We start from the raw sequence: 129,624 nt of genomic DNA, 5'->3' as shown, positions 1-129,624 counted from the left end.
ACAGAAGCGGTCCCAAAGCTTTTTTCCTAAATATTCACGTTACTACTACAAGGTAAGAAAACTGTATTTTCCCAGTCTCCAAATCACCGCCGACTCAACACATGAAGATTCCTCCACACTGGAAAGCCGAAAATCTATGCTGTTTAGTCTATCGGTTCAGTACCGCTCAGCAGTTTCAAGATGCACACGGACCTGGCAGAGAGAATAGCTGAATATATATAGACTGTAGTGCTGAGAGACGGGAGTCTGAGGCGATGTCCTGAAGTGGAAGGTAACTCCTTTAATATTCATCAGCACAACTACAAGATACAATACATTACTAGAAAGCTAAACAGAATGCCAACCGCTTAAATAGGAATGCTAGAGGTTTCTAGAAGGTCCTACTATGACATCATCACCAACGTTCCAGAATGTTCTACTATGACATCATCACCAACGGTCCAGAATGTACTACTATGACATCATACGGGGGTACCATGCTGCGACGTGGGGATTAGGGCGAAGGTCTGCGCGGCTTCCCGCAGGGAGGCGCGTTGACTGACCGCGGACCAGGGGGTCGTCGCATCCGGAATAAAATCCCCTGGGCCCTGCAGGTAGGTAAACCCGTGAGAGGAGGGAAGCGGGCCCACGAGGTCAACGTTGACATCGAATCTTCTCTCGGAGACTTCGAATGCCGCCAGCGGGGCCTTAGTATGTCGGTGCACCTTAGCCCGTTGGCTGGCCACACATGCGTCAACCCAGGTCGTCACGTCTTTCTTGAGCCCTCGCCACACGAATTTCTGTGAAACCAACCTGCTCGAAGCCTTCCTACCGGGGTGAGACAGGCCGTGCACCGCCTCAAAGGCCCGCCTACGCCAGCTTTTAGGGACTAGCGGGCGGGGGTGTCCGGTGGAGAGGTCACAGAGCAGGGACGCACCTGAGACGCCAATCGTGACGTCCCTGAGGCGCAGACTGGTATCCGCCGTCTTGAGGGCTTGGATGTCGTGGTCGGAGGTCTGTTCCGAGCTCATGCTCACGTAGTCGAGGCCCAGTTGCACAGCTCCGATGACGACCCTGGATAGGCAGTCTGCGACCACATTGGCCTTCCCGGCGATATGTCGTATATCCGTGGTGTACTCGGAAATATATGCGAGTTGGCGCTGCTGCCGCGCGGACCACGGCTCGGCCACCTTGGACATGGAGAACGTGAGGGGTTTGTGGTCCACGAAGGCCGTAAACTCCCGGCCCTCCAGCATGAACCGGAAATGGCGCACCGCCAACCAGAGGCCTAGGCGTTCTCTGTCAAATGTGCTGTACTTGCGCTCCCTAGGGGTCAGTTGACGGCTGAAAAACGCCAGCGGTTGCCAGGCGCCGTCCACATACTGTTCATGTACGGCTCCCACCGCGTAGTCTGACGCGTCGGTGGTAATGGCGACCGGGGCCCCAAGCGCCGAGTGAGCCAACATAGCGGCATCACCCAGGCTGTGACGATGACCCCAGAGCTGGGTCAAGTAGAGCAGGTAGTCAGGCTGTGATGACCCCAGAGCTGGATCAAGTAGAGCAGGTAGTCAGGCTGTGATGACCCCAGAGCTGGGTCAAGTAGAGCAGGTAGTCAGGCTGTGACGATGACCCCAGAGCTGGGTCAAGTAGAGCAGGTAGTCAGGCTGTGATGACCCCAGAGCTGGGTCAAGTAGAGCAGGTAGTCAGGCTGTGACGACCCCAGAGCTGGGTCAAGTAGAGCAGGTAGTCAGGCTGTGATGACCCCAGAGCTGGATCAAGTAGAGCAGGTAGTCAGGCTGTGACGATGACCCCAGAGCTGGATCAAGTAGAGCAGGTAGTCAGGCTGTGACGACCCCAGAGCTGGGTCAAGTAGAGCAGGTAGTCAGGCTGTGACGACCCCAGAGCTGGATCAAGTAGAGCAGGTAGTCAGGCTGTGATGACCCCAGAGCTGGGTCAAGTAGAGCAGGTAGTCAGGCTGTGATGACCCCAGAGCTGGGTCAAGTAGAGCAGGTAGTCAGGCTGTGACGATGACCCCAGAGCTGGGTCAAGTAGAGCAGGTAGTCAGGCTGTGATGACCCCAGAGCTGGATCAAGTAGAGCAGGTAGTCAGGCTGTGACGACCCCAGAGCTGGGTCAAGTAGAGCAGGTAGTCAGGCTGTGATGACCCCAGAGCTGGGTCAAGTAGAGCAGGTAGTCAGGCTGTGATGACCCCAGAGCTGGATCAAGTAGAGCAGGTAGTCAGGCTGTGACGACCCCAGAGCTGGGTCAAGTAGAGCAGGTAGTCAGGCTGTGATGACCCCAGAGCTGGGTCAAGTAGAGCAGGTAGTCAGGCTGTGATGACCCCAGAGCTGGATCAAGTAGAGCAGGTAGTCAGGCTGTGATGACCCCAGAGCTGGGTCAAGTAGAGCAGGTAGTCAGGCTGTGACGACCCAAGAGCTGGGTCAAGTAGAGCAGGTAGTCAGGCTGTGATGACGACCCCAGAGCTGGGTCAAGTAGAGCAGGTAGTCAGGCTGTGATGACGACCCCAGAGCTGGGTCAAGTAGAGCAGGTAGTCAGGCTGTGATGACGACCCCAGAGCTGGGTCAAGTAGAGCAGGTAGTCAGGCTGTGATGACGACACCAGAGCTGGGTCAAGTAGAGCAGGTAGTCAGGCTGTGATGACCCCAGAGCTGGGTCAAGTAGAGCAGGTAGTCAGGCTGTGACGACCCCAGAGCTGGGTCAAGTAGAGCAGGTAGTCAGGCTGTGACGACCCCAGAGCTGGGTCAAGTAGAGCAGGTAGTCAGGCTGTGATGACCCCAGAGCTGGATCAAGTAGAGCAGGTAGTCAGGCTGTGATGACGACCCCAGAGCTGGGTCAAGTAGAGCAGGTAGTCAGGCTGTGATGACCCCAGAGCTGGGTCAAGTAGAGCAGGTAGTCAGGCTGTGATGACCCCAGAGCTGGGTCAAGTAGAGCAGGTAGTCAGGCTGTGATGACCCCAGAGCTGGGTCAAGTAGAGCAGGTAGTCAGGCTGTGATGACCCCAGAACTGGGTCAAGTAGAGCAGGTAGTCAGGCTGTGATGACCCCAGAGCTGGGTCAAGTAGAGCAGGTAGTCAGGCTGTGATGACGACCCCAGAGCTGGGTCAAGTAGAGCAGGTAGTCAGGCTGTGATGACCCCAGAGCTGGATCAAGTAGAGCAGGTAGTCAGGCTGTGATGACCCCAGAGCTGGGTCAAGTAGAGCAGGTAGTCAGGCTGTGATGACCCCAGAGCTGGATCAAGTAGAGCAGGTAGTCAGGCTGTGATGACCCCAGAGCTGGGTCAAGTAGAGCAGGTAGTCAGGCTGTGATGACCCCAGAGCTGGGTCAAGTAGAGCAGGTAGTCAGGCTGTGACGACCCCAGAGCTGGGTCAAGTAGAGCAGGTAGTCAGGCTGTGACGACACCAGAGCTGGGTCAAGTAGAGCAGGTAGTCAGGCTGTGATGACCCCAGAGCTGGGTCAAGTAGAGCAGGTAGTCAGGCTGTGACGACCCCAGAGCTGGGTCAAGTAGAGCAGGTAGTCAGGCTGTGACGACACCAGAGCTGGGTCAAGTAGAGCAGGTAGTCAGGCTGTGATGACCCCAGAGCTGGGTCAAGTAGAGCAGGTAGTCAGGCTGTGATGACCCCAGAGCTGGATCAAGTAGAGCAGGTAGTCAGGCTGTGACGACCCCAGAGCTGGGTCAAGTAGAGCAGGTAGTCAGGCTGTGACGACCCCAGAGCTGGGTCAAGTAGAGCAGGTAGTCATGAATGAATGAATGAAAACTTTATTTAACAGATTGCAGAATGGGTACAATACAGTACGGCTCAATACATACAATTGTTAAGGGGATGCAGACCTGAGAAAGACGTTTGTCTTGTTTCCATCAGGGTCCCCCATTTTCAATTCATATAGACATTTATGACATACACAACATACATGACATTTATGGCATAGGGACATATAGGTATTTAGTACTGATACATTTGTGACATAGGCGGTATTCAAATATACAGTACTGTTACCCCTAGATCCTGACAGAGTATATACATATGATGGGGAGGGGACTGTACATTAGGAGGGGGTGGGTGGGTGGGAGGGAAATATACATACGGCGGGGAGGGAATATATACATGCGGTGGGGAGGAGACTGTCTATTAGGAGGTGGTGGGGGTTTTGGGCATTTACGGTGGCCAGTTTCGAATTGCAGCCTCCCGTAGGTGCTCTTTAAGAGCGGTTTTGAATGTGGGCAGGGATTCACATTCCTTTACAGCTTTGGGTAGGGCGTTCCACATTGTTGTGGCATAATTGCGAAACGTGTTTAGTCCCTTGTTTGAGCCGAATCTGGGTTTAACATGATTTGTTGAGCTTCCTCTGGTGTAGTGGTTGTGGTGTTCACTGACCTTTGGGAAGTATTTTGACATGTACATGGGCACCCCGGTCGTATAGTGTATCTTGTAGACCAGGCCCATTGCAAGTTGCTGTACTCTGTCGTCTACTCTAAGCCATCCTAGGTTGGCAAAGTGGGCAGGGGTGAGGTGGGTTCTGGGGTTCAGGTCAAGTAGTAGTCTGACCAGTTTGTTTTGTGATGTTTGTAATTTTGTTTTAAGCGCCTTTGAGGTGCTTTGGTACCATGAGGTGCATGCATAGTCATAGTACCCTTGAATGAGTGCTCCTGCCAGAGTCTTCAGGGTATTCTTGTTTACCAGAGAGGAGATCCGGTACAAGAATCTAGTTCGTCACAGTCAGGCTGTGACGACCCCAGAGCTGGGTCAAGTAGAGCAGGTAGTCAGGCTGTGACGATGACCCCAGAGCTGGGTCAAGTAGAGCAGGTAGTCAGGCTGTGACGACACCAGTCTCCTCTGACAAGTCAAGTCAGTTTTATTTATATAGCACATTTACAAATGACTAACAGCCAAACCAAAGTGCTTTACAACATGATAAAAACACATACAATGCAATAAAATACACTAAAATTACAGAAAAAGGTCAAGTACAGTACATATATAAGAAAGCAAGGGCAAAGTGCAATATACCAGGTCCACAAGATGGCTACTTTTAAAAAACCCGAGAATAAACACTGAACTAGGAAGAACAGCTTTTTCAAGCTTCGCACCTTGGGCATGGAATGGGCTACAGGACCAGATCCACTTAGACACCCCGGTCTCTCTCTGCGAATTTAAATCTGTATTACATAACTTCCTACAAGAAGAATGTCTCTGCTTTCTGTAGTCGGGTCCCAACTGCAAAACTGCTAAATTACTGTGTTACCCTGTATTTTACTGTCGTACACTTTTACTATTATGTAGCCTATTCTGTTTTGTGTTTTGTGTTTACATGTGATGTATTGTATATTGTATACATGCACTTTTATTATGTTCTTGTGTGATGTACCGCACATTTGAGTGCTGTCTGATATTTGCAAATGTTGTTGCTGTCATCTTGGCCAGGTCTCCCTTGCAAAAGAGATCTTGTATCTCAATGGGACTTCCTGGTTAAATAAAGGTTTAAAAAAAGAAAAAAAAAAAAAGAAAAAAAAAGTGCAATATAAAAAGAGACGGGGAAATTGGATAAAAGGTCCAGAGTGACCGCGGACGTCATGTGTAGATGCTGGGCTATAGCTCTGGTCAGAGGGGGGGGGGGGGGTCTACAACAGGGCTGTCAGAAACCCAAGGGGCCAGGGGCCGGACTGCCACGGCGCCTCCCCGTGCTATGAATATATGTACACTTGACACAACACGCAACCACATTATTTAAAGGGGAACTATTTTACAATTTCTTTCACTATTTGGGCACTTTTACACAATTCCTGTGGGTTTATGGAACACCTCTGTAATTATATTTTTTTTTTAATTCATTGTTTTGTATTTCTAATCAAGTACTCAAAAACAGCATTTTTCTACCTCAAGATCTTAAGCAGTTTTGAGCCTGGGCTCCAACCACAGTGGGAACTGTGTGGAAACTCAGCTGATTATCATGCAGCGGTGTCTCTCTGACATCACAAATCAGCACATGTTCAGATGACTCAGTTCAGTGAGGGTGAATATTGTGAGAGGAGACTTGGAAGAATGCGCCAATATGAGAATTAGAGACATATATCATATTAATATAAGTCCACATAGCTAGGAAACAATGCTAAACACTGAAAAAGGCCATTTATAAGATAGTTCCCCTTTAACTACATTGCAAAAGTAGTATACATTTAAAAAAAAGTGCTTCATTTATGTGCCACATCTGCAACATCTCCTGCAAAAAGTGCTTCATTTATGACTGTGCAACAACTGCAACATCTCCTCTTCAACATTTCAATATAAAAATAAAATAAAAAACAAACAAGTGCATGATGTGCATCTGAACATTCTAACATCAACACTTGAACAAAAAAACACATTTATAGTGCAGCTGAGCTTATGAAAAAGTGCTTCATGTCTGTGCAACAACAGCAAATCACAGCATCTTATTAGCACTTATTGTCGACTCTTAACTCTCAAACATCAGGGGGGTGGGGGCAGACAGGCCTAGCCTACATACACACATCTAATGAGAGCGATTGCACTTCTTTGACTGGGCAATGGCAGAGAAAGAGGGTTCATAGGAAGTGAGGGCTACCCGCAAACAGTTCAGTTCAGTTCAGAGTTTTTATTTGCCACATGGAATAATACAATCATAGTTTCACAGTGATGCAAATGCTCATTTGTCAAGGAGGCATGGTTGCTTGTTTTAATGGCATTCATGTGAGAGAAACTGGATTCACAGGTGTATGTTGAGCCAAACATTGTTAGCACAGATATTGCCAGCGTTTTTATTTTGGGGAATGTCTTGACATGAATACACTTTATCCAAAATGTTGTGGTGGATTCATTCTCAAGTGCCTGCTTCAGAGCAGATGATGCTTGCATGTCAATTATTTCAAGTTGCAGGAGACCTTCATCAATGTGAAGTGATGCAAGGAACTCTTGTCCTTTTGTGGAAATAGCAGCTACATTGGCAAATGGGTTGCTCACAAAATGCATCAATTCTCTGGACATGTCAAATTCATCAAATCGACTTGCAAAGTTTTCCCTCAATTTATCAATGAAATCTGTCATTAATTGAGTGACTTTTGGCTCAATTGTGCGTGTTAACGTTGACATGAAAAGAAAAAAGTAAAAAATAATTTTTTTTTATTATCATGTAATCTTTGGCGGGCCGGTCAGAATCATCCCGCGGGCCGGATCTGGCCCGCGGGCCGCCAGTTGAATAGCCCTGTTGTAGACCAATAATAATAATATAATAATAATAATAGTATTGACGTGGCATTGATCCATTATTAATGCCGTGCGCCTCGGTAATAATAATAAGCCGCGTTTTTCTTCCTTCTTCCCAAGATGCACAGTTAGATATATAGATATATAGATAGATAGATAGATAGATAGATAGATATAGATAGATAGATAGATAGATAGATAGATAGATAGATAGATAGATAGATAGAGATAGATAGAGAGATTAGATGCAGTGTGCTTGTTTTGCAGTGAGTGCTGCAAGCAGTGGTAATAATAATCACTTCCTATATTTGGTTCGCGTTTGGTCCGCTGAAGCCGAACCGAGACCTACGTTTTCAGGCGGACTAGAGTTCGCCTGCTTGGTCCGCGGACCGAGTTCGACGCGCATTCACACAGACCCGAAAAACCGGACTATCGAATTCTGGTCCGAAAGTCCGGACCAAACAGCCCCTGTGTGAAAGCGACCTTAGTTCTCCAAGTTCAGCACCAATTTAACCTAGAATTGCTAATTGCACTTTAAAGGAATGAGGTACATAAAGTCACTTTAAAAGTCACTTTAAGGAAAGAACAGATGTGGCTCTTGTATAATATAGTTTAGATACATTAAGTATAATAATGACGGAGCTAAAATTGTATATCGTATAGTAGTGTACATGGGAACCAGTGCCCTCTCAGGTATTTAGCATGTCTATTTGATCATGCACATCTTATGTCTTACCTGTTTTTTTTCCATGTCTATTTTATTATTGTATTATTCTATGTCTATTGTATGTTGCACAATCAATGCAGGCATGACCACCCACATTTCACTGTATGCCCTGGTATGTATGTGACAAATAAACCTCTTGATTCTTCTAATCTTGTCAATTCTTGTGGGTAAATAATTGAAACACAATAGATATTAGGTTGAAAATGCATAATTATTTTTTATTAATTTCACATACTTACTCTACAAACAAAGCAGGGGAAATGACAGCTGGTATAAGTGGGTGTCGTGTACTACTTTGTTCGCCAATAATAAATCTATAATAAGTCAATATCCATAAAGAACACTACCTCACCCACCTTTTACTGAAACAAACAAGCCTTCCTTGTATTCACTGAGGCACCAGAGAACGAACACAAGTTAATTTACAACAACATATAGAGTTGGTGCACAAATTGAATAGATAAAACAAAATGACCAATTAAACAGACCTCAGGAAAATGCAAATTTGTACGCATTATTATTCGTCTGGCCTGGAGGCCTAAATTCTTATCTCATTTCGGCCCAAAGTGTTGATCGAGTTTTGATACCACCGCCTTGGAGATCAGTAGTGGAATGGGCTGAGTTAGTCAGTTAGCTTCAGAGTCAGTCAGAGTCAGTCAGTTAGCTTCAGAGTCAGTCAGTTAGCTTAACACTTTCTATGCCACTCACGAGTTTTCTCGGAATTATTAATATCTTGTTGAAAGCCACTCACGAGATTTCTCTGATATTTTTTTTTTTTAGCGATCTGAAATCATATTGCATCACGCGAGCCTACCCTAGTCTACCCGAGCGCCGCCGGTGATCAGATGTGGAAAAAAGCGCCCCCTATCGTCTCCCAGATGACATAAGGGATTTTGGAATGGACTCAATGAAAATGGATGCGGAAAAAAATCCTGTACTCCACATTTTCCAGTCCACTGATGCAGCCGGGGTTACCACAGTTCATTCTGGAGCCTCTGAGCCTCGCGGAATCATGTGTTCTACTGTATCACGTTGGATCTATACACTTATCGATTCTTTCGAATGGTGATCAGGAATTGGTATATACCAGTTGGATACCATCTGATGTCAGGTAAGGAATCTATGTTATCAGTGTTAGGATAATCAGACTCATTTTGATGAAGATATAAGCTGTTTTGTGAAATGGGCTCTATCGGTTTCACTGTAAAAATCCAAGAGGAAATGAACACGCGATTATCCGTGCGCGGCTCGAATGTGCGTGCGTGCACATATAATATTGATCATCTAGCGTTTATTTGAAAACGATTCATAAATAGGCCGACAAATATCAACGTTCTGGAATATTCCAGTAAAAGACAATTATCATAGAATGGTCCAGAATGGACTGTTTTTTAACTCAAAACGGGTGCTTTTCAAAATGCTCTCAAACGGAAATGAAGCGATAAAAAACCAATCTGCCTTGACAGCACTGACTGGAAAAGGATTCTTTGATAAGCGACGGGCAGATTAGACACATAGCCATAATTTAAAACATAGATTAGGCGATATTAAGCGTAACATTGGCGCCGATGGTGGCATTCAAGAGCTAACTCTGGCGCCACCTCGTGGCACTGAAAGTGTTAAGAGTCAGTTAGCGTCAGTCAGTTAGCGTCAGTCAGTTAGCTTCAGAGTCAGTCAGAGTCAGTTAGCTTCCGAGTCAGTCAGTTAGCTTCAGAGTCAGTTAGCGTCAGTTAGCTTCAGAGTCAGTTAGCCTCGGAGTCAGTTAGCTTCAGAGTCAGTCAGAGTCAGTTAGCTTCAGAGTCAGTCAGAGTCAGTTAGCCTCGGAGTCAGTTAGCGTCAGTCAGTTAGCTTCCGAGTCAGTTAGCTTCAGAGTCAGTTAGCGTCAGTTAGCTTCAGAGTCAGTTAGCGTCAGTTAGCTTCCGAGTCAGTTAGCTTCAGAGTCAGTTAGCGTCAGTCAGTTAGCGTCAGTCAGTTAGCTTCCGAGTCAGTTAGCTTCCGAGTCAGTTAGCTTCCGAGTCAGTCAGAGTCAGTTAGCTTCAGAGTCAGTTAGCTTCTGAGTCAGTTAGCTTCAGTCAGTTAGCTTCAGTCAGTTAGCTTCAGAGTCAGTTAGCTTCAGAATCAGTTAGCTTCAGAATCAGTTAGCATTAGAATCAGTTAGCATCAGAATCAGTTAGCATCAGAATCAGTTAGCATCAGAGCGACAGATGGTTTCAGCTGCTTGTTTGTCGTCTTCCTGCTCTCCAGGTGTTTCTGGGGAAGAAAAAGGACAGAATAAGACGTGTTATTACTGTGGTGTTAGTTTTTTTGATCCACTTTTTTCTCCTTATTTTCTATTTTTATAATAACAGTCGATTGTCAGTGAGTTTCTTCCGGTCAACATGCAAAAAAGATACTTTTTTCATCCATACATTTCCGTTTTATACCGTGGTGAACATGAGTATAGTTTTAGGGTGATTCTGTGTAATCCCGGGAAACTACGCCAAACAGCATTTTACTGCATTTCATTATAAATCTTAAATAAATCGTGCCATTTCTTACCTGGATCAATAATCAATCTGAAATCAACGCTAGATTATCGGTATTATGTTTCATCATGCATGCAAGAAAGGGTGGGGGGGAGGTCGTTTTTCTATGCTTCGATCGCCACCAACGGAATACGCTACACAGTACATTACAGACACACACTCCGATCGCAGGGAAAGATTTATCGGATCAACGCAAGATTGATAACATGAGTGAGTGTCTTTATTTGGAATGTAACGACATGGGACATGCAATGGGCGGCACACACAGGAATACACACGCATGCATCGTCTTTCTCGGGGTCGCTGATTCGATTGAGCTCTGCGCTTAACCCATCCCGTCGTCCTTCCCCCCCAAGGGCAGCCGGGAGCAGACAGGGCGTCGGCGAGGTACCGCGCCCGGGGACCAATCCAAGTGCTCCTGTCCGTCTTCGTCACGGATGCCACAGCGTTAGTGATCTGTTGTTGTGCATGTTTTTCCATTGGGTTTATGTTATCGGGGGGGGAACCCTTGCGAGGACCCTAGTCGATGACGAGGGGGGGGGGGGGCCGGGGACCCTCGTCGATGACGGGGGGGGGGGGGGGGGGGGGCCGGGGACCCTCGTTGATGACATCCCGATAAGCGCTCGTCTTGCCGGAGTAGTTAGACCCCACCCGCACGCCGCAGCTCAGCCCAGACAACAAGCCACATCGTTTCAAACGGAGTGCAATAGCGGCCGCAAGGTGTTAGGCGGCGGTATTGGGCGTTTGCGATCTCAGACCCATTCCCAATGATCAGGCTGGATGGATGAATTATGAATGGATATAGCGAATAAAAGAAATAACAATTAAAACCCGACTTTTCTCGGGTTTGGCGCCCAACGTTCGGCGAGTTAACCCCGAAAATATGTCGGGTCTGGCGTCCAATGTGTTAATTTAAAGCTGCTTTGATCTGGTTTAGAGCTTCCAGCGGTGGCGCCCCCTACCTGCAGGCTCTGGTAGTGCTTCAGGCTCTTGCAGTGGTTCCTCTCCACCTCCCCCGAGCCGTTGAAGAAGCGCTCGCACGCCTTACAGAAGAACCCCGTCTTGGGAACCAGGAACTCCATCCCTACACAGACGGACAAGATGGAGGGAGACACAAACACACAGGGTGAGGCTAGGATTTATTTATAGCTCGTGTAGTTTTCATTTATTTGATCATTCAACCTATGCGCCTTTTTCATATTTTACATGGGGTCTAGGAGGAGGGGTCGGGTTACATGGGGTTTAGTAGGAGGGGTGGGGTGTCTTACCCATGGGCCTGGAGGGGTCGTAAGGAGGGAGGTGATAGTCTTCATAGAGAGACTCCGTCTTCTGTCTCTTCCTCATGCAGACCTCCTCCTCCTCCCTGTCCACCTCCGCCATCTGTCTCTTCACTTCACAGAAAGAGGAGGAAAGAGAAAGAGAGATTTAGTTCATATTGCAATACATTGGGTTGATACATTAAAGGGGACATGTCTTGCTATTCCTCCTTTCACTATTTGGGCAACTTTACACAATTCCTGTGAGTCTATGGAAAACATCTGTAAGACAAATAAAAAATAAAATCATTGTTTTGTATTTCTAATCAAGAAAGCAAGCAGCATTTTTCCACTTCAAGATTTCAAGCTGTTTTGGGCTGGGCTCCGCCCATAAGCGCTTTGAGTGACAGTCACCCACAGTGTGCACTGGCAATATATACCACTGTGAATATTATTGCACGGATCGGAATACGGGCGCGCGCGTGGGAGAGTGCGAAAAATGATATTTTGACGGTGATATTCGAGTGGAGAAGCTCCTGCCCCTGATTTTATAATTATTTTAGTTTTTTTCTCTTTTCCATGCATCTGAGGCCCGTGACGCGTTTTGTTTGTTTGTTTATTGGTATCTAGCAATATTATTATTATTATTATTACCGTTATTATTGTTATTATTATTCATGGTCATATTATCATTATTATTATCATTATTATCATAATTATGGTCATGATTATTATTATATGGTATGAAGCTGTAAGGTGCACTTGAGCTGACCATTATGTTAAAATAAGTATACGTTTCTTCATCCTGCTCCTTTTCGGCCATGGGTGTATCATGTAAAAAAAATAAAGATGTTGGTGATATTGTGCAAAGATGAACTGTACGAAACAAAATAAAATGAATGAATGAATGAGTCTAGTCTCGAGTTCACGAGATCCTCCCTCACTCAACTAAGCCGTTCTGATTGGACTGTTTTGCTGACGTGAGTAAGGCACTGGTTGTAGTCACCGCCCACAATCAACAATTCGCTCAACAACAGAGCGAGTGGAATTACTGACACTTCCTCAAACGGGTTGACGTGCGCGGGTGCCAACAGACAGCAGAGAACGAGCGAGCGAGGGAGAGGGAGATAGAGAGGGAGATAGAGAGAGAGATAGAGGGAGAGATAGAGAGATGGAGAGAGAGAGAGGGAACATTTACACACAACCTGCCCTCTTCTCTTCTGTTGCTCCCAGGGAACTAAATAAGCACGCGCCAAGCGCCAATGGTGTGTAGATTTACTCTTTGGCTGGTAAATCACGGAGGCTACTCGCCACCCTGGCGTGTACAAAAATTGGGAGCAATAAATAAATCAGAATTTGTTCTTACTTGCTTGCCTGGGTAAATAAAGGTTAAATATTTTTTGGAATGGTTAAAGGAAGTGTCAGAAAACTTAGCAATGGAGAAACTAACATACATACAGAAGGGAAAAACAGAACAATTTGAAAGGACTTGGTCATCGTTTATACATTTCCTGGAAAGGGTAAGAATCTAAAGGAGAGAGATAGGAAACATGAAAGGTAAGGGAAAGGAAAGGGAAATGGGAGGAAGGTTTAGGGGAAAAAAGAGAAGGAAAAAAGAAAAAAAAGAAAGGTGGATGGAGGTAGAGAAGCCGAAGAACAGTTGTTTATTTCTATCTTTATTTTATTTTTATTTTTTAATTTATTTTATGTATTTTATTAGTTTGTTTTTTATAGTATTGTGGTGTGGTAATGTGTACTTTGGCGCACGCCTCACATATCGGCATGTAACTCGAGAACCGCTGAACGGATGTTGTCACCTGAAACGGCAATCGACAGGCAACAAATAGGGCTGTAATTCTATCTATATATTGTATTAAAATAAATGCACACCGGAGCAGCTAGAGGTCGCAAAGTGGCGCGTCGCGAATCGTCCTCATGAGGGCCCACATGGATGTTAACACTTTGAGCGCCAACAATGAGATTTCTCGTTTTTATTTTATTTATTAGTGATTTCCATTCATATTTCATCAATCTAGCCTCACGTTACCACTGGAACTCTCTCTGAGCTCCATTGGGAAAATACCGCCCCCCTATCGTCTCTCTGGATGGTACTGCACCCCTTTGGATTGGATTGAATGAAACGCATGGAAAAAAAAAATCCTGCTTACACATTTTACTTGTCAGACAAGTAACCCGAGACTATCAAAGTCATCGCCGACCACCAGAACAGCGGATAATGTGTGTTTCCAGTACCCAGCGTTGGATCAATAAACACGATCGATATTTGGAATGGCGATCAGGAATTGGAAATATCTTTTTGGAGAACATCTGATCTGAGGTAAGGAATCTATTTTACCAGTCTTGGGATAATCAGAGCTTTTTTCACAGATATATCAACGTGGGCCCTATGTGTGTGTGTCCATCAGGAAATGGATAATCGTTTTTCAGCCCGCTTCTATAGCATGCATAAGTACACATATACTATCGATAATCTAGCGTTTATTTGAAAACGATTCATAAATAGGCCGAAAAATTACAACGTTTTTTGTGTATTCCAGAATATTCCAGTAAAGGGCGATTATCACAGAATCTTTATTTTCTTCTGGAACTTTCATAAAACGAGCGTTTTTCAAAATGGTATAAAACGGAAATGAACCGATTAAAAAACAATCCGTTTCGACAATGTTAACTGCAAACAAGTCATTGATAAGCGACGGCCATATTAGACACATAGCCATAATTTAAGATATAGTTTATGCGTTCGCAAATATGAGAGCTCTATCATTGAAGTGGGTGTTGGCACGCAACAGGGTTCCGGGGCACCGGACCCGTGGCACTCAAAGTGTTAAGAGATTAATGTTCTGTTTTTTTTATGTAGCCAAGAGTAAAGACCTTAACCCTATCAAAACAGCAGTCAAAGTGTATATTTTCATTTTTACCAAATTTACCGAAAATAAGAATTTATCAGAAAAATGCTAATTATATCTATTTTATGGTAAAAATGCGAGGAAATGACTAAATCCAGATTTAACACTGCCATTGGAAAGAGGAGCCTTTTCCCTATCCATAGATGTATGATTTGGCCATAATAAGGTCAAGGTCAAGTTCAAGGTCAAATATGAATTCATAATTATAATGGATTATTCATTTATTACTGTATCTACAACTCCTTCTGTTTAATCATCTTCACTTTATTAATTTGCTTAGATTTCCTGTACACTTGATCTCAAGAAGGTGGTGAATGAGCTCAGTTCCAGCACAATTGTAACAACATGGTGTTATTCACCGGCACAGATGCAAACAAATATCATAATTTATATTCTCATTTGGTTCATTACAATTGACTCAAGCCTAGTAACAGACACAATATTTCTGACACTGGAAATTAGGGCTGACCGATTAGTCGACTAATCGGTCAAAAGGAGCCGTAGTCAACTACTAGCCAACCTCTTAGTCGAATACAAAAAAATATATATATATTTATAATTTTTTATCATTCTTTCCAAAAGAAAAGAGGCCTAGAAGCGTGGCTAACGCTAATGGCACGCATACCAGAGGCTAACTGCCTAAGAAAACAGGCACAGAGGCACTGAAAGAGGATTTCACCCAGCTAATGAACACACTAGACTACTAGACAAATATCAAGATGTATCCATTAGTGGACCAATTGCATGCTTTTGCAGAGGACAAGAAGCATTCAGTCGACTCCTTCAGACATTAAGCACTCCCCACAGCCCAAATGGAATGATACCATTTTTTTATATTATACTTTTTTGACCAATAGTCAGGGATTAAAGCAAAAAAAATCACCTGACTGAACTTTTTTCAGGCCATGTCATATTCTTATTTTAACCTCCACTATATATATTTATTTAATAGCGTTGGCGTTTTAAGGGAACTAGATCATTTTGAACATCTTTTATATTGCCAGTTTGCTTTTACATAATATCAATGCTGTTTTCAATTCATTAAATGAAACTGATTGCAAGGGTTGACTGACTTTGTCATACAAATAAACAAATCTACATACTGTAACCTTTCAGTATTGTGTATAGTTCAAATTCAGTATTGTCTATAGTTCAAATTCAGTATTGTGTATAGTTCAAATTCAGTATTATGTATAGTTCAAATTCAGTATTGTGTATAGTTCAAATTATGTATTGTGTATAGTTCAAATTATGTATTGTGTATAGTTCAAATTATGTATTGTGTATAGTTCAAATTATGTATTGTGTATAGTTCAAATTCAGTATTGTGTATAGTTCAAATTATGTATTGTGTATAGTTCAAATTATTTATTGTGTATAGTTCAAATTATGTATTGTGTATAGTTCAAATTATGTATTGTGTATAGTTCAAATTATGTATTGTGTATAGTTCAAATTATGTATTGTGTATAGTTCAAATTCAGTATTGTGTATAGTTCAAATTCAGTATTGTGTATAGTTCAAATTATGTATTGTGTATAGTTCAAATTATTTATTGTGTATAGTTCAAATTATGTATTGTGTATAGTTCAAATTATGTATTGTGTATAGTTCAAATTATGTATTGTGTATAGTTCAAATTATGTATTGTGTATAGTTCAAATTATGTATTGTGTATAGTTCAAATTATGTATTGTGTATAGTTCAAATTATGTATTGTGTATAGTTCAAATTATTTATTGTGTATAGTTCAAATTATGTATTGTGTATAGTTCAAATTATGTATTGTGTATAGTTCAAATTATGTATTGTGTATAGTTCAAATTATGTATTGTGTATAGTTCAAATTATGTATTGTGTATAGTTCAAATTATGCAGGGCTCGAAATTAACACTTTTACTTGGTAGCACTTCAAAAAGTTGGGAGCACCAGCAAAAATGTAGGAGCACCCACCGAAATGTAAGGAGCACCAACAATATATATGTAATATATATTTAGTATTGATAAAAAAATATATATATATATATAACAGTACTGTAATGCAGTAAAACAGTGAAAGTAGCCTTAAACTATAGTACAGTGTAGACCTAGTAGTGTAGCATATAGTGTAACTAGGCATGTGCTGGTATGACATTTTGAGGGTACGATAACCTTGGGCAAAAATACCACAGTTTCACGGTATTCGGTACAAAAAAATCCCCCATTGAACAAAACGTATTACAGTGCACAATAAGCTTTTCTGTAAGTGTTATTTATGAATGTGTGACGACTGTCTGTATTACACACAGAGGGAACTGTCTGACCACTTTCAAACTAAGTACAGAATATACAATACTTCCAAATAAACTTTCATGATTATGAATAATAGGCTACATGTCAAAAGGGCATTTTGCTAATGTAATCTACTTGCAAAGATGTGTTATAATATAGCCTAGTGCTATTCTTACTATATTAAACTTTGGATTAATCTTTTGTGGTGGCTCAACATTATTCACACACGGAACTATGTGTTGGGGATAAGGGTTCCGCACGGACCATATTGTTTGTTACATTGCTGTCGGCAAACTGGCTCCCCTCAGAGTGTCAACAGAGTGTTGATGTTGAGTTGATGTTAGCTGCTAGCTGGCTCCCCTCAGAGTGTCAACAGAGTGTTGATGTTGAGTTGATGTTAGCTGCTAGCTGGCTCCCCTCAGAGTGTCAACAGAGTGTTGATGTTGAGTTGATGTTAGCTGCTAGCTGGCTCCCCTCAGAGTGTCAACAGAGTGTTGATGTTGAGTTGATGTTAGCTGCTAGCTGGCTCCCCTCAGAGTGTCAACAGAGTGTTGATGTTGAGTTGATGTTAGCTGCTAGCTGGCTCCCCTCAGAGTGTCAACAGAGTGTTGACGTTGAGTTGATGTTAGCTGCTAGCTGGCTCCCCTCAGAGTGTCAACAGAGTGTTGACGTTGAGTTGATGTTAGCTGCTAGCTGGCTCCCCTCAGAGTGTCAACAGAGTGTTGACGTTGAGTTGATGTTAGCTGCTAGCTGGCTCCCCTCAGAGTGTCAACAGAGTGTTGATGTTGAGTTGATGTTAGCTGCTAGCTGGCTCCCCTCAGAGTGTCAACAGAGTGTTGATGTTGAGTTGATGTTAGCTGTTAGCTGGCTCCCCTCAGAGTGTCAACAGAGTGTTGATGTTGAGTTGATGTTAGCTGCTAGCTGGCTCCCCTCAGAGTGTCAACAGAGTGTTGACGTTGAGTTGATGTTAGCTGCTAGCTGGCTCCCCTCAGAGTGTCAACAGAGTGTTGACGTTGAGTTGATGTTAGCTGCTAGCTGGCTCCCCTCAGAGTGTCAACAGAGTGTTGATGTTGAGTTGATGTTAGCTGCTAGCTGGCTCCCCTCAGAGTGTCAACAGAGTGTTGACGTTGAGTTGATGTTAGCTGCTAGCTGGCTCCCCTCAGAGTGTCAACAGAGTGTTGATGTTGAGTTGATGTTAGCTGCTAGCTGGCTCCCCTCAGAGTGTCAACAGAGTGTTGATGTTGAGTTGATGTTAGCTGCTAGCTGGCTCCCCTCAGAGTGTCAACAGAGTGTTGATGTTGAGTTGATGTTAGCTGCTAGCTGGCTCCCCTCAGAGTGTCAACAGAGTGTTGATGTTGAGTTGATGTTAGCTGCTAGCTGGCTCCCCTCAGAGTGTCAACAGAGTGTTGATGTTGAGTTGATGTTAGCTGCTAGCTGGCTCCCCTCAGAGTGTCAACAGAGTGTTGACGTTGAGTTGATGTTAGCTGCTAGCTGGCTCCCCTCAGAGTGTCAACAGAGTGTTGATGTTGAGTTGATGTTAGCTGCTAGCTGGCTCCCCTCAGAGTGTCAACAGAGTGTTGATGTTGAGTTGATGTTAGCTGCTAGCTGGCTCCCCTCAGAGTGTCAACAGAGTGTTGATGTTGAGTTGATGTTAGCTGCTAGCTGGCTCCCGAATCCACAACAGCCAGGCAGCCAACCGTACAAAATACAGTCTCAGCCAATCACATCGATTTGTACAGTTAGTTAGCTCCACTCCATTGCGAATTAAAAGTTAGCCAGCCAGGACAGCCCGTATTAGCAAGCTACAGTTGCTAGGTAGCTGGAAATACATACCCGCAGGTCCCTAGATGTTCCTAGATAGCAAGAACATGCAAATTGACCTTGTAGAAGTGGAGCAATCTTCCATTTACTTGTACATGTACCTTTAGGCAAAATTTCTGAAAATAGGGCTACAGCTTAACAGCTTAACATTGATATAAATTACATTAATATGGTTAATATTGATTTAGAGTAGGTTGATACATAAATATAGTTAGTATTGATATAAATTACATTAATATGGTTCATATTGATATACAGTAGGTTGATACATGAATATAGTTAATATTGATATAAATTACATTAATATGGTTCATATTGATATACAGTAGGTTGATACATGAATATAGTTAATATTGATATAAATTACATTAATATGGTTCATATTGATATACATTAATATAGTTTGGTATAGTATGATATAGAGGCTCCATCTCACTTGTCTGAGTGGCTCTCATCTCCTCCTCTGGCTTCACCACCTCCTCCTGACCTCCTGGGGGCGCTGGTGCCTCCACAGCTGGAGGTAGGGTGGTGGGCGGGACAGGAAGTGGGAAGGATTCAGCATCAGGGGCAGGATTTTCTACGAATAATCATCATAATTATAAAAACCTTTAATTTAGTACATTTCAATAAATGTTAAATAGCATATTGTATATACATTTAATGAAATTATCAATTAATAGTAGGGGTCTAACGGTACACGTATCCGTACTGAACCGTTTCAGTACTGGACCTTTGTTTCAGTATGGCTGTGTACCGAACCAATAACACTTTTTTTGGGTGCAGAATTTAATTCAAAACTACAAATTCACCCCTTCCCAAAATATTATTTGCGCAAAGGTGTTTAACCCACACAGAGATTACCTTTTTTTCTCTCTCTCTCTCCCTCTCGTTTTTTTGCACATAACGTGTTTTATCTCGCGATCTATGAAAAAATACTATTATCTTGGAAATGAGCGATGTTTAGTGTGTAATAAACTACAAACTACAGCGTGTGGAAAACTATTATTTCCATGCTGGACTACAAGTAATGTTTGTCAAAATGAGCCACACCGTGTCTCTACAGCTATAATACAGAACACAAACACAGCTTCGCAAACATAGTGCAACAACCACGGAAATGACTAGAAGGCTGGCATTCTAAGGGTAACTTTAACCAAACAGTGTGGCACTGAAAGTGTTAAGGAGCTCACTATTATTCAGAAAATGGCTAAATGTTGCGTAATTCAGAAATAGGTCGACATTTTTATATTGGCAATTTTGAGTGCTTTGAAATCTTCTCCATCACTCTCCTTATTTACAAAATTGTATCCGACTTGTAAATATGTTAATTATTGTTAGATATTCCGGCAGTATCATTTCCCACGCTGTGTGAAAAAACTACAGTTTTGTGGGAGGGGAGTGGCTAAGTACTAGGGGAGTGGCTAAGTACTAGGGGAGTGGCTAAGAACTTGGAGGGGAGTGGCTAAGTACTTTCGGTCTCCAGTTTCGATGACGGAGATGGGCAGAAATTACAGCTGGCACCAAATCCATTCCGAAGAAGAGACGACGGACGTGGACCCAGTACTTTGTTGGCAGTGTGAAAATATGCATAGAAACATTAAGGCTACGTTTAGACGGAGAGAGTCTGAACAGAAACCGCAAAAGTCGTCTTGCGGTTTCACTTTTAATTTTGCGTTTAGACTAGCGTTTTGGGGTGGAATTCTCCGTGCAGACGAGGCTGTAACGACGGAGCCCCGCTGTCACACGATTGGCGCATATGTCACATGACGTGCTGTGAAGACCCGCCCTACTCTGCCTCTGATTCGCAGACTGTGGATGGGGAATGTGATTGGACCAAAGCAGAGTCACTCACAGACAGTGGGTCCACTCACGCCGCGGGACAGATTCTTGTGTATTTAACCCTTTCACTGCCACACGACAGCCGGTTGTGTGATAGTAAAGGGTTAACCTTCTGTCGTGTGGCAGTGAAAGGGTTAAAAGTACTGCCAATGTAGCCTTCAGGTGATCGCCATGGATAGAATCAGACATGCTTTGTTTACGCTTCTAGGCTACTGGCGGCGCTGGCGCATGCCTGTGATGTAAGCAGTACACGCGACGAGAGCCTTGAGAACCCTTTCGTCATCGTTTTATACGGTTTGACAGTTTAGATGAGAGCGCGAAGGTTTACCGTTTCTAGGAATTCCACCCTGGAAGGTAGTCTCACTTTTTTGCGGTTTCACCCCGTAAAAACGCCGTTTCCGTATAAACGAAAAGAACATCAGTTTTTTTTTTTTTGCGGATTCACCTGCTAGCGTTTCCGTCTAAACGGGGCCTAAGTATCTTTGGAACCATTTGTGTTAAATTGTATCTGAATTGGGAGATTATCTTCTATCCCACAAAATGTAGAGCATCTCTCTGTTGCATACGGGCTGGCAGTGCGCGGAAGTGAGGCATATAATATTGACATTCGTTTTCTCTAACAAATGTATCTGCATATCTGCTATATCTATCTCTATTTCCCATCGTTTCTCCATCTACTCCAGTGCGCTACACAGATTAGGCCGTCAGACACTTGCTAGTTGCTACTCGCACGTAATGGAAGATGAAGAGAGAGGCGCTTGAATGAATGAATGAATGACTTTATTTGACAATATAAAAATAAACATGTGACAGAAGAGCACAGTCGGGATATACTGCCAAGGATGAAACACAAAAAAGCTCAGAGCTTATTTCCATTGTGGTCCTTGTAGGGGGGTGGGGGAATGTGATGCTTAAAACATGCATCATACAAAACGTGCCATCACAACACATCACATATACCATTTAACATTTATATACATACAGACTCATACAACATGCAAGGGTGCCTTAAGCTAAGTGTCTAGGTATAGTCCCTTTTGAGCCATGTCTTCAGGCTGGACTTGAATCTATCGGCACTGTCTATGGTTTTCAGTTCACTGGGCAGACTATTCCAATAGACAGCTGCTGAATATAAAGATGACTCCTTCCCCATACAGCTCCTGAATCTGACTGGCACAAAGTCAGTTGAGCTGCGCCTAGTTTGGTAAGCATGGGTGTCTCTGATTCGGTTGAAGTAGTTGTTAAAGTACACTGGCATTACCCCATGCACTATTCTGTGAACTAGGCACATCCCTATCTGGTTTACTCTGTCTTCCACCTTAAGCCATCTCATGACCTCAAAGTGAGATGGGTCAAGGTGGGTTCGAGCAGGTAGCCTTAGAATTACCCTGATTAGCTTGTTTTGTGATGTCTGTAGTTTTATTTTCTGACTTTTGGGGGCACTGTTGTACCAGGAGCCACACGCATAGTCATAGTGACACTGTATGAGAGCTCCAGCAAGAATCTTCATCGCTGACTGATCTAAAAAATTAGAGATTCTGGCTAGGTATCTAGTCCTGTTATTTATCTTTGTAAGTGCTTGGTGAGCCATGCTTTCCCCTGATAAGCTGTTTTCCAGGACGCAACCGAGATATTTCACAGATGTTTTGTCTGTGAGAACAGTATCTCCTATTCTAATGTTAAAACCTGGCGATTTTCTGAGCCTGACCTTTGACCCGAATAAAATTGACTCAGTCTTCCCCACGTGGAGGGACAACTTGTTGTGGCCTAGCCAGTCGCTAACCTTCTCTAGTCGCTAACCTTCTCTAGTTCTGCACTCAATGTCTGCTCAACCACTTGTTTGTCTTTGTGAGACACTAGTAGGGCGGAGTCATCTGCGTATAAAAAAAGGTCACTGCTTTCAGGTCATTTATATACAGTAGAAAGAGGAGCGGACCCAAAACACTCCCTCGTGGGACCCCGCACGCTACTGTCCGAGGACTGGAGAGTACTCCGTTTATATCTACCACCTGTTGTCTCCCTGTCAGGTAGGAACCAATCAATTTCTGAGCTGCCTCATTAAAGCCTAGGGCCCTAAGCTTCATTAACAGGATGTTGTGATCCACTGAATCAAACCTTCTGGAGGTCTAACATTACCATTCCACAGAACTTTCCCTCGTCTACCTCTTTCCTGATGTAATCTGTGAGGAACAGCAGGCAGGTGTCTGTGGAGTGGGACCTCCTGAAACCAGATTGGTATTTGTACATGATGTTATTAGTGGAGAAATACCCGTCTATTTGCTCATATACTAGCCTCTCAATGGTTTTTGATAGAACGCCCAGGATGGAAATGGGTCTGTAGTTACCCGGTTCCAATTTGTTTCCCTTTTTGTGGAGAGGAATAACTCTTGCCGATTTCATTTCGCTTGGAAATGTTCCTGTGTCAATGGCTAGGTTGGTAATGTGAGCTACATATGGGGCAATGATTTCTGCAGCATCCTGCAAGAATGTATGCTTGTGGAGAGAGCTATATGATGGAGGGGCCTTTTGTGTGTGTGCGGGAAAATAGCAGGAAGATATAATTTAGTCCAAATATGAAGGCAACATCCAAATGTATTTATTCTCTCTCCCCCTCTCCCTCTGTGTGTGTGAGTTTTTATAGTTGAAACTTATATGTGCAGTCTAGTGTTTTTGATTGAACTTTCCGCCGTGATAACTTTTTCCTCTGTTCCTCTCCTTCCTTTAATGGAAACTGTGTGAGGATTTAACTCAAAGTTAGACTGTAAGACTAAACTTCATCATCACATCGTAATAACAAATCACCTATATAACCCTAACCCTGTAAGACTAAACTTCATCATCAGATCGTAATAACAAATCACCTATATAACCCTAACCCTGTAAGACTAAACTTCATCATCACATCGTAATAACAAATCACCTATATAACCCTAACCCTGTAAGACTAAACTTCATCATCACATCGTAATAACAAATCACCTATATAACCCTAACCCTGTAAGACTAAACTTCATCATCACATCGTAATAACAAATCACCTATATAACCCTAACCCTGTAAGACTAAACTTCATCATCACATCGTAATAACAAATCACCTATATAACCCTAACCCTGTAAGACTAAACTTCATCATCACATCGTAATAACAAATCACCTATATAACCCTAACCCTGTAAGACTAAACTTCATCATCACATCGTAATAACAAACTGCTGTCCTGCAGGCGTGAATATTTTAGGCAACCAACGTGTGTTTAGCGTTTCTCTGATTGGCCACTACGCCCATGTGACCGCGGCAGCGCGAGAGAGCTGCGGCGCGGAAATAGGCTGTCTATTGCCATTCTCTGAGACAAACTCTAACCTTAACCAACTCCGAAACAATGCCTAACCTTAACCCTAACCTTAACTAACTCCGAAACAATGCTTAAACTTAACATGCCTAAACTTAACCGGCGAAAGAATGCATGTTAAAAAAAAAAAAAAAAATGAAGGGAATCGAACTCGTCAGCAACGGACCGCAGGATCCACAGCAAGGCAACGCTACCAGTTGAGCTAGTTTTCGATGTTAAAAGAAGGGGGATTACTGCTACATAATGCTGCCGCGACAGAGCTCCGCTCCGCTCTGCTGCTGCCGCGTCGCCGCGGGGGCGTGGCTAGACGCAAGTTGGGCGTGGCTAGACACAAGTTGGTTGCCTTTAATATTTAGGCGTCCTGCAGCTCATCTGGAAGGTGTTGGGTGGGGGAGGGGTTATGTGTATTGCAGAGGCTCTTGGGTAATGTAGTCCAGCAATACCATAAACGCTGTGCCTGGTCACACATGAAAGCTGTGAATGTTTTCTACGCCGTGAATGCAGCATAATCCCTGGGGTGGGCGTGGCTTTGTGGGCCAGGTGTGCCATTACCTGTCTCAGCTGTGCCGTCAGGGGGAGGAGCTTGTGGTGCGGAACAGGTGAGCTGAGGGTCAGGTGGGTCTGAGGTTCCGGTCTCGGGGGCAAGCCCGGTCCTGGATGTGTCCTGGGAGCAGGAAAACAAGGGAGGGGTCAAGTATTTTGAACCAAGAAAAACAAGATGCCAAGAAAGTCTTCACTTCATGATGGTTGAGTTTTTATTTTTTTTTGGGTACTAGTTGACTATTAGTCTACGGTAGGGCTGTCCCCAACTAAGGATCTGTATAGTCGATTTGTAGTCGACAAAATTTGCCGATAGTTGAGTATTAGTCGACTATAAAAAAAAATATATATATATATAAATTATATATATATATATATATATATATTTTTTTTTTTTATCATTCCATTTGGGCTGTGGGGGTGCTTAACAGTTTGAGTGCCAGCCATTAACATGGGAAACATGGTTAAATGCCAGGACCCACTTCAATGATAGCGTTGTGTAACTTGTGAACGCATAATCTCTCTCTTAAATTATGGCTATGTGTCTAATCTGCTTGACTTGTTTGCAGTCAACATTGTCGAAACGGATTGTTTTTTTTAATGGGTTCATTTTCATTTTATAGCATTTTGAAAAGCCCTAGTTTTTCAGGAAAATATATAGATTCCGTGATAAAAGGCATTTACTGGAATATTCTAGCATACACAAACACCTTGTCATTTTTCTGCCTATTTATGAATCGTTTTCAAATAAACGCTAGATTATCGATAGTATATGTGTACTTATGCACGCTATAGAGGCGGGGTGAAAAATCGATTCTCATTTCCTCATCAGCGATCACAGCCACACACACACGCATAGGGAAAAAGCTTATATCTCTGTGAAAACAGCTCTGATTATCCTAAGACTGATAAAATAAATTCCTTACATGAGATCAGATGTTATCCAAAAAGATTATTCCAATTCCTGATTGCTATTCCAAATATCTATCACGCTTATTGATTACAGTGTTGGGTCCTGTAAATACATAAACTGGCCACCCCCTCTTCAGCAGTGTAAAGTAATGGGGTGCAGTACCACAGGGAGAGATAGGGGGCGGTATCTTCCCAATTGAGCTCAGAGAGACTCTGCAGCACTAACCCGAGGCTCGATTGATGAAATATGAATTCAAATCGCCAATAAAAAAAAAAAAAAAAAAAAAAAAAAACTATATAGCGTCGGAGGCACTCAAAGGTCGGCATGAACTAACGACAAAACGCATCCGTGGCACTCAATGTGTTAATGTCTGAAGGAGTCGACTGAAGGCTTCTTGTCCTCTGCGAAAGCATGCAACTGGTCCACTGATGGATACATCTTGATATGTGTCTAGTCTAGTGTGTTCATTAGATGGTGAAATCCTCTTTCAGTGCCTCTGTGCCTGTTTTCTTAGGCAGTTAGCCTCTGGTATGCGTGCCATTAGCATTAGCCACGCTTCTAGGCCTCTTTTCTTTTGGAAAGAATGATATTTTTTTTGTAAAAAATAATATATAATAAAAGATATTATAAACATATATTTTTTTGCATTCGACTAAGAGGTTGGCAGTCGACTACGGCTCCTTTCGATCGATTAGTCGACTATTCGACTAATAGGGGTCAGCTCTAGTCTACGGTCTTCCAGCTTTTATCTAGTGCATTTGTGTGTAAGATGATCTTCTTCTACATCTCAACATTGTAAAGCGATGAAAATGAGTTAAAACCGTTCAATAACTTCTAAAACATTGAATTACCATGTCCTCTTGGGCAGGTAAATGCGTCTCTTCTTCAACAGGTGTGGGTGTGGCTTCTTGACCAGGTGTGGGTGTGGCTTCTTGACCAGGTGTGGGTGTGGCTTCTTGACCAGGTGTGGCTTCTTGTCCAGGTGTGGGTGTGGCTTCTTGTCCAGGTGTGGCTTCTTCCCCAGGTGTGGGTGTGGCTTCTTGGTCAGGTGTGGCTTCTTGTCCAGGTGTGGGTGTGGCTTCTTGGTCAGGTGTGGGTGTGGCTTCTTCCCCAGGTGTGGCTTCTTGGTCAGGTGTGGCTTCTTGTCCAGGTGTGGGTTCTTGTCCAGGTGTGGGTGTGGCTTCTTGACCAGGTGTGGGTGTGGCTTCTTGACCAGGTGTGGGTGTGGCTTCTTGTCCAGGTGTGGGTGTGGCTTCTTGACCAGGTGTGGGTGTGGCTTCTTGACCAGGTGTGGGTGTGGCTTCTTGTCCAGGTGTGGGTGTGGCTTCTTGTCCAGGTGTGGGTGTGGCTTCTTGACCAGGTGTGGGTGTGGCTTCTTGACCAGGTGTGGGTGTGGCTTCTTGACCAGGTGTGGGTGTGGCTTCTTGACCAGGTGCGCTGCCAGGTGTCTCAGCAGGGAAGTCCGCCACATCGCCCACCCAGCTCACCGTCACAAAGTCTCCGAGGTCGAGGTCGAAGGGGAAGCACTCGTCTTCGGCCTGCAGGGAGAACAGCATTACTACTGAACTGCTTATGAACCATAATCTATAACCATAGTTACAGGTGAGAGCACTAAACCATAACCTACCGGTATAATCTTTTTTTTTATCTACTTTTTTCTCCCATTTTCTATTTTTTTCTCCCATCCCAATTTCGTATTGTCCAATTCTCCCCTCCCCTGTCTTGAACGTTGCTAGGCCATGCCTCCCACTGGTCGGCTGCAGTGAGGACGAAGCCTTGCATCACGTGTCCCCTCCGGTACACGAGGCAGCCGTCGCATCTTTTCACCTGTACAGCGCGATCTCTCAGCGTCGGGGGTCTGCGTGGGAGGGACACACCACCCCCGTCGCTTCCTGATTCTGCTGCGCAGGCGCACCAACCGACCTGTAGGAGTCGCTGTCCACAACGTCCGATCCCCACCCATCAGCTTCCCACCCCTAACACTGCCAATTGTGTTAGTATGAACGACCAGCCAAGCTGATAGCAATGCGGAGAGCTGGGCTCGAACCCAGCGTCTCCTGCATTGGTGGTGAGCGCCTTGCCCACTGCACCACCTAGCCGCCTATATAACCTATAACCATAGTTACAGGTGATTTTCAGGTGTTTTCGGACATGCCAATAAAATAGGTAAATATTATTACTTATGGCTATAACATAACGTACCTTTTCTCCTGTGGTCGATTAGTACTTTATTCACGGCGTCTGCTGAGACTGTGTTGCACACACACACACACACACACACACGCACACACACACACACACACACACACACACACACACACACACACACACACACACACACACACACACACACACACACACACACACACACACACACACACACACACACACACACACACACACACACACACACACACACACACACACACACACACACACACACACACACACACACACACCTTGAAGACCTACCTTCTTCTCTGCGTCAGCCGCGGAGGTCCTGCTCTGCCCGTCTCTCTTGGAGCTCAGCCGGCTGCCCTCTGACCTCCCCGACGACCTGGACCCTGAGCTGCCCTCCCTTCCTCTCCGGTCCTTCCTCCACGTCTCCCTCTCTGTCTCCTTCGTCTTCCTCCAGGCCTCCCTCTTCATCATGTGCTCCGCCCTCTGCTTGTCCAGCCTCTCCATCCTCTCCTTCTCTTTCTGCACCCCCGCCAGCCTCTCCTCCTCCTTTCTCTGCACCCCCGCCAGCCTCTCCTCCTCCTTTCTCTGCACCCCCGCCAGCCTCTCCTCCTCCTTTCTCAGCACCCCCGCCAGCCTCTCCTCCTCCCCGCTGGCATGCGTCTGGCCCCCGGGGGGCGCTAGGGTCCTGGATCTGCACTCCTCCAGCATGGCCAGTACCTGGTGGAATGTTGTGTTGTAACGTTGGATTAGTATTTAATAAAAACAGATTCATGTTTTATTACTTCTCTGACAAACTGAGATTCATGTTTTATTATTTCTCTAACAAACAGAGATTCATGTTTTATTATTTCTCTAACAGAGATTCATGTTTTATTATTTCTCTAACAGATTCATGTTTTATTATTTCTCTAACAAACAGAGATTCATGTTTTATTATTTCTCTAACAGATTCATGTTTTATTATTTCTCTAACAAACTGAGATTCATGTTTTATTATTTCTCTAACAGAGATTCATGTTTAATTATTTCTCTAACAAACAGAGATTCATGTTGTATTATTTTCTAACAAACAGAGATTCATGTTTTATTATTTCTCTAACAAACAGAGATTCATGTTTTATTATTTCTCTAACAGAGATTCATGTTTTATTATTTCTCTAACAGAGATTCATGTTTTATTATTTCTCTAACAAACTGAGATTCATGTTTTATTATTTCTCTAACAGAGATTCATGTTTAATTATTTCTCTAACAGAGATTCATGTTTTATTATTTCTCTAACAGATTCATGTTTTATTATTTCTCTAACAAACTGAGATTCATGTTTTATTATTTCTCTAACAGAGATTCATGTTTAATTATTTCTCTAACAAACAGAGATTCATGTTTTATTATTTCTCTAACAGAGATTCATGTTTTATTATTTCTCTAACAGAGATTCATGTTTTATTATTTCTCTAACAAACAGAGATTCATGTTTTATTATTTCTCAAGCAGAGATTCATGTTTTATTATTTCTCTAACAGAGAAATAACAGACATCGCCACATATCACAACCTCTTGTTAACATTCTCCAAAACCATTACTAATGCCAAAGCTTCTTTCTTTCACCATAGGATCGAGGCCTCTGCCAAGAACCTTTCCAAACTGCATGCTACCATGTCCTCCCTCCTCATTCCCCCCCCCACCCCCTCCTCCCTCATCTTTCTCTGCCGAAGACTTTGCGATCTTCTTTGAGGAAAAAGTGGAGAACATCCGCAGCTCCTTCTCCCAACCCCCACCCATTCCAAACACTGAATCGAGAACCTCATCCTTCACTCTGTCATCTTTCTCTCCCATTACAGAAGCCGAGACCCTGACACTGGTAACGTCGAACCGTCCGACTACATGCCAGCTGGACAGCTACCCTCCCCACTCCTCCAGACCATAGCACCGGACATCCTCCCATTCCTAACTGCAACCATCAACTCCTCACTCAACTCGGGGGTGGTCCCCACCTCCCTAAAACAAGCCAGAGTCACGCCGCTCATAAAAAAACCAACCCTGAACCCCACCGTCATAGGCAACTATCGTCCTGTCTCTCTTCTCTCCTTCCCTTCTAAAACACTTGAACATGCTGTATCGAACCAACTTACTGCTCATCTCTTACAGAATGACCTCCTAGAACAGGGGTCGGCAACCTGCGGCTCTTTAGCCAATCAGCTGCGGCTCCCTGGCCCAATTTTTTATTTTTATTTTCTCTTATTTTGGAGATCGATGTCATACTGTGACACTGAAATGAAAAAATATTTCATCAACTGAAATATACAGTACGTCACACCCCGCGCCTCTCCCTGCCGTCTGCAACTTATGCAAGTGGCTAATCTTGAGTTTCTGAGTAAGCTAACCATGGATAAATCCAAAAAAATTAAAGTCTGAGGAAAATAGAGGGTTTAATTCAGCGTGGACAGATTAATTTGCTTTCACGACTAACGATGCAGGCTTGTTACCTGTTATGTGGTGCGAAATTTGCGAACAACGAAACATTTTCTTTGTCTTTTATAGATTTTCCACAAATAAGGGAAGGACGCAAATAGAGCTGAACAGAGATTCATGTTTTATTATTTCTCTAACAGAGATGAATGTTTTATGAATGTTTTATTATTTCTCTAACAGAGATGAATGTTTTATTATTTCTCTAACAGAGATGAATGTTTTATTATTTCTCTAACAGAGATTCATGTTTTATTATTTCTCTAACAAACAGAGATTCATGTTTTATTATTTCTCAAACAGATGAATGTTTTATTTCTCAGAGATGAATATTTAATTATTTCTCTAACAGAGAGATTCATGTTTTATTTCTCTAACAGAGATGAATGTTTTATTATTTCTATAACATTAACGTTTTATTATTTCTCAAACAGATTCATGTTTTATTATTTCTCAAACAGATATGTTTTATTTAGAGCTGGGCCGTTAACGGCGTTAACGTGCTGCGTTAACGCTATACTAGTATCGCGCGATAATATAATTGATGCATTAATCTTAAAAAAAAAAAAAAAAAAAAAAAAAAAAAAATTGTATATATATATATATTTTTTTTTTACATTTTTTTTTTACCTTTTATTTACCCAGGGTAGGTTCGCTGAGCACAGATGCTCTTTTTCAGGAACGCCCTGCTTCACATTCACACAGTTCCATTCACACCTGGGAGCTGCCCAGTACAACCACAGTTGACACCATTGGCCACTGAGCAACTCCACTGGAGCAGTTGATTCAAGCCATGTCACATAGTTCAAGTTTGAAATGATTCTTTCTGTTTTGCTCCTGAGAGTGTGCTAGATACTGTACTGTACTGGTAATATTATTTATTTGTGTTAACTTCTGAATAAAACAACTTATTAAACACAAGTACATCTTATTGAACATTATTTTGATATTTCATTACCAATTATCATAGCAAAACAGCTTTTTCAAACAGTCTGTAATGCATTTTGGAAATATGAGATGGGCTCATGGTGTAATGGGCCACCTGGCCTGAGAAACATAAGGAGGAAAGAAAAAGTAAGGACTTACTTCTGGTCATTATTTGGGTAGAACACACATATTTTGAATGACTTCGGCAGGTTTTTTTTTCTTCTTTTTAGCCATTTTAATCTAGATTAATCTAGATTAAATCCAGGATTGCAGATAGATTAATCTAGATTAAAAAAATTAATCTATGCCCACCTCTAGTTTTATTATTTATCTAACAAACAGATGAATGGTTAATTATTTATCTAACAGAATAATGTTGTATAATTTCTCTAACAAACATAATCCTGTTTTATTATTTCTCTAACAGATGAATCTTGGATTATTATTGCATGCAAAATTGCATAAAAAGTGGCATGTGTTAACACTTTCAGCGCCAGCCGTTTTATCCATCCTTGTAGTCAATGGGCCACCGCTGTAAAATATAGGGATTTTATTTTTTACTTCTATTCATTTTTATTATTATTTTATAAAAGAAATTATGTTCTTCCAATATCATTGGTTGTTTTATTCATTTTAATTGTTTTATTCATTTAACTTTTTATCTTTATCTCCTGTAGCACTTTGAGATTTTCACAAATATAAAGTGCGGTACAAATTGAAATTATTATTATTATTTTCACTGTGCGTCACAGTGTTTGCTATATATTCTATATTATAGCTATGGAGACAATACTATGGCTCATTTGACAGTAACAATGCCTCGTTCAACATGTGAAAAAGAATAAATGTTTTCATGTATACGTTCGCGTGTTATACCGTGGTGAATATTGTATAGTTTCAGAGTGATCCTGGCTAATTCCTGGTAACTGTGTTATGGAGCGATATGTGAATTTTGCTAAAAGCGTTTGCGTTGCTCGCCTGGACAGGCTACTATTTCCAAATCAAATGTATATAATAGGTATTATGAATGCATGAAAGGGGGGGGGGGGGGGGGGGGGGGGGGGGTCGGTTTTTGATGCTTTGATCACCAGCAACGGCATTCGTTTTGAATACTACATACGTTGATCGTCTGGATCGATATGAAATCATTGTAGGATCAAGGTGGAATTGACGTCAGATAGTCCTTACCTTTGATCGGGGTTATTCCAAAAAGAATATTCCAATTGTCTGATCGTGATTTCCAGTATTGATGTCGATCGGGTCGCTGACATGAAGTGGCACAGGATATGCCTCAAGTGTGCTGAACGCGTTTCAAAGTGCTCAGATTAAGCAATTTACTTGGCTTGGTCTAAATTCTCCGCCCGGACAAAATGAGATGTGACAGTGTGAAATAAGGTTTCAAAGGGTGGGCGATACTGCCACCTAGCAGGATGCGGCCGGTATTGCACTCTCGGGATCTCAGAATGATTTCCTATGGTAACACCGAGGTCCGTGACACTGCATAGAATAAAAAGAAATCGAATAAAAGAAAAAACTGGTTTTGGCACTCAACCGCAAGCGGGTTAACCCGACTTATCTCGGGTCTGGCGCAGAAAGTGTTAACACATTCAGTGCCAGACCAGAGATACGTCGGGTTAACTCGCCATCGCTTGAGCGCCAAACCCGAGAAAAGTCGGTTGTAATCGTTATTTCTTTTATTCGCTATATCCATTCATAATTCATCCATCCAGCCTGATGTTATCATTGGGAATGGCTCTGAGATCGCAAACGGACAATACTGCCGCCTAACGCTTTGCGGCCGCTATTGCACTCCATTTGGAACGATGTGGCTTGTTTTCTCGGCTGAGCTGCAGCGTGCGGGGTCTAACTACTCCGGCAAGACAAGCGCTTATAGGGCTGGCATCGACGAGGGTCCCCGGCCCCCGTTCATGTTGAATGCTGGATTACGTTGGACACACGATCGCAATCAGTATTTAGAATGGCGATGAGATAATTGGATTATTCTTTTTGCAGTACATCATAGACAAGGTAAGGACTAGGTAAGCCACATATACAATATATCAAAGGTAAATTAGCCAAATCTGTTGGCATTCTGTACAAAATAAGGGAGCTGTTAAACCAGATATGTTTGCATATATTGTATTTTTCACTTGTTGTGCCACACATGTCATATTGTGTTGAGGTTTGGGGGAATGTTTATAAAACAAATATAGATCCTATTATTAAACTACAGAAAAGAGCTATTAGAATAATAAATAAAGCTAGTTACCTTGAATCGACAAATCCATTATTCATAAAGACCTGCACATAAAAATGTGTAGATATGGTTTATATAAAAACCTTGGAGATCATTTTTCGTGCTAAGAGTAAGAACCTACCAGCTTGTATTCAATGTCTCTTTCTACCAAGAGAATGAAAGTATCATTTAAGAGGGTTGTGTATTCTTAAAACATGTAAAAAGGTAAGAACTAATGTAAAAGCTAGATGTGTTTAAATTTTGGGAGTTAAACTATGGAAGTCTTAGTGACGGGTTGAAGTTGTGTACTTCTCAGGGGAGATTTAAAAAAGCCTTAAAGGATAAAATAATTCAGGAGCACAGTTTTGAGTAAAACAAACTTTTTTCTCTCTTAAAAAAAGAAAAAAAATTATATCTTGCAGCATATTTTAAGTTTTTCTTTCTTATATTAAAGTATATTTCGTTTTTAAGAATTGCAAAGGATAGGCAAAAATAAGCATGTGCTTCAGCCTATTCCTTTTTTCGGTCATTGAGTTTGGATTTTGTGTGTGAGCTTACTTTGAATATGTACATTTGTGATAATTTTTTTTGAAAGTCCACACATCTGTAAACAAAGACAGAAAAGAAACTATTCATCATCATATGTTATCAATGTTGCATTGATCCGCAAATTTTTTCCCCCTGTGTGTCTGCGGTGTGTGTGGGCCGTGTCCCGTTGGTGGCGATCAAAGCATAGAAAAATTACCCCCCCCCCCACCCTTTCTTGCATGCATGATGAAACATAATACCGATAATCTAGCGTTGATTTCAGATTGATTATTGATCCAGGCGAGAAATGGCAAGATTTACAATGAAATGCAGTAAAACACTGTTTGGCGTCGTTTCCCGGGATTACACAGAATCTAAAACTATTAGGGGTATCTTAAATACTTTGAAGCTTTGTTCGATGGGCATGGTATTCGAATATGAAAATAAAATTTGATTATTTAAAAAAACAAGAATTTAAAAAGGAAATATATATATATATATTTTATTTTTGCAAAATCAACTCTGCCTCTCTTTTAACACTTTGGCTGCCGGAGGTTAAATTCATGATATACCATCTGTTGCCAGCTCTATTTGTCTATGGATACGTTCCCCTTCTTTGCAGGGCTATAACCTTTTAAATCCTATTGCTAGATTGCCATAATTAGGGCCCATTCAAAGTCCTATATGTATTGTTCATTGTGTAGCAACGTTAAACTTTTTCATTCACATATTCATAGTAAAATATGGTCTAATGTATAAGTATGTTTTCATCTCTTTCTGCAGCTTTCTCCAGAACGTGATCTATAGCCCCAAATGCATTATATTGATGATGAAATACAGTTTGATGGCAATCGGCGCGATATAAAAAATTTCAACTGGACGTACTTCTAGAAGTTTCTACGTATCATCTGATGTTGACCGGATGGGCGGGGGATCGTTTATAATTCCGTGGGCAGCGTTATATCATTCATCTAGTGTGGGTCATATGTTCATCAGAGCAGTTTATATATATACTTTGAATTAAAATAGAATCTCGGCCCGAAGCTTCGAATTCCAAAAGAAAAAATCAAAGGTCAGCCCTAAAAACTATACTCATATTCACCACGGTATAAAACGGAAATGTAGATGACATTTTTTTGTTTTTTGCATGTTGACCGGAAGAAACTCACTGACAAATTAGATCCATAGCTATAATATTTATTATAGTTTTAGCACTGCAAACACCGGAATTTATCCCCAATTGAACAGAGCGCTGGCACACACCGGCCATACGCCCATAGCAACCCCTGGCACTGAACCTGTTAACACATCCACCGCCGTTCACGTTGTACAGCGTTATTGCCCGCCATGCGTTGTCTGCCAAACCACGCTGTACAGCGATATTGAGATCATATTTCATTTTTTCGCCGACGATCACAGAATTATAAACGACCCCCCCCTTTCATCCGTGCATGATGACGCATAACGCATGCGATCATGTACAGTTGAATTTTTTAATATAGCGTGTCTAGGGAATAGACGGCAATCGATAATCTATATATGTGTTTAGGCCTATAGCTCACGTTCTAGGAATTACTGCAGAAATGATAAAAACATACTTATATTCTAGAAGGTATTTTTGTATGAATATATGAATGAAAAAGTATAACGTTCCTACATCCTGAACGATAGATAATCGATGTTGAATGGGGCATAGTAATGTCAATTTAGCAATACAATTTAAAAAGTTATAGCCCTGCAAAGAAGGTGAACATCTCCATATGCTTAGAGTGGTGGCAGACTGGCTATATTGATGGATATAAGTCATGGCTGGGAATGTGTTAAGGTACATGTGGAGTAGGGATGGGTACCGAATTCGGTACTTTTAAGGTACCGAACCGAAACACGTCGGTACTACCGAGTATCGATTCAAGTGAGATACCGATTTTTTTTTTTTTTTTACCTTTTTTCTTTTCATGTCAACGTTCACACGCACAATATATGCTTACTGTTACAAAGGATCAGATTAAACCGAATATATATATTTATTGATTGATATATATTGCATAGTATTTGTATATCGTTTGATATCCCTTGTATATTCCTTGTACATATACACGGAATGTCCCTTTAGCCTAGTCCAGACCATAATATTTCATTCTCCTATTGGACAGCGGTCCACAGGCGCCAGGGGCCATGCCTCCGGAGCCAGGTTCAAAGTCACCGTTAAGACATGTCTGTACATGCCCGGCCTTGCCCAGGAATACGGAGACAGAAATGAGGTTGGCACTAGTTTGTTCGCCGTGCATATAAATATAGCGCAGGTGAATACAGAAGCACTTAGTAACTAAAAGTTGAAGCCTCACCCACGATACAACGTGCGGTGAAGTATGGCCTGTTTGGCCCCAGAATAGAGCATTGAGACCGCGTGCAAATTAATAACTGAATTGTCAGAGTTTGGCGCTATACCGTCGAGTGCGACATATTTCTATTAAGTCAGTAATAGTCTATTTGTGTATAGTGTATCGTGCGGCTAAAGTTCTACAGTGACCAGCATCACCAACGCTTCCTCGTACCAGCTAGAGTGCTTATCCAGGCTGGGCTGCTTTCATGGCGCTTTCACCCGAGGAGACCTAGACGAGAACCGTGTGGACATGTACACTGGATTAATCTACCCGACGACTGCATAGCCCTTTGCGGCTGGAATATATTTGCTTTGGTCCTGTGATTTATGGAGCGGAGAATCTACCCGACGCCTACACGTGTAGGATTTACCCCGTGGGGAGCCACGTCGAGCCTGCGCCTCAGAGAGCCTGAGGCCGGCTAGCTTTCTTCACTGTGGAGCTACAGTCTACGGAGAACAGCTGTATTCGTCTGTGGATCAAGAGGCTACTGCACCGTCTCCTGTATTTGGAGTCTCCTTAGTCATCGTTGACCAGACTTTCTACTACCGACAGATCCCCTACCCCTGCTGGCTTACTACCGGGGGGACCCTTCCAGTATCTCCCGCTATATATTACTAGTGTACCATAGATATAATTCCCTAAGATTCAGGTTGTATACTTACCTCCTGCGTAACCAGAGAATGGACATTCAGTATTGATTTGCCTACGCATATTCATTTGCCTTATAAGCGCAATCCAAAGTGACCAGAAGTATATTAATGTACCTTTTGCTGCAATAAATACTTAATTACTTTGTGTGGAACCGATTTCATTGTCGGAAGTGTTCATCATATTTAGATATCATGTACTGTATGGCCAGTAATTAAAGTACATAAAGCGGTAGTGGTTTAATGATACCATACTTATCAATACAGTCAGGGAATTGTACCCCTCAGTTACAATTGGTCCTTCGAGCCGGAGGGTAACTAGTGTAATATTAATATAGTGGTATTAATATTGACATGGCCTATGATGAACACTCCACAAAACGGTTCTCTTAAAGTAGATCGCCCGCAGCGTAAACGGCAGACACCTCAGTACTTAGAGGATTACGTTGCCAATATACTACCTAGCCTTCTACAGACGGTAAACGCGGAAAAAGTAGAAAGTAAAATTATGTCCGACCCTATCGACCAGGCTACCCCGCCAATAGAGGCCCTAGTGGGTTCTAACGTAACTGACCAAGCTCACGGTAGGGACCAGGAGGGACCTGACACGACTTTACCCCCCGCCAAGACCGAAGAAGTAGTCCCCGGAGAGCTCCAGGATAAAGACAGCCCTCCAGGGATGGAACTCTACCCGCTACAAGAAGAGGAGAGCACCCCGGAGATGGATCTCCAGGACTCGCCACAGGAGAACAGATCTCCAACGAGTACTGCCAGGAGCGGATCACCTCAACCAGCGTCTTCCCCCAGCGAGGCGGACAAGATGCTGGCACAGGCATTCCTCGCCAGCCTAGCAGCCTCAACAGAGCGCGATCGACTCCAAGCACAGATAATGGAGCAGCTGATCGCCAGGGCAACACCCCCTCCCTCCGCACGGGGTTCCAGGGCCTCGTCAAGACAAGGGTCAAGGGCACCCTCCCCTACCCGATCAAGCGACCCTGAGCCCGACCACCAGAGAGAGCCTATACCCCCCTCCGAACTCCTTCCCCGACCGGTCCAAGTGAGACCCAGCTACAAGGAAGAAAAGGTCTACACCGCGGAGAGGCTAAATAGACGACTACAGGATCTAGAGGACCTGCCAGAGGAAGAAGAAGAGGGAGAGGAGGAGAGTCAAGCCCGACAGCAGCACAGTACTCCACAGGACCAGGAGGTCCAGTACAGCCCAGGCTCTACCCCCGCGGCTCTGCGCTACAGACCCCCGACTCAATTCACGGGTGAGCTTGACGCACGACCAGCCCCGAGGAACAGCACCTGGATACGCGGGCCATGGTACCCAGCAGGTACCAGCCCACCAGGAGGCGTAAGAGGAGACTCGCCTAGGAGGCCTCTCTTCCAACGCTCACCGATGTGCCAGCCATCCATGGCATCATACATTGGCACACCGACGTTTCCGGACTTCACCCACGAGAACAGAGCACAGTACACGGAGCTACGAATGTGCTTAGAGACAATGATGTCCGATGTAGCTGATGAACCGTACAAGTATGCTATCCTACTGAAGCACCTCAAGGTGCCCCAAGCGCACAATATAGCGCTGGCCTATGCCTCGTCTACTACCCCATACACAGCGGCTCTAGCAGCACTCGACCAAAGATATGGACGCATATGGGACTACGTAATACAAGAGATAAGGCATATTGACCGCCTACCCCCAGCCACAGACAATCGCTCACTAGATGACCTGTCTATCAAGGTACAATCCCTGGTAGGGATTGCTGGGGGCGCAAAGAGAAAAGGGTATGCACGAACTGTACGCAAACTCTAATGTCGAGAGGATTTTAGAGAAGCTTCCGCCCGCCCGACAAGAGCGCTTCAGGCGGCAAAGAGACCACCGTGATCCTAACGGTCCCGAGCCATCCCTCCTAGACCTAGCCGACTTCCTGGCGAGAGAAGTCAACAGCCTACGGTTGGATACGTTCATGCGGAGCACACCAAGCTCCAGAGAGGGACCTAGGAGAGCAAACGATGGCCGAAGATTGGTAACCGTCATGCACCAATCAGAATCAGTACCGAGCAGCAAGAACCACAGTACCCCCTCGATGAAAGAGAAGTGGAAGATGGTGTGCCCGTACTGCGAAAAGGAACACTGGTTGTCACAATGTGACACGTTCAAGAAGATGACCGCCGACGAGGTGAGTCAATGGATAAAGTCCAACCGACGCTGTTATCGATGTGCGCGCAGTCACATGGCAGCCGATTGCCGCTTAAAGAAGAGGTGTAGTCGGTGTGACGGAGCCCACCTAGATGTCCTACACGACAGTAACAGAAGAAAGCCTGCACCCTCAAGCAGCACAAAGGCAAGTGTTATGTACATTGACCCCGCCAGCAGCGGGGGCGCCCGGGTGCTCTTAAAGGTGGTCCGCGTAACACTGAGTTACCAAGATAAGGTCATGGACACTTACGCCGTCCTTGACGACGGGTCAGAGAAGACCCTTCTCCTCGCGTCCGCTGCGGCCCAGCTGGGGCTGCGGGGGAGCGAAAACCAGATGACGATTCGGACAATAAGAAGAGATCTAAAGACGATAAAGGGCGAGAATGTCTCCTTCACTATCGCAGCAAGCGGGCAGCCAGAGAGACGGTATAGGATTACTAACGCTTTCACCAGCCAAGAAATAGGCCTGTCGCAGTACACCTACCCCATCGCCAAGCTGATGGATAAATATGTGCACCTGCGTCAACTACCTATACCGCTCATAGACGGTGCCACCCCGACCCTGCTGATAGGCTCCGACCATGCAGACCTCATCGTCCCGATCGACTGGGTCCACACAGGGCCCAGAGGCTGTCCTGCAGCAGTCGAGACCCGCCTAGGATGGACATTACAAGGCCCCCTCGCTAAGTCTCTTAACCGAACAGCAGCCACTAACTGCCTCCACTCCAGAGTGACAGAAGAAGACACCACCCTCCTACAGCATGTCGAGAGGCTATGGACACTAGAGACAATGCCCTTTAAGAACGAAAAGAAAGACATTTACGCTATAGCCCTCCTCGAGCAGGGGACAAAGAGAGTCAAAGTCAACGGAGTGATGAGATACGCAACTCCACTCCTGAGGCGAGAGGGTATGCCTACCTTCCACGCCCCAAAAGAAGCGACGGAGCGGTATCTATTGAACACAGAGCGGCGCCTAGCCAGAGACCCCGCTCAAGAGACTGTGTACCGCTCTGAGATTAACAAGCTAATCACAGCGGGACACATAAAGAAAATTGACATTAAAGAGGCCGATCAGACGACCGAATCATGGTACGTGCCGCACCACAAAGTCCACCACAACGGCAAGGATCGTATTGTGTTCAACTGCAGCTACCAGATCGGATCACAAAATCTGAATAAAGAGCTCTTGCCCGGCCCAACACTCGGCCCCTCTCTACTAGGCGTGTTACTACGTTTCCGCCAGGACAAGGTGGCCATCAGCGGCGACATCAAAGGGATGTTCCTGCAGGTGAGACTAGTGGAGGAGGACAAGCCCCTGCTGCGGTTCCTATGGAGAGAGAGGATCGGGGATGAGCAACCAGCCATCTATCAATGGGAAGTCCTCCCTTTCGGAACCACATGCAGCCCATGCTGTGCTACGTTTGCACTGCAAAAACACGTCGCAGAGGACCCAGCAGCTGATGAAGAGGTCCGACAAAGTGTAGGAAATAGTTTCTACGTGGACAACTGTCTGCAAAGCGTCTCGACGCCAGAAGAAGCCGAGGCCCTTCTACTCAAGCTCCGCGCCTCCCTGATCAAAGGCGGCTTTGATCTCAGGCAGTGGGCCAGCAGCGACCCGCAAGTATTGCGCAGCCTCTCCCCCGAGGACAAGGCAGCAAGCAGCGAGACCTGGATGGCGACCATCCCAGGAGAAGCCCAAGAAATGACATTAGGACTAGTCTGGCGCTTCAAAACAGACTCGCTCCATTATAAACACACACCCCTGACCAAGGAGCAGGGAAGGTCGACTGCACTACCGACCACCAGACGGGATGTATGGGATGTATTCTACCTTACACCACCAGGGCAAAGATGATTGTAAGAGCGTTATGGGACAAGGACCAGGGCTGGGACGACCCCATACCCGAACACCTTGCATCCACATGGAGAGAGTGGGAGACGGAACTCAGCTCACTCCCAGGTGTCAACATACGCCGCAGCTACTTCCCACCCACAGTGAGGCCGGAGACGTGCCAGATGGACCTGCACGTCTTCAGCGACGCCTCCGAAGTAGCCTACGGTTCGGTGGCCTACTTGCGTGCCCGAGAGGAGGGAGGAGAAATACATACTGCTTTCATCCTGGCTCGCTCAAGAATAGCCCCACGAAAGCAACAATCTATCCCGCGTCTAGAGCTCTGCGCAGCCTTAGCAGGAGCGCAACTAGCCACGTTAATCCAACGTGAACTCACCATTCCGGTGCAAAGAACAATCTTGTGGTCAGACTCCACGACAGTACTCACATGGATCCGGTCTGATTCGTGCAGATACAAGGTCTTCGTGGGAGTCAGAGTCACAGAGATTCAAGATTTAACAGAAGTAGCAAGCTGGAGGTATGTGGACACAAAACACAACCCAGCTGACGTCATCACCCGGGGAATGTCCCTGGATGACCTCACCCGTCACAACCTATACAGTGACGGGCCAGAGTTCCTCAAGCTCCCGGAAGAAGAGTGGCCTACACCCACCCCACGGGAGGCGAGTAAAGAGGAGACCGAAAACAAGAAATCTATGTTCTGTGGATTGAACACACTCGTCTCCACAGACCCCGACATAGACGATTGCCTCACCCTAGAGAGTGCGCAGCTAAAGACATTCCTGTGGCACCACCCAGAGGTTCAGCTCACTACTGACATTACAGCAGCTGACTACGAAGAAGCAGAACTTCTTCTACTACAACGAGCCCAGAGAGACTCGTTCCCCGATGAGCTAGACTGTCTACAGGGAGCAAAGCCCGTCCCATCAGACAGCAGACTGCTCCACCTAGCCCCCGAGAGCGACGCCCATGGTCTCATCAGAGTGGGTGGTCGTCTGCGGAGAGCTCCAGACTTACCGGATGACGTCAAGTACCCGATAGTCTTAAACAGCCGACACAAGGTCACAGAGCTGATCATAAAGAAATACGACGAGGATGTGCATCACGCCGGGGCAGAGAGAGTCTTCGCGGAGATCAGACGTCGTTATTGGATACTGCAAGGGAGAGAAGCAGTGCGGCGCTTCCAGCGAACCTGTCTAGACTGTCGTAAGTGGCGAGCGCAGCCCAGTATACCCCGGATGGCTGACCTACCTCCCTGTCGCCTCCGACTCGGCGACAAGCCTTTTCACTCCACCGGTATGGACTGTTTCGGCCCGCTGTATATAAAGAAAGGAAGAGGAACCGAGAAGCGGTGGGGTATTGTATTCAAATGCATGACCACCCGAGCGATGCATATAGAACTCCTTCCAACCATGAGCACAGACTCATTCCTTATGGCCTTCCGAAGATTCACATCGCGGAAAGGCAAACCGTCTATATTATTGTCTGATCACGGGACAAACTTCAAAGGCGGAGAAAGAGAGCTGAGAGAGAGCTTCCAAGCTATGGGCCCAGAACTTAAGACCCACCTCGCTCCATCCCAGATTGACTTCCAGATTAATCCTCCGAACGCACCTCACTTCGGTGGAACTTGGGAACGTACTTCACGGAGATCGAGGGAGTATTGAACTCAAAGCCCCTCGGTTACGTCTCAAGTGATGTAGCAGATGTCGACCCAGTCACCCCCAACACACTCTTGATGGGGCGGCTGGACCCCGCGCTACCCCAGACAATGTACAGGCCTGAAGAAGCGAACGGCCGAAGAATGTGGAGGTACAGTCAAGTATTGGCTGACAAGTTTTGGAACAGCTTCCTACTCCACTACCTACCGTCTCTACAGACCCGCCAGAAATGGGTGAAAGAGAGAGACAATTTGACAGAAGGAACAGTCGTCATGATTATCGACCAGTCACTACCCCGAGCTATGTGGCCGGCTGGCCGCGTAAGCAAAGTGATCACCGGTGCCGACGGAAAGGTCCGAGCAGCCGAAGTGCTCGTCCAAGGGCGGATCTACACCCGACCCGTGGCGAGGCTAATAGAGTTGCCAAGGCTCCCCGATACTATCGATGACGACCATGACCCCATGACTTTGTGAACTGCCCGACCCCTCACAACAGACATTGAGTAGTGGACAGTGCGGTTAATCTGTCTCTGCTTAGCTAATTAGGTGGGACTAATTAGGGGGCGGCTGTTACAAAGGATCAGATTAAACCGAATATATATATTTATTGATTGATATATATTGCATAGTATTTGTATATCGTTTGATATCCCTTGTATATTCCTTGTACATATACACGGAATGTCCCTTTAGCCTAGTCCAGACCATAATATTTCATTCTCCTATTGGACAGCGGTCCACAGGCGCCAGGGGCCATGCCTCCGGAGCCAGGTTCAAAGTCACCGTTAAGACATGTCTGTACATGCCCGGCCTTGCCCAGGAATACGGAGACAGAAATGAGGTTGGCACTAGTTTGTTCGCTGTGCATATAAATATAGCGCAGGTGAATACAGAAGCACTTAGTAACTAAAAGTTGAAGCCTCACCCACGATACAACGTGCGGTGAAGTATGGCCTGTTTGGCCCCAGAATAGAGCATTGAGACCGCGTGCAAATTAATAACTGAATTGTCAGAGTTTGGCGCTATACCGTCGAGTGCGACATATTTCTATTAAGTCAGTAATAGTCTATTTGTGCATAGTGTATCGTGCGGCTAAAGTTCTACAGTGACCAGCATCACCAACGCTTCCTCGTACCAGCTAGGGTGCTTATCCTAGACGAGAACCGTGTGGACATGTACACTGGATTAATCTACCCGACGACTGCATAGCCCTTTGCGGCTGGAATATATTTGCTTTGGTCCTGTGATTTATGGAGCGGAGAATCTACCCGACGCCTACACGTGTAGGATTTACCCTGTGGGGAGCCACGTCGAGCCTGCGCCTCAGAGAGCCTGAGGCCGGCTAGCTTTCTTCACTGTGGAGCTACAGTCTACGGAGAACAGCTGTATTCGTCTGTGGATCAAGAGGCTACTGCACCGTCTCCTGTATTTGGAGTCTCCTTAGTCATCGTTGACCAGACTTTCTACTACCGACAGATCCCCTACCCCTGCTGGCTTACTACCGGGGGGACCCTTCCAGTATCTCCCGCTATATATTACTAGTGTACCATAGATATAATTCCCTAAGATTCAGGTTGTATACTTACCTCCTGCATAACCAGAGAATGGACATTCAGTATTGATTTGCCTACGCATATTCATTTGCCTTATAAGCGCAATCCAAAGTGACCAGAAGTATATTAATGTACCTTTTGCTGCAATAAATACTTAATAATTACTTTGTGTGGAACCGATTTCATTGTGGGAAGTGTTCATCATATTTAGATATCATGTACTGTATGGCCAGTAATTAAAGTACATAAAGCGGTAGTGGTTTAATGATACCATACTTATCAATACAGTCAGGGAATTGTACCCCTCAGTTACACTTACCTAGGATTTGATTTGATTCAACAACAAAGCAGTCGGAGCAATGGCGAGCCGAAAACTGTCGAAATTGTAGTTATTTGAAGTTTGGATTTTTTTTCACGACTGAGGTAGGTAAATCAAATTTTTTTAGACTAAAGTACCGAAAAAAGGTACCGTTGGGTACCGGTATCGATTCACAGGTACCGGTACCGTATCGGTTCAAATGTGAAAGGTACCCATCCCTAATGTGGAGGAAACATAATAAAACACAATAACAATAATAATCATAAGAGAGGCTCACATTGGTCACATTGGACCGCTGAATAGCATCAGGCTTGTTGGAGGTTGATACCTTGGTCTTCTTCTTAGCCTCTTCTGCTGGGGCCAGGCCGGAGGCTTCAACTTCTCCTGTTGGGGCCAGGCCGGCGGCTTTAGCCTCTTCTGCTGGGGCCAGGCCGGCGGCTTTAGCCTCTTCTGTTGGGGCCAGGCCGGAGGCTTTAGCCTCTTCTGCTGGGGCCAGGCCGGAGGCTTTAGCCTCTTCTGCTGGGGCCAGGCCGGAGGCTTCAACTTCTCCTGTTGGGGCCAGGCCGGAGGCTTTAGCCTCTTCTGTTGGGGCCAGGCCGGAGGCTTTAGCCTCTTCTGTTGGGGCCAGGCCGGAGGCGTTAGCCTCTTCTGTTGGGGCCAGGCCGGAGGCTTTAGCCTCTTCTGTTGGGGCCAGGCCGGAGGCTTTAGCCTCTCCTGCTGGGGCCAGGCCGGAGGCTTCGGGTTCTTCTGCTGGGGCCAGGCCGGCGGCTTTGGCTTTTCCTGCTGGGGCCAGGCCGGCGGCTTTAGCTTTTCCTGCTGGGGCCAGGCCGGCGGCTTTAGCTTTTCCTGCTGGGGCCAGGCCGGAGGCTTTGGCTTTTCCTGCTGGGGCCAGGCCGGAGGCTTTGGCTTTTGCTGCTGGGGCCAGGCCGGCGGCTTTGGCTTTTCCTGCTGGGGCCAGGCCGGCGGCTTTGGCTTTTGCTGCTGGGGCCAGGCCGGCGGCTTTGGCTTTTCCTGCTGGGGCCAGGCCGGAGGCTTTAGCCTCGGGTTGGTGTTTGGGAGTAGTAGCAGTGTCTGGTTTGGTTTTGGTCCCTGGTTTGTGTTTCTGTAGAGCAGCAGAGATGTTTCCAGCCTTGACTTCTTCTGTATCGCCCATCTCTTCTCCACCTTTGCCCTCGCTCTCCCTTTCTTTGCCCTTTGTCGCAGTGTTGTCTCCATTATTTTGGTGTTGGGACTCTGCTACGCCTGTAGGTGGAGCTGCAGTCCGTCTGTCCTTAACGTTGGCAGGAGACTTCTAGAAGCAGGAAGCATGAAAGGTCATGGGTCACTACAGGGGTACATATAAAAGGTTATCTATGTAGTCACAGGGTTCTGGGGTGTTTTTCAATATATGTGATGTATAGATTGGGGGGAGATGGTAGCATGTAACGGTGTCAGAGAGGTCGAAGTGTATGCAGACGGTGATAGAAGAAGCGGTTCAGAGGCATAGCCAGCAGAATGTTTAGCAGCCAGCAGAATGTTTTGAATTCCGATCTAAGACACAACAAGCTGATACCGTGGCAGGGCACAGAGGCAGAGCGCGATGGAGGTTTTGACAGTAATGAAACGTTTTGAAATGTGTGAAAGGTTATTAGCAGTTGTCATGACAGCGCATGACAACCAGAAGAGGGGCGGGCCGTCATTGCTATGACGAAGATCCTATAAATCTAACAGTGTTTCCGGGTGTAAGCCAGACCAAGAGCGGCTAAGGGCAGACTACAATCTGACTAGGACTGAGAGACTCTCTCCTCATCACGGAGAGGGGGGGGGAGGAGGAGGAATGACACATCATCATTAGCTTCGGCTAACGGGTTCTGGCTACGACCAGGCCTGACCACCATTGGACTGAATAGCAGAAGGACGATAGACTGAACACACCGAAAGATCATTAGAATAGACTTTTCAAGGACAATACAATCTGTTAACATCTGAGCTGAGGCTTCTGTTTATCAAATAAACTGCTTCTCCTTGTAAGGTATTACGCTGTGTCAAAGTGTCGAATTCTTACGAAGGTGGAGAATTATTATGGTTTGCGGATCGCACTAACGGGGAGAGATAAGGATTGTATCAGCCAGTATATGAGACGTCAGGATCATTAAAAGTACACAACGCAGAGGAATGGATGGAGAGAGGATAACACAAGAAGACGTGATACTGGCCAGATTGATCAGAATCCAACACACAGTACATATATATTTATAAAACACAAGATACATGTGTAATAATTCATTACATTTATATAGCGCTTTTCTCAGACTCGAAGCGCTTTACAATGTAGGGTTAGAAATTGCCTCCTTTACCACCACTGGTAGCACCCAACCTTGGGCTACGCAGGCTCAATGGCTGCCATACACTGGCACCAGGCACACAGCACACTACACAATGGCTGAACGGCTCAGTAGACAGGGGTTCATATCAGCCAATTAAGGGGAAGGGATGATTAGGTGGCCTTGATGTCAGAGACTTGATTGGGAATTTGGCCAGGAACATCGGGGAGCCCCCTACTCTTTACGATAGGCGTCCTGGGTTTTTTAACCTCAGGACCTCGGTTCACCCTCCCTCTCCTCGAGACCAGTCGCTTCCTTGATGGCGAGCGCCTTGCCTACTACACCACCTAGCCGCCCTAGAATACTTTTTTTTTATTAAAAACAAAAACCCTGACAAAGTTCGAATCCCAAAAACAGGCTTCGGGGAAACAGCCCACGATGTTCGCGGGGGGGGGGTGTACCTACATGTTTCAGGGGCGCTGGTCCGTGGGGGTACCTACATGTTTCAGGGGCGCTGGTCAGCGGGGGGGGGGGGGGGGGGGGTACCTACATGTTTCAGGGGCGCTGGTCCGTGGGGGTACCTACATGTTTCAGGGGCGCTGGTCAGCGGGGGGGGGGGGGGGGGTACCTACATGTTTCAGGGGGGGCGCTGGTCCGCGGGGGGGTTGCTCCAGGTAGGCCGTGGTGGTGACCCGGCTGTGGTTGGGATCGGGCCGTCGAGAGAAGCACAGCTGGTTCTTATCAATGACACACGGAAACTTCTGGAAGCGGCCGTAGATCGAGAGAGACAGATCACTGATCTCACAGATCACCTGGTGGAGGAGAGGGAGGGAAAGAGAGGAGAGGGAGGAGAGGGAGGAGGGAGAGAGGAGAGGGAGGAGAGGGAGGAAAGGAGAGGGAGGAGGGAGAGAGGAGAGGGAGGAGAGGGAGGAAAGGAGAGGGAGGAGGGAGAGAGGAGAGAGGAAAGAGAGAGGGAGGAGGGAGAGAGGAGAGGAGAGGGAGGAAAGGAGAGGGAGGAGAGGGAGGAGGGAGAGAGGAAAGAGAGAGGGAGGAAAGAGAGGAGAGGGAGGAAAGAGAGGAGGGAGGAAAGAGGAGAGGAAAGAGGAGGGAGAGGAAGAGAGGGAGGAGAAGAGAGGAAAGAGAGAGAGGGAGGAGAGGAAAGAGGAGGGAGGGGAAGAGAGGAGAGGAGGAGGAGAGAGGAAAGAGGAGAGAGGAGTAGGTGAATGAAGGAGAAGAGAGAAGATAAGTGAATGAAGCAGAAGACATTTAAAAGTTCAGAAAGCACATATATATTATTATTTATATATAAATAAATACAACACCCAACAAAATACTTAAGAATTGAGGACTGGTCATTAATTTATAGCTTCAGCAAACGGATAACCTGCACCTACTTACTTACCTGTCTGTCTGTCTGTCTACCTGCCCTTATGTCTGTCTGCCTTTTCTGTCTGTCTGTCTGTCTGTCTGTCTGTCTGTCTGTCTGTCTGTCTGTCTGTCTGTCTGTCTGTGGATCAACGTCGCTGGCATTCAAAGTGTTAACAGTCTCACCCCACACTAACGGTCTCACCCCCCCACACTAACGGTCTCACCCCACACTAACTGTCTCACCCCACACTAACTGTCTCACCCCACACTAACTGTCTCACCCCACACTAACGGTCTCACCCCCCCACACTAACGGTCTCACCCCACACTAACTGTCTCACCCCACACTAACTGTCTCACCCCCCCACACTAACGGTCTCACCCCACACTAACGGTCTCACCCCACACTAACGGTCTCACCCCACACTAACGGTCTCACCCCACACTAACTGTCTCACCCCCCACACTAACTGTCTCACCCCACACTAGCGGTCTCACCCCACACTAACGGTCTCACCCCCCCACACTAACTGTATCACCCCACACTAACTGTCTCACCCCACACTAACGGTCTCACCCCCCCACACTAACTGTCTCACCCCACACTAACGGTCTCACCCCACACTAACGGTCTCACCCCACACTAACGGTCTCACCCCACACTAACTGTCTCACCACCCCACACTAACGGTCTCACCCCACACTAACTGTCTCACCCCACACTAACGGTCTCACCCCACACTAACTGTCTCACCACCCCACACTAACGGTCTCACCCCACACTAACGGTCTCACCCCACACTAACTGTCTCACCCCACACTAACGGTCTCACCCCCCCACACTAACGGTCTCACCCCACACTAACTGTCTCACCCCACACTAACGGTCTCACCCCACACTAACTGTCTCACCCCACACTAACGGTCTCACCATGCCCGACAGCAGCAGTGTGTTCTTGACGGTTCCGAAGCGCTTCACCAGCACCTGGACGTCCAGGTGGGCGGTGGGCGTGTCCGGGACGTTGGTGACGACCAATAGGCTGCCCCAGACCACAGGACCCGTCTGTTGGAGCAGAGGAGACATGATGGGTCACTGGAGGATCCATCCATTTTATTTATTTGATCATTCATAAAAGATACATATAAAAGCTGCCCAGTAGGAATACATACATTTAAAAAAATCATTGAGGTTAAAAACACAATAAAGCCAAAAGGCTTATTTCCATTGTGTCCCTCTGGGGGTGGGGGTGGGGGGGGGGCAGTTGGCTGGCAGAAACAGTAGAGCAATATATAGTAGGGATGTCCGATATTATCGGCCGATATTGGCATTCAAATGAAATATGGAAAATTATCGGTATTGGTTTAAAAAAATATATATATATTCTTTTTTACATTTATTTAACCTTTATTTACCCAGGCAAGCAAGTAAGAACAAATTCTTATTTTATTTATTGTCAAAAGTATGTAAATGTAAAGAGATATGTAATGTTAATTACCTGAAAAAAAATGTTTGGGGGGGACCCTGCATATATCGGTATGGGTTGATATCGGTTATCGGAAATTAAGAGTTGGACAATATCGGTATATCGGAAAAAAAGCCAATATCGAACATCCCTAATATATATAGTATAGCCCAAATACAAAAACAAACCACACAATTTCACTACATTAAACAAGTCAAAGCCAAATACACAATCAAATTCAATTTATCTACAGCATTCCCTTTGTCTAATTAATAATAAAATCCAAGCTCCATCTCTAAACACACATTACACGTCAGTTTTAACCACTCATCCTATCCTTCCTGGCCTCTAAGAGAATCCCAGAGGCCGACGCCAGCCACCGTCTTAACCTCTTCCACCCAAATGACCTCACGTCATAAATCAATCTGTCTACACTGTCTGACAAAACTATCGGTTTATTTTTCAAACGTATTCAAGTATAAACATCATAACCATGTCACAACAGCAGTTATAATGTATATTATCATCAATACGTTAGTTTACCAATTAGGGCTGGGTGATAAAACAATAACCATATATTAGGGCTGGGCGATAAAACAATAACCATATATTAGGGCTGGGTGATAAAACAATAACCATATATTAGGGCTGGGCGATAAAACAATAACGATATATTAGGGCTGGGTGATAAAACAATAACGATATATTAGGGCTGGGCGATAAAACAATAACCATATATTAGAGCTGGGCGATAAAACAATAACCATATATTAGGGCTGGGAGATAAAACAATAACGATATATTAGGGCTGGGCGATAAAACAATAACGATATATTAGGACTGGGTGATAAAACAATAACGATATATTAGGGCTGGGCGATAAAACAATAACCATATATTAGGGCTGGGCGATAAAACAATAACGATATATTAGGGCTGGGTGATAAAACAATAACCATATATTAGGGCTGGGCGATAAAACAATAACGATATATTAGGGCTGGGCGATAAAACAATAACCATATATTAGGACTGGGCGATAAAACAATAACGATATATTAGGGCTGGGCGATAAAACAATAACCATATATTAGGGCTGGGCGATAAAACAATAACCATATATTAGGGCTGGGTGATAAAACAATAACCATATATTAGGGCTGGGCGATAAAACAATAACGATATATTAGGGCTGGGCGATAAAACAATAACCATATATTAGAGCTGGGCGATACGGCCTCTAAATGATATCGCGATATTTTTTGGCCATATCACGATACAAATCGCGATATTTTGAACTTAAAAATGCTTGATTTTACCCTTTGATGCATACAGTCACGGCAATATGATGATTATAATAGTCCCTGCAACATATGTTTGCATTATTAAACCATGAAGATGCTTTAAAAAATTATTAAATGAAAATGTACTAAGAGGAGTCTACTGACACACTAATAAAAAAATGTATTTACATGGTAAATGGCTTTTTACATCTACATCTTTACATCTAAGACAATTTATATGGTAAATGGCTGCTTTTTTATATAGTGCTTTTATCCAAAGCGCTTTACAATTAGTTCCTCACATTTGACCCGCTCACTCACACACTCACACACCGACGGCGGAGGCGACCAATGCGAGGTGCCGACCTGCTCATCGGGAGCAGTTAGGGGTTAAGTGTCTTGCTCAAGGACACATCGACACGCTGCCCGGGAATCGAACCGGGAACCTCCGGATTGCCAGACGACTGCTCTACCTCCTGAGCCACTGTCGCCCCACATAAAATATATATATAACCCAGGGGGGGGGGGGGGTCAGGACCCTAACCCAGGGGGGGGGGGTCAGGACCCTAACCCAGGGGGGGGGGTCAGGACCCAGCAGTACAGAGTCACAGTATAGATCAGTGATGATGGACTTCAGGACAGAGAGACTCACCGACTGGTCCAGCGGCCCCTTCATCAGGTTGTACAGCGCCACCTAGGGGAGGGGACGGGAGGAACCTGAGTTAAAACAAGTGCTGTGGCACAACTCAATGACACTATAGTCACTTTAACCCTTTCAATGCCACACGACAGCCGGTTAACCCTTTCACTGTGACAATACAGAAGGTTAGCCCATAGTAAAGGGTTACCCTTCTGTCGTGTGGCAGTGAAAGGGTTAAAGGAGACATGTTTTAGTCCTTTTCTACGGGTCAGGGGTCAGGTTTAAGGTCAGGGTCAGGTTTAACCCTTACCGGGGTGTGCAGGCCTCAGGTTGACCTCTGAACCCTACGTTAACCCTTACCGGGGTGTGCAGGCCTCAGGTTGACCTCTGAACCCTAAGTTAACCCTTACCGGGGTGTGCAGGCCTCAGGTTGACCTCTGAACCCTAAGTTAACCCTTACCGGGGTGTGCAGGCCGACATCCTGCTTGATGCAGCTCATCTTCAGCTCAGAGTCCTGGATCTTCACTGGGATGAAGCTGTGGACCTTCACCATCTCCTGAGCCGTCTCCTGGGTCATAGACACCAGCACCTGGGGGGGGGGGGGGGGGGGGGGGGGAGAGGGGGAGAGAGAGAGAGAGAGAGAGAGAGAGAGAGAGAGAGAGAGAGAGAGAGGGAGAGAGAGGGGGGGGAGAGAGAGAGAGAGACAGAGAGAGAGAGAGAGAGAGAGAGAGAGAGGGGGGAGGGCGAGAGACAGAGAGAGAGAGAGAGAGAGAGGGGGGGGAGAGAGAGAGAGGGGGGGGGGGGGGGAGGGAGAGGGGGAGAGAGAGAGAGAGAGAGAGAGAGAGAGGGAGAGAGAGACAGAGAGAGAGAGGGGGGGAGGGCGAGAGGGAGAGAGACAGAGAGAGAGAGAGAGAGGGGGGGGAGAGAGAGAGAGGGAGAGAGAGAGACAGAGAGAGAGAGAGAGAGGGGGGGGGAGAGAGAGAGAGGGAGAGAGACACACAGAGAGACACACAGACACACACACAGAGAGAGACACACACAGACACACACAGAGACACACACAGACACACACAGACACACACAGAGAGAGAGAGAGAGAGACACACACACACACAGACACACACAGACACACACACAGACAGATCGTTAAGTCATTGGAAAGATAGAATCCTTCGAGTCTGCAGGTCTGGTTCAAGTTCTAGTTATTGATTTGTCTAAACTAGGGATGTCCGATATTATCGGCCTACCAATATTGGCATTCAAATGTAATATCGGAAATTATCGGTTTTCATTTTTTACATTTATTTAACCTTTATTTACCCAGGCAAGCAAGTAAGAACTAATCCTTATTTTATTTATTGTCAAAAGTATGCATGATGTTGTGTTCATTTCACGACAAGAGATATGTAATGTAATGTTAATTATCTGAAATTATTCAGTTTTTTTTAGGGGGAAACCCTGCACACATATCGGTATCGGTTGATATCGGTATCGGAAACTAAGGGTGTGTTCACATCTGAAAGTCCGGATTTTCCGTGGATAGTCCGGGGAAAGTCCGGACTTTCTGGTGGACCAAATGTGAAAATGATACATTGTTTGATTTGGTCTGCGTTCACACTACCCTGTTTGGTGCGGATCTAATTTGTAATTGTAAACAAAGGACATGCTGTCGCCAAGTCGTTCATCTATTGGACTATAGCACTCACAAACGTAAACAGTTGCCGACAGCGTCTCTTGTGATAAAGCAGAGAGATACTGTCATTACGAGCGTGGCGCAAGTCGACTAGAGAGTAGAGATATAGAGAGAGAGCGAGAGGACGAGAGAGACTGTCCGCGCGCGGCGCCAGTCTAGAGAGACAGAGAGAGGAAGAGAGAGAGGACGAGAGATACTGTCCGCGCGCGGTGCCAGTCTAGAGAGACAGAGAGAGGCAGAGAGAGAGAGAGGCAGAGAGAGAGAGAGAGGCAGAGAGAGAGAGAGAGACCTTTCCTTCCTGCGTAAGCTGCCAACTACTAGACAGCTCTGCATAGAAGCAGGCGCAGCTCGAGATGCGTTGTTGTTACAGAGCTGATCCACGCTGCTATTATGAAATTACCCAAAAAGTGTACGCTTTTTTTTTCTTTATCTGAGAGAATGTCCGCGAATGTCCTCCTCACCCAGGAGAAAGTTGGGGGGTCCGCGCGCGGCGCGAGTCTAGAGTAGAGAGAGAGAGGAAGAGAGAGACTGCGTCTAGAGAGGAGAGAGCGAGAGGGAGGAAGAGAGAGACTGTCCGCGTGCGGCGCCAGTCTAGAGAGGAGGCTACTTTGCTTCCTGGATTAGGTACTATAGTTCGATTGAAACGAACCGAGTCCCAACTTTTCAAGAGGACCATGGTTCGGTTGTTTGGTCCTCATAGTTCGGTTTGCGTTCATACCTGTACAAACCAAACGGACTATCGATCTAAAGGGACCATGGTCCACTTAAAGGGACCATGGTCCACTTAAAGTGGACCAAACAGGGTAGGTGTGAACGCGCCCTAAGAGTTGGACAATATGGGATATCGGTATAAAAGCCAACATGGAACGTCTCCTGGTCTAAACATGAACCAACAGCGACTCTGTCAGAGCTCCTCCCACCTTCCCCATCTCCGTGGCCATGATGATGTCACCGGGGATGCCGAAGGGCGTGGCCAGTGTGGTGATGTCACTCTCCGCCCAGCCGCTGGCAGGGAGCCCCTGGATCAGGACCACGGCCATCTGGGGGGGGGAACGCACTTTACTATTAACCCCGTCACTGCCACACGACAGCCGGTTAACCCTTTCGCTGTGACGATACAGAAGGTTAGCCCTTTACTATCACACAACCGACGGCGATGCTCCATCATTAGCATCATTAGCTCCGCGGATACGCCGTCGCATCGCCGTCGGTTGTGTGATAGTAAAGGGTTAACCGGCTGTCATGTGGCAGTGAAAGGGTTCAAATGACATGGACCTGTACGAGAACTATGATAATAACATGGTAGTTATGAGCTGTATTATAGTTCAAGTTCAAGTTCTTTAATAGTTGTCATACAGAAGTACAGAATACTTTCATACAAAATGCTTCTTACTGTTACGCTCCAGAGACTGTGCTAGACAAGATAGTATCAAATAACATAATAACATAATATAGCATGAATTTAGAAGAAGAATGAGGTCACAGTTGTTCGGTATAGACATATGTACAATGTTCTGAGTTACCATATAATATACAATACACAATACTATGCAGTGTACTAATGTACAGTACTATCTAGTGCAAAGCAGAAGTGGGATGAGGTACAATTTTAGGTACAATTTACAGTAAGGTGTACGAGTTGTAGTGCAATCCTTCATCCATAAATATAAAGTGTGGGGAGTGGGTGCTACAGTGTGTTTGTTTAAAGTGGGTGTGTGCTATAAAGTGTGTGTAGTGGGTGCTACAGTGTGTTTGTTTAAAGTGAGTGTGTGCGTGTGGATGTGTGTGCTATGTGTGTTTGGTGGTTGTTGTTGTGTAGTGTTCATTCATTGTTCGTTTAGCAGCCTGATGGCCTGGGGATAGAAGCTACTTCTGAGTCTTTCTGTGCTCGCCTTGAGACTCCTGTGTCGCTTGCCTGACGGCAGCAGTTCAAAGAGGCAGTTGTTCGGGTGGCTCGAGTCCTTAATAATTCTCTTAGCCTTCCCCTTGCAACGCTTGTTGTAAATGTTCTGGAGAGTGGGGAGCCCCCCTCCAATTGTGCGTTCGGCTGAACGTGTCACTCTTTGTAGTCTGCTTTGGTCTTTTGCAGTGCTATTCCCAAACCAGGAGGTGATGTTGCCGGTCAGGATGCTCTCTATTGTACATGAGTAGAAGTTCTTAAGGATCTTCTGGCTGACTTGGAACTTCCTTAGGCGCCTGAGGAAGTAGAGGCGTTGTCGTGCCTTCTTCACCACACTGTTAATGTGTATGGTCCATTTCAAGTCCTCGGATATGTGGGCTCCGAGGTACTTGAAGCTGTTGACTCTCTCAACCGGTGCCCCGTCGATGCTGAGGGGGCTGTAGTCCTTGACCCCCGACCTCCTGAAGTCCACAATCATCTCTTTTGTTTTGCTGACGTTCAGGGAGAGGCTGTTTTCCTGGCACCATCCCGCCAGGACCTTGACCTCTTCCAGGTAGGCCCTCTCGTCGTTGGCAGAGATCAGGCCCACCACCACTGTGTGGGCCTGTATCATATATGTAGTATATATGTAGTATGTATGTAGTATATATGTATCATATATGTAGTATGTATGTAGTATATATGTAGTATATATGTATCATATATATAGTATATATGTAGTATGTATGTAGTATATATATAGTATATATGTAGTATATATGTAGTATATATGTATCATATATATAGTATGTATGTAGTATGTATGTATCATATATGTAGTATATATGTAGTATATGTATCATATATGTAGTATATATGTATCATATATATAGTATGTATGTAGTATATATGTAGTATGCATGTAGTATATATGTATCATATATGTAGTATGTATGTAGTATTTATGTAGTATATATGTAGTATATATGTAGTATGTATGTAGTATATATGTATCATATATGTAGTATATATGTAGTATATATATAGTATATATGTAGTATATATGTATCATATATAGTATGTATGTAGTATATATGTAGTATATATGTATCATATATGTAGTATGTATGTAGTATATATGTAGTATATATGTAGTATATATGTATCATATATATAGTATATATGTAGTATATATGTATCATATATAGTATGTAGTATATATGTAGTATATATGTAGTATGTATGTAGTATATATGTATCATATATGTAGTATGTATGTAGTATATATGTAGTATATATGTAGTATATATGTATCATATATATAGTATGTATGTAGTATATATGTAGTATGTATGTAGTATATATGTATCATATATGTAGTATGTATGTAGTATATATGTAGTATATATGTAGTATGTATGTATCATATATGTAGTATATATATATAGTATATATGTAGTATATATGTATCATATATATAGTATGTATGTAGTATATATGTAGTATATATGTAGTATGCATGTAGTATATATGTATCATATATGTAGTATGTATATAGTATATATGTAGTATATATGTAGTATGCATGTAGTATATATGTATCATATATGTAGTATGTATGTAGTATATATGTAGTATATATGTATCATATATGTAGTATATATGTAGTATATATGTAGTATATATGTATCATATATATAGTATGTATGTAGTATATATGTAGTATGTATGTAGTATATATGTAGTATATATGTATCATATATGTAGTATGTATGTAGTATATATGTAGTATATATGTATCATATATATAGTATATATGTAGTATGTATGTAGTATATATATAGTATATATGTAGTATATATGTAGTATATATGTATCATATATATAGTATGTATGTAGTATGTATGTATCATATATGTAGTATATATGTAGTATATGTATCATATATGTAGTATATATGTAGTATATATGTATCATATATATAGTATGTATGTAGTATATATGTAGTATATATGTAGTATGCATGTAGTATATATGTAGTATGTATGTAGTATTTATGTAGTATATATGTAGTATGTATGTAGTATATATGTATCATATATGTAGTATATATGTAGTATATATATATATAGTATATATGTAGTATATATGTATCATATATAGTATGTATGTAGTATATATGTAGTATATATGTATCATATATGTAGTATGTATGTAGTATATATGTAGTATATATGTAGTATATATGTAGTATATATGTATCATATATATAGTATATATGTAGTATATATGTATCATATATAGTATGTAGTATATATGTAGTATATATGTAGTATGTATGTAGTATATATGTATCATATATGTAGTATGTATGTAGTATATATGTAGTATATATGTAGTATATATGTATCATATATATAGTATGTATGTAGTATATATGTAGTATGTATGTAGTATATATGTATCATATATGTAGTATGTATGTAGTATATATGTAGTATATATGTAGTATGTATGTATCATATATGTAGTATATATATAGTATATATGTAGTATATATGTATCATATATATAGTATGTATGTAGTATATATGTAGTATATATGTAGTATGCATGTAGTATATATGTATCATATATGTAGTATGTATATAGTATATATGTAGTATATATGTAGTATGCATGTAGTATATATGTATCATATATGTAGTATGTATGTAGTATATATGTAGTATATATGTATCATATATGTAGTATATATGTAGTATATATGTAGTATATATGTATCATATATATAGTATGTATGTAGTATATATGTAGTATGTATGTAGTATATATGTATCATATATGTAGTATATATGTAGTATATATGTAGTATATATGTATCATATATGTAGTATATATGTATCATATATGTAGTATATATATAGTATATATGTAGTATATATGTAGTATATATGTATCATATATGTAGTATGTATATAGTATATATGTAGTATATATGTAGTATGCATGTAGTATATATGTATCATATATGTAGTATATATGTATCATATATGTAGTATATATGTAGTATATATGTATCATATATATAGTATGTATGTAGTATATATGTAGTATGTATGTAGTATATATGTATCATATATGTAGTATGTATGTAGTATATATGTAGTATATATGTAGTATGTATGTATCATATATGTAGTATATATGTAGTATATATATATAGTATATATGTAGTATATATGTATCATATATATAGTATGTATGTAGTATATATGTAGTATATATGTAGTATGCATGTAGTATATATGTATCATATATGTAGTATGTATATAGTATATATGTAGTATATATGTAGTATGCATGTAGTATATATGTATCATATATGTAGTATATATGTATCATATATGTAGTATATATGTAGTATATATGTATCATATATATAGTATGTATGTAGTATATATGTAGTATGTATGTAGTATATATGTATCATATATGTAGTATATATGTAGTATATATGTATCATATATGTAGTATATATGTAGTATATATGTAGTATATATGTATCATATATGTAGTATATATGTAGTATATATATAGTATATATGTAGTATATATGTATCATATATAGTATGTATGTAGTATGTATGTAGTATATATGTAGTATGTATGTAGTATATATGTATCATATATGTAGTATGTATGTAGTATATATGTAGTATATATGTAGTATGTATGTAGTATATATGTATCATATATATAGTATGTATGTAGTATATATGCATCATATATGTAGTATATATGTATCATATATGTAGTATGTATGTAGTATACATGTAGTATATATGTATCATATATGTAGTATATATGTAGTATATATGTATCATATATATAGTATATATGTAGTATATATGTATCATATATGTAGTATATATGTAGTATATATGGCAGTGCTCAGGGCTACACACCTCATCACTGCTCTTCTGATCAGCTTCAGTTCCTGTTGGGGAAACACATAAAATCACATATTTAGTTTAAAACCAACCAACAAAGAACATTTCATGTGGAAATAGTGGGAATTGGTCAAATTGGTGAGCAGTCACAAATATCGTGGGGGGTTTATTGAATTTGCGTTGGTTCTTGTGATGGCTGAATTGCACAATCCTTGAGGGTCTGAGTTATAATTTCGCTACTCGAGACTTTTTCCGAGACAGTAAGTTCATTTGACTTATTCTAGTCTAACGACACCTAGATTTATCAATAGTAATATATATGTAACGTTAATGCCACAAAACGAATGCCTTTGTTAATCATAACGTTGATGCAGTTATTAGCGTTGCGTTGGCTGTAACGGACATGCGTGTGTGTGTGTGTGTGTGACGGATATTGACGGACGGAATTGACGGATAATTATCGGCCACTGCCATCTGTAAATTTGATCTTATCGGCCGATTGCAGTCAACAAGGCACATATCGGCCGATACCGATAGGTAACCGATATATATCGGTGCGCCCCTAATTATATAAATGTATTTTATTTAGCCGTATTCTCTGACCTGGGTCTTCAGCGCCGCTGGCGGACTTGGTCTTCGATGCGCCGGCTTTCCTGTGGAGAGAGAAGAGCAGATCAAACCTTGTTATCCTGGGAGCCGAACATACAACATACTAGCTCTGGTCATGTGAGACAGGAAGAACAGGCGAACTGACCTTGTAATGACGCCAGCCATCTTGTAGCGCGTCCACTAGTAGAGAAGTAGAAGGGAAGAGAAATAAATAGTAGTAGAAGAAAAGTACAGCCTGGTTTAGCCTGGTTAAATAACAATGTTCTTAACCCTTTCACTGCCACACGACAGCCGGTTCACCCTTTCACTGTGACAATACAGAAGGTTAGCCCTTTACTATCACACAACCGACGGCGATGCTCCATCATTAGCATCATTAGCTCCGCGGATACGGAGCTAATGATGGAGCATCGCCGTCGGTTGTGTGATAGTAAAGGGTTAACCTTCTGTCGTGTGGCAGTGAAAGGGTTAACCTCAGGGTTCCCACAGACATTGCAAAATGAAATTCAAGGACTTTCAAGTGCTTTTTCAAGCACTCTTTCATTTAAAAAGGGCACTTAAAAGGATCCAATTAACTTTTTTTAGATGCAGTTTTCGGATCCAATATTTATGGCTTAAAACCAATTTCCGACAATTTTTTTTGTTGTTCTCAGCTGTATTAAAATGTTTTAAAATGTTTTGTACCTTAAACATGTTTTGTACATTCTCTACATTCATGGAAGCAGTGATCTGCTGGTCTCTGATGGCCAGGCTGGTGGCATCGGCTAAATCCTTGGCATCTTCAGACCTCACCATACACACTGATGCCTAGAGAGGAAGGGGGGGGGGGGGGGGGAGAGGGAGGGAGAGAGGGAGAGAGAGGAGAGAGAGAGGGGGGGCAGAGCCAGCCCAGAGAGATAGAAAATAAAGAGAGGTCTGTATTAACACTTTGGTTGCCTAAGGTTAAATTAATGATATACCATAGATTGCCAGCTCTATTTGTCTATGGAGAAAGTCCCCTTCTTTGCAGGGCTATAACCTTTTAAATCCTATTGCTAGATTGCCATTATTAGGGCCCATTCAAAGTCCTATATGTATTGTTCATTGTGTAGCAACGTTAAACTTTTTCATTCACATATTCATAGTAAAGTATGGTCTAATGTATAAGTATGTTTTCATCTCTTTTTGCAGCTTTCTCCAGAACGTGATATATAGCCCCAAATGCATTATATTGATGATGAAATACAGTTTGATGGCAATCAGCGCGATATAAAAAATTCCAACTAGACGTACTTCTAGAAGTTACTACACGTCATCTGATGTTGACCGGATGGGCGAGGGGGCGTTTATAATTCCGTGGGCAGCGTTATACCAATCATCTAATGTGGGTCAAATGTTGATAATATCAGTTATTATCGAAGACGGTAACGTTACACGCTGAAACTCACCCCAGTCTCTGCGCGCCGTTGGGCGATCATCGTCGAGTAGAAATTTTATCATTATGGGATATATTATTACCCGGTCCATCTCCAGCTTGTATAATGGTATATACGTCCAAATCATGTTGTTTATCGAGTTATTGGCAATCGATCGCTATGTAGTGTGACGAGCTAGAGTGCCGGAAGCTATACAGAGTGGCCGGAAGCAATACGGACGTCTAGCAAAACCTCTACTGCGCTTCCTGTTAAGCGGTTGCGCCGATCGGCCACCAGATGGCGCTCCTGAACCGCCAGAGAGCTCAGTGGGTCCTGCTGGTGGATCTCAGGCCAGCGGAGGGACATTATGAATCCGATCGCAGATTTTTGAAATATTGATATAAGGACGCTGTACAGCGTCCCCCGGCAACTTTAGCATGGCCAGCAAAGACGTGAGAAGACGTGTCCCGGCACTCAAAGTGTTAAGGCCATGGTTACACTGGGTTAAAACAGCAACGTTCTATTTTCGAATGATTACGTTTGCATGTCCAAGTTAAAAAGAAACGCAGTTTTGGCAGGAAAACGCGTTTTCCTAGTGGCAACGCTCAAAACGTGTTTTCGTTTTGGAAACTCGCCGACAATGGTGCCATGTAATTTGCGCGAGCCGGATACGGAGCCGTTCTGCCCAACGCCCATGCGCAGTAGAGACCTGCACGGTTATTTCCAGTGTTTACAGCAGAGCTGTCCCAAGTAGCTGCGGCTACCAACGTGTTGTCAAGTTATTGTTATAAGGAGCCCAGTCCAAACTACAACAGTCTGCATTCCCTCAACAATTGTTTTGTATTGAGCCGTATTGTATTGTACCCATTCTGCAATCTGTTAAATAACGTTTACATCCATTTATTCTGCTAGCATTAACGTTACTACGCTGCTAGCCACAATGCTATACTGTTATAATGGCATATCCCAATCACGTTAGCACGTAAGCTAACAAAATCGGCGACCTTTTTGGGAGACTAAACTCCGCTCTTGGTGGTCAATTGTGTTGATGTTAGTTGTGTTTCATCAACAAATCATCAACAAATGAGGCAGAACACACAGTGAATGTATCCGTTTTTGTTTATTGGACTTTATTTCTTGCTGAAAAATAAATGCCATGTAGCTAAAAGGCTAGGTATAAAGATGGTGGCTTTTCTGAGATTTTGAGCAGGATGTGGAGCGACTCGTTCAAACTTTCTGATTGGTTGAAAATGGCCTTCATGTTTGAAGTGCCCCGTCACCAGGTGTACCCAGCCTGGTTTAAAGTGCCCCGTCACCAGGTGTACCCAGCCTGGTTTAAAGTGCCTCATCACCAGGTGTACCCACTACCCAGCCTGGTTTAAAGTGCCCCGTCACCAGGTGTACCCAGCCTGGTTTAAAGTGCCCCATCACCAGGTGTACCCAGCCTGGTTTAAAGTGCCCCGTCACCAGGTGTACCCACTACCCAGCCTGGTTTAAAGTGCCCCGTCACCAGGTGTACCCAGCCTGGTTTAAAGTGCCCCGTCACCAGGTGTACCCAGCCTGGTTTAAAGTGCCCCGTCACCAGGTGTACCCAGCCTGGTTTAAAGTGCCTCATCACCAGGTGTACCCAGCCTGGTTTAAAGTGCCCCGTCACCAGATGTACCCAGCCTGGTTTAAAGTGCCTCATCACCAGGTGTACCCACTACCCAGCCTGGTTTAAAGTGCCCCGTCACCAGGTGTACCCAGCCTGGTTTAAAGTGCCCCGTCGACAGGTGTACCCAGCCTGGTTTAAAGTGCCCCGTCACCAGGTGTACCCAGCCTGGTTTAAAGTGCCCCGTCACCAGGTGTACCCAGCCTGGTTTAAAGTGCCCCGTCACCAGGTGTACCCAGCCTGGTTTAAAGTGCCCCGTCACCAGGTGTACCCAGCCTGGTTTAAAGTGCCCCGTCACCAGGTGTACCCAGCCTGGTTTAAAGTGCCCCGTCACCAGGTGTACCCAGCCTGGTTTAAAGTGCCCCGTCACCAGGTGTACCCAGCCTGGTTTAAAGTGCCCCGTCACCAGGTGTACCCAGCCTGGTTTAAAGTGCCCCGTCACCAGGTGTACCCAGCCTGGTTTAAAGTGCCCCGTCACCAGGTGTACCCAGCCTGGTTTAAAGTGCCCCGTCACCAGGTGTACCCAGCCTGGTTTAAAGTGCCCCGTCACCAGGTGTACCCAGCCTGGTTTAAAGTGCCCCATCACCAGGTGTACCCAGCCTGGTTTAAAGTGCCCCGTCACCAGGTGTACCCAGCCTGGTTTAAAGTGCCCCGTCACCAGGGGAGCTGTACCTTCTGTCCCTGCTCCTCGCGGCCGGGCAGCAGCACCAGATTGTTGATCTTGCCGAAGGACCCGACCAGGTCTGTAACTTCCTGCTCCGTGGCGTCCGCGGGGATGCCCGTCAGATAGAGCAGGCGAGATGCCATAGGAAGAAGATTCTTCTTCTTCGCCGGTGGAGGTTTGGCAGACTGGACATATAGAAGAGACGGGGGGGGGGTTAGTTTGAGACGGGACAGGAGGGGGGGGGGGGGGTAGTTTGGAGACGGGACAGGAGGGGGGGGGGGGGGGGTAGTTTGGTGAAGTCGGTTAGATTTTTAGCATTTTCCATTCACATACGTGAAATAGTTAGCATTAGCTTTGCAGGTGTTTGCCGACTGGAAGCCGACTGGCTGAGGCCACACTCTGGCCACACTCAGGGTTAAGGTCAGGACCATGACACCACGCTCTGCAGTCTGGGCTCAGTGATCTCCCTGACACACTAAGGGTTAAGGTCAGGACCATGACACCACACTCTGCAGTCTGGGCTCAGTTATCTCCCCGACACACTAAGGGTTAAGGTCAGGACCATGACACCACACTCTGCAGTCTGGGCTCAGTTATCTCCCCGACACACTAAGGGTTAAGGTCAGGACCATGACACCACGCTCTGCAGTCTGGGCTCAGTGATCTCCCTGACACACTAAGGGTTAAGGTCAGGACCATGACACCACGCTCTGCAGTCTGGGCTCAGTTATCTCCCCGACACACTAAGGGTTAAGGTCAGGACCATGACACCACACTCTGCAGTCTGGGCTCAGTGATCTCCCGACACACTAAGGGTTAAGGTCAGGACCATGACACCACACTCTGCAGTCTGGGCTCAGTTATCTCCCCGACACACTAAGGGTTAAGGTCAGGACCATGACACCACGCTCTGCAGTCTGGGCTCAGTTATCTCCCCGACACACTAAGGGTTAAGGTCAGGACCATGACACCACACTCTGCAGTCTGGGCTCAGTTATCTCCCCGACACACTAATGGTTAAGGTTAGGACCATGACACCACACTCTGCAGTCTGGGCTCAGTTATCTCCCCGACACACTAATGGTTAAGGTTAGGACCATGACACCACACTCTGCAGTCTGGGCTCAGTTATCTCCCCGACACACTAATGGTTAAGGTTAGGACCATGACACCACACTCTGCAGTCTGGGCTCAGTGATCTCCCCGACACACTAAGGGTTAAGGTTAGGACCATGACACCACACTCTGCAGTCTGGGCTCAGTGATCTCCCCGACACACTAATGGTTAAGGTTAGGACCATGACACCACACTCTGCAGTCTGGGCTCAGTTATCTCCCTGACACACTAAGGGTTAAGGTCAGGACCATGACACCACACTCTGCAGTCTGGGCTCAGTTATCTCCCCGACACACTAATGGTTAAGGTCAGGACTTGGGGAGGAAAAGCTGATCCTAGACCAGAGGGATGGACCCAGAAATTATACTTGAAAGTAGGGGTACCGTCTCAAAATCGTACTCAAGTAAAAGTCAGAGTATCTGGCTAAAAACACACTTGAGTAAAAGTCAAAAAGTTTCTACTTTTAAATGTACTTAAGTACTAAAGATTTAAAGTAAAAACTTTTTTTCTGACTGTCTATTCTTCCGATAGCAGGTATTTAATCAAAGATCCCCGCTTTCTAGTCTCGCACAAGGACCAATCAGCACGGGTGTGGGCGGGTTAATCTTCCATCGATGGGGATTTGATTGGCTGTTTTTAAAGTTAAAAAAAGGGCGGCCGCAGGATTAATAACGTTAACGTTAGTTCGGCCAGAGAAACAAATATACTCATTAAAATAGTTGGACCTGCGAGATTTGTACGTTGTAGGTCTGCATTTTAAATGTAAGGAGAAAAAAGTATGTTTTTTTCCTCTGAAATGTAATTGAGTAAAAGTACAAGTATACACACCGAATAATACTCGAGTAAAGTACAAATCCCCCCAAAACAGTACTTAAGTGTTGTAACAGAGTACGTCGACCCACCGTGTCCCTCTCCTTGCCGGTGGCGGCGGCCCAGGCGCTGCCCGGCTTGGTGGACTTGGCCCCGGGCCTGGCAAAGGGCCTCGCATGGTGTAGAGCGCCGTGGTACCGCTTCAGAGCACTGGGTCCGTGACCTCCTGCTGACACACCTGGGGGGGGGGGGGAGGAGAACAGGTGCTTCAGGTCAACTCAGTGTCAGTAAGCAGCAGAAACATATGAAAGCATGACGTCTAAGAAGGGAGATCCCCCCTTGAACGGCCCTTCTAAGGTTTCTCTCCTCCACATTGCCTGTGGTGCATTTTTTCCTATTGCTAGGTTTTAGTGAGTTTTTCCTTACCTTCGCGTGGGGTACGTCTGGGAGTGTTGCATTTATTTTATTTTGTTTATTTGAAATTTTTTGGACTTTATGGCGTTCTTGTTTTGTTCTTGACTTATTGTGATGTTTCTTCTTGACTTGTTTAAAGAAGACGTGTCCGGCCCATGGGGACATTAACGTGTGTTGTCGGGCCTTACAGATACATTTGATTTGATTTGATTTATGACGGCTGAAATAGTTTTGCCGAATTGGCAGGTTTTCCTGCAGAAACAAACAAACGTTGCACTTAAATTAACTATAGCATTTAGGTTTTTTAAATATTTTTTTACATGTCCAGTAGGGCTGACCCCTATTAATCGATTAGTCGACTAATCGGTCGAAAAGAGCCGTTGTCGACTGGCCAACCTCTTAGTCGAGAGAAAACAATTAAAAATAAATAAAAAAAACATTCTTTCCAAAAGAAAAGAGGCCTAGAAGCGTGGCTAACGCTAATGGCACGGATACCAGAGGCTAACTGCCTAAGAAAACAGGCACAGAGGCACTGAAAGAGGATTTCATCCATCTAATGAACACACTAAACTAGACAAATATCAAGATGTATCCATCAGTGGACCAATTGCATGCTTTTGCAGAGGACAAGAAGCATTCAGTCGACTCCTTCAGACATTAAGCACCCCCCACAGCCCAAATGGAATGATACAAAATTTATAATTTTTTTTTTTTTTTTTTTTTTTAATATATATATATATGTTTTGTCGACCAATAGTCGACTAACGGCAAATTTTGGCCAATCCTAGTCGACCATCCAAATCCTTAGTCGGGGACAGCCCTAATGTCCAGACATGCCTGTAAATTAGCAGATTAATAATGAATATATACATATTACATTGACTGATGTGTAGCAGATTAATAATGAATAGGGCAAACAACCATCTGCCTGAGAACGGTGCCTACCAGAGTGGTGTTGGTGTAGGGGGCACCTACCAGAGAGGTGTTGGTGTAGAGGGCACCTACCAGAGAGGTGTTGGTGTAGAGGGCACCTACCAGAGAGGTGTTGGTGTAGAGAGCACCTACCAGAGAGGTGTTGGTGTAGGGGGCACCTACCAGAGAGGTGTTGGTGTAGAGGGCACCTACCAGAGTGGTGTTGGTGTAGGGGGCACCTACCAGAGTGGTGTTGGTGTAGAGAGCACCTACCAGAGTGGTGTTGGTGTAGAGGGCACCTACCAGAGAGGTGTTGGTGTAGGGGGCACCTACCAGAGAGGTGTTGGTGTAGAGAGCACCTACCAGAGTGGTGTTGGTGTAGGGGGCACCTACCAGAGTGGTGTTGGTGTAGGGGGCACCTACCAGAGTGGTGTTGGTGTAGAGGGCACCTACCAGAGAGGTGTTGGTGTAGAGGGCACCTACCAGAGAGGTGTTGGTGTAGAGGGCACCTACCAGAGAGGTGTTGGTGTAGAGGGCACCTACCAGAGTGGTGTTGGTGTAGGGGGCACCTACCAGAGAGGTGTTGGTGTAGAGAGCACCTACCAGAGTGGTGTTGGTGTAGGGGGCACCTACCAGAGTGGTGTTGGTGTAGGGGGCACCTACCAGAGTGGTGTTGGTGTAGAGAGCACCTACCAGAGAGGTGTTGGTGTAGAGGGCACCTACCAGAGAGGTGTTGGTGTAGAGGGCACCTACCAGAGAGGTGTTGGTGTAGAGAGCACCTACCAGAGAGGTGTTGGTGTAGAGGGCACCTACCAGAGAGGTGTTGGTGTAGAGGGCACCTACCAGAGAGGTGTTGGTGTAGGGGGCACCTACCAGAGTGGTGTTGGTGTAGAGAGCACCTACCAGAGTGGTGTTGGTGTAGAGAGCACCTACCAGAGTGGTGTTGGTGTAGAGGGCACCTACCAGAGTGGTGTTGGTGTAGGGGGCACCTACCAGAGTGGTGTTGGTGTAGAGGGCACCTACCAGAGTGGTGTTGGTGTAGAGGGCACCTACCAGAGTGGTGTTGGCGTAGAGAGCAGGAGGCGGGCTTGCGCTTCAAGGGGGGCGTGGGAGTCCTGGACAGCGAGTGTGACACGGAGCGGGACGGAGAGCGCTCCCGGGGCCGCCGCGGCTTACGCTCATCATGGACGGGAGAGTTCTCGCCCCTGGGGATTGGTCGGAAGGAATGGCAGGAAGAAGGGGAGGAACAAATGTGAGATGAGATGACGAGCGAATGCAGTAAAACACGGAGGAAGAGCCTGATGCATAAAAAAACTAAGAATTGCTTTGGAAACTGAAGTCAAACTCACTTTGGTCGATTAGGTTTCCAGTCTGGATACCTTTATACACGCACACATGGGAGACAAATAAACTGTTAAAACATCATTACATCCTGACATGAACAGTTGGCCTAAAGGTAATGGGTGATTGTGTGAACAGGTTGTTAGTGTGGACTATAAAGGTTGTTAGTATGGACTATAAAGGTTGTTAGTATGGACTATAAAGGTTGTTAGTATGGACTATAAAGGTTGTTAGTATGGACTAGTTGTTAGTATGGACTATAAAGGTTGTTAGTATGGACTATAAAGGTTGTTAGTATGGACTATAAAGGTTGTTAGTATGGACTATAAAGGTTGTTAGTATGGACTATAAAGGTTGTTAGTATGGACTAGTTGTTAGTATGGACTATAAAGGTTGTTAGTATGGACTATAAAGGTTGTTAGTATGGACTATAAAGGTTGTTAGTATGGACTATAAAGGTTGTTAGTATGGACTATAAAGGTTGTTAGTATGGACTAGTTGTTAGTATGGACTATAAAGGTTGTTAGTATGGACTATAAAGGTTGTTAGTATGGACTATAAAGGTTGTTAGTATGGACTATAAAGGTTGTTAGTATGGACTATAAAGGAGGTAACCTTTCAAGACCCGAGAAGCACCCGGTTGGTTGTTCAGGAAGAACTTTCCATGGATAGAGAACGGTGTATTTTGGATGTTTAAAAACAGGTTAAAATGCTATTCGTGTTGTTTTTGGCATGAATTGGCTTCACGGTACTTCCAGGGCCATGGCGTAGCAAGACAAAAGAAGTGGCTCTAAGTTCACACGAGTTACTGAAGGTGGTCCTCACTTGTTGCGCAGGTCCCTGCAGGCGGCAGTGTGTTCCACAGTGTTGATGTGTTCGCTCCAGTCCTGAAAGAACAACAACAGGGAGCAGGAAGACGTCACAATCACAGAGGACGAAGAGCACATCATCTACATAGAGTGATGTATCAGTGATTCAGGTTTTGGGACAGTGATGATTCTACAGAGGCCAATAACAAATGTAATGAAACTCTGACAGTCAGCTCTTTAGCCTCACATTCCTTTGATGTAGGATTCATATTTCAGTATTAAAAGATGCTTTAAAAAGATGTCATAGATAACATTCAGCGACTAGATGTCACACTAGAGCACCAGCATCTAATTTATCCAATCAGGTGCATTCCATGTGGGGAAATGGGAAGTAGGGAGTGGATACATGCATGCAACATGTAAACAACCAAATCGTTAACCTCTTGAGCCCGATGGGTCCGGTACCGAACCCAGAATGACATCACGCCATGAATCCATCTCTACAGACTGTATGAATTAATGTTGCGTTTTTCTTTCAAATGTAGCCAAGAGTAAAGACCCTAACCCTGTCAAAACAGCAGTCATAGTGTATATTTTCAGCAATATGTTTGTTTACCAATAGGCAAAAGTGTTATTAGTGAAATATGAGTTTTGGAAATGTATTCGGAAACCGGCGAATATAGACGCTTGGAAATGCACACCGCCATTTTGTTTGTAGTCCTATGAGGAGAGGAGACCCAGGGCTTTCAATGGCGTTGGAATTTCGAAAAACGACACTACCCAGCTCTAGCCAGCTCCTGTCAATCAAATGACTTGTGGAATAACTTTTTTGTTAATCTTATTTTTTCAGGATTATCTACCACAAGCCTGAAGGCTATTGGCATAAATTAGAACAGTTAGTTTCTCTACATTTCTGTGAATGTCTAGCAAAAACGGTGTTGCAATCTGATGAAAAATGGCGGAGAAATCTACATAATAAAGAAGTAACTGTACTTACAGTAGATTTCATTCACGGTTCTTCCTGCACGCCTGGTGATACTAAATCCAGATTGAACTCTGCCATTGTAAAGAGGAGATTTGGCCCGATCCATAGATGTGCGACTTGTCCATAATAAGGTCATTTATAGGCCTGATATTCTATATTCTATAATACAATTTCAAATTGCATGTGTCCGGATGGCAGAATTCAGTACTCGATCTACAAAACCTTCCGTTTAATCATCTTCCCTTTATTCATTTGCTTAGATTTTTTGTACACGTGATGAAGAATGATTTCATGTCTGGTCATCTTTAGCATGGTGTTATTCACTGTCAAATATATATATATTTTTTTATTGATATTCTCCTTTGGTGCATTACAATTTACTCAAGCCTAGTAACAGACAGTATTTCTGACACTGGGAATACATTCCCTGAGGTCCATAGATGTCCCTAGAGACCTTGTAGAAGTGGAGCAATCTTCCATTTACTTAGGTATGTATTTTTAGGCGGATTTTCAGAAAATAGGACTAGGGCTCAAGAGGTTAAATGATCAATTCATTAATCAATATTTCTATTGGGGGAAAACCAATACTTTTATTCCACACCTTTCTAAAATCTCTGGGTGTATTTTTTTAAATGATTACTCACATAAATACGTCATCTATAGCACCTTTAAAAGAAGCTTAAACAGTTTTCTCTTGATGTTTTTTCTGCAGAAGGTGATGCGCCCGTTTATCAACACGTCTGATTGAGGAACTCCATTCAGTTCAGAGGATTCAGAAACGTGGATCACGTGAAACAACATTATTCTCCTGGGTCTCCTGGGCAGACAGCAGATCTAACCCTGACCCTGGGCAGACAGCAGATCTAACCCTGACCCTGGGCAGACAGCAGATCTAACCCTGTCCCTGGGCAGACAGCAGATCTAACCCTGTCCCTGGGCAGACAGCAGATCTAACCCTGTCCCTGGGCAGACAGCAGATCTAACCCTGTCCCTGGGCAGACAGCAGATCTAACCCTGTCCCTGGGCAGACAGCAGATCTAACCCTGTCCCTGGGCAGACAGCAGATCTAACCCTGACCCTGGGCAGACAGCAGATCTAACCCTGTCCCTGGGCAGACAGCAGATCTAACCCTGACCCTGGGCAGACAGCAGATATCTCCACGAGTCTCCTGGGCAGAGAGCAGATATCTCTGTGCGTCTCCTGGGCAGACAGCAGATATCTCCGTGAGTCTCCTGGGCAGACAGCAGATATCTCCACGAGTCTCCTGGGCAGACAGCAGATATCTCTGTGCGTCTCCTGGGCAGACAGCAGATATCTCCATGAGTCTCCTGGGCAGACAGCAGATATCTCCATGAGTCTCCTGGGAAGACAGCTGATATCTCCACGAGTCTGCTGGGCAGACAGCAGATATCTCCACGAGTCTCCTGGGCAGACAGCAGATATCTCCATGAGTCTCCTGGGCAGACAGCAGATATCTCCATGAGTCTCCTGGGCAGACAGCAGATATCTCCATGAGTCTCCTGGGCAGACAGCAGATGTCTCCATGAGTCTCCTGGGCAGACAGCAGATGTCTCCGTGAGTCTCCTGGGCAGACAGCAGATATCTCCATGAGTCTCCTGGGCAGACAGCAGATGTCTCTTGTGAGTCTTCTGGGCAGACAGCAGATATAGAGTCTCCTGGGCAGACAGCAGATATCTCCACGAGTCTCCTGGGCAGACAACAGATGTCTCAGTGAGTCTCCTGGGCAGACAGCAGATATCTCCATGAGTCTCCTGGGCAGACAGCAGATATCGAGTCTCCTGGGCAGACAGCAGATATCTCCGTGAGTCTCCTGGGCAGACAGCAGATATCGAGTCTCCTGGGCAGACAGCAGATATCGAGTCTCCTGGGCAGACAGCAGATATCTCCATGAGTCTCCTGGGAAGACAGCTGATATCTCCACGAGTCTGCTGGGCAGACAGCAGATATCTCCACGAGTCTCCTGGGCAGACAGCAGATATCTTCATGAGTCTCCTGGGCAGACAGCAGATATCTCCATGAGTCTCCTGGGCAGACGGCAGATGTCTCCATGAGTCTCCTGGGCAGACGGCAGATATCACCCACGAGTCTCCTGGGCAGACAGCAGATGTCTCCACGAGTCTCCTGGGCAGACAACAGATGTCTCAGTGAGTCTCCTGGGCAGACAGCAGATGTCTCCATGAGTCTCCTGGGCAGACAGCAGATGTCTCTGTGAGTCTCCTGGGCAGACAGCAGATATCTCTGTGCGTCTCCTGGGCAGACAGCAGATATCTCTGTGAGTCTCCTGGGCAGACAGCAGATATCTCCATGAGTCTCCTGGGCAGACAGCAGATATCTCTGTGAGTCTCCTGGGCAGACAGCAGATATCGAGTCTCCTGGGCAGACAGCAGATATCTCCATGAGTCTCCTGGGCAGACAGCAGATATCTCTGTGAGTCTCCTGGGCAGACAGCAGATATCTCCACGAGTCTCCTGGGCAGACAGCAGATGTCTCCATGAGTCTCCTGGGCAGACAGCAGATATCTCCATGAGTCTCCTGGGCAGACAGCAGATATCTCCATGAGTCTCCTGGGCAGACAGCAGATATCTCCATGAGTCTCCTGGGCAGACAGCAGATATCTCCACGAGTCTCCTGGGCAGACAGCAGATATCACCGTGCAACTCCTGGGCAGACAGCAGATATCTCCACGAGTCTCCTGGGCAGACAGCAGATATCTCCATGAGTCTCCTGGGCAGACAGCAGATGTCTCCATGAGTCTCCTGGGCAGACAGCAGATATCTCCGTGCGTCTCCTGGGCAGACAGCAGATGTCTCCATGAGTCTCCTGGGCAGACAGCAGATATCTCTGTGCGTCTCCTGGGCAGACAGCAGATGTCTCTGTGAGTCTCCTGGGCAGACAGCAGATATCTCCATGAGTCTCCTGGGCAGACAGCAGATATCTCTGTGAGTCTCCTGGGCAGACAGCAGATGTCTCTGTGAGTCTTCTGGGCAGACAGCAGATATCTCCATGAGTCTCCTGGGCAGACAGCAGATATCTCCATGAGTCTCCTGGGCAGACAGCAGATGTCTCCATGAGTCTCCTGGGAAGACAGCAGATGTCTCCATGAGTCTCCTGGGCAGACAGCAGATGTCTCCATGAGTCTCCTGGGCAGACAGCAGATGTCTCCACGAGTCTCCTGGGCAGACAGCAGATGTCTCCGTGAGTCTCCTGGGCAGACAGCAGATATCTCCATGAGTCTCCTGGGCAGACAGCAGATATCTCCATGAGTCTCCTGGGCAGACAGCAGATGTCTCCATGCGTCTCCTGGGCAGACAGCAGATACCTCCGTGCGTCTCCTGGGCAGACAGCAGATATCTCCATGAGTCTCCTGGGCAGACAGCAGATATCTCCGTGCGTCTCCTGGGCAGACAGCAGATATATCCGTGCATCTCCTGGGCAGACAGCAGATATCTCCATGAGTCTCCTGGGCAGACAGCAGATATCTCCATGAGTCTCCTGGGCAGACAGCAGATATCTCCATGAGTCTCCTGGGCAGACAGCAGATATCTCCATGAGTCTCCTGGGCAGACAGCAGATATCTCCATGAGTCTCCTGGGCAGACAGCAGATATCTCCGTGTGTCTCCTGGGCAGACAGCAGATATCTCCATGAGTCTCCTGGGCAGACAGCAGATATCTCCATGAGTCTCCTGGGCAGACAGCAGATATCTCCATGAGTCTCCTGGGCAGACAGCAGATATCTCCGTGTGTCTCCTGGGCAGACAGCAGATATCTCCATGAGTCTCCTGGGCAGACAGCAGATATCTCCATGAGTCTCCTGGGCAGACAGCAGATATCTCCGTGTGTCTCCTGGGCAGACAGCAGATGTCTCCGTGCGTCTCCTCCCACTGTCTTCTGGACACGCAGCCCTTCCGTAGCACATGGCTGACTACACATTACTGGCAGAAAATGAATTTCTCCTTGTTTTCTTTAAGTTTTGGTTTATTCTTTTGATTTGTGCAGATGTTTAAAGCTACGCTATGTAACATTTGTGAAAAAACGAGAAAAAGCAGTATAGTTTGCATGGAAGATTTGGAGACACTGGTCGAGCCCAGGTAGAAGGGCTTATATGGATCATACCCAGGCAGCTTGTCTGGATCATACCAAGGTAGAAGGGCTTGTCTGGATCATACCCAGGTAGAAGGGCTTGTCTGGATCATACCCAGGTAGAAGGGCTTGTCTGGATCATACCCAGGAAGAAGGGCTTGTCTGGATCATACCCAGGCAGCTTGTCTGGATCATACCCGGGCAGAAGGGCTTGTCTGGATCATACCCAGGAAGAAGGGCTTGTCTGGATCATACCCAGGAAGAAGGGCTTGTCTGGATCATACCCAGGCAGAAGGGCTTGTCTGGATCATACCCAGGAAGAAGGGCTTATATGGATCATACCCAGGCAGAAGGGCTTATATGGATCATACCCAGGAAGAAGGGCTTGTCTGGATCATACCCAGGCAGCTTGTCTGGATCATACCCAGGCAGCTTGTCTGGATCATACCCAGGAAGGGCTTGTCTGGATCATAGCCAGGAAGAAGGGCTTGTCTGGATCATACCCAGGAAGGGCTTGTCTGGATCATACCCAGGAAGGGCTTGTCTGGATCATAGCCAGGAAGAAGGGCTTGTCTGGATCATACCCAGGCAGCTTGTCTGGATCATACCCAGGAAGGGCTTGTCTGGATCATAGCCAGGAAGAAGGGCTTGTCTGGATCATACCGAGGCAGAAGGGCTTGTCTGGGTCATACCCAGGTAGAAGGGCTTGTCTGGATCATACCCAGGAAGAAGGGCTTATATGGATCATACCCAGGCAGAAGGGCTTGTCTGGGTCATACCCAGGTAGAAGGGCTTGTCTGGATCATACCCAGGTAGAAGGGCTTGTCTGGATCATACCCAGGAAGAAGGGCTTATATGGATCATACCCAGGAAGAAGGGCTTGTCTGGATCATACCCAGGAAGAAGGGCTTGTCTGGATCATACCCAGGAAGAAGGGCTTGTCTGGATCATACCCAGGAAGAAGGGCTTGTCTGGATCATACCCAGGCAGAAGGGCTTATATGGATCATACCCAGGCAGAAGGGCTTGTCTGGATCATACCCAGGCAGAAGGGCTTGTCTGGATCATACCCAGGAAGAATCATACCCAGGAAGAAGGGCTTGTCTGGATCATACCCAGGAAGAAGGGCTTGTCTGGATCATACCCAGGCAGCTTGTCTGGATCATACCCAGGAAGAAGGGCTTGTCTGGATCATACCCAGGAAGAAGGGCTTGTCTGGATCATACCCAGGCAGCTTGTCTGGATCATACCCAGGAAGACGGGCTTGTCTGGATCATACCCAGGAAGAAGGGCTTGTCTGGATCAAACCGAGGAAGAGGGGCTTGTCTGGATCATACCCAGGCAGAGGGGCTTGTCTGGATCATACCCAGGCAGCTTGTCTGGATCATACCCAGGTAGAAGGGCTTGTCTGGATCATACCCAGGCAGCTTGTCTGGATCATACCCAGGAAGAAGGGCTTGTTTGGATCATACCCAGGAAGAAGGGCTTGTTTGGATCATACCCAGGAAGCTTGTCTGGATCATACCCAGGCAGCTTGTCTGGATCATACCCAGGTAGAAGGGCTTGTCTGGATCATACCCAGGCAGCTTGTCTGGATCATACCCAGGCAGAAGGGCTTGTCTGGATCATACCCAGGTAGAAGGGCTTGTCTGGGTCGAGCCCAGGCTTTTCTCTTATTCAGCCCAACTCTAAATAAGGACTTAAGATTAGACTACAGGAGCATTAAAAGGTTACATAGTGCAGATTTAAACTCTCTTGGATCAGGAAGGACAATTCAATAATAGATCCACAAACTGTAGAGGAATATTCCAGAGTTAATGTTAATATTCCATAATAAATAATGTCCTTTATTTGGCAGTTGCCACTTTATTGGGGTAACTTCAACAACTAAAGGGATACTGTTCACCGCAAGCTAGCTAGCTACTTTGCAGCTAGTACCACATAAAACACTATCGCCAACTAGTCGCTTGTGGCTAACGGTACCAATGCGCTTGTATGAGTAATGCTACTAATGCCAACAGGTCATTGTTCATGTAAGTAGGCTACTGTATATAGGATTTGCTTTGCAACAATGTGTCAAGTGGCCGGGAAGACCAATTTCAGACTTAACTTCAAAATGTGACTGTTTCCCTTTAAGAAATATTATGAAGCCTAATCAATAAGTAGCAACCAGAACAATATCTGATAATGCGCAAGTCTGGAATGAACGTCATGCTAGGGCTGGACGATATAACGATAACAATAAATATCGCGATATATTGTAATAATCGATATTGAATATCGAAATAAAAAAAAATCGAAAAATCGTTTTTTTTTTTTACCTGCAACAGGGCAGTTTTAAAACCAGAGACAGTGGACAGACTTGTCTTTCTTGCCTGCAACTTAAAGTAATGGCTTTGCTTGTCCAAATGACAATACTGACCAAATTCAGATTTCTTTTTCTCTTGTCCATTTATTTTGTTTGCTTTCTAATTTAAAATACATTTTGAAACCGTCAGTACACAGTAGGCTATGTGTGCTAGCAGAACTAGACTCCAGTCACGAGTCACAGTGCACATGTGCGGTGGTTTGTCCACCAAAAAAGCGCCAAAAGATCGAAAATAAACTAGCAGAGCCAGAACTGTTCAACTCCCCTGGAGCCACAGCCAGCAGAGAAGCCGGTTTACTTTAGCTTTTAAACCAGCTGCAGCCTGAGAACTGGAGTGTGAGGGGATGTAACACTAAAGATGGCGGCAATTACAAAGAATTGCTGCAAAATAAACATACATCTGTTGTTAAAAAAAAAAAATACTTATAACAATTCGATAATTATCGATATCGAGAAATAAAATAAAATTATCATATCGTTATCGCGATATGATTTTTTTCCATATCGCCCAGCCCTACGTCATGCTGTTTTTATGTGGGCTTTAAGGAACTCCCATTGACAAACAACTGCTGGTCAGAAGTTACCCTCCAACACCTCTTACCCAATTCTGACCAGCCTTTAGGAACCCAAACATGGGAATGATGCCCAGAAGGTTGTTATTTAAAGGTTTAATTGTGACATCATAAAGGATGGGGCTCAACATTTTAAATCATCACATGTACATTTGACTTCTTCTACTGTGACACTGTATATTTGTAGGCAACACTTGGATCTGAAGACAATTCTATTTTAAGTGCGTTATCGTAGAGCGCTCTCCAGGTTATACCAGGTCCAGTAAACTCACTCAAGAGATTTGTGAATAAAGTTATTCTGAGCTCATTTTTAAACATTGAATTAGAATACTTCTTCTCTGCATTTAGACAAGGTTTGGTTTGGAGACGTTGGCTCAGCTTTACGAGTCAGACGACTGTTCTCTTAATGTTCCAATTTTAGTCCGTTGTCATTTAGTCATTTGTCACATGACAACCAGAGTCCCGCCCCCCACCGGGATGACAGGAAGCAGGCTGGACACATGAAGGATTTACACAGAAAACAATGTATTGTTTTATTTATTTCTATTATTTAATGGCTCTGCTGTGTGTCAACAATTTAAAGAACAAAAACATACAAATGTTGTCGTCTTGTATGCAAATATCCCATGGTCTCAACGTACTTCCTGTCCATCAGTTCCCTGTGGTGGTGGGCGGGACGTTGGAACTCTATGATTGGTTCTTCAGCTACTTTTAAAACCAATTTTTAAATGAGCATTGTAGCATTTAAATCAATGACCATTACTAACTGCAGGCTGACAAGCTGGTTTACAGCTAGCAGTACCCAGTACCCAACGTAGCGGTTTGGCAGTAACCCAGCAAATGTTGTCGAGGAATGACAGCAACACCTTCTCTTCAGTAATTGAAGTTACAATACAGAAGCCTGGTGAAAAACATCCCAACAGTCAACACATCACAGTGATCCCCATGAACATTAAGGGAAATGCTCTTACCATCTTCTCCAGAGTCAGACAAGAAGATGGATGCAAATGTCCTCACGGTGAGTAGAAAGCTAGCCTGGCCTAGCTTAGCACCATTTCACTTCCATTCAATTGTGCTACGCTAGGCTAGCTTGCAGCCGGATAGTTTTCTACTGAACGCTGAGAGGTCATTGGTATCCACCTTCTTGTCTGACTGTGGAGAAGATGTTAAGAGCATGTCCCATAATGTGGGTGTGTTCCTTTACCAGCGTAGGAACTGTTCTTAGATCAGTGATGTTGGTTCTCAGTCAGTTAGTTCCTACTTAGATGATAAATAACAGGCTGGTATCACACATCTTTAGCTGAAGCAGCTCAGCTCTCTTCTTAGTTGTCAAATAGTAATGAATATATACAAGGATGCTTAGTTAATTTGTCAATTGAAGTATTTGGCCACTGAACAAAGTGCAGTCTTAGAAAAGTGTCCGACACTGTACCTTCTTTCACTGATGCTGCGCCTGCATCTGGATCTCGACAACCAGGTCCAAACAGCTTCAGTGACACAAGGTCCAATACGTCCCTTTGCTCTGCTGTGGCCCTGGTGGCCTTTTAAGGAGGCCATGGCATGTTTTAAGAGGCCATGACATGTTTTAACATGTTTTAAGAGGCCATGACATGTTGAACTTTTGTTATTTTTCTTCCAGACTCTTACTGTGGGAGGAACGTTTCTGCATGTCCTCAAGCCGCCATAAAAACAGAACACTAGCATCGCTAGCATTTGTCATTGAAACCAAATGGAGTATTGCTCGCTGTAAGCTAACAAGCTATTTAGACCCATTGTTTTCAATGGCAAAGGCCAACAAATGCCATTTTCGGTTAACTCAAATCCCAATTAGGAAACGTTCCTCCCACACGGTGACCGGTGCCTGGCTTAGGGAGACCCCTGGATACCAGGACGGAGGACTCATTGGACTCACCTTATGCTGATCACACAGCACGTGGCACAGGGAGCAGGTGTGGGGATACACCTTGGGAGGATCCGCTGAGAAATCACTGATCATGGTGGGGGTGGGCATGGGCACCCTCCTGGGGCCACCGTGTGGCTTTGACGCAGACGAAGAAGAGGAGGGAGGATGTCTGGTTTGAGACGAGGGCACAGGTTTTAGCCCGTCCCGCGACCGCCGGTAGTCCCGGTCGTGACGAGGTCTGAACTCCCTGCCCGGCGACCGCTTGGTCTTGTGAGCGTCTGCGCCCATCGTGCGGTAGTCCATGTCTCCGTGCCGCTCCGCCTCCATGGGTTCCAGACGAACCTGCCGCCTCCCGGGCGCTCCGTCCGGTTTGCGTTTAGGACCTGACGGAGAGGCCGGCGGGTACATTTTAACCGTCCTCTTAGCGGGCAGCCGCTCTCGTTTGAAAGTCTCTCTGGCGGCGCTGCAGTCCTCTGCCGCCGCCCGGCTGGCGTGACCGTAGTCGATAATGTTCCCCGCCGTCTGAGTCACGGCGAGGAGGCTGGGGACGTCCGGCGAGCGCGAGTGTCCCGCTGAGGAGCGGGACGCGGGCATGTTGCGTGTGCCGTGTGGTTCAGAGTAGGACGAGGAGACGTTTGATTTGTTGATCTGGATGTCCCGAAGGATGAAGGGTAGGGTGTCCGGGGTCAGCTGGTCGTCCGGGTAGTGACTCAGCACTTCCAGATCCTCATTGGAGAGTCCAAAGCTGGCCAGGATGCTGCCGGCACTCTCTGGGGTGTATAACCCCTGGAGGTCCACAACACCACCGTGAGAGCCCTGATGCTGCTGAGGAGACTTCCAGCCTGGCATGCCTGCTCCTCTGTGCTGCTGAGGAGGAGGTCCCTGGTGATGGTGGGACTGTGGGCTCGGGCCAGCAAACGGTTTAGTAGGCTGCTGGTAGTTGGACCAGTCCATACCTTGCTGGTGGCCCGGCTGGTTGTCAAAGGTGAGCGGTGCCATGCTGGAGTAGCTTTCTGGTTCCGAAGAATGCCTAGAGATCCCAGGCGCGGTGAAGCGGTGGTCGATGTCCCTGGAGCCCCTGATACCCAGGGCTGACTCCAGCTCGTCAGGCAGCTGATTGGGAGGGGCGAATTGGAAGCCCTGTTGCTGGTGTTGTTGGTGGTGAGGGGGCCCAGGCCTGTTGGGGAAGTGTTGTTGCCCCTGAGGCTGGGAGTGGTGGTGATACATGTTGCTTGAGGGATATTGTGCCATAGTCGGATGCCGTTTGTCCTTTGTTACCGCGGTTATACCTGCAACAGGTGCCGGTCGCGTAGCGAGGAGGTTCAGGAGGGCCAGGTGAGAAGATAAAACTGTTGTCAACCCGTTGCCGTGACGCTGCTGGTTGCCAGCGGTTATGGTTGCTAGAGCACTGAGCTGCTGCAGGGCAACCTGGGCCTGAACCTGGATCTGGGCCAACCGGAGAGCGGTCGCTGCGGCCGCAGCAGCACTAAAAACAGGTCCAAATTGGAAATGGCTCCCTTGGGTGCCGGTTCCACTCCGGCCCAGGCGGAGCGAGGGAAAAGGCTGCGAACGACCGTCCGTGAGCTGAGCAAAGCTGGGAGGTGGAAAGCAGAAATATAACGTTAACGATGAAAAAGCGTTGACTTTTAAAATGTGTTTCAGACGAGGTCCTCTCCTGCAGCGGCTCGATCTTCAGCCCCGTCTTGCGGTTTTGATTTTGCCGTTAACTTTCGTGATCTTCCCTCTACATTCACACGTCATCCACCACGCTTCTCTTGCAGGACGGGAGAGCAGAGCAGCGTTATGAACCAACATTGAATCACTCACACCGAGAGGAATTAGCCACTTCAAACAAGCCTGTAGGGATGTGAAAGGTTTGTCAGATAAAGTATGCCTTTAGAGAACCACTTGATAGCTTACGTCCAACGAGCAACACTGAGGTCAACTAAACTATTGGGCTATAGTGGGCCTCTCTTTGCCAACATTTAAGACACTGTTTAGTAAAGGCTACACCTACTGACTCTGCATGCAGCGCGTGAGGCCTGTGGGCTCTTCAGTCTACTAGACTATTAACCTAAGAAGAACAATCATCCCACTTACCATCCACTGGAACCCATCAACACACACACACAGGAGCAGTCCTTAGTAGTAGTCCATTGATTTAACCTTCAGAACAACCTGAGGGCCAATGCTCAAACGTGATGAGCATCAGTTTACATAGAAATGTAATAAAAGCAAGATGATATAGGATATTAATAACCCGGGGTTATCCAAGAGTCTTTCAGTGAATAGTTTTTGCACTTCGAGGACATTATGAGAGGGTGTCTTTTAGGGGTGGAAATCGCCAGAGATCTCACGATACGATACTAAAATGATACTCGATATAGGGCTGGGCGATAAAACGATAACGATAACTATCGCGATAAATTATTTCCTCGAAATAAACATGAAACGTGGTCGCAAAGTTTCGATATATCGATTTTCCAAGCTTGGATATGAGCACACGCACTAACAACCAATCAGTGAAGGAGATGGCCGATAGCGGAAGGAGACCCGGAAGGAGACGCGGAGGTAGGACTCAGTAAACAAGGCTGGCTAGGGCTAATTAGCTTGCACGGCGCTATTTTACAGTTTACCTGCCGAGTTGGTGTGTGTTTTGAATTCTGAGGGTAACTGTTATAGTAGTGTGGGGTATACGGTGGATGTCGTTGCAATGAATTGGGCGGAACAGAGTATTTTAGGGTCATTTTTAGTACATTGTCATGAGATACTCCGCTCGGAAACGAGGCTGGCTAGGGCTAATTAGCTTGCACGGCGCTATTTTACAGGTTACCTGCCGAGTTGGTGTGTGTTTTGAATTCTGAGGGTAACTGTTATAGTAGTGTGGGGTATACGGTGGACGGCGTTGCAATGAATTGGGCGGAACAGAGTATTTTAGGGTCATTTTTAGTACATTGTCATGAGATACTCCGCTTGCTTTGGCTAACTGCTAACGTGCACGGACTGATGACGACATCAACTCGACTCTCGAGACATTCACAGCAGCAAAACAAGTCTATTAATAGCCCGTCCATCGGCGCCGGGCATAATAAGTTAATTAAACTTGACAGACATTATATCGACGATAATTATCGATATCGAGTTATATGAAAATAATTTTATAATTTTATCGCGATAACGTTTTTGGCCATATCGCCCAGCCCTAACTCGATATATCGCGAATATTGCGATATATATATATTTTTTTTTTTAACTGCAAAGTAAAACTGTCAACATGTTTTATCTAATAAAATAAAGTTTAGTCTGTTCATCTCACTTCAATAATTTTTATAGCAGAACATGGTATTTTCTCAAGCAGACGGATGTAAACACTGTAATCTGTGTTGCATGTACCTGACAAACTGAACTGTTTGTAGGGCTGTCTTAAATACTTCGAAGCTTCGTTCGATGGCACAAGCTTTGAACATTAAAAAAAAATCGAAGTTTAAAAAAAAAAAAAGAAAAAAAATTAATTTTTTTTTCAAAAAAAAATCTCGTTTTTTTTTTTTACTTCGATTTGTGTGTGTGTGTGTGTGTGTGTGTGTGTGTGTGTGTGTGTGTGTGTGTGTGTGTGTGTGTGTGTGTGTGTGTGTGTGTGTGTTAGGGGTGGACGGTATGGTCTAAAATGTATATCACGGTATAATTTGAAGCATAGACGGTAACGGTATATATCACGGTATCAGTGTTTCTGTTTTTTTGCCTGATAGGCAGGCTATATAAAGAATGACATCCTCAAGGCATGTAGATTTATAATATTTTAACTTAAAACTAGGCTACTTTTGCGTATAAAGTCATTATATTCCAAATAAAATAAGTCCCGAGTCGAGACTCCTGCTCCCATTGCAAACAGCGGGGCTGGATTTTGCTAGAAGCATATGTAGCTGCAGAGCGAATTGAATTGAATAAGAATTGAGACAAAGGTGCCACTCATCCTCAGCTTTAAGAATTGACAATTGTGTCAACAAATTGACACATGTGTCAACAAATTGACACATGTGTCAACAAATTGACACATGTGTCAACAAATTGACACACAAAATGCTTAGAGACGGCGCAAGGGTGGGGGGGCGCTGGTTGACGGGCCTGTGACCAGACCTGAAAGAGCCACTGGCTCTGCGGCTCTGCAGCTGCATGCTATTCGCAAATCCACTGCTGCACGCCTTCCTCCCGGCTCCCGCTGCTGCCGTCGTTATCATAACACTACACACATATCTAATGTTTACAGCAAACTGTAGTTGATCACCAGGTATGTTTTATTAACGTAGAATAATTCATATAAGAAAAACGATAGGGAAATATCTTACCTTTCTCCACTGGTTAAAAATGCCAGGAACTGAAATTGAAACTTGCTGTGCGCCGCGGTGATATGTGTTTATTATGAAATGACAATTGCGTGTTGACACGCCCACTGCGCGAAGCCTCCTAAATAACTTTTTCCAGTTTGCACATATCTATTATCTATGACTAATTCTATCTATTTTTAGGGGCAAATGCGATTGAAATAGTCGCGCTGTGGTTACATGACGTCATTGCTATTTTAGAGCTGCTCTACCGGTTAAACGGTATAGTCAAAATCCATACCGTAGAGCAAATTAATACCGTTTATACCGTATACCGTTTATACCGTCCACCCCTAGTGTGTGTGTGTGTGTGTGTGTGTGTGTGTGTGTGTGTGAACTACCCATCCCAGTTAGGACAGCCGAATCCCGTCCAATCTTTCGCCGTCGACTAAAGACTCACTTCTTCAACCATTATCTGAAATGATAAAAAAGAAAAGAAAAAAAAATCTAACCGTGACTAACCTTACTGTCATGCACTTGTCCTAATAAACTAACCTACACTGTAACACGCAACACTTTGATGAACATTGTTACTCAGCTGATAGAGTTGTACCCTTCTTGCTGTCTTGTCGTACAGAACTTGTAAGTCGCTTTGGATAAAAGCGTCAGCTAAATGACTAAATGTAAGTGTGTGTGTGTGTGCGCGCGCCTTGTAGAATTCCACACATAAGAAAGAAAGATACTGGGATGAATAAACAAAATAGGAAATAAAATGTAGAAATGCATGCAATACATAAATAAATATGAATCTCCATATATGAAATATAACATTTAGATAAGGTGCTACTGAGATGTTTTGGTGAGTTCTTTGTTTTTTTGTGGAAGTTGCCCTTCTTAAAAATGCATGAACATTCACTGATAATTGGTCTGTAGTGGAGTCTACAAGGTCTACATTGCCGGACCATGTAGAATCCGGACCTTGTAGACTGACATAATTCTGTGCATAGTTTAGTCTACACAGGCCATATTTCAAATAATCAAAATCTTACTTCATTCATCTTAAACATTCTTGATTTGGGGGATTGGTAGTTCCCATGAAATCTGAAGTTGTTCAAACGACAACAGCGATCCACCTTGAATTAAATCACACAGCCGAGTGAAACCTTGTTGGATGCGTCACAGTCACGAAAGGGGCTACTTAATTAATTAATCCAACCCACTTTATTTATAGAGCACATTTAAAAACAACAAAGTTTACGAAAGTGCTGTACAAGTCCCACAACATAAGATAACAAAAAAATAAAAAAAATTAAAAGAAAATATTAAAATAAATATTATTATTATTATTTTTTTCCCGAAGCTTCGAATTAAAATCGAAGCTCGGCCCCGAAGCTTCGATTGCCAAAAAAAGCTTCGAAGGTCAGCCCTAACTGTTTGTATTACAGTCATATTCCAACTTAACTGAATGCACATGTGTGTGTGGACTAAGTACTGTACTATTACAGGTATTGAAATGAACAATGCAACTTCCTTATACAATTTTTTTTAATGAATAATTAAATATCGATACTTGGCATCCCTGTATTGATACAGTATCGCCATGCAAAGTATCGCGATACTACTACATATCGATTTTTCCCCCCACCCCTAGTGTCTTTATTCACAACGAGACTCACTGAGAGTTACGCTTTAACCAACCATGACCACTTCACGCTCTAACCATGACCACTTCACTCTCTAACCATGACCACTTCACTCTCTAACCATGACCACTTCACTGTTCTAACCATGACCACTTCACTGTTCTAACCATGACCACTTCACTCTCTAACCATGACCACTTCACTGTTCTAACCATGACCACTTCACTCTATAACCATGACCACTTCACTCTCTAACCATGACCACTTCACTGTTCTAACCATGACCACTTCACTGTTCTAACCATGACCACTTCACTCTCTAACCATGACCACTTCACTGTTCTAACCATGACCACTTCACTCTCTAACCATGACCACTTCACTGTTCTAACCATGACCACTTCACTGTTCTAACCATGACCACTTCACTCTCTAACCATGACCACTTCACTGTTCTAACCATGACCACTTCACTGTTCTAACCATGACCACTTCACTGTTCTAACTAGAGCTGCCGCGATTACCGCATTACCGCGGTATCGCTGTTACATCACGGCCACCGCAGAGTAGGCTGAATACTGCATAACCGCTGTTTTTTATAATAATAATAATAAAATACCCTCCTCTCGTTGGGCTTGCGGCTCTGCAGATATACCCTACTCCTCTATCGAGGTTCCAAGCGACCCTATTGGGTACCAGAAAAGTCACGTGAAACATTGCAGACCACTGATTGGTCAGAAGAGAGACGCGTCACACGTTGGATCGTCCTGCAGTTTTTTACGTCCTGAATGTCAGCCATTGATCAGAGCTCATCACAATACGGCTAATAACGTTAGCTTTAGCTCCCCGCCGGAGTGGACTACCATCGCTCCTCAGGAGTACTAAACGAGACATAATGATTTTACTGTCTGCAACGAATGTTATAATAAACGCCCTTCGTTCTATACACTTGTCTGATTGAAAACTTTATTAACAGACCGCAGAATGGGACAACTCAGCACGCTCTGAGCAAAGAAAGGAACTGAGATATGAATTGAGTATTGCTTGCCTTGGTCCGGTAAATCCGCTGATGTTATTGAACGTATAACTATATAATGTTAATGCCACAAAACGAATGCCTTTATTATAAAGTAGTAACTTTATAGTAATAATAATAAGAAAGGGTCGGGGGGGAAACCAGTGCCACTCCTGCCCGCGACACCGAGTGAACGGCGCACGACCAGAGGGGAAACTTCGAATCCGTGTTTCACTTTCAATAACTAATGCGTGCTTGCCGAATCCCAAACAATATTCATGCTGCAAAGTCATCCTCTAAAGATAGACATTTAGACTAGAGGCAGGCTATATGCTATAAAGAGTAGACTACTACTACTAAAAAAAAAAATGCATTCAAACTTTTTATTTTAATTTTTTGTGTGCGGTAGGAAATATTTTGCAAATTTGTGCGGTAAGGAAAACATCAATACCGCGGCAGCTCTAGTTCTAACCATGACCACTTCACTGTTCTAACCATGACCACTTCACTGCTCTAACCATGACCACTTCACTGTTCTAACTAGGGCTGGGCGATATAACGATAACGATAAATATCGCGATATATTTTAATAATCGATATCGAATATCGAAATAAAATAAAAATCGAAAAATCGTTTTTTTTTTTTTTTTTTTTTTTTTTTACCTGCAACAGGGCAGTTTTAAAACCAGAGACAGTGGACAGACTTGTCTTTCTTGCCTGCAACTTAAAGTAATGGCTTTGCTTGTCCAAATGACAATACTGACCAAATTCAGATTTCTTTTTCTCTTGTCCATTTATTTTGTTTGCTTTCTAATTTAAAATACATTTTGAAACAGTCTGTACACAGTAGGCTATGTGTGCTAGCAGAACTAGACTCCAGTCACGAGTCACAGTGCACATGTGCAGTGGTTTGTCCACCAAAAAAGCGCCAAAAGATCGAAAATAAACTAGCAGAGCCAGAACTGTTCAACTCCTCTGGAGCCACAGCCAGCAGAGAAGCCGGGTTACTTTAGCTTTTAAACCAGCTGCAGCCTGAGAACTGGAGTGTGAGGGGATGTAACACTAAAGATGGCGGCAATGATTTTTTAATTTTTTTTATACTTATAACAATTCGATAATTATCGATATCGAGAAATAAAATAAAATTATCATATCGTTATCGCGATATGATTTTTTTCCATATCGCCCAGCCCTAGTTCTAACCATGACCACTTCACTGTTCTAACCATGACCACTTCACTGTTCTAACCATGACCACTTCACTGTTCTAACCATGACCACTTCACTCTCTAACCATGACCACTTCACTGTTCTAACCATGACCACTTCACTCTCTAACCATGACCACTTCACTGTTCTAACCATGACCACTTCACTGTTCTAACCATGACCACTTCACTCTCTAACCATGACCACTTCACTGTTCTAACCATGACCACTCCACTCTCTAACCATGACCACTTCACTGTTCTAACCATGACCACTTCACTCTCTAACCATGACCACTTCACTGTTCTAACCATGACCACTTCACTGCTCTAACCATGACCACTTCACTGTTCTAACCATGACCACTTCACTGTTCTAACCATGACCACTTCACTCTCTAACCATGACCACTTCACTGTTCTAACCATGACCACTTCACTGTTCTAACCATGACCACTTCACTGTTCTAACCATGACCACTTCACTCTCTAACCATGACCACTTCACTGTTCTAACCATGACCACTTCACTGTTCTAACCATGACCACTTCACTGTTCTAACCATGACCACTTCACTGTTCTAACCATGACCACTTCACTCTCTAACCATGACCACTTCACTGTTCTAACCATGACCACTTCACTCTCTAACCATGACCACTTCACTGTTCTAACCATGACCACTTCACTCTCTAACCATGACCACTTCACTGTTCTAACCATGACCACTTCACTCTCTAACCATGACCACTTCACTGTTCTAACCATGACCACTTCACTGCTCTAACCATGACCACTTCACTCTCTAACCATGACCACTTCACTGTTCTAACCATGACCACTTCACTGTTCTAACCATGACCACTTCACTGTTCTAACCATGACCACTTCACTCTCTAACCATGACCACTTCACTGTTCTAACCATGACCACTTCACTGTTCTAACCATGACCATTTCACTGTTCTAACCATGACCACTTCACTGTTCTAACCATGACCACTTCACTGTTCTAACCATGACCACTTCACTGTTCTAACCATGACCACTTCACTCTCTAACCATGACCACTTCACTGTTCTAACCATGACCACTTCACTCTCTAACCATGACCACTTCACTGTTCTAACCATGACCACTTCACTGTTCTAACCATGACCACTTCACTGTTCTAACCATGACCACTTCACTCTCTAACCATGACCACTTCACTGTTCTAACCATGACCACTTCACTGTTCTAACCATGACCACTTCACTGTTCTAACCATGACCACTTCACTGTTCTAACCATGACCACTTCACTGTTCAAACCATGACCACTTCACTCTCTAACCATGAACACTTCACTGTTCTAACCAGCGTTTCCGTTAGAACATATTCGTGCCGGTCTGAGTGTCCTGCAAGATTTCTATCCCCGGACATATTCCTGAAATTCCGGTCAGAGTTTTAAACAGCAGTCTGTTATAATCACATTTTTATGAACTAACGAATTCCGTTATATTGGACATTTGTATTAATTACATCAAGCGAAGAATGAGAAATTGATTTGCAGAATCAAATTACTATCTCTCGCCTCCCAAGTTAGTGCGATACGCTGATCCAGCATCAAGCTCCCGCGCCGCAGGCTCGCGGCTGCAGCAGCTGTCACACGCACCCCCAAATGAATCTCGAGTCGACATCGCTTCACCTCGTTGTATCAGACACGTCACACATATCATAATGTTCAACTTCACACACAGCAAACTGTAGTTGATCATCACATTGCCTCGTTTGCAGAGAGCGAGAGGACGAGCCACATGCTCGTAATGCGTTTGTTGATTTCATTATAGCCTACATTTAGTTATAATCAATTATATGCATTACTATGTGACACGGCAGTCAACCAACAGTTGCATATGATTAAAAAATGTCAACAATTACTCACCCCGTCTCGTTCTGCCTATCCGTTTTGTACATGCGAGGCTGCGAGAACAGCGGGTCGTCTGGTTGGTTCGACTTTGATAGATCCCCATTGCATTGGAACAGGTGGACTTCTGCGAGGCTCGCAACGGTAGCAGCAGACTGGGGATGCTCTTTGTGGTTCAATCAATAAAGTGTACTTTGTGTACGTTCAATCAATGTTATCTCTCGTACATCATAGACGCTAGACTACTAGACTATAATGTCGTACCTCAGCCAGGAGAATTTAACTTTCCACTCGGGCCGCCGCCTGAACGCTCGACATTTGTTTATTTTCCGCGGGAGCATCGGCGGTCTCTGTGACTTCAGAAGACTCATCTTCGTTGTCAATGTCATTATTATTAGACCTGCTTGTGCTTGGTTTCATGAAATATTTGTTAAGTTTAGCTTGTTTGGCCATCTCTCTCTCTCGCTCGTATAGCTGTTTGTCGAGACAGGCTCAAAAAAAGAAAAAAAAAGATTCACATCCGAGCGGCGCCATCCGCGCTTTATTAGAGCGAAGCACAATGAAACAAATGTAATGATTGTTTCGTTCATCGCATAGGCTATTTAATTTTAGCCTATTTTAATACAATTCAAATAATAAAATTGTGCTTAGAGGAATTATTTTCACCGGACATTATGACCGGAGAAATTTAAATATTCGGACTTCAACATATTTTGCCGGTAAAATACCGGTAATTACCGGCTAACGGAAACGCTGGTTCTAACCATGACCACTTCACTGTTCAAACCATGACCACTTCACTCTCTAACCATGACCACTTCACTGTTCAAACCATGACCACTTCACTCTCTAACCATGACCACTTCACTGTTCTAACCATGACCACTTCACTGTTCTAACCATGACCACTTCACTGTTCTAACCATGACCACTTCACTGTTCTAACCATGACCACTTCACTGTTCTAACCATGACCACTTCACTGTTCTAACCATGACCACTTCACTGTTCTAACCATGACCACTTCACTGTTCTAACCATGACCACTTCACTCTCTAACCATGACCACTTCACTGTTCTAACCATGACCACTTCACTGTTCTAACCATGACCACTTCACTGTTCTAACCATGACCACTTCACTGCTCTAACCATGACCACTTCACTGTTCTAACCATGACCACTTCACTGTTCTAACCATGACCACTTCACTGTTCTAACCATGACCACTTCACTGTTCTAACCATGACCACTTCACTCTCTAACCATGACCACTTCACTGTTCTAACCATGACCACTTCACTGTTCTAACCATGACCACTTCACTGTTCTAACCATGACCACTTCACTGTTCTAAGCATGACCACTTCACTGTTCTAACCATGACCACTTCACTGTTCTAACCATGACCACTTCACTGTTCTAACCATGACCACTTCACTGTTCTAACCATGACCACTTCACTGCTCTAACCATGACCACTTCACTGTTCTAACCATGACCACTTCACTGTTCTAACCATGACCACTTCACTGTTCTAACCATGACCACTTCACTGTTCTAACCATGACCACTTCACTGTTCTAACCATGACCACTTCACTGCTCTAACCATGACCACTTCACTGTTCTAACCATGACCACTTCACTCTCTAACCATGACCACTTCACTCTCTAACCATGACCACTTCACTCTCTAACCATGACCACTTCACTGTTCTAACCATGACCACTTCACTGTTCTAACCATGACCACTTCATAGAGCCATATGAAATCCGTTTAATTTTTTTCCAAATTCCATTTAATTTTTTTCCAAATTCCGTTTTTTCCGTTTTAATATTTCAGAATTCTGTATTTTGCTTTGTATGCTCATTTTACCATCAGAAATAGTGTCTAATAAGTGGGAATGAATAAATGTCCACAATTTAATAAGATATAACAGTCCATTTAATAGGGCTGTCTTAAATACTTCGAAGCTTCATTCATTTATTTCATTCGAATATGAAAATAAAATTCGATTAAAAGAAATAAAAATAAAAAGGTATATATATTTTTGCAAAATCAACTCTGCCTCTCTTTGTTAACTACAACAAGCAATGCCGTTTGTTATTTAAGATGAGGTCGGACTCGGCACTGACAGATTTGTGTTCATTGTGCTGCTTTTATGAAGCCTCAAATGACTGCTTACAATATTTTTTTTTTTTATAGTTGATTCCATTTTTATTGCTCAATTCCGCGATTCCGTCCGCGATTCCGTGATCGCGGATTCCATATGGCTCTACACTTCACTCTCTAACCATGACCACTTCACTGTTCTAACCATGACCACTTCACTGTTCTAACCATGACCACTTCACTGTTCTAACCATGACCACTTCACTGTTCTAACCATGACCACTTCACTGTTCTAACCATGACCACTTCACTGTTCTAACCATGACCACTTCACTCTCTAACCATGACCACTTCACTGTTCTAACCATGACCACTTCACTCTCTAACCATGACCACTTCACTGTTCTAACCATGACCACTTCACTGTTCTAACCATGACCACTTCACTGTTCTAACCATGACCACTTCACTGTTCTAACCATGACCACTTCACTCTCTAACCATGACCACTTCACTGTTCTAACCATGACCACTTCACTCTCTAACCATGACCACTTCACTGTTCTAACCATGACCACTTCACTGTTCTAACCATGACCACTTCACTGTTCTAACCATGACCACTTCACTGTTCTAACCATGACCACTTCACTCTCTAACCATGACCACTTCACTGTTCTAACCATGACCACTTCACTCTCTAACCATGACCATTTCACTGTTCTAACCATGACCACTTCACTGTTCTAACCATGACCACTTCACTGTTCTAACCATGACCACTTCACTCTCTAACCATGACCACTTCACTGTTCTAACCATGACCACTTCACTGCTCTAACCATGACCACTTCACTGTTCTAACCATGACCACTTCACTCTCTAACCATGACCACTTCACTGTTCTAACCATGACCACTTCACTGTTCTAACCATGACCACTTCACTCTCTAACCATGACCACTTCACTGTTCTAACCATGACCACTTCACTGTTCTAACCACTTCACCCGTCCAACTACATGCCAGCTGGACCGGCTACCCTCCCCACTCCTCCAGACCATAGCACCGGACATCCTCCCATTCCTAACTGCAACCATCAACTCCTCACTCAACTCGGGGGTGGTCCCCACCTCCCTAAAACAAGCCAGAGTCACGCCCCTCATAAAAAAACCAACCCTGAACCCCACCGTCATAGCCAACTATCGTCCTGTCTCTCTTCTCTCCTTTCTTTCTAAAACACTTGAACGTGCTGTATCCAACCAACTTACTGCTTATCTCTTACAGAATGACCTCCTAGACCCCAATCAGTCTGGCTTCCGGACTGGCCACTCCACAGAAACGGCCCTCATTGCGGTCACAGAGGCACTTCACTTAGCAAAAGCGAAAGGCCTCTCCTCTGTCCTGATTCTCCTAGATCTATCTGCAGCCTTCGACACAGTCAACCATCAGATCCTCCTCGCGGCCCTCGCAGGAATGGGAGTGGCTGGATCTGCGCTGACATGGCTGACATCATACCTCAACGACCGCTCCTACCAAGTGTCATGGAGAGGGACTCTGTCGGCCACCCGCCCCCTCCGGACGGGTGTCCCCCAGGGCTCGGTCCTAGGACCCCTTCTCTTCTCCCTCTACACTAAATCACTGGGTAACATTATCACGTCTCATGGCTTCTCATATCATTGTTATGCCGATGATACTCAACTCTTCCTCTCCTTCCCTCCCTCAGATATCCACGTCTCTGAGCGGATCTCGGCCTGTCTGTCCGACATCTCCGCCTGGATGACGACCAACCACCTCAAACTGAACCTAAGCAAAACAGAATTGCTCCACCTGCCGGCCAAATCCTCCCCCCTGACCGACCTCTCCATCACAGTCGAGAATGCAGCTGTGACCGCGTCCCCGACCGCCAAGAACCTTGGTGTTGTCCTCGACGACCAGTTGAACTTCTCTGCTCACATCGCAGCGACAACCAGAACCTGCAGATTCCTCCTGAGCAACGTCAGAAGGATACGCCCCTTCCTGACAAAAGAAGCCACCCAACTCCTCATCCAATCAACAGTCATCTCCCGCCTCGACTACTGCAACGCACTGCTAGCTGGCCTCCCGGCCACTGCCACCAAGCCTCTTCAACTCATTCAAAACGCAGCGGCCCGCCTGATATCAAACCTACCGAAGTCGGCCCATGTCACCCCACTTCTTAGGGACCTGCACTGGCTCCCCATTGCTGCACGTATCCGCTTCAAGGCCCTCGACCTAGCATACCGTGCAGCAAAGGGAACCGCTCCCGCCTACCTCCGGTCAATGGTCTCTAACTACACACCCTCAAGACCCCTACGCTCTGCATCTTCTGGCCGCCTCAGACCTACTCCTATCCAAGCTCCCGGAGGGTCATCAAAGAGAAGCCGCCTATTCTCAGTCCTTGCCCCACAATGGTGGAATGAACTACCCATCCCAGTTAGGACAGCCGAATCCCGTCCAATCTTTCGCCGTCGACTAAAGACTCACTTCTTCAACCATTATCTGAAATGATTAAAAAAAAAAAAAAAAAAAAATCTAACCCTGACTAACCTTACTGTCATGCACTTGTCCTAATAAACTAACCTACACTGTAACACGCAACACTTGATGAACATTGTTACTCAGCTGATAGAGTTGTACCCTTCTTGCTGTCTTGTCGTACAGAACTTGTAAGTCGCTTTGGATAAAAGCGTCAGCTAAATGACTAAATGTAAATGTAAATGTAACCATGACCACTTCACTGTTCTAACCATGACCACTTCACTGTTCTAACCATGACCACTTCACTGTTCTAACCATGACCACTTCACTGTTCTAACCATGACCACTTCACTCTCTAACCATGACCACTTCACTGTTCTAACCATGACCACTTCACTGTTCTAACCATGACCACTTCACTCTCTAACCATGACCACTTCACTTCTAACCATGACCACTTCACTGTTCTAACCATGACCACTTCACTGTTCTAACCATGACCACTTCACTGTTCTAACCATGACCACTTCACTGTTCTAACCATGACCACTTCACTCTCTAACCATGACCACTTCACTGCTCTAACCATGACCACTTCACTGCTCTAACCATGACCACTTCACTGCTCTAACCATGACCACTTCACTGTTCTAACCATGACCACTTCACTGTTCTAACTAGGGATGGGTATCGTTAGGATTTTATCGATACTACTACTCCTATCGATACTGCTTAACGGTTCGGTACTTTATCGATACTCTTATCGGTTCTTTTTGATAATTTTTTTATGATTTTTATATTTGCAGTTGAGAGCATTGGTCATCTCCCTACAGTAAAGATTAGAAATGATTGAATTATTGTAAATTTGTGTGGAGTGGTGGGAATAGCTGCTTCAATAATAACTTATAACAACAACAGACAAGTTAGACAACTATGTATACAAAAAAAACGATATACACTGAATGATTAGTTGTTACCTAAAGTCCTTGGACTCCACTGTAGAGAACGGGTGCAGGCCTTTGACAACAAACTTTGTCACAGCCCTGTGACACTCGTTCACCCTATCCTCTGTCATCTTTCCTCTAGCTGCTAGGGAGAAAGGACTTTGGGTGGTGGAGGTAGAGGGAGGATGTGTGGTGGGCTCACTGGGACACATTGGTGGCTGACCTCAGCTTGACGATCTATAAAAAGTTTTTAGATTGTAGTATTTGTAGCTAAACAATTATTTTGTTTATTAGCCTATTTGTAATAATTCGTTATTAGCCTAGGAAACTCCGTATCTTGGCTTACCGGCTGCAGTGGACGTGGATGCAGATGGACCACTGCGCGCAAGGCAGTCGAATACGGCGCATTTCTGCAAACTAATATAGTGTTTTGCCAACAAATGTTTTGATAGATTGCTCGTATTGCCACCCTTACTGGCAAATGTTTTGTTGCACTTGTGAACGCTTCGCTCTATCCGCCATCACGACTCAGTCCATGCAGAGCTGTCTGTGTCTGTGTGCAGCGCGCGTCAGCACGGAGACAGCGCTGAGATGCTTCCAGCTGCAGCACATCAGGTGTGCGGGGCTTGTATGTGCGGGGCTTGTAAGCGCTGCGGTCTGACGTGCTGCAGCTGCATACTATTGACAGCGCTTTCATTAAGGAGTACCCGTATGTATGTGTAGCGCGACTCGCGAGGAGTGTGTGTAATAATGACTCGCTGCGACTCGCTTCTCGTGCAGAGACAGAGAGAGGAGAGATCGTTCGCAACTTTTAAATAATAATAATAATAATAATAATTTCTCTAGAGTATCGATAGCAGTACCGAGGACGTCGGAGCTTATAAATACTCCGGTATTTTCTAATATAGTACCGGTTCCCGTTTAAAACCGGGGTCCGGGGGGCATCCCTAGTTCTAACCATGATCACTTCACTGTTCTAACCATGACCACTTCACTGTTCTAACCATGACCACTTCACTCTCTAACCATGACCCGTTGGGAACCGGTTCCTAATTGTCCGATGCCTGGAATCGCGTGACTCCCTTGACTTCCGATTCCCTTATTGATACCACGTGTTTCCGTCCGACGTCACGTATGACGTAACGCCGCACGCGAGTTTGTTTTGGAACGGAGCGATCATGGCTGCAAGAAAAAGACGTTCCAAAGCATGGCTTCACTTTACCAAAGTAGATGAAAACAGCGCAAGTTGCAGCATTTGCAAAATGACCATTTCACATAAGGGGGGAAATACAAGTAACATGCTAAAGCATTTATCAACACGGCATGCCCTTAACGTGCTGGAAGAATGTCGTGTTTTTGATGTCCTGCGGACGAGTGCTGCTGCTGCTGCATTTACCTCCGTTACCGAAGGTACAATGCATTATTATTATAATAACGTTAGCGCCATGCATGATGATGCAAACAAAACCTAAATGAAAAACGAATGCTTTCATCATCATCATCACTGTATAAATATTCTCCGATTTCAGATGATGACAATCAGAGTGTATCTAATCTAGTGCGGCCAGTGGTTCTCGCGAACCTCAGGAAACCCCTTTCACTTTGGCACAGCGGGGTAAACTCACGCAAGAAAAAGTGAACGAGTTACACCGGGCTGTCACAACATTTGTGGTGAAAGGTTTGCACCCTTATTCCACGGTAGAAGCATCAGAATTTCGGTAGGTGAATTGCTTTCTTAGATGTTACTTGTTATGTCATGTCAGCCTCTGTGTGTGTGTGTGTATCTGTGGCTGTTTGCCTACGTTTTTGAGACAACAAGTCAATTATGTTCAGGTGATGCTGTAGCACACACGCTGTGAGGCCTGAGTTGATCCGTGAAGAGTTTCTAATTTAATTTAGGCAGGCAACTCAGTGTTAGTTGTTTTTACTTTTAACGTTTATTTATACAGGTAGGTAAGTTATTGATAACGAATTCTCTTTTGCAACAACGACCTGTTCAATAGATTCAATTAGTTTAAGAGAATCTCAAATAAATTATTTTATTTACAGTAAGTGTGTAGTTAAAAAAAAGTACAGTTTTTGTATTTTTCTGACATGGGGGGCTCAACAATAAAAGGACAATCAGAAATGTCAAGTTGCATGTTGTTATTCTACCAGCTTAGTTCTGTTGCATTCCCACAATGTTCTGTAGGGAGATGACTAGGGATGCCCCCCGGACCCCGGTTTTAAACGGGAACCGGTACTATATTAGAAAATACCGGAGTATTTATAAGCTCTGACGTCCTCGGTACTGCTATCGATACTCTAGAGAAATTATTATTATTATTATTATTATTATTTAAAAGTTGTGAACGATCCTCTCTGTCTCTGCACGAGAAGCGAGCAGTGCTACACATAGACATACGGGTCCTACATACGGGTACTCCTTAATGAAAGTTCTGTCCCCGACGCCCCGTGCTATAGCGCGCGGCACACAGACAGCAGCTCTGCATGCACTGAGTCGTGATCATGGCGGATAGAGCGAAGCGTTCTAAATAGTGATGCACCGATGTGAAAATTGTGGCCGATACCGATAACCGATATTAATATTGCTGTTCTGGCCGATACCGATATTTACCGATGTCGATATCTCTGTATAGAAAACACTTTTTTACGATAATCAAATAAAGAGCTATTTTCCAAAACGCATAATTTTTTTTGCTTTTGTAACTTATTTTCAGAAATGACTGATATTTTGAAACTATTTAAGGCCAAAACATGTAAAAAGAAGAAAAAAAAGATAATAAAAAAAAAAAAAAAAAAAAAAAAAAATTTAATATCGGCCCTATCTTGATATCGGACCGATACCGATGTGTAAAAAAACGGCCATATCGGCCGATATTATATCGGCGGCCGATATATCGTGCATCACTAGTTCTAAAGTATGGATATACTTTACAAGGGTCAATGCCGACAATGCACGTTGCCACAAGTGCAACAAAACATTTGCCAGTAAGGGTGGCAATACGAGCAAATCAATTTATCAAAACATCTGTTGGCAAAACATGATATTAGTGTGCAGAAATGCGCGTATTCGACTGCCTTGCGCGCAGTGTTCCATCTGCATCCACTGCAGCCGTAACCCAAGATACGGAGTTGCCTAGGCTAATAACGAATTATTACAAATAGGCTAATAAACAAAACAATTGTTTAGCTACAAATACTACAATCTAAACTTTTTATAGATCGTCAAGCTGAGGCGTCAGCCACTATGTCCCAGCCCAGTGAGCCCAGGGCCACACACATCCTCCTCCCTCTACCTCCCTCCACCACCCAAAGTCCTTTCTCCCTAGCAGCTAGAGGAAGGATGACAGAGGATAGGGTGAACGAGTGTCACAGTTCTGTTAGCCTTTTGCATTTGTTGTTTATTATAAAAAGTCTATAATTCAGAGTCAGACACATTTAAAACATTGTTGCTGCTGTTGCTGAAGAAATTATATTAATTTATTATATTTATTTATAAAGTTATATAAAAGAACATTGCTGCTGCTGTTGCTGAAGAAATTATATTTATTTATAATACTTATTTATAAAGTTGTATTTATAAATAATAAAGCAATGTTGATTCTGTTCTTAATTAATTGTCTTTTTTTCTTGCAAAAAAAGAACCAAAAAGAACCGATAAGAGTATCGATAAAGTACCGAACCGTTAAGCAGTATCGATAAGAGTAGTAGTATCGATAAAATCCTAACGATACCCATCCCTAGAGATGACAAAGGCTCTCAACCCCAAATATAACCCCCCATCCAGAGAGAGTTTAACCAACCGCCTGATCCCTGCATGGTATAACGTTGAGAAGGGCAATTTGATTTTGGAGCTAAAGGATGTAACGAAGACAGCCATCACGGCTGATGGATGGACAAGCTTTAGTCAGGACCACTACCTCACTAGGGATGCCCCCCGGACCCCGGTTTTAAACGGGAACCGGTACTATATTAGAAAATACCGGAGTATTTATAAGCTCCGACGTCCTCGGTACTGCTATCGATACTCTAGAGAAATTATTATTATTATTATTATTATTATTATTATTTAAAAGTTGCGAACGATCTCTCCTCTCTCTGTCTCTGCACGAGAAGCAGCGAGTCATTATTACACACACTCCTCGCGAGTCGCGCTACACATACATACGGGTACTCCTTAATGAAAGCGCTGTCAATAGTATGCAGCTGCAGCACGTCAGACAGCAGCGCTTACAAGCCCCGCACATACAAGCCCCGCACACCTGATGTGCTGCAGCTGGAAGCATCTCAGCGCTGTCTCCGTGCCGACGCGCGCTGCACACAGACACAGACAGCTCTGCATGGACTGAGTCGTGATGGCGGATAGAGCGAAGCGTTCACAAGTGCAACAAAACATTTGCCAGTAAGGGTGGCAATACGAGCAATCTATCAAAACATTTGTTTGCAAAACACTATATTAGTGTGCAGAAATGCGCCGTATTCGACTGCCTTGCGCGCAGTGGTCCATCTGCATCCACGTCCACTGCAGCCGGTAAGCCAAGATACGGAGTTTCCTAGGCTAATAACGAATTATTACAAATAGGCTAATAAACAAAATAATTGTTTAGCTACAAATACTACAATCTAAAAACTTTTTATAGATCGTCAAGCTGAGGCGTCAGCCACCAATGTGTCCCAGGCCAGTGAGCCCACCACACATCCTCCCTCTACCTCACCACCCAAAGTCCTTTCTCCCTAGCAGCTAGAGGAAAGATGACAGAGGATAGGGTGAACGAGTGTCACAGGGCTGTGACAAAGTTTGTTGTCAAAGGCCTGCACCCGTTCTCTACAGTGGAGTCCAAGGACTTTAGGTAACAACTAATCATTCAGTGTATATCGTTTTTTTTGTATACATAGTTGTCTAACTTGTCTGTTGTTGTTATAAGTTATTATTGAAGCAGCTATTCCCACCACTCCACACACATTTACAATAATTCAATCATTTCTAATCTTTACTGTAGGGAGATGACCAATGCTCTCAACTGCAAATATAAAAATCATAAAAAAATTATCAAAAAGAACCGATAAGAGTATCGATAAAGTACCGAACCGTTAAGCAGTATCGATAGGAGTAGTAGTATCGATAAAATCCTAACGATACCCATCCCTATACCTCACAGTAACAGTGCATTACATCAAGGAAGGCAAGATAAAGGAGAAGGTCCTCAAAACAAAAGCGGTGTACCAAGCACAGACAGGGACAGTTGTTTATTTATAGATTATTTAAGAAATAAAAGTAAGTTACACTAATAAACCTGTATGTATTTTTTTTCCACCCAACACAAGTTACCAGGTATCGATAAGGGAATCGATAAAGAATCGTATCGATAAGCAGTATCGATAATGGAATCGTATCGATAAAATCCTATCAATTCCCATCCCTAGTTCTAACCATGACCACTTCACTGTTCTAACCATGACCACTTCACTGTTCTAACCATGACCACTTCACTGTTCTAACCATGACCACTTCACTCTCTAACCATGACCACTTCACTGTTCTAACCATGACCACTTCACTGCTCTAACCATGACCACTTCACTGTTCTAACCATGACCACTTCACTGTTCTAACCATGACCACTTCACTGTTCTAACCATGACCACTTCACTGTTCTAACCATGACCACTTCACTGTTCTAACCATGACCACTTCACTCTCTAACCATGACCACTTCACTCTCTAACCATGACCACTTCACTGTTCTAACCATGACCACTTCACTGTTCTAACCATGACCACTTCACTGTTCTAACCATGACCACTTCACTGTTCTAACCATGACCACTTCACTGTTCTAACCATGACCACTTCACTGTTCTAACCATGACCACTTCACTGTTCTAACCATGACCACTTCACTCTCTAACCATGACCACTTCACTCTCTAACCATGACCACTTCACTGTTCTAACCATGACCACTTCACTGTTCTAACCATGACCACTTCACTGTTCTAACCATGACCACTTCACTCTCTAACCATGACCACTTCACTCTCTAACCATGACCACTTCACTGTTCTAACCATGACCACTTCACTCTAACCATGACCACTTCACTGTTCTAACCATGACCACTTCACTGTTCTAACTAGGGCTGGGCGATATAACGATAAATATCGCGATATATTTTAATAATCGATATCGAATATCGAAAAAAAAAAAAAAATCGAAAAATCTTTTTTTTTCTTTTTCTTTTATAATTTTTTATTTTTTTACCTGCAACAGGGCAGTTTTAAAACCAGAGACAGTGGACAGACTTGTCTTTCTTGCCTGCAACTTAAAGTAATGGCTTTGCTTGTCCAAATGACAATACTGACCAAATTCAGATTTCTTTTTCTCTTGTCCATTTATTTTGTTTGCTTTCTAATTTAAAATACATTTTGAAACCGTCTGTACACAGTAGGCTATGTGTGCTAGCAGAACTAGACTCCAGTCACGAGTCACAGTGCACATGTGCGGTGGTTTGTCCACCAAAAAAGCGCCAAAAGATCGAAAATAAACTAGCAGAGCCAGAACTGTTCAACTCCTCTGGAGCCACAGCCAGCAGAGAAGCCGGTTTACTTTAGCTTTTAAACCAGCTGCAGCCTGAGAACTGGAGTGTGAGGGGATGTAACACTAAAGATGGCGGCAATGACAAAGAATTGCTGCAAAATAAACATACATCTGTTGTTAAAAAAAAAAAAAAAAAAAAAAAAAAATTATACTTATAACAATTCGATAATTATTGATATCGAGAAATAAAATTAAATTATCATATCGTTATCGCGATATGATTTTTTTCCATATCGCCCAGCCCTAGTTCTAACCATGACCACTTCACTCTAACCATGACCACTTCACTGTTCACATGACCTCACTACATGACCTCACTATAAGGCTGTTTCCCCGAAGCCTGTTTTTGGGATTCGAACTTCGTCACAATTTTTGGGATTCGAACTTCGTCAGGGTTTTTCGAACGAACGTTCGAATGTTCGTTTTTAATAAAACATTAATTAAAAACATTTAATAATATTTTTTTTATTATAAATATCCTCAAACTAAATCCTCAATTTGAATAAAGTGATTAATCTGATTAAATGAGTCTCTTTTTTATTAAATCAACTTTCTTTAATGAATATAACTTAGCAGTTTTTTTAATACTAGAATATTAGTGTAGCCTAATCTTTATCTGCAACTGTGAAGAAAAAACCCATTGGTTTAAACAGAATGAATCTAGACAAGAAATAAAAATAAAAAATAAATTATTAAAAACAAATTAAAATTTTATTTAGAATTCTAATGTTAACGTAACGAACGTTCGGGCTCAGCCTTACCTCACTACAACATGACCTCACTACATCATGACCTCACTACAACAGAACCCCCAGTACATTTACATTTAGTCATTTAGCTGAAACGCTTTTATCCAAAGCGACTAGGGGTGGAACGGTATGCATTCGAACCGTACACCGTTCGATACAACCTCCACGGTTCGGGGCATGTATGTATTGTTCGGTTATATAACGTTAGCCTCGAGCTAGGCTAACGGTACGTTAGCTACGAGCTAACTAACTTTAGCCGTGAGCTAGCAAGCTAACCGTGGAACCGCTCACAGCGAAGTGACTCCACGACACCAGTTCCATTAGTGGGGAAGGGGGGTATGTTGACATGACTTGACAACAGAGGTTCAAATATAACTGTTTATGTTCAATATGAGCCAGGAGACTAGAGCGCGTGTATCAACTGTGTTGGGACGTACCAACTCCACACACCACTGTGGGGGGGGGGGGGGGGTATATATATATATACAGAACCTCACAGCACAACAGAACCTCACAGCAGAACAGAACCTCACAGCACAACCTCACAGTAGAACCTCAACGGATCATGCTCAACGACAATGACACTATTTAACAACCCATCATCTACACTCACAGCACACACATCCACACGCACACACTCACTTTAAATAAACACTCACCGGAACACCCACTCTACTCACTTTAGACACTTTATAATTATTAACAAAGAGATTTGCACTACAACTCATACCTCTTTGCACCTTACCTAAGATGTACCTGATCCCATTGCTGCATTGTACCTCGCTGTTACCCTTTTTTTTTTAAACTCTGTACAGTACATATTGATTGACTGAACACTTTTTGTTTGACTTGGTCTGTTTTATACTTTGTATATAGCACACTCTAAGGAGCCCATACAGAAAAAAACATTTCATGGACAAATATTCTGTATTTTACTATGACGACTATTAAAGAAACTTGAAAACTATAAGAACCGAGTCACAGTATAACAGAAGCATAACAGAACCTCAATATAGCAGAACCTCACAACAGCACCATAGTAGAACAGAACCTCAATAAAACAGAACCTCACAGAATAGCAGAACCTCACAACAGCACTCTAGTGTACACACAGACAGTGGAGCTGTTTGCAGATAGCGAGCAAAAGGATTCTCCGGCGCTGCAGCGGGACCCCATTGGTAACGTTAAGTGCCTTGGTCATTTCACATTCAGCAAGCCCTCAGCTCGAATACGCATTCAATCAATGTTATAAGACATTGATATCAGGAGCTATCTGTAGCTACTGCTAGCCGGCTAGATGACGTTAAGACAACTATTTAGTTCAATCGGACATTTCGTTTTGAACAGTGAATTAACGTCAGCTAACGCGAGCTAACGGAGGTATCAACATGCACTACAAGACTTGCTGCTGGAGCATTTGTTGATATCAGGAGGAGCTACTAGAGTACACACAGACAGTGGAGCTGTTTGCAGATAGCGAGCATTTTGACTTGTTGCGTGGTGGCGATGTCTCGCAGATAATACAAGTACAAGTCTAAAGGCGGTTAGGTGGCCGAGCGGAGATTGCGTTCGTCACCAGCCCCGGAGCTGAGCTGGATTTGCCTGTTCGAATCCAGCTCACAGCTCCGGGGTTGTCACCAGCTTGGCTGGCCGTCTGCACTGATACAATTGGCTGTATCAGAGGGTGGGAGAAGCTGGCGGGGTGGGTCCGGGTCGTTGTAAACAGCGACTCCTACAGTTCGGTCGGGGCGCCTGCTAAGCGCGGATTGGACGTGAGGGGGATAGTGTGGTCCTCCCACACGCTACGCCCTCTCAATGAGAATCCGCGCTGCCAGGTGAAAAGAAGCAGTGATTGGCTGGACGTGTGTCGGAGGAAGCACGTGGTAGCCTCCACTCTCCCAGATGATCTGACTGTGGGGGGTAAGTGCGCAGCGACCAGGAAGGGACTGGGAATTGGCATACGACTAACATTGGGATGGGAGAAAATCGGCGGAAAATGGAGGGGGAAAAAGACAAATAATAAAAAAAAAAAAGTACAAGTCTAATTATATAATATATATATTTTATTAAAAAAAAAAAACGTTTTATATAAAATAATTTTTAATTTCTTTTTAATCAAAAACGATCGGTATCGGATCGGTATCGGCCGATATGGCTCACGACGATCGGTGATCGGTATCGGTGGCAAAAAACGTGATCGGGGCATCCCTAATGTTTACCAACATAAGACACTTAATACAGCCACATAGGCCTGCCGCGATAAGCAATAAATCGATTAATTGCCGCGATAATTAAAATGAATGCAATGATTTTGACGGGCGCGATTAATTGCTATTTGCGCGTTTGTTTTAATGAGGCGGAACCAGTGCCCCTTGCAGTCTCTCTCCGTGTGGGTTGGCCGCTGGCGTTACTACAGAGCACAGCACGGGAGCTCCGTGGGGCAACGCCACATAGCTTAACTACATTTCTCAATAGTGTTGCTCCTTTTAACCAAGTAGCGTTATTTGTAGTGTAACGTTAGAATAACACAGAATAACGTTAATACAATTACATGCATCATTGTTTACAATGAACGGGTGGGGCTAGTCAAAGCACTGGAGACGGGGACAAGTTAAACATGAATTAATTTATTATAACGGGTCGTTTTCGAGTCGTGCTGCAGTGCCTACGCACCACAGCTATTCTATTATATACTGCTTTGACGCGTCCTCCTCATCGTTGATTGCCTGTAGTAGCTGCATCTAACGTTAGTAGCTAACGTTAAAACTAAAAAACACAACCAGACGAGACAAGTTGTCGGCTAGGATAATCACAACAATACTTCCGGTCCGGTCGGTGGGCTTCAAAATAAAAGTCTTAAACCGGAAAAGACGGAGCGGTGGGCTTCAAAATAAAAGTTTTGGGAAATAAATTTCTCAAAAAAATTCTCTAACCGGTCGCAATAATATCGCTTATCGCGATATTTTCGGGGGCAATTAATCGCCCAGCAAAATGTGTTATCGTGGCAGGCCTACAGCCACACAATACAGTTTAAAACTCATATCTACTGTTAGTCATTGTATTTGAGCATCATTTAGCCCCTTCTTTCCCAACAACATGCTAACTTAGCATGACATGACAACATGGTTGGTACCAGTGGATTCCTACGTTTGTCTAGTTTCATTCGTATGCCACCAGTGTCTTCATGCTAACTACGAGTACAGTGTGTATGAGTTATGATTCTGCTCCTGAAGAAGAGTTTAATAAGAGTTACAGTTTAATAAGAGTTACAGAGTGAAGTCCCCCCCACCCTCCCCCACAGCAGCACCAGACACAGATGAAGACAATTACCTGGAACTTGACGACATTAATACCACAGCAAATAAAAACGGACTACACATTTTTCATCTGAATGTAAACAGCATAAAGCATAAGCTGGATGAAATAAGAAACCGGTTTATGAGCGGTAAGGTAGACATAATATGCTTTACTGAAACTAAACTTGAACCATCTGTAACAGATCCTGAAATAGAGTTAGGCCTAACAAAATTAATAGTTGGTTTCAGGTTGCCGACCGACCCTGCCGATTTAGGTGCGACCCAATATATTTTATGAGTTTTTAAAAAAAAATATTAAAAAAAAAAAAAACAGATTTTTTTTTTTAATACAGTTTCATAGAAATCTTAGTCAAACATTTAGTATTATTGATATTAAACATGCTGGCAGAGTACATGCATCCATGTTGTTGTGAACATTTTAATTAAATAAAGAAATTCCCTATCCATAGTCGCCGTGGGAAAGAATAAAATAAAAAAATAAAATAAAATAAATTCCCTACCTACCCATGGCCAAACTGACAACCAACCTGAAACCAACTATTAATTTTGTTAGGCCCTAGAGAACTATACCATAGTCCGTAATGACAGAAACCAGTATGGAGGTGGTGTTTGTATGTACATGCATAAGGACACCAAATTCATTACCCGTACTGACCTTCATCATGAGACAATTGAAACCGTATGGGTGGAAATTCTATTTGAAAGGGCAAAATCTGTTCTAGTCGGCACAATATACAGACCGCCAGATCAAACTGGCTTTTATGATACTCTGGATGTGTGCTTAGCTGGAGCTGAGGATGCTGAAAAAATTCTTATTGGGGATTGGAACACGGATATGCAACAAAAAGATGCACCCGTCTTCAAATCCTTCAATAGGTTTTGTGATTTGCACGGCCTCAGCCAGCTAATCACCCAACCCACAAGGGTATGTGAATCGACAGTTTACTAATTATATATATAATTATATGCTCTACAGTGCGTATTTGCCCCTAATAGTATGCGTGTGTGCACACCGGAAAAATCATTTACTTGCAGTGCGAGACAGACGAGTGATTGTGAAGATTACAAAACAGCTCCGCTGTTAATAGTTCAGATTGAAACTGGACTGAAATTCAGTTTTTGGGTGGAATGTTTGTTCCAAGGAGGAGGGAGGCGGGGCCCGCTGCGTGTTACAGGGAGATGCTTCCAGGCACTTGAGAGGTGCGAACACAGAGAGAGCGCTCTGCTCTCATCAAGCATTACACTGCTATCTTAACGTTAGCAAGCTAAGCATCTGCATAGCGCGACCTGTGTAACGTTAAGTAACTTGTGTTCGGCGGGGAAAGACCGTTCCATTTGTAACACAACTACAAAGAATAACATCCAAATCCGATCCCGATGCGCATTTCCTTCATTCCACAGCGCTGAGCGCGCAACGTATTTCATTGATCGATCTGGCCAGAGCCTATACTCAGAAACGTTGCGTGTGTGGGGTTTTTCATCAATTTGAAACAAGCCTCTTGACTGTTGGAATTAGGGATGTTAAAAATAAAATATCTAATAATATTATTCAATATTAGACATTCATTGATCCAGAGGCAACCGGTTATTCGTCTGCTATTTGTAGATGTATCAAGAAAACAACACAACTTGCCCTCAGGGACAATAATATTTAATCTATTTAGATAGAGTATGTATGTATTATTTACAGATAATTGAAGGTACGTACCTCAAAACATGAAACCAAGCCATGATGTCACACATCGTGTGTGTGTGTGTGTTACTTGAACAATTGTCACTGTGCTCCTAAATTTCTGTGTGCTCCTAAATTTGTATTTAGATTTTATTTATTAACATTTTATTTAGGAGCACATGTGCTCCTTGGGAAAAAGGTTAGCGTAGGCCGTAGAGCCCTATATATGGAGACATTAACATTACGTTATCAAACATAGGGACGAAGACTGTAAAAAAAAGTGTCAACAATGTTTTATAATCTTTGTTAATTTTCACTATAAAAATATTGTGCCCCCGAAATAAAAAAAAAGCCCCCGAAAAGCAATTAAGGGGGGCAAAAAAAGCCCTTGAAATTTTTTTTTAATTTCTAACCCTGATTGACCTCATACTGACCTCTGACAAGTCCAAGATCTCCAATAAAGGGGTTATAGCATGTGGGTTAAGTGATCATTATATGATATTCTGTACCCGCAAAAAGCTAAAACTAAAGGCTGGCTGTCACAAAACAGTCACATCTAGAGACCTCAAAACCTACTCTAGCGAGGCCTTTAACCTGGAACTGGAGAGTCTGGACTGGTCAGATGAACTCAATGGTACACTGGTTGAAGAAACTTGGCTTGGCTTCAAAACCAAATTTTCATCAATACTAAACAACATGGCTAAGAACCACCAGGGTAAAGAATCGCGCTGAGCCATGGATGCACACTGAAATACTGACCGCTATGAAAGCCAGAGACAAAAAATGCTCTGAGTTTCGTAAAAGTCAGTCAAAGCTTACCAAAAGCACGAGCAGTGAACTCCAAGACCACGTGACTGAACTCAAACTAGAAAGAAACAGACTAAGAAATGACGTAAATTCCATGATCAAAACTGCTAAAAAAAATGTCATCAATGACAAAACCGAGGAAAACAAAAATAAACCATGTGAACTTTGGAAATTACTCAACAATCAACTAGGCTGCAGTAAAAAACTTAAAACCAGGTTCTCAAACATAAACATAAAGACGGACAACACGCTCATCACAGACAAGCTGGATGTAGCCAATTACTTAAACACTTTCTTCACAAACATAGCCACAACACTGGTAAACAAACTACCCTCCCACTCAGGGCAGTATGGGGTAGAACACATAGTAGCATACTACAAGAATCTAGGCGTCCACAAAGACGACTTCAAACTGGAAATGGTAACTACAGATGAGGTACTCAAAAAACTGAGCGCCCTCCAACCAAACAAGGCCACTGGCCATGACAACATCCCCTCCAAATTCCTCAGAGACTCAGCAGCAGCCATCACCCCAGTCATCACACGCATAATAAACCTCTCCATAAAACAGGGACACGTCCCCAAGGACTTCAAAATTGCGAGAGTAACACCCCTGCACAAAAAGGGCAGCAAATTAGACACAGGCAACTACCGCCCTGTTTCTATCCTTACATCCATCTCGAAAGTCATGGAAAAAATAGTATACGAACAGATCGAAAAGTACCTCGCGGAAAAAAATCTAATCTACGAATTCCAATCTGGCTTCAGAACATCCCACTCCACTGACACATGCCTTCCAGGGTTTCCGTTAGAAAAAATTGTTGCCGGTCTCCGTGACCTGCAAGATTTCAATCTACCGGACAAATGAGATTAATTCCGGTCATAGTTTATTGAGCTTTAAAACAATTGATAGGCAGGCTATATAAAGAATGTCATCCTCAAGGCATGTAGATTTATAATATTATTACTTAAAACTAGGCTACTTTTGCGTATACAGTCATTAATATATTCCAAATAAAATAAGTCCCTCGATACTCCGTGCTGCTGCTGACTTGAAATAAAATAGACCGCGTATGTGGGCAGTCGGTCCGACACTAAACAGCAGTCTGTTATAATCACATTTTTATGAGCTAACGAATTCCGTTATATTGGACATTTGTATTAATTATATCAAGCGAAGAACTGAGAAATTTGGCAGAGAGAGACGGCAACATTATCGTGGGTTTGCGTGATGTATATCTCCACCTCCCAACGACTTGGTGCTGGTCATAATGTCCGGTGAAAACAACTCCCTCCAAGCACAACTTGACCACCCGAACCGTACCAAAACAGGCCAAAATTAAATAGCCCATGCGACGAACGATTCATTACATTCGTTTCATCGTTGCTCCACCAAGCAGCCGGTCCAACAATGAAAGCTGTTGTCAGCGCGAGCCGGCCGCAGTTAGTTTGCAAGAAGCATCCAGCTGCAGACCCGCAGAGCAGCTTTCCAGGTCTGGGGACCGCACTGTGCCAGCAAAGCTGGTGGGTTCTGTGGGTCTGCAGCTGCATGCCTTCCGCAAATCCAGCAGCAAGCTCTCGCTGACACAGCGTCGTCATTACCAGACCGGCTGCTTGGCGAAGCAACGACAACAAACGCAATGATTGTTTCGTTCATCGCATAGGCCACCCAACTCCAGCCCATCCAAATACAATTCAAATAATCAAACTGTGCCCAGAGGGAACTATTTTCACCGGACACTATGACCGGAGAGATTAAATATGTCGGACTTCAACAGATTTTGCCGGTCAAATACCGGTAATTACCGGCTAACGGAAACGCTGATGCCTTCTCTACTTGAACAACCACATCAAACAAGAGGTGGACGCGGGCAAATACTGCGGCATGGTCATGCTGGACCTACAAAAGGCCTTCGACACTGTCAATCACACCATTCTGATTGACAAGCTAAAAGCAATTGGTTTTGATAGTTTATCAGTGAGCTGGATACAATCCTACCTGGAGGGGAGGGAACAGATGGTGGAGGTAAACGGTACCCTATCCCCCCCCCTCACAGTGAGCTGTGGTGTTCCACAAGGAAGCATACTAGGACCGCTACTATTCCTAATTTATGCAAATGACATGTCGTCAGCTTGTGACTGCAACTTGTTTCTGTTTGCGGACGACTCAGCCCTGCTGGTCTCTGACAAGAACAAGTTACAGGTTGAAAAAGCCCTCAGCTCGGAACTAGGCAAAATCTGCATATGGCTCGCCGACAACAAACTATCATTACACATGGGCAAAACAGAGTCCATTCTCTTCGGTTCAAATAACAAACTCAGCAAGACCGATGGCTTCTCGGTTACAGTGGGTGACAATATTATCACAAGGAAAGATGAAATTACCTACCTGGGTTCCATCCTAGAGGCTAATCTTTCCTGTGACAAAATGGCATCCAATGTAATAAAAAAAGTCAACCAACGAACGCGATTCTTGTACCGGATCTCCTCTCTGGTAAACAAGAATACCCTGAAGACTCTAACAGGAGCACTCATTCAAGGGTACTACGACTATGCTTGCACCTCATGGTACCAAAGCACCTCAAAGACACTAAAAAACAAATTACAAACATCTCAAAACAAGCTAGTCAGACTACTGCTTGACCTGACTCCTAGAACCCACCTCACCCCTGCCCACTTTGACAACCTAGGATGGCTTAGAGTAGACGACAGAGTACAGCAACTTGCAATGGGCCTGGTCTACAAGATACACTACGTGACCAAGGTACCCATGTACATGTCAAAATACTTCCCAAAGGTCAGTGAATACCACGATCACAACACCAGAGGGAGCTCCACAAATCATGTAAGATTCGGCTCAAACAAGGGACTAAACACGTTTCGCAATTATGCCACATCAATGTGGAACGCCCTACCTAAAGCTGTAAAGGAATGTGAATCACTACCCACTTTCAAAAACACCTACGTGAGACTGCAATTCGAAACTGGCCCCCACAAATTTCCTAACCTAGTTGTACAGTAAATGACCAAGTAAGGCTTTGTCAGTATTCCAATGTACAGTGTAAAATGTGTGTGTGTCCACTACCCAAACCCCCCCCCCCCCCCCCCACCTCCAATGTACAGCCCTCACCCACCCACCCCCACCCACCCAACCTCCTCCAATGTACAGTTTCTACGCAAAAATGTATATACACTCTTTTTCTGGACACTTTTGTATCACAAACAGTACTGTATTTGCAAATCTGATATGTCACAAATGTATAGATGTAGCAGTACTGTCTATCTGTATGTCATATATGTTATGATGAATTGAAAATGGGGGACCCTGATGTAAACAAGACTAAAGTCTTTCTCTGGTCTGCATCCCCTTAACAATTGTATGTATCGAGCTGTACTGTACCCATTCTGCAATCTGTTAATAAACTTTTCAATCAATCAATTCAATCAATCAATTCAATCAATCAATCCACAATCCACCTGTATACTGTGTTGTTTTACTACCTGTACCCCTCCCCCCCTCCCCCCCATGCTGCTATGATGCCTGAATTTCCCCAAGGGGATCAATAAAGGAATATCTTATCTTATCTTATCAATTCAGTCTTCACAGAGGAGCCCCATTTTGTGTTGTTCTGCCGCCACGCGGGCCGACAGACAACACGACGCACACTGTCGCCGCGTCGTGGATTCACTCACGTTTTAATAACCAAACATGTGTTCAATAATAATAACTACCTTTCTGTCACTAAATATCTCGACGTGGTAGATCTTTTAGGCTCTTCTTCACCGAAATAATCCCGCTGAGTCTCTCCGCTGTTGTTTTTCTCTTCGCTGATGATGGCGATGTCCGCGTCCGCGTGTGACGTCACGTCACCACAAGAGCTGCTTCCTCGAGTCCTCCTCCTCCTTCCTCTCCGTGACGCGGAGCTGCTTCTCTGTACACAGCGCCCCCCGCTGGCAATGGTCGCGTCACTACAAGAGCTGCTTCCTCCTCCTCCTTCCTCTCCGTGACGCGGAGCTGCTTCTCTGTACACAGCGCCCCCCGCTGGCCATGGTCGCGTCACTACAAGAGCTGCTTCCTCCTCCTCCTCCTTCCTCTCTGTGACGCGGACTGCTGGGGGCGTCTATACTCTCCGTAGCCGCATTTCTGGCAAGACGCTCTCTGATTGGCCGACGCCTGTTTTCTACACTGGTTAAGCTTAGCCACTCTTTCGAAGTTGGTTAAGGTTAGAGTTTGTCTTAGCGCGTGGCGATAGAACGCCAGGTAGTGTGCAGGCTGTTCGAATCTATATTAATTGAAAATGGGGGACCCTGATGGAAACAAGACAAACGTCTTTCTCAGGTCTGCATCCCCTTAACAATTGTATGTATTGAGCCGTACTGTATTGTACCCATTCTGCAATCTGTTAAATAAAGTTTTCATTCATTCATTCATTCATGGGCAAAGACACAGCTCGTCACGCGACTGGGCACCAGTGGCCAATCAGAGAGCGTCTGCCAGAAATGCGGCTACGGAAAGTATAGACGCGACGCGGAGCGGCTGGGGTCAAGCAGGAGCTGCTCTGTACACAGCGCCCCCCGCCGGCCATGGTGGGGAGCCACTGCAGCCATATTATTTAGAATAGTTTCTGATTCGATTAAATTAGACTCGATTCGATTCAAATACTAATAATAATAATAGGCAAAAAAACAAAGAAACATAAAACCACGGGGGAAACGGAGAACAATATGAATACACAAGAACATAAAAGCACGAGTAACGGATAACACATACAGGAGTCAGGCACCACACACAGCACAAGTGCAGCACAACAAAGACAGGTCTGGCGTCCAACCAGAGTGCAAATGTAACAGTAAAGTACACTAGTAATATACTATGACATAATGTACAGGTGATTAAACTGGGTATAAAATATATTGATTGATTGATTGATTGATTGATTGATTGATTGATTGATTGATTGAACATTGTATTAACAGATTGCAGAATGGGTATAATACAGTACGGCTCAATACACACAATTGTTAAGGGGATGCAGACCAGAGAGACTTTCGCCTTGTTTACATCAGGGTCCCCCAATTTCAATTCATAATGACATTTATGACATACACGACATACAGATAGACAGTACTGTTACATTTTTTTTTTTTTTTTTATTATTGCAAAACAAAAATTATTAAAAGTCAGTACTCAACACACAATGCATAATGAAACTAACAATCAAGGTGGCTAAAATGACATGCAAGTACAGAAACAGAAAACAAAAAAAGTCTATAATAATATTTTACCGTGTACAGTGTATATCCAACGAAATTATCAATTATACCAATGCCTTATACAGGATATACCCCTAATACCTATTTTCTAAAACCCTACACACATATGCTCCAGCTCGAACCCCCCCCTCCCGGACCCCTCCTTGGATAGTACCTCCATTATCCCTCGCTCCTAACCAGACACTACCATTATAAGCTAGCTTTTATTCTCTCCACCACTTCTAACCACATTGACATTTTGGATTCGTTGAGACCCAGAATTCTTGCTGTAGATATTTCTTGATAAATCACATCGAGATATGTAAGAAACCAAACCTTCCGGCACATTTTTTCCGGTTGAAACCAGCGTGATGCGATCAGTTTTTTAGCTACTGTGATACCCGATAAAACCAATCTCTTTAGCTGTGGATTTACTGCAAACTCAAAAACATCATTCAATAGTAATACAGAGGGGTGTACTGGTATATTCCAAGATACGAGTTTTGATAATTGATGGGTCACATCTTTCCAGAATGCCTTAACTGGTGGGCAGTCCCAATACATGTGCATAAATGTCCCTTCGTCTCCATTTGTACATTGGGAGCATTTTGAGTCTTGTTTAAGACCCATTCTGTTCAGTCTTATAGGAGTCAAGTATGTCCTGTGAATATAGTTAAGATTGATTTGTTGATGGTCCGGGTTCCTTGATGTAAGACGGACATTTGCCCATGCTTCTTGCCAATCAAAGTCACTTTCCAGGTCTGGTATATCCCTCCTCCAGACAGAGTCTAGTTGGAGGGTTTCATACGAGGACGTTAGTAATTGATAATAAAAACCTGATACAAAACCTCTCGATGTCTCTCTTTCATAGAAGAATTTGTGGTATCTGTGGTGTTCAACTGGTATGTCTAATGGAACACCGTGAGACTTCAAACATAGCTGTAACTGTATGTAAAAAAAGCCATGTGGACCCGGTGAGGTTAAACTTTGTGCATATTTCTCCATAACTACAAAAACCCTGGTTATTAAAAATATCTCCTAATGAGTGTATGCCTTGCTCTTCCCATATAGGGAATCTTATAGGACGTTTTTCAATTAAGAGTGCATTGTTATTGAATAAGGGAGTGTGATTATGCCATTTTTGTGGGTTAGGATATTTTTTGTGTTTTGGGCCAAATTTCCGCTCACAGTGCTTGGTTGGTAGTTTAGTGTGTGCTATGTCCTTCAGTCTATGTGGGGCTACTATGTTTTCTTCCAATTCTCTCCAGGATACCAATGCCTGGGGATCAAACCATATTGTCAGTACTGTTACATCTATACATTTATGACATACCAGATCTACAAATATACAGTACTGTTTCTGATACAAAAAGAGTCTAAAAAGAGAGTATTTGAGGGGGAAGAAACTGTACATTGGAGGAGGTGGGGTGGGGGGGGTAGGCGGGGGGGGGGGGGGGGGGAACAATATACATATATATATTTATTATACATTTATACATATATACATTATAATATAATTTTTTTTCTTCTGAGTAATAGTGCTAATCAGATGTATATCACAGATTATTGAGAGTCGGGACAAACAGAAAAGTCTTCTTTATGTTAAAAATCAAGAAATGTATAATAATTAATAATATTTGTTAAATCGAAAGGAAATGTGTATACCCATGTTATTATTCTCATACATTTTGTTACAGTTTCAATTTAATGTGTTTAAATGTATGCTCTGCAGTTAGAAAGTAAGCGGGCAAATACTGCGGCAAGGTCATGCTGGACCTAGAAAAGGCCTTCGACACTTTCAATCACTCCATTCTGATTGACAAGCTAAAAGCAATTGGTTTTGATAGTCTATCAGTGAGCTGGAGGGAGGGAACAGATGGTGGAGGTAAACGGTACCCTATCCCCCCCCCTCACAGTGAGCTGTGGTGTTCCACAAGGAAGCATACTAGGACCGCTACTGTTCCTAATTTATGCAAATGACATGTCGTCAGCTTGTGACTGAAACTTGTTCTTGTTCGCGGACGACTCAGCCCGGCTGGTCTCTGACAAGAACAAGTTACAGGTTGAAAAAACCCTCAGCTCGGAACTAGGCAAAATCTGCACCTGGCTCGCCGACAACAAACTATCATTACACATGGGCAAAACAGAGTCCATTCTCTTCGGTTCAAATAACAAACTCAGCAAGACCGACGGCTTCTCGGTTACAGTGGATGACAATATTATCACAAGGAAAGATGAAATTACCTACCTGGGTTCCATCCTAGAGGCTAATCTTTCCTGTGACAAAATGGCATCCAATGTAATAAAAAAAGTCAACCAACGAACGCGATTCTTGTACCGGATCTCCTCTCTGGTAAACAAGAATACCCTGAAGACTCTAGCAGGAGCACTCATTCAAGGGTACTATGACTATGCTTGCACCTCATGGTACCAAAGCACCTCAAAGGCACTAAAAAACAAATTACAAACATCTCAAAACAAGCTAGTCAGACTACTGCTTGACCTGACTCCTAGAACCCACCTCACCCCTGCCCACTTTGACAACCTAGGATGGCTTAGAGTAGACGACAGAGTACAGCAACTTGCAATGGGCCTGGTCTACAAGATACACTACGCGACCAAGGTACCCATGTACATGTCAAAATACTTCCCAAAGGTCAGTGAATACCACGATCACAACACCAGAGGGAGCTCCACAAATCATGTAAAACCCAGATTCGGCTCAAACAAGGGACTAAACACGTTTCGCAATTATGCCACATCAATGTGGAACGCCCTACCTAAAGCTGTAAAGGAATGTAAATCACTACCCACCTTCAAAAGCACTCTCAAAGAACACCTACGGGAGACTGCAATTCGAAACTGGCCCCTACAAATGTCCTAACCTAATTGTACAGTAAATGACCAAGTAAGGCTTTGTCAGGATTCCAATGTACAGTGTAAAATGTGTGTGTGTCCCCTACCCAACCCCCCCCCCCCCCACCTCCAATGTACAGCCCCCACCCAACCTCCTCCAATGTACAGTTTCTACGCCAAATGTATATACACTCTTTTTCTGGACACTTTTGTATCACAAACAGTACTGTATTTGAAAATCTGATATGTCATAAATGTATAGATGTAGCAGTACTGTCTATCTGTATGTCATGTATGTCATATATGTTATGATGAATTGAAAATGGGGGACCCTGATGTAAACAAGACGAAAGTCTTTCTCTGGTCTGCATCCCATTAACAATTGTATGTACTGAGCTGTACTGTACTGTACCCATTCTGCAATCTGTTAATAAACTTTTCAATCAATCAATCAATCAAGTCAAGTCAAGTCAAGAGTTTTATTTGTCACGGCATACAAGTATACAGTGAAATGCGGGGGGTCTTTCCCGCAACGATTGTGCATAATACAGTAATACAATAATACAATAATAAGAATCCAAGGGATGAGATACGACATTTGTGCAATAATACAAGTAATTAAAGTAGGGCATATCAGGTATATGTACATGAGTTTTTCAAAAGCATGGTAAGACATGCTAGGTCCTGTGATAGTGCAATACACTGTTAGCTACAGATGGGGCACTGGGTCTTATGTACACTACTATACAATGCCAGTGGAGGTTTCTCTATGACAACACGTGAAACACAAATTCACTCATAATTCATAATTATTATTAATTTACATATACCTATATATATATATATATATATAAAAAAAAAACTATATATATATATATTTTTTTAAATTATTATTATTATTATTTCTTTTATTATAAATGTTTTCCTATGTAAAAGAAATGCCAGTGAATTTATCTTTTTTCAAAAATGGCCAAAATGTACAGCTCTGAGCAGGCCTGCACTGCAGTATTGCCTGCAGTAATTATTCGTGAAGAAAACTTCACAGGTGTGACCCATTGTTAAATAAATAATAAATAACAGCGAATCAAAATAGGCTATTAACTTCATCTAAGCACGGTCTGTGCAGTTAAACTCTTGCCATTGAATGGAGGGTTGATTGATTGACAGCCCTTGACATCCAATACACGGAGGTTGAATATGATTGGCAGCCTTGCAAATCCAATCAGAGATTGCTGCATTGCAAAGTCAAAACGGGACCAGCTGCATGTCCGGAGGATAGGTTTAGCTCGGGCCAATCTCAAGTTTCTCAAGTTTCTTTATTAGTTGTCATACAGAAGTACAGAATACTTTTATACAAAATGTAACATAAAGAAGCATTTTGTATAAAAGTATTCTGTACTTCTGTATGACAACTAATAAAGAAACTTGAGAAACTTGAGATTGGCCCGAGCTAAACCTATCCTCCGGACATGCAGCTGGACCGTTTTGACTATGTGAAAGTTGAGACTATGAGAAAGTTGTTGTTTAGTAGTTAGTAAGATGTACAGCTATAACAAGTCAAGTCAGGCTAAATTAAACTTTGCGCCAACATTAGGACCGAAGTATAAACCAGCAACTGAGCAACATGAAGAAGTGGACTTATGCATCTGGATCAGAAAAAACGTTGTGGATGAAAAAGTAAGTAGGCTACAGTGCTTGTATGCTAACAGTAGCTAGCCAGCTTAGCCTACATCACAATGATAATCACCAAGCTAACTTACTGTACACTCTGTAGGGCTGGGCAATTAATCGAAACAGAATCGCGATATCGATTCATAGACCTATGCAATCTCATTTCTAAGTTATGACTATTTTCTTTTATTAAATTTTTTTTTTTTTTTTTTTTTTTTTTTTACTTTTTAAATTATTTTATCTGGGTTGAACATGATTTGTGGAACTCCCTCTGGTGTTGTGGTCGTGGTATTCACTGACCTTTGGGAAGTATTTCGACATGCACATGGGTATCTTAGTGGTGTAGTGTATCTTGTAGACCAGGCCCATTGCAAGTTGCTGTACTCTGTCGTCTACTCTAAGCCATCCTAGGTTGTCAAAGTGGACAGGGGTGAGGTGGGTTTTAGGAGTAAGGTCAAGCAGTAGTCTGACCAGTTTGTTTTGTGATGTTTGTAATCTTGTTTTTAGTGCCTTTGAGGTGCTTTGGTACCATGAGGTGCAAGCATAGTCGTAGTACCCTTGAATGAGTGCTCCTGTTAGAGTCTTCAAGGTATTCTTGTTTACCAGAGAGGAGATCCGGTACAGGAATCTAGTTCGTTGGTTGACTTAGTTTTATTACATTGGATCCCATTTTGTCACAGGAAAGATTTGCCTCTATAGGATGGAACCCAGGTAGGTAATTTCATCTTTCCTTTTAAGATAAGATAAGATATTCCTTTATTGATCCCCTTGGGGAAATTCAGGCATTATAGCAGCATGGGGGAAGGGGGGGGGGGTACAGGGTAGTGAAAACAACGCAAGCAGTGTAAACAAATGTCAATATAATTTACTATCTAACTGAAATATACATTATTCATTATTCACAGTATCCACATAAGGTGCAGTATGCATAAGGTAGTGTTATTGTCCTACTTGGGTTCCTATTAGTTCTAGGTCGATGTCTGGCAGCAGTCGCTGCCCACTGTTGTGGAGCCTGATGGCCACTGGTATGAAGGACTGTCCGAGGCGGTTAGTTGAGTGTCGGGGGGGTATGAGTCTGTGGCTTCCTTGTCACCTTCACCTAATATGTTTTGATCTGGTCAGGTGCGCTGTCACCTAAAATGTTTTGATCTGATCAGGTGCGCTGTCAACTAATATGTTTTGATCTGGTCAGGTGCGCTGTCACCTAATATGATTTCATCTGGTCAGGTGCGCTGTCACCTAATATGATTTCATCTGGTCAGGTGGGCTGTCACCTAATATGATTTCATCTGGTCAGGTGCGCTGTCACCTAATATGATTTCATCTGGTCAGGTGGGCTGTCACCTAATATGTTTTCATCTGGTCAGGTCCGCTGTCACCTAATGTTAATATGTTTTCATCTGTGTCCACTGACCACTGACACACAGTGGGGGATTTTTTTTAAATATTATTTAATATATAATATAATATAATAATTTGTGCTTCACCTAAAAATTTGGTCAGCAGCCTGTCAATCTACAGTTATACTATGTGTCCTTATGCTAGCTTTCTATCCATCTATTTACTATACAAGAACCACTCCCGTTCTTGTTTTTAAAGTGACCTTTCATTGTGTAAAGTGACCATAGTGTGAGCGTGTGCAGCATGTGTGTGTGTGTGTTCATGTTAAAGTGACTGCTAGTGTGTGAGCGTGTACAGTGTGTGTGTTGTGTGTGTGCTCATGTGTGCTTGTGTGTGGAGAGTTCAGTGTTCAAGGCTCTGATGGCCTGGGGGAAGAAGCTGAGCCGAAGTCTCTCTGTCCTAGTTGCTGGTGTTTGCAGGCGTTTGCCTGACCTCAGCAGCTTGAACATGCTGTTGTTGGGGTGGTGAGGGTCTTTCATTATCCAGCAGGCTCTGGATTTGCACCTCTTGTTATATAAGACCTGCAGGTTTGGTAGTGCCAGGGGTGTAAAGTACTTGAGTAATTGTACTTCGTTACAATACTTAAGTACTGTTTTGGGGGATTTGTACTTTACTCGAGTATTATTAGGTTTGTATACTTTGTACTTTTACTCCATTACATTTCAGAGAAAAAAACATACTTTTTACTCCTTACATTTAACAGGAAGTGACTGTCTGATAGAGAATAATACCGCGTCTATACTTTCCATAGCAGCATTTCTCTCGGGCTAGACGCAATAGCGCTTACAGTGGGCGTGCACTGGTTTCATCGCTGTATCCGTCGCAGGCCAATCAGTGCGTAACGCGCTGTGCGTTGAAATATGATGTATTATGATGGAAGCCGGGCGTGTTTTCAAGCGATCTATATCATCTAAGCAAGCAGCGTCTATACTTTCCGTAGCCGCATTTCTCGGAGACGCTCTCTGATTGGCCGACCTCAGTTTCTACACTGGATAAGCTTAGCCACTCTTCGAAGTTGGTTAAGGTTAGAGTTTGTCTTAGAGCGCGACGGCAAGTTCTTTCGACGGTTAAGCTTTGGCACTCTTTCAAAGTTGGTTAAGGTTAGAGTTTGTCTTAGAGCAGGGCGATAGAACGCCAGGTAGTTTGCAGGCTGTTCGACGCGGAAATGGCAAAGACAGTAAGACACAGCTCATCATTACTTGTGTTGTGCTAAACAAGAAGCTATTTGCCTAGCTGGATGCAGTCTGGGACAGTGGATATACATCAACAGTCTGGGACTTGTGGGACAGTGGACATATACACTTTATCAAGCCCTCCTGGACCACGTTTCAACTAAACAGTGAGTTAATGCGGTCTCTCTCTCTCTCTCTCTCTCTCTCTCTCTCTCTCTCTCTCTCTTCTCTCTCTCTCTCTCTCTCTTCCTCTCTCTCTCTCTCTCCTCTCTCTCTCTCACTCTTCTCTCTCTCTCTCTCTCTCATCTCTCTCTCTCTCTCTCCTCTCTCTCTCTCTCTCTCTCTTCTCTCTCTCCTCTCTCTCTCTCTCTCTCTTCTCTCTCTCTCTCTCTCTCTCTCTCGCTCTCTCTCTCTCTCTCTCTCTCTCTCTCTCTCTCTCTCTCTCTCTCCCTCTCTCTCTCTCTCTCTCTCTCTCTCTTCTCTCTCTCTCTGGAAATCCGTTGTAAAGTATTCAGGCGTCGGGGCTGGGATGTGGAGATGCAAGTTTTTACTTTTTATTGCTGTTTTTACCTCAAACGAAAAACGAAAAAAAAAATACTCAAGATTAGCCACTTGCAGACGGCAGGGTGTGACGTACTGTATATTTTAGTTGATGAAATATTTTTGTTGACTAATATTTTAGTTGATGAAATATGTTTTCATTTCAGTGTCACAGTATGACATCGATCTCCAAAATAAGAAAAAAATCTAATAAAAATGTGGGGCCTCTAGTGACGAGGGGCCTCCAAAAAATAAAAGATATGAAGTTAAAAAAAAATTAATTTTTTTTTGGGGCCTCTAGTGACGAGGGCCTCCAAAGTAAATTCAAATTAAAAATAAAAATTAAATACGTTTTTTTTTTTTTTTTTTTTAGGCCCCTCGTCACTAGAGGCCCACGGGCCGCGGCCCAGACGGCCCGGTCGTTAATCCGGCCCTGGGTATGGCAACAGCACGGCACAGGACAAGAAGGCCCTACAGAGAATGGTGCGCTCAGCCGAGCGTACCACGGGTATTGCACTACCAACCCTGCAGGTCCTATACAACAAGAGGTGCAAATCCAGAGCCTGCAGGATAATGAAAGACCCTCACCACCCCAACAACAGCCTGTTCATGCTGCTGCGGTCAGGCAAACGCCTGCGAGCACCAGTAACGAGGACAGAAAGACTTAGGCTGAGGTTACACCTTTCGTATCATCTTCGTATTGTTTTCTTATACGTATCGCCGCATATCGCCGCGACGTCATGCGCCTCGAGTCACACTTTCGTTTTTTTTCCGTTTTTGTCAGCCAAGCACACTGATGTAGTACACTGCCAAAGCAGTAGGTGGCAAACATGAAGGCAATTTCAACCAATCAGAACGAATGTGCCAATACACTTCCTGGTGGAAGCTCCAGCAAAAGAAAATGTCAATAAGGCAGGCGCCTATGCCGCGCCACCATCTTGCTTTACTCAATGCAGCAATAATTTTTCAGCAAAGCCTAATAAAAGTGCAATAAACAAAACGGATACATTCACTGTGTGTTCTGCCTGTCATTTGTTGATGAAACAAAACTAACATCAACACAAGTGACCACCAAGAGCGGATAGTTTAGGCTAAAAAACGATCGGTAGCATTGTAGCATTGTTAGCTGCATGCTAACGTCAATGGAGTATGCCATTATAACAATATAGCATTGTGGCTAGAAGCTAACGTTAGCTCACGCTACTTAGCCAGCATCAAAACTGATGATATCGCGAGCTATCAGTAGTTAGATAACATTAGAGACAACGCTGTGTGTATTAAACAAAGGTGAATAGATGACTGGGCCATTTTGTTTAATGCTTCTTAAGTTGAAAGAGGAACTCTGAGCTAACAGGGTCTGAATCCTGATAGCTCACGTTAGCCAGCTGCTCATGCAATCGGTAATGCTAGCAGAATGAATGGATGTAAACTTTATTTAACATATTGCATATGGGTACAATTCAATACAAACAATTGTTAAGGGAATGCAGACTGTTGTAGCTTGGACTGGGGTCCTTATAACAATAACTTGACAACACATGGTAGCTGAAGCTATTTGGGACACGGAGCTCTGTCCCAAACACACACACTGTACACAGGAAGGGCACGCAGATGGTATCTACTGCGCATGGGCGTTTTCGCAACAACTGCTCCGTGCTGACTACACGCTGTTGTCGAAGCGTTTTTTTTGCGTATCTCCAAACGCAAACACAATTTTGCGTTTCAGCCGTATCCACAAAAAAACGCCAAAAAACGCATTTCTGTGTAGATAGGACATGAAACGTCGTCAAAAACGTATAAAAAAACGCCAGGAATACACTAGTCTAACCATAGCCTTAGGCTCAGCTTCTTCCCCCAGGCCATCAGAGCCTTGAACACTGAACTCTCCACACACAAGCACACATGAGCACACACACAACCAGGGCTTGACGTTGACACCTGCCCACCTGCCCAGGGCTAGTGAAAATGCTGAGTGGCTAGTGACTTTGGAAAACCACTAGCCACAGTGGCTAGTGAGCCGAAAAGTTAACGTCAAGCCCTGCATAGGTGTGTCAATGATAATGTTCACGGCGTTTGGAGCAACAATGTAATTGCTAGGTTCAACACAACTCTTCCACATCTACACCCTCCATCTTGTCCCAATCAGCCGTTGCCCCAACTGGAGCTCCTTTTGCGGCTGAGTCACTGGTCGCAGGCAGTAGTAAACAATGGAGTCAACAGTCAGAAGCACAGTTGTACAGTTGGCGTGTAGCAGTATGATTACAATGATACTGTCCCCAGCAGGGGTTAGTGAAGAAGAAATTACCTATATTTATAACTTTTTGGGTGGGGGCGCGAGTGCTGGGATTTTTGGCTAGTGAAAATGCTGAGTGGCTAGTGACTTTGGAAAACCACTAGCCACAGTGGCTAGTGAGCCAAAAAGTTAACGTCAAGCCCTGCACACAACACACACACTGTACACGCTCACACACCAGCAGTCACTTTAACATGAGCACACACACACTCATGCTGCACACGCTCACACTATGGACACTTTACAGAAGGAAAGATCACTTTAAAAATTGTATAGTTTGAGATCGTATAAAATAGCATTGTATAGCAGTGTACATAAAGACCCAGTGCCTCATCCGTAGCTAACAGTGTACTGCACTGCCACAGGACCTAGCATGTACTACCATGCTCTGTAAATAGCTCATGTACAGATACCGATATGCCTACTTTGTTTACTTGTTTATTGCACTATGTCGCTCTATTGGTTGGACTCTTATTATTATTATTATTATTATTACTATTATTACATGTATTATGCACATCGTTGCGGGCGAGACCCCCCGCATTTCACTGTATACCTGTATGCCGTGACAAATAAAACTCTTGTATCTTGTATCTTGTATCACTATTTTATTGCAGTCTCCCGTAGGTGCTCTTTGAGAGTGGTTTTGAAGGAGGGTAGTGATTCACATTCCTTTACAGCTTAGGGTAGGGCGTGTATTTAGATTAGATTAGATTTAAATGTATTGTTGTCATTATACAGCACAAGTCAAATAAGTTTGGCATCCAACCAGAGTGCAAATGTAACAGTAAAGTGCAATAGTGATATACAATGTATGTACAGGTGATATATATTGGGTACAAAATATATAAATGAGTAATGGCATTGGGGGTCACGCACTTGCTTGGTTTAAATCTTATTTAACTGATAGAACACACTGCGTGGTCTATAATGATTTAACATCTGAGACCCTCCCAGTGCAATGCGGTGTCCCACAAGGCTCTGTCCTGGGCCCTTTGCTATTTTCTATTTACATGCTACCCCTCTGCAATATCATACGCAAATTTGGCATAAACTTTCATTTTTACGCTGATGACACCCAATTATATATACCTATTAAGCCAAATGATTCCTCCCAATTACAAAACCTTGAGGCCTGCTTGCTTGCCGTCAAAAAGTGGATGTCGCAAAACTTTCTACTCCTTAATGCAGATAAAACTGAGATGTTAATTGTTGGCCCCCCAAACCACAGAGGCCTGTTTCACGACATCTCCCTCAACTTTGATACTTGTCATGTATCCCAGAGCTCCACCATAAAAAACCTCGGGCGGCTAGGTGGTGTAGTGGGCAAGGCACTCGCCACCAGTGTGGAGACGCTAGGATTCGCGTGTTCGAATCCAGCTCTCCACATTGTTTTCAGTTTAGCTGGTCGTCCGCAGTAATACACATTGGCCGTATTACGGGGAGGGAAACTGAAGGGTGGGGATCGGGCGTTGTGAACAAGCGACTCCTACAAGTCGGTTGGTGCGCCTGCGCAGTAGAATCAGGAAGTGTCGGGGGCAGCGTGAGCCTCCCACGCGTTACTCCTCGACACTGAGAGATCGAGCTGCGCAGGTGAAAAGATGCGACTGCTGTTACCTCAAGTACCGGAGGGGACTTGTGCTATGTATGACTTAGTCCACATTGCAGCCGGCTTGTGGGAGGCAAGAAACAGCGTTCGTGACAGGGGAGGGTTGAATTGGATGATACGAAATTGGGATGGGAGAAAATATAGAAAAATGGGAGAAAAAGTGGATCAAAAAAAAAAAAAAACTCAGTCATTTTTTATTCCTCCCTCTCATTTAATGCACATATAAAAAATGTCACCAAAATTGCCTTCTTCCATCTTCGTAATATCGCAAAAATTCGCCCCATTTTAACTCTGGCTGATGCTGAAACCCTGATTCATGCTTTTGTCTCATCACGTCTGGACTACTGTAATGCACTTTTTTCAGGCCTACCTAATTCAAGCATCAAAAATCTTCAACTCGTGCAAAATGCGGCTGCACGGATACTAACTAGAACTAGACAATTTGATCACATCACACCAGTTTTGTCCGCCGTACACTGGCTTCCTATTCAAGCCCGATCTGACTTTAAAGTGCTACTCCTCACCTAAAAAATTTTAAATGGACTTGCACCGCTCTATCTATCCGATCTCATCTCCCGATACTCGCCCGCTCGTGCTCTGCGCTCACAAAATGCGGGGCTTCTATCGATCCCTAGGGTTAAAAATAAATCCGCCGGCCACAGAGCCTTTGTCTACCGCGCTCCCTACCTGTGGAACAAATTACCTGCCGTCATCAGGGGCGCCTGCTCTGTCGAAGCTTTTAAATCCCTGCTTAAGACCCATCTTTTCTCTCTCTTCTTCAACCTACCCTGATCTCACCTGGTCGGGGACTGACCCTTAGATTAATCTGTCTAGTTTAGTTAGGATGCCTATTTTCTCCCATGTCTGCTTTTCTGCAGACATGGGAGAACCTTTTGGCCTCTGTCTCTGTCTCGGCCGGTCCCGTGGAACGGCTTCGTGTCGCCTTCTGTCTGGCCTGCGGTGCTGACCCTTCTGAGTGGCTCCTCCTGCCCCTACGGGGCGTGCGGCCCTGGGCTGTTGTCTCGTATCTCACCCTGTGTCCATGCGCTTGCAGTGGTTCTATCTATTGCTCTATTTCACAATTTTCTTGTATACTGTGGTTCTGCTGTCGCCATGTGTGCATATCTGTTGCTCCATCTCCACCCACTACAAACATGGGAACTCTCTAACCCCTGTCCCAACCCCCCTATCTCCTTGTCTCCGGCTGTCTCGGAGCGATGACCGGAGTGTTGAACGTCCCGTGATTAAGACGGGGAGGATGCGACCCTCTTTGCGCCGCCCCTGTGCCTCAAATAGATTCGCTATCAGCTCTATCTTCAATCTTTCAAAATGTTCAGTTGCTATCGCTATCAGCTCTATCTTTAATTTTTCAAAATGTTCAGTTGTTATTGCATGCACTCATCTGTGTTTCACTACACACATGAGTAGGGATGCCCCCCGGACCCCGGTTTTGAACGGGAACCGGTACTATATTAGAAAATACCGGAGTATTTATAAGCTCCGACGTCCTCGGTACTGCTATCGATACTCTAGAGAAATTATTATTATTATTATTATTATTATTTAAAAGTTGCGAACGATCCTCTCTGTCTCTGCACGAGAAGCGAGCCGCAGCCAGCGAGTCAATTATTACACACACTCCTCGCGAGTCGCTCGCTAGTGCTACACATAGACATACGGGTACTACATACGGGTACTCCTTAATGAAAGCGCTGTCCCCGACGCCCCGTGCTATGGCGCGCTGCACACAGACAGCAGCTCTGCATGCACTGAGTCGTGATCATGGCGGATAGAGCGAAGCGTTCTAAAGTATGGATATACTTTACAAGGGTCAATACCGACAATGCACGTTGCCACAAGTGCAACAAAACATTTGCCAGTAAGGGTGGCAATACGAGCAACCTATCAAAACATTGGTTGGCAAAACATGATATTAGTGTGCAGAAATGCGCCGTAGTCGACTGCCTTGCGTGCAGTGGTCCATCTGCATCCACGTCCACGTCAGCCGGTAAGCCAAGATACGGAGTTTCCTAGGCTAATAACGAATTATTACAAATAGGCTAATAAACAAAATAATTGTTTAGCTACAAATACTACAATCTAAAAACTTTTTATAGATCGTCAAGCTGAGGCGTCAGCCACCAATGTGTCCCAGGCCAGTGAGCCCACCACACATCCTCCCTCTACCTCCACCACCCAAAGTCCTTTCACCCTAGCAGCTAGAGGAAGGATGACAGAGGATAGGGTGAACGAGTGTCACAGGGCTGTGACAAAGTTTGTTGTCAAAGGCCTGCACCCCTTCTCTACAGTGGAGTCCAAGGGCTTTAGGTAACAACTAATCATTCAGTGTATATCGTTTTTTTTGTATACATAGTTGTCTAACTTGTTTGTTGTTGTTGTTATAATATAAGTTATTATTGAAGCAGCTATTCCCACCACTCCACACAAATTTACAATAATTCAATCATTTCTAATCTTTACTGTAGGGAGATGACCAATGCTCTCAACTGCAAATATAAAAATCATAAAAAAATAATCAAAAAGAACCGATAAGAGTATCGATAAAGTACCGAACCGTTAAGCAGTATCGATAAGAGTAGTAGTATCGATAAAATCCTAACGATACCCATCCCTACACATGAGTGCATGCTTACCAACTGTCAGTCTGCAACACTACTATCACCGACATCTAAGAAGGGAGATCCCCGGCCGCTTCCGGTATGAGAGCAGACGGGTAACACACGTGCGAGAGAGCTCCTGGTCAAATGAGCGAAAAAACGGATAAAAAAGGACCCGAAAAGTGATTAAAAATGAAAATGCAAATGAAAGTAAGGAAGAGACAACGATTGTGAAGGAAAGAGAAATGGAGAACACACGAGAAGAGGAGAATTTGAAGAAACAGAGTCCCCGAAGCGAAGCCGAGAAGAGACAGGCGGAAGAAGGGGGAGGTCCCGCTGAGGCAGACACGGGAATGCCAGGATGGGCCGTGGTCATGCAGGCCGGGATACTGGAGAACATAACAGCGGCGATAAAACTGAACACGGACACGATAAGGAATGATATTGGGAAGCTACGGGAGGAATTGAGGAAGGAACAGGAGGACTTCAGAGGTGAAATGAATACAGAACTCAAAAGGGTGGAGGAGAAGATGGCGGAACAGGACAGAAACGTGACCGAGTTACAGACAAGAACGGCGCAAGCGGAGGAATGGAACACGGAGATACACGAGGTATTAACATGTGTGATTCAGAAACAAGAACAGATGGAGACAAAGATGTCGGACATGGAGGGGAGGTCACGGAGAAATAACATCAGAATATGGGGATTGAAAGAAGGAGTCGAAGGGGAATCGGTGACCCATTATGTAGAAAAGCTTATCAAGGAGCAATTGAAGGAGACGGGACTGGAAAAAATGGAGATTCAGAGGGCCCACAGGGCGTTGGCTCCGAGACCGAAACCGGACAGACCTCCGAGAGCGGTGATTATTAACTTTGAGATTTGAGATTAAGGAATTGATACTCAGAACCGCGTGGACCAAGAAGATTGAAATCGAAGGGAAAAGACTATCGTTTGATCACGATTACTCGACAGCGGTAGCAATAACACGCAGGTCCTACGCGGGACTGAAGAGAACTCTGAAAGAAAACGGAATGAGATTCCAATCACCCATGACCTCGCTAAGGATTCACTGGGAGGAAGGGACGGTGACGTACGCGACGGCACGGGAGGCGGCGCAGGAGATGAGACGACGGGGGATGCAGATGGCGGAGGACGGAGAAGGAAGGAGACAGGAGGACCAGACGCGGAGCCTGCAGCAGAGATTGGAGGGGGCACGCAGATGGACCAGAGTAGGAGACCGAAACCAGGGAGAGGAGGGAGGAGAGAGGAGAAGGCCAAGGTGAAACGTGACAGAACGAGGGCGGAGACGGACGAGGAGGCCAGAGACGGAGAAGGAGGGGAGAGGAGGCGGGAGGAGGCGAACGGATGAGTACACGCACAAGAGATTGAAAAAACTATCCAAATAGAGACAAAATATAGAAACTGAAATAACATATGCATAAACACACATTCCCAGGTAGAGGCAGGATATAGAAATGAACATAACGTATACATGGACACATAATACACAAGCTGATGGAGGAAATAAATGGAAATATAACTAGGTACAGTGGCGGCTCTACCACTAGGGGCGCTAGGGCGCCGACCCACCTGCTGGCCAGCTGCTGTTAAATCAGAGAAGAAGACAATAAAACTTTTTCGTTTTTGTGTTTTATAGCCCTATAAATAATATAAACATGTTTAAAATTAATAATATTTACTCATTTTAAGTATGTTTGTATTTCCAATGCACAATATAACGTTATTATCTAAATTAAAAAAACATCGTTTTCCAGAGCAGGAAGTGACATCACGTTTTTTTTTTTTTTTTTTTTTGGCCCGGCTATACGCGATAGCGCTCTGAGTGCGCGTCACAGTTTGATCGCTGTCTCCGTCACAGCCAATCAGTGCATACGGCGTTGTGCGTTGAAATATGACTATTATGTTGGAATCCGAGCGCGATTTGAAGCGGTCTAGAAAGCAGCGTGAACTTCCGTGAGAATTTCCATAGCCGCATTTCGCGGAGACGCTCTCTGATTGGCCGACGCCAGTATTTTTTTTCCATGGCAGAATTTCACAGAGCCGATCTCTGATTGGCCGAATCCAATTTCTAATGTTCCAATTCTAGCTTCTAGCTTGGTTCCTGGTACTAGGACTGTTGTTTGTCTTAGAGCGTGCCGTGCCGTGACTGCAAGTTCTTTAGACTGTTAAGCTTAGGCACAAAGTTGGTTAAAGTTAGAGTTTGTCTTAGAGCATGGCGATAGAACGCCAGGTAGTTTGCAGTCTGTTCGAGCGGAAATGGACAAAGGAATGTACTTGTTGAGTGTTGTGCTAACGTCGACGAGCTCAGCTGAGCTAACACTTGGCTAACAAGCTATATGGCGGAGTATACACGTTTATCAAGCTCTCCTGCCCTGGACGTTTCAACTAAACAGTGAGTCTCTCTCTCTCTCTCTCTCTAACGTTAGTACTAGTACTAGGCTGGTGCGGGCTAACTGGCTATCGTTCTGGCAGCTAACGTTAGTACTAGTACTAGGCTGGTGCGGGCTAACTGGCTATCGTTCTGGGAGCTAACGTTAGTACTAGTACTAGGCTGGTGCGGGCTAACTGGCTATCGTTCTGGGAGCTAACGTTAGTACTAGTACTAGGCTGGTGCGGGCTAACTGGCTATCGTTCTGGCAGCTAACGTTAGTACTAGTACTAGGCTGGTGCGGGCTAACTGGCTATCGTTCTGGCAGCTAACGTTAGTACTAGTACTAGGCTGGTGCGGGCTAACTGGCTATCGTTCTGGCAGCTAACGTTAGTACTAGTACTAGGCTGGTGCGGGCTAACTGGCTATCGTTCTGGCAGCTA

General features: G+C 44.1%; 1 protein-coding gene across 5 annotated transcripts; it reads right to left on the bottom strand.

Moving 5' to 3' along the window:
* Window positions 1–8,137: 8,137 nt before the first annotated feature.
* On the bottom strand, window positions 8,138–111,212 carry LOC311232723 (uncharacterized protein). Of its 5 annotated transcripts, none has more exons than XM_084338298.1 (24): window positions 111,111–111,212; window positions 78,593–80,177; window positions 68,671–68,732; window positions 67,854–67,883; window positions 67,558–67,709; window positions 65,271–65,416; window positions 63,260–63,436; window positions 60,227–60,349; window positions 59,688–59,722; window positions 59,537–59,586; window positions 58,949–58,980; window positions 54,022–54,141; window positions 51,869–51,997; window positions 51,421–51,462; window positions 48,954–49,085; window positions 47,287–47,466; window positions 44,629–45,642; window positions 27,856–28,281; window positions 26,235–26,921; window positions 24,483–24,594; window positions 19,177–19,317; window positions 11,734–11,856; window positions 11,428–11,549; window positions 8,138–10,190 (listed from the first exon to the last, which is right to left on the bottom strand). In XM_084338298.1, exons 2-24 carry the CDS (start codon window positions 79,832–79,834, stop codon window positions 10,107–10,109), a joined length of 5,361 nt encoding a protein of 1,786 aa, XP_084194424.1. In that variant the 5' UTR covers window positions 79,835–80,177; window positions 111,111–111,212; the 3' UTR covers window positions 8,138–10,106. The 5 variants fall into 5 exon arrangements, with proteins under 5 accessions (XP_084194424.1, XP_084194427.1, XP_084194425.1 ...); XM_084338301.1 differs by having other exon boundaries at window positions 44,680–45,642; XM_084338299.1 differs by lacking the exon at window positions 111,111–111,212 and adding an exon at window positions 83,304–83,336.
* Window positions 111,213–129,624: the final 18,412 nt, after the last annotated feature.

Source organism: Notolepis coatsorum (genome assembly GCF_963971535.1).
Source record: "Notolepis coatsorum genome assembly, contig: SUPER_7_unloc_2, whole genome shotgun sequence".
In the NCBI taxonomy this organism is placed as follows: domain Eukaryota; kingdom Metazoa; phylum Chordata; class Actinopteri; order Aulopiformes; family Paralepididae; genus Notolepis; species Notolepis coatsorum.
This window is presented reverse-complemented; position numbering and strand designations above follow the sequence as displayed.

Excerpts from the sequence above, each read along its gene's own strand:
- LOC311232723 (XM_084338298.1), bottom strand. The coding sequence starts at position 79,834 with ATGGCACAATATCCCTCAAGCAACATGTATCACCACCACTCCCAGCCT. Across the intron at positions 60,350-63,259 it reads GCGAGGAGCAGGGACAGAAG|GCATCAGTGTGTATGGTGAG; the intron begins GTACAGCTCCCC and ends CTTCCTCTCTAG. Across the intron at positions 10,191-11,427 it reads AGCACTACCAGAGCCTGCAG|AAACACCTGGAGAGCAGGAA; the intron begins GTAGGGGGCGCC and ends TTTCTTCCCCAG.